Source organism: Heptranchias perlo, unplaced genomic scaffold (genome assembly GCF_035084215.1).
Source record: "Heptranchias perlo isolate sHepPer1 unplaced genomic scaffold, sHepPer1.hap1 HAP1_SCAFFOLD_198, whole genome shotgun sequence".
NCBI lineage: Eukaryota > Metazoa > Chordata > Chondrichthyes > Hexanchiformes > Hexanchidae > Heptranchias > Heptranchias perlo.
Genome location: NW_027139214.1, coordinates 496,997 through 641,175, shown reverse-complemented (window position 1 = coordinate 641,175; position 144,179 = coordinate 496,997). Strand labels below are relative to the sequence as shown.

The window sequence follows — 144,179 nt, the reverse complement described above, 5'->3', positions numbered from 1 at the left end:
GGAATGGGGGGGGGGACAGAGTCCGTGTGGGAATGGGGGGGGACAGAGTCCGTGTGGGAATGGGGGGGGGGACAGAGTCCGTGTGGGAATGGGGGGGGACAGAGTCCGTGTGGGAATGGGGGGGGGGGACAGAGTCCGTGTGGGAATGGGGGGGGGGGGCAGAGTCCGTGTGGGAATGGGGGGGGGGGACAGAGTCCGTGTGGGAATGGGGGGGGGGACAGATTCCGTGTGGGAATGGGGGGGGGGGGACAGAGTCCGTGTGGGAATGGGGGGGGACAGAGTCCGTGTGGGAATGGGGGGGGGGGGGACAGAGTCCGTGTGGGAATGGGGGGGGGACAGAGTCCGTGTGGGAATGTGGGGGGGGACAGAGTCCGTGTGGGAATGGGGGGGGGACAGACTCCGTGTGGGAATGGGGGGTGGGGACAGAGTTCGTGTGGGAATGGGGGGGGACAGAGTCCGTGTGGGAATGGGGGGGGGGGGGACAGAGTCCGTGTGGGAATGGGGGGGGGACAGAGTCCGTGTGGGAATGGGGGGGGACAGAGTCCGTGTGGGAATGGGGGGGGGGACAGAGTCCGTGTGGGAATGGGGGGGGGACAGAGTCCGTGTGGGAATGGGGGGGGACAGAGTCCGTGTGGGAATGGGGGGGGGACAGAGTCCGTGTGGGAATGGGGGGGGGGACAGAGTCCGTGTGGGAATGGGGGGGGGACAGAGTCCGTGTGGGAATGGGGGGGGACAGAGTCCGTGTGGGAATGGGGGGGGGGGACAGAGTCCGTGTGGGAATAGGGGGGGGGGACAGAGTCCGTGTGGGAATGGGGGGGGGACAGAGTCCGTGTGGGAATGGGGGGGGGGACAGAGTCCGTGTGGGAATGGGGGGGGGACAGAGTCCGTGTGGGAATGGGGGGGGGACAGAGTCCGTGTGGGAATGGGGGGGGGGGGATAGAGTCCGTGTGGGAATGGGGGGGGGGGGGGACAGAGTCCGTGTGGGGGGGGGGACAGAGTCCGTGTGGGGGGGGGACAGAGTCCGTGTGGGAATGGGGGGGGGACAGAGTCCGTGTGGGAATGGGGGGGGACAGAGTCCGTGTGGGAATGGGGGGGGGGGACAGAGTCTGTGTGGGAATGGGGGGGGGGGACAGAGTCCGTGTGGGAATGGGGGGGGGACAGAGTCCGTGTGGGAATGGGGGGGGGGGACAGAGTCCGTGTGGGAATGGGGGGGGGGGGGACAGAGTCCGTGTGGGAATGGGGGGGGGGGAGACAGAGTCCGTGTGGGAATGGGGGGGGGGAGACAGAGTCCGTGTGGGAATGGGGGGGGGGGACAGAGTCCGTGTGGGAATGGGGGGGGGACAGAGTCCGTGTGGGAATGGGGGGGGGGGGACAGAGTCCGTGTGGGAATGGGGGGGGGGGAAAGAGTCTGTGTGGGAATGGGGGGGGGGACAGAGACCGTGTGGGAATGGGGGGGGGGAAAGAGTCCGTGTGGGAATGGGGGGGGACAGAGTCCGTGTGGGAATGGGGGGGGACAGAGTCCGTGTGGGAATGCGGGGGGACAGAGTCCATGTGGGAATGGGGGGGGGGAACAGAGTCCGTGTGGGAATGGGGGGGGGGGACAGAGTCCGTATGGGAATGGGAGGGGGACAGAGTCCGTGTGGGAATGGGGGGGGGACAGAGTCCGTGTGGGAATGGGGGGGGACAGGGTCCGTGTGGGAATGGGGGGGGGACAGAGTCCGTGTGGGAATGGGGGGGGGGGGGGGACAGAGTCCGTGTGGGAATGGGGGGGGGGGGACAGAGTCCGTGTGGGAATGGGGGGGGGGGGACAGAGTCCGTGTGGGAATGGGGGGGGGGGGACAGAGTCCGTGTGGGAATGGGGGGGGGGACAGAGTCCGTGTGGGAATGGGGGGGGGACAGAGTCCGTGTGGGAATGGGGGGGGGACAGAGTCCGTGTGGGAATGGGGGGGGGGGACAGAGGCCGTGTGGGAATGGGGGGGGGACAGAGTCCGTGTGGGAATGGGGGGGGGACAGAGTCCGTGTGGGAATGGGGGGGGACAGAGTCCGTGTGGGAATGGGGGGGGGACAGAGTCCGTGTGGGAATGGGGGGGGGGACAGAGTCCGTGTGGGAATGGGGGGGGACAGAGTCCGTGTGGGAATGGGGGGGACAGAGTCCGTGTGGGAATGGGGGGGGACAGAGTCCGTGTGGGAATGGGGGGGGGGACAGAGTCCGTGTGGGAATGGTGGGGGGGGGAACAGAGTCCGTGTGGGAATGGGGGGGGGGGACAGAGTCCGTGTGGGAATGGGGGGGGGGGGACAGAGTCCGTGTGGGAATGGGGGGGGGACAGAGTCCGTGGGGGCCTGAGCTCGGGGTGAAATGTGAGCCTGGGATTTCAGAAGACATTCGACAAGGTTCCACATGAGAGACTGTTCACAAACATGGAACTGGAGGCAACCTCTTGACATGGGAGGGAATTGGTTCGGAGGCCGGAGACAGAGGGCGCTATTCATCCAAGATGGCGTCATGGATGCGCACGCACGTTTCCTGCGTGACGTGCGCCAGACGCCATCTTGTATCGGTGTTTGCGCAGGCGCAGATAACGAACGCTGGAATCATGTAAAGTGGGGAGAAAATGGCTTCAATCAGTGTGAAACACTGATTTAAAGTGATGGACACCATTTTGGGACCTAACGCTGAACTCAACGCACAGTCTTAACCCCGACCATCTGAACGTGTCTTCGGTGCCTGGAGGACCCCCCACCACCGCTATTTAAAGGGACCATGCAGGATTTACAGGTTAGTGGCTGGATTATTGCCTCTGGCTGCTGAGACATTTGTAACTGTTTTTGGAGGTCTCCCAGACTTCAATACTCGGACGCGGGGACATAGCCTAACATTTAGAGCCATGACGTGCAGGAGTGAAGTTAGGAAATGCTTCTACACGCAAAGGGTGGGAGATGTTTGGAACACTCTTCTGCAGACAGCAGTTGATGCTCGCTCAATTGTGAATGTTAAATCTGAGATTGATCGATTTCTGTGAACCAAGGGTATTAAGGGATATGGGGCTAAGACGGGTATATGGAGTTAGGTCACAGGTCCACCATGATCTCATTGAATGGTGGAACAGGCTCGAGGGGCTAAATGCCACGGCCACTTGCTGCCTCTTGTTCTGCGCCACCTTCTCCTGCAAGGAAGCGGGACGTGAGTCTGGGTGATGTGCCTGTCATGGTTGAATAGCTGCCAGTGTGTGTGGCCTGTGAGTTGTGGGTGGGCGGCTTGAAACAGTGGTAATGTGTAAGGGTGAGAGGAAGCATCTGATTGGAAGAGTTGAGTATTGATGGGAAGAGTTTATTGGTGTGTGGGTGATGGGGGTGTCGTGTGTGGTGCAGTTGGTCGGAGACACCACTTGACAGTTGACCTCACTCACCTTGACCACTCATGTCAAAGCATTGAACTTCTTCCTGCACTGCATCCATGTTCATGATGCTGTGCGTCTGGCATTGACTTCGTCCCCCGCTGCCTCCCACTGCCTTTTGAGTATATGTCTGGAGGGCCTCTTGCCCCCCCGCGGTTATCGCATGTCCCTCCTTCTGTCCACCTCTTGCACCCAAGGTCTCTGGCGCATCAGCAGAGAACCTTGGTGCACGCACTCTCGCAGGCCTGGTACCAACTCAGATCAGCAGATTGGACGATGTGCAATTTAGTAGTGCACAACCTTTATTCAATGTTTTAACATAACTCATCAGTGTGTAAACATAAGGATGGGATCTGCATCTGTGTTTTATGTGTGCGATGTCTGGTCTCCGTTCAGACTCCGTGCAGACAGTAGACTGTTATTTTCAGCAAATAACAGGTACCAGCTACCTTTAAGAGATTTCAAAGAACATCCTCCCTTTAAGAGATTGAGCACCCTCTGGTGGTGGAAAGTGCGAATTGCATTGATTCCACCCACAAGGCCTGGAATGAACGCTGATTGCAGGAGAGTCCTTGGGTGGGCTGAAACTTGTGTCCTGCACAGGGGTCATTGGGCTCGGGGTAACAGCACATCACACGACCTACGCCCAAAAACGGCCCCGATCCAATTTTTCTCCCCTCATGATTTTGAAAACCTCTATTAAATCTGCACTTAACTTTCTCTACTCTGAGGAGAACCATCCTAGTTCTCCAGTCTCTGCACGTAACTTCCTCAGTACTGCCCCTCCGACAGTGCAGCACTCCCTCAGTATTGCCCCTCCGACAGTGCAGCACTCCCTCAGTACTGCCCCTCCGACAGTGCAGCACTCCCTCAGTCCTGACCCTCCGACAGTGCAGCACTCCCTCAGTACTGCCCCTCCGACAGTGCAGTGCTCCCTCAGTCCTGACCCTCCGACAGTGCAGCACTCCCTCAGTCCTGACCCTCCGACAGTGCAGTGCTCCCTCAGTACTGACCCTCCGACAGTGCAGCACTCCCTCAGTACTGACCCTCCGATACTGCAGCGCTCCCTCAGTACTGACCCTCTGACAGTGCAGCGCTCCCTCAGTACTGACCCTCCGACAGTGCAGCACTCCCTCAGTACTGACCCTCCGATACTGCAGCGCTCCCTCAGTACTGACCCTCCGACAGTGCAGCGCTCCCTCAGAGCTGACCCTCCGACAGTGCAGCACTCCCTCAGTACTGACCCTCCGACAGTGCAGCACTCCCTCAGTACTGACCCTCCGACAGTGCAGCACTCCCTCAGTGCTGACCCTCCGATACTGCGGCACTCCCTCAGTACTGACCCTCCGACAGTGCGGCACTCCCTCAGTACTGACCCTCCGACAGTGCAGCACTCCCTCACTACTGCACTGTGTGTGTCGGCCTGGATTATGAGCTCATTGACGTCAATGCAGAGTCACCGATTCCATCCCTCTCCCTGACCACTGTCTGAGGCTGAACCAGATCGTTCGCAATCCTGGAGTTCTATTTGACCCTGTGATGATCTTCTGACACCATATTCACTCCATCACCAAGACCACCTACTTCCACCTCTGTAACATCGCCCGTCTCCACCCCTGCTTCAGCTCATCTGCTGCTGAAACCCTCATCCATGCATTTGTTACCTCCAGACTTGACTATTCCAATGCTCTCCTGGCCGGCCTCCCATTTCCACCCTCCATAAACTTCAGCTCCTCCAAAACTCTGCTGCCCGTATCCGAACTCGCACCAAGTTCTGTTCACCCATCACCCCTGCACTCACTGACCGACATTGGCTCCCAGACAAGCAACACCTGAAATTTAAAATTCTCATCCTTGTGTTCAAATCCCTCCCTGGCCTCGCCCCTGCCTATCTCTGTAACCTCCTCCAGCCCGACAACCCTCCGAGATCTCTGCACTCCTCCAATTCTGGCCTCTTGCCCATCCCCGATTTTAATCGCTCCACCATTGGCGGCCGTGCCTTCAGCTGCCTGGGCCCGAAGCTCTGGAATTCCCTCCCTAAACCTCTCCCCCTCTCCCCTTCTCTCTCCTCCTTTAAGACCCTCCTTAAAACCCACCTCTTTGACCAAGCTTTTGATCACCTGTCCTAATATCTCCTTATGTGACTCCGTGTCAATTTCTTTTTGATAATCGCTCCTGTGAATCTCCTTGGTCGTTTTACGATGTTAACGGTGTGATATAAATGGAGGATGTTGTTTTTGGACTGCGGTGAGTTATTGCAGGAGGCCATTCTGATCGATTTACGGGCACATCACATCTTTACTGTATCTGTGTTGTTACCAGGGCAATCGTCCAGATTGAGATAAGGCAATAAACAGCACGATAAGATATTTATTCCTCTGGCCCCAGACATCACAACACTTCAATATTAAATTAAATGACCAGATTTCTGTAGCCGGCTGCTCTCTGTGTCGGTCGAGGGCATCAGATCGTAACAGATAAACTGTTGTAATGGAGAGAACGGCTTTAGTGAAGTGTGATTGAAGGTTTCCCCATCTCTGTAACCCCCTCCAGCCCCACACCCCTCCCTATCTCTGTAACCCCCTCCAGCCCCACACCCCTCCCTATCTCTGTAACCTCCTCCAGCCCCACACCCCTCCCAATCTCTGTAACCCCCTCCAGCCCTACACCCCTCCCAATCTCTGTAACCCCCTCCCCCCCCCCCACCAGAGGAAATAGTTTCTCTCTATCCATCCTATCAAATCCTTTTATCATTTTAAACGCCTTGATTAGATCACCCCTCAATCTTTTAAACTCGAGGGAATACAAGCCTGGTTTATGGAACCTGTCCTCATAATTTAACCCTTTCAGCCCCAATATCGTTCTGGTGAATCTGCGCTGCACCCCCTCCAGGGCCAATATATCCTTCCTGAGGTGCGGTGCCCAGAACTGAACCCAGTCTCCAGATGTGGTCTGACCAGAGCTCTGTACAGCTGGAACATCACTTCCTCCCCTTTGTATTCCAGCCCCCGAGATAAAGGCCAACATTCCAAGATTTGCTGGTAAATTACTACATGGAATAATAACTCTCTAACTAACAGCACTGTGGGAGAACCGTCATCACACGGACTGCAGTGGTTCAAGAAGAAGGCCCATCGCCACCTTCTCAAGGGGCAACTAGGGATGGGCAATAAATGCCGGCCTTGCCAGCGACACTGGGAAATTCCCCGATCTCTACTTCCCGATTCACCTCCCACTTCTCTTGTCCCCTTTATTTACTCCCGGTTAATATCCGGCACTTTGGGCCTAAGCCTTGGTTTCTCGATAATATAAAATATAATAAAATAGTAAATAATGAGCCCAGTGCCCCTGAGAAAGGAGTGACTCCGACACTGGGTCCATCCTGTTCCAGGAAAACAGAAGCTGGGGGTTTTCTATCTGATTCCTGCAGCAATAATCTCGCACCATCTCCTCCTGACCTCCCCGTGACCTCGACATTATTGAGAATAATGTTGTGAAGTGAATGGAAATAAAAATGGGGAGAGACGTAAAACAGGCCATCGATTCACTCTCCCCCGTTTTACACTCTCACCAGAGTCACAATCTACCCCAAACACACTCACACAGAGAGAGACACAGACACTCAGACAGATACAGACACACGCACAGACACACAGAGAGACAGACACAGAGATACAGACACAGACACACAGACACAGACACACAGACACAGACACACACTCACATAGACACAGACACAGACATTCGCAGAGACAATAAACTATCAGAGAAACAGGCTTACTATTTAATGAATGAAGATGATTGGCTCGATCTCTGAATCCTTCTGTAAACTTCGAAGCAGCTCATGAATCCCAGGAAATATTCCTGAGGATCAGGAGTGGGCTCCAGAAAGTCCACATCAGGCAGGAGTGATTCTGCTTCCAATATCCTCTTTAAACAAGTTTCCTTCTGCGATGTGCTGATTTAAATGTCACTCGGATCAAGTCTCTTTGTGTCAATATTACGGCTGGTTTGATTTTGCTGATGTTGGGTTGTGGTGAGTTTGAGATGTCCCTGGGTAAAGATCGCCCCCTTTAGATGTTCCCCTGTCCCTCAGCTGGTCCGAAAGCCCCAATAATACAGGAAGATAATCGGGAAACACAGAGGGAGCAGGAAATGGGGAATGTTTCTATTCTGTGTCGTGGTTTTCACCGAATCATCAAATCATCAAATCATCAAATCACCGAATCATCAAATCACCGAATCACCGAATCATCAAATCACCGAATCATCGAATCATCAAATCACCGAATCATCAAATCACCGAATCATCAAATCACCGAATCATCAAATCACCGAATCATCGAATCATCCAATCATCAAATCACCGAATCATCAAATCATCGAGGGTAATTTTAACCCCAAAGAGCGGGTGAGTTGGGGGTTTGTGGGAGGTTAAAATTACAGCTTTTTGAAGCTCGGCCACAACCCGGCTCCAACCCGCCCACTTCCGGGTTTAACCCCGGGGCGTTTGGACGCGGCTCAGCCCAATCCCGGAAGTCCCGCCCCCACTTAATGCCGGCGGGCGGATTGTTAAAGGGGCAATTTACCTCATTGAGATAGTTGAGGTCATTAATTTTTTGTTGATTCTCAGTCTGAAATGAATTGAAGCCTCACCTGCAGGGGTTTCCCGGGGCTTCTGAATCTCGTCAGGTGAGAGGAGGTGAGAATGGCCGATCCATGAGGTGAGTGAGGGCCTTTATTGCACTGCTGGTGGGCCCAGAGGAGGAGGACTGTTCCCTCCAGGCCCAACAAGCTCACCTACTGCGATCGGACCCCCCTGAAGGTTAACCATATCCCCAACAGGGGAGCCCCGCCCACCGCTGCGATCCTCTCCAAGGACCCCCCCCCGCCCCGACAATGATCTCTCCCTCCTCTCCGATTCCCGGCTCCTTTCCCTCCCAATTGAGGAACCGATCGGCTCATGTTTTGGGCGAAGATTCTTCGTTAAAACTCTGCTCATATGCTGCGGAACGGGCCGTCGAATCACCAGGCCCGATTTTAACCCATTCTCCCCCAGCGGGAACCGGGTGTAGAATCACCAGGCCCGATTTTAACCCATTCTCCCCCAGCGGGAACCGGGTGTAGAATCACCAGGCCCGATTTTAACCCATTCTCCCCCAGCGGGAACCGGGTGGAGAATCACCAGGCCCGATTTTAACCCATTCTCCCCCAGCGGGAACCGGGTGTAGAATCACCAGGCCCGATTTTAACCCATTCTCCCCCAGCGGGAACCGGGTGTAGAATCACCAGGCCCGATTTTAACCCATTCTCCCCCAGCGGGAACTGTCCTAATATCTCCTTATGTGACTCCGTGGCAATTTCTTTTTGATAATCACTCCTGTGAATCTCCTTGGTCGTTTTACGATGTTAACGGTGTGATATAAATGGAGGATGTTGTTTTTGGACTGTGGTGAGTTATTGCAGGAGGGCATTAATGTTCATCCTGTTCTGATCGATTTACGGGCACATCACATCTTTACTGTATCTGTGTTGTTACCAGGGCAATCGTCCAGATTGAGATAAAGCAATAAACAGCACGATAAGATATTTATTCCTCTGGCCCCAGACATCACAACACTTCAATATTGAATTAAATTACCAGATTTCTGTAGCCGGCTGCTCTCTGTGTCGGTCGAGGGCATCAGATCGTAACAGATAAACTGTTGTAATGGAGAGAACGGCTTTAGTGAAGTGTGATTGAAGGTTTCCCCATCTCTGTAACCCCCTCCAGCCCGACACCCCTCCCCATCTCTATAACCCCCTCCAGCCCGACACCCCTCCCCATCTCTGTAACACCCTCCAGCCCTACACCCCTCCACCCCTCCCTATCTCTGTAACCCCCTCCAGCCCAACACCCCTCCCTATCTCTGTAACCCCCTCCAGCCCAACACCCCTCCCTATCTCTGTAACCCCCTCCCCCCCTACACCCCTCCCCATCTCTGTAACCCCCTCCCCCCCTACACCCCTCCCTATCTCTGTAACCCCCTCCAGCCCAACACCCCTGCCCATCTCTGTAACCCCCTCCAGCCCTACACCCCTCCCTATCTCTGTAACCCCCTCCAGCTCGACACCCCTCCCGATCTCTGTAACCCCCTCCAGCCCCACACCCCTCCCCATCTCTGTAACCCCCTCCAGCCCTACACCCCTCCCTATCTCTGTAACCTCCTCCAGCCCTACACCCCTCCCTATCTCTGTAACCCCCTCCCTATCTCTGTAAACCCCTGCAGATCTCTGTAACCCCCTCCAGATCTCTGTAACCCCCTCCAGCCCTACACCCCTCCCTATCTCTGTAACCCCCTCCAGCCCTACACCCCTCCCCGTCTCTGTAACCCCCTCCAGCCTTACACCCCTCCCCGTCTCTGTAATCCCCTCCAGCCCTACACCCCTCCCTATCTCTGTAACCCCCTCCAGCCCTACACCCCTCCCTATCTCTGTAACCCCCTCCAGCTCGACACCCCTCCCTATCTCTGTAACCCCCTCCAGCCCTACACCCCTCCCTATCTCTGTCACCCCCTCCAGCCCTACACCCCTCCCTATCTCTGTAACCTTCTCCAGCCCTACACCCCTCCCCATCTCTGTAACTTCCTCCAGTGCTACACCCCTCCCCATCTCTGTAACCCCCTCCAGATCTCTGTAACCCCCTCCAGATCTCTGTAACCCCCTCCAGCCCTACACCCCTCCCTATCTCTGTAACCCCCTCCAGCCCTACACCCCTCCCCATCTCTGTAACTTCCTCCAGTGCTACACCCCTCCCTCTCTCTGTAACCCCCTCCAGCCCTACACCCCTCCCCATCTCTGTAACCCCCACCAGCCCGACACACCTCCCCATCTCTGTAACTTCCTCCAGTGCTACACCCCTCCCTCTCTCTGTAACCCCCTCCAGCCCTACACCCCTCCCCATCTCTGTAACCCCCTCCAGCACTACACCCCTCCCTCTCTCTGTAACCCCCTCCAGCCCTACACCCCTCCCTATCTCTGTAACCCCCACCAGCCCGACACACCTCCCCATCTCTGTAACTTCCTCCAGTCCTACTTTCCTCCCTCTCTCTGTAATCCCCTCCAGCCCAACACCCCTCCCCGTCTCTGTAACCCCCTCCAGCCCTACACCCCTCCGTCTCTCTGTAACCCCCTCCAGCCCTACACCCCTCTCTATCTCTGTAACCCCCTCCAGTCCTACACCCCTCCCTCTCTCTGCCACCTCCTCCAGTCCTACACCCCTCTGAGATCTCTGCGCTCCTCCAATTCTGGCCTCTTGTGCATCCCCAGTTTTCATCACCCCACCATTGGCGGCCGTGCCTTCAGCTGCCTGGGCCCTAAGCTCCGGAAATCCCTCCCTGAACCTTTCTGCCTCTCCACCTCTCTCTCCTCCCTTAAGATGCTTCTTAAAAACCACCTCTTTGTCCAAGCTTTTGGTCACCTGTCCTAATGTCTCCTTCTTTGTTTCGATGTCAAATGTTTTGTCTGATTTACACTCCTGTGAATTTCCTTGGGACGTTTTACTCCGTTAAAGGCGCTATATAAATGCAGTTTGTTGTGTGTGGAATTACAGGGCCCAGCATGAATCCTGAGATCCCTGGGCCCTACATTGTCCCCTCAGTGTGTTGTATCTCTACACGGCCCGAGCTGGGACTGTTTCCTTGTTCTGGGGGCTCTGTCCCGCAGGGCTATAAACGGCAGAGTAACTGAGAGGGACGGAGTGATCGCAGCGGGGGAAGGGACTTCTCAATCACACAACACAGGGGAATGACCTTCCTTTTAACACCGTCAGACCTCTTTAAAATGGACCCGTGCTGGAGGGAGTCTCAGGGAATTGGTCTGATTCTTCCTTTAAGTGGAAGGAGTTTTAATTTGTGTCACTGGTTGACTTGATGCAGGACTGGAATGAGCTGCCTGGATATTCACAGAGTGAGCAACGTTATATTGGGAACTCGCTGGGCAAGGCAGCGATTGGAGCAATAACTCTGTGTTGTGGGACATTCAGATCATTATCAGCTGTGAATAGAAGAGTGAGGAGCCCCCGAGGGAGGGTAAAACCTGCCCCCAGGAGAGTGGGACCATCAATCGGGGGCTGTGTGTAATTCAGGGCACTGGCTCGGTCTCACTTTCTAATCTCACTCACAGGGAAACACCTGGGTTTCCTCCGTCCTCTGATTAATGCTTTGGGCCTGAGACACTCTCCTGTTTATTGGACTATCGATATCAGTAGAATTGTGTTTGCCTTTTAATGAGGGTCTAATCTCGCTGCTCCCTCTTGGTTCCAGAAAGTCCTCTGCGTGTTGGGAGCGATGCGATTCCTCCCTCTTCTGCTCCAAACAGGAGAGAAATAACAATCCCATTAAACGCTGATATTCCCATCTCTCAGGGACAGAAACACCGGCAGAGATGTCGGTCCCGATGGGCTCAGTTTCTGCTCCAGGTTCTGTTCCGTTTGTCAGTCGGCGAGAACTCGTTCACCAACAGTGAGCCGCTTGATATCAATCAGCGCGTCTGATTGACCGGTTATTGGTCCCAATTGTGTCATTAGTATCCCGGCCGGCCCTGGGTTTAATCACATTGATTGATCACCAGAAATATCAGGCAGAAGGAGAGTGCCAGAAGGAGGCAGTAATAAGGGGTTAAATGTGTGTGGTGTTTCCTGTTGTCTCAGATGTTCCTGTTCACACACTGAGCTGTGTTTGAGGATCTGAGATATCAGCGGGGGTTGCACTAAATCCGATGGTTTGTGGGACCCGGGTTCACACAATTAGAAATTAATTACTCCGATCAACAGATCGCAATTAGACAAATGTGGCCGAGAGACAGAACTGAGCATCAAAGGGAGAGAGTGGAGCCCACGGATTATGGGATGTCCGGGAGTTCAGGTTTTAATTCGCTGCCAGAGGGAGAAATCTTTTTGAATGAACAAACTTACAGAAAATGTGAGCATGTTCCCTGTTGTTGAGTTTAACCAGAAACTTTAAACAGATTATTGAGGGTCAGCGGGGCCCAGATTAAAACAATCTCAGAATATTTAAATGTCTCAGAGCTGTGATATTTCAGCTGGTGAACACGGGACGGTTTAATTTAGAATCGTAGAATCATAGAAGTTACAACATGGAAACAGGCCCTTCGGCCCAACATGTCCATGTCGCCCAGTTTATACCACTACGCTAGTCCCAATTGCCTGCTCTTGGCCCATATCCCTCCATACCCATCTTACCCATGTAACTGTCCAAATGCTTTTTAAAAGACAAAATTGTACCTGCCTCTACTACTGCCTCTGGCAGCTCGTTCCAGACACTCACCACCCTTAAATGGAAGGACGGAGACAACGGGAGCAACAGATCGGTTCGTGGCCAGAAACGGGAGGGAACGGATTTATCGCCCGATCTCTCTGCAGCCGGATCCACACAGCTGCTGCTCTGGGCGTTAGTTCCACTGCAGCAACTGGCCCAGGATCCTTCACCAGGACCCCCAAACCCCCGCCCCCCTTCAACAGGACCCCCCAAACCCGCTCCCCCCTTCACCAGGACCCCCCAAACCCCCTCCCCCTTCACCAGGACCCCCCAAACCCGCTCCCCCTTCACCAGGACTTCCCAAACCCCCCAAACCCGCTCCCCCTTCACCAGGACCTCCCAAACCCGCTCCCCCTTCACCAGGACCTCCCAAACCCGCTCCCCCTCCTCAAACACCCCCCCCAAACCCGCTCCCCCACCCCCTTCACCAGGACCTCCCAAACCCCCCAACACCCCCTTTCACCAGGACCCCCCAAACCCGCTCCCCTTCACCAGGACCTCCCAAACCCGCTCCCCTTCACCAGGACCCCCCAAACCCGCTCCCCCTTCAACAGCACCTCCCAAACCCACGACCTCTACCACCTAGAAGGACAAGGGCAGCAGGCGCATGGGAACAACATCACCTGCACGTTCCCCTCCAAGTCACACACCATCCCGACTTGGAAATATATCGCCGTTCCTTCATTGTCGCTGGGTCAAAATCCTGGAACTCCCTTCCTCACAGCACTGTGGGAGAACCGTCACCACACGGACTGCAGCGGTTCAAGAAGGCGGCTCACCACCACCTTCTCAAGGGCAATTAGGGATGGGCAATAAATGCCGGCCTCGCCAGCGACGCCCACATCCCATGAATGAATAAAAAAAAAAAAACAGGACCTCCAAAATCCGCTTCCCCTCTTCACCAGGACCGCCCAAACCCGCTCCCCCTTCAACAGGAACTCCCAAACCCGCTCCCCCACCTTAAACACCCCCTCCCTCCCCCACCTTAAACACCCCCTCCCACAACCCACCTCAAACACCCCCACCCTCCCCCCCACCTTAAACACCCCCTCCCTCCCCCACCTTAAACACCCCCTCCCACCACCCACCTCAAACACCCCCACCCTCCCCCCCACCTTAAACATCCCCTCCCTTCCCCCCCCCCCCACCTAAAACCCCCCTCCCCCAACTTAAACACCACCTCCACCAGCTCCAAGAACAAGGGCAGCAGGTGCTTGGGAACACCGTCACCTCCAAGTTCCCCTCTGACTCACACACCATCGCGACTTGGGCATAAAGCGGCCATGCCCTTAGTATTGACCCTCCAACAGTGTGGTGCTCCCTCCATACTGATCTTCCGACAGTGCGGCGCTCCCTCAGTACTGACCCTCCGACAGTGCAGCACTCCCTCAGTACTGACCCTCCGACAGTGCAGCACTCCCTCAGTACTGACCCTCCGACAGTGTGGCGCTCCCTCAGTACTGACCCTCCGACAGTGCGGCGCTCCCTCAGTACTGACCCTCCGACAGTGCGGCGCTCCCTCAGTACTGACCCTCCGACAGTGCAGCACTCCCTCACTACTGACCCTCCGACAGTGCAGCACTCCCTCACTACTGCCCCTCCGACAGTGCGGCGCTCCCTCAGTACTGACCCTCCGACAGTGCAGCACTCCCTCACTACTGACCCTCCGACAGTGCAGCACTCCCTCAGTACTGACCCTCCGACAGTGCAGCACTCTCTCACTACTGACCCTCCGACAGTGCAGCACTCCCTCAGTACTGACCCTCCGACAGTGCAGCACTCTCTCAGTACTGACCCTCCGACAGTGCAGCACTCCCTCAGTACTGACCCTCCGACAGTGCAGCACTCCCTCACTACTGACCCTCCGACAGTGCAGCACTCCCTCAGTACTGACCCTCCGACAGTGCAGCACTCTCTCAGTACTGACCCTCCGACAGTGCAGCACTCTCTCAGTACTGACCCTCCGACAGTGCAGCACTCCCTCAGTACTGACCCTCCGACAGTGCAGCACTCCCTCACTACTGACCCTCTGACAGTGCAGCACTCCCTCAGTACTGACCCTCCGACAGTGCAGCACTCCCTCAGTACTGACCCTCCGACAGTGCAGCACTCCCTCAGTACTGCTCTGGGAGTGTCAGCCTAGATTGTGAGTTCAAGTCTCTGGAGTTGGACTTGAACCCACAACCTTCTGACTCAGAGATGAGAGTGCTGCCCACTGAGCAACACTGACGCTAAGCTGTTGGTATAAATTGTTTGTTCCCTGATCCGCCCTCCAGGGTGATGGATCTGGAGATGTGTGCAGCGCTCGCTGATTGACAGCTGTCCTGATCTTAACTTGATGTTCTCAGTCTGCATAGACCCACAGCAGCATTTCAATCTCAACTTCAGACACTTCTCACACATAGTTTCCGCTCAATGTCGTCTGTCCCAAGAGCATTTTGAAGAAGATTAAACGGTTAGTGATGTGCTGGGGTTTTAATGACTCGAGTCGGGTCTGGCTCACTTCATCTAACAGCTCCTAATGCACAAAAAGAAACCGTCTCCAAGACAAACAGCAGTGAGTCTGCAGATATTTCACACTACAGACTGTCACACTATAAATTGTCACGCCGCAGACTGTCACAACAGAGACTGTCACGCCGCACAGACTGTCACGCCGCACAGACTGTCACGCCGCACAGACTGTCACGCCGCACAGACTGTCACGCCGCACAGACTGTCACAACAGAGACTGTCACACTGCACAGACTGTCACGCCGCACACTGTCACACTACAGACTGCCACACGACATTAAGTAAGTGGTAACAGGGCACTTAGAAAATCATAATATGATTATGCAGAGTCAAAATGGTTTTCTGAAAAGGAAATCATGTTTGACAAATGTATTTGAGTTTTTTGAGGATGTAACTAGCAGGGTAGATAAAGGGGAACCAATGAATGTAGTATATTTGGATTTTCAAAAGGCTTTCGATAAGGTGCCACATAAAAGGTTGTTACACATGATAAGGGCTCATGGAGTTAGGGGTAACGTATTAGCACGGTGAGAGGATTGGTTAACGGACAGAAAACAGAGAGTAGGGATAAACGGGTCATTCTCAGGTTGGCAGGCTGTAACTAGTGGGGTGCCGCAAGGATCAGTGCTTGGGCCACAGCTATTTACAATCTATATCAATGACTTAGATGAAGGGACCGAGTGTAATGTATCCAAGTTTGCTGATGATACAAAGCTAGGTGGGAAAGTAAGCTGTGAGGAGGACACAAAGATTCTGCAAATAGACAGGTTAAGTGAGTGGGCAAGAAGGTGGCAGATGGAGTATAATGTGGGGAAATGTGAGGTTATTCACTTAGGTGCAAAGAATAGAAAAACAGAATATTTTTTAAATGGTGAGAAACTATTAAATGTTGGTGTTCAGAGAGACTTGGGTGTCTTCATACAAGAAACACAAAAAGTTAACATCCACGTACAGCAAGCAATTAGGAAAGCAAATGGCATGTTGGCCTTTATTGCAAGGGGGTTGGAGTACAAGAGTAAGGAAGTCTTATTACAATTATACAAGGCTTTGGTGAGACCTCACCTGGAGTACTGCGTACAGTTTTGGTCTCTTTATCTAAGGAAGGATATACTTGCCTTGGAGGCGGTGCAATGAAGGTTCACTAGATTGATTCCTGGGATGAGAGGATTGTCCTATGAAGAGAGGTTGAGTAGAATGGGCCTATTCTCTCTGGAGTTTAGAAGAATGAGAGATGATCTCATTGAAATATATAAGATTATGAGGGGGCTTGTCAGGGTAGATGCTGAGAGATTGTTTCCCCTGGCTGGAGAGTCTAGAACGAGGGAGCATAGTCTCAGGATAAGGGGTCGGCCATTTAAGATTGAGATGAGGAGGAATTTCTTCAAACAGAGGGTTGTGAATCTTTGGAATTCTCTACCCCAGAGGGCTGTGGATGCTGAGTCATTGAACATATTCAAGGATGAGATGGATAGATTTTTGGACTCTCGGGGAATCAAGGGATATGGGGATCGGGCGGGAAAGTGGAGTTGAGGTCGAAGATCAGCCTTGATCTGATTGAATGGTGGAGCAGGCTCGAGGGGCTGTCTGGCCCACTCCTGCTCCTATTTCTTATGTCCTTATGTTCTTACAGACTGTCATACTACAGTCCTTCACACTACAGAGATCACAGTACAAACATCACCCTACAGACTGTCACAGTGCAGACTGTTAAAGGACAGACTGTCACACCATATACCGTTGCATTATAGACTGTCACATTACAGACTGTCACATTACAGACTGTCACACTGCACATTGTGAAACTATAGATTGTCACACTACAGACTGTCACCCTACAGACAAACAGCAGTGAGTCTGCAGATATTTCCCTTTATGGTCTTTAGGATCATGGGGCAAAATTCAGTGGAATACAATTAAACTTTAACGTCACATCGGATTCCGTTCCCATCTTTGTTCTCGGTGTCCTCTCCCTGTCTGTCCCCACGCCCTCCCCTGAACTCTCCCACCCCTCTGTCCAGACTCGGCTGTAATCACCTCCCCTCCCCCTGAACCCCTCCCCTTCTTTCCAGACTCCACTGTAATCCCCACCCCCTCCCCTGAACTCTCCCACCCCCTCTGTCCAGACTCGGCTCTAATCATCTCCCCTCCCACTGAACCGCTCCCCCTGAACCCCTCACCCTCTGTCCAGCCTCGCCTGTAATCCCCTCCCTCTGAACCCCTCCCCTGAACCCCTCCCCCTGAATCCCTCCCCGCTGTGTCTACATTTGACTGTAATCGTTTTTTCATTTTCTAAATAAAATAATCTGTGTATTTTATAATAATCCACAGATACATTGGGAGAGAGAATTGAGGCAAACTTCCATCTTCTTACAAACACAAATAATCTCATCGAAACGTTTGCTCCATTATTGACCCTTATTATCCTGGACCAGCCTTGTCCTGTATTATATTAATATTGGGGGTGAGATTGGGGTTGGGGTTACTGCCCCTTATTATCCTGGACCAGCCTTGTCCTGTATTATATTAATATTGGGGGTGAGATTGGGGTTGGGGTCATTGCCCCTTATTATCCTGGACCAGCCTTGTCCTGTATTATATTAATATTGGGGGTGAGATTGGGGTTGGGGTTACTGCCCCTTATTATCCTGGACCAGCCTTGTCCTGTATTATATTAATATTGGGGGTGAGATTGGGATTGGGGTTATTGCCCCTTATTATCCTGGACCAGCCTTGTCCTGTATTATTACTTTACTCGCAGTGACCCTGGATACTGAACCCACGATTAGAATCTGATTTCTTTCCACATTTAACGAGAGGTGGAATCCTGAACTCTGCTCCCTGCAGTTCCACAAATCAATGTGGCCATTTTCCAATGACGGGGAGATTGGTCGGAAGGAGTTCCCGAGCTGTAAAACCCAAGGAGTAAAGTGAGAAAGTGTGGGAGCCGCTTTGATCTGAGGTTTCTATCGGGGAAAGGGGGCTGGTTTGGAATGCTGGAGCTCTCTGATCTCAGGCCCATCATTAGATTAGTGAGGGGGAGAAATCTTTCATTCAAAAATACCAGGAGAAATTAAACAGAAAACACATTCCGGCCTCTGAGACCAAACAGGGGACAGAAGGAGCAAAGATTGGGGCCATCGAGACACAACTTATTACTGAGATTTAATATTTGGGGAAAGAGGATCAGGTTTTTATAATCCTGTGATATCGGAAAGGATTAGATATCGGAGGGGGGATTAGATCAGTAATTTTGATAAGGAATAAAATTAATTGTGAAGAAGTGATGGATATTTATTGGGGGTGAAGAGGATTTAATTATTTTTCGAGGATTAATTTTCTGGGCCTATGTCCCTTGTGTTGATGATCCACAGACAGTTTTAGATATCGTTTCCTGCCCAGCTCATTGCCCTTTTACACTGCAGTTATGCTGTGATGCTGATTAAATTTACCTTCTGTCGATGTAATGTAAAACTAGTGTGATTCTAATATTACAATCGAGCTGTACGATGTCTTTAACAGACAGGGGACGTTTGGAAACAATCTTTCACAGAATTTTCCCATAACATTCAGTGATTTTAAATCCAATCTTCTGATGTCATGAAGAAATATCAGATGAGAGATTAATATTTTGGAAAGCTTGTTTCTAAACATTGCCCGAGGATTAAACATATATCTGTGTAAAAGGGAAGGGCTTTTGATCGAGGTAACCTTGCCTCTTCACAAAGTGGAGTCAGTGCTGATTGTAAATCTTCCAAAACTCTCCTCTGATTTTGTGCTCAAGTCTCTGGAGTGGGACTTGAACCCATGACCTTCTGACCCAGAGGTGAGAGAACAACCCACTGAACCACACTGACACCTCAGGGGATTTCCCCTCTGAATTGTCCTCTAATGTTGAGTGTGAATCTGTCACTGGCCATTCTCAGAGGGGTCAGGACCTTCACTGGTCAAAGGTTTCCCGTCCTCTTCTCTGAGCCTCTGACAGCGAGACTCCAGGATAAAAAGGTACTTTGTCTCTCAGGCCCCAAGTCCTGGGTTCATCGAATCATAGAGTGGGTCCAGGACTGGTGTGTGTAGTCTGAGCTCCCTCTTCATTAAACCTCCCCCAGTGTGTCCCCGGGGACAGAGATACTGAATCATAGAGCGGGTCCAGGACTGGTGTGTGTAGTCTGAGCTCCCCCTTCATTAAACCTCCCCCAGTGTGTCCCCGGGGACAGAGATACTGAATCATAGAGCGGGTCCAGGACTGGTGTGTGTAGTCTGAGCTCCCTCTTCATTAAACCTCCCCCAGTGTGTCCCCGGGGACAGAGATACTGAATCGTAGAGCGGGTCCAGGACTGGTGTGTGTAGTCTGAGCTCCCTCTTCATTAAACCTCCCCCAGTGTGTCCCCGGGGACAGAGATACTGAATCATAGAGTGGGTCCAGGACTGGTGTGTGTAGTCTGAGCTCCCTCTTCATTAAACCTCCCCCAGTGTGTCCCCGGGGACAGAGATACTGAATCATAGAGTGGGTCCAGGACTGGGGCTGAGGACACAGAGTGAGGGACCCAGGACCCTGGCCTTTTATAACACTCGACATGGAACGATATAATGGCTGAATTTAAAGTAAGGAGATGGTCCACATTCGATACAAACAGTTCCCAAAGCTGGGCTGTGTCTCCCGAGAGTGACTGTGAGATTCCCACTCATCATCTCCTCGATTAAAAGGCACATTGTTTTCATTAAATGGATAGTTTCTAGAAAATGGATTTTGATCCTCGAGGGATTCCTGGATTTTAATTTGTTTTTGTCACTTGCTGGAGATCGATAGAACAGGGAGTGACCCTGTTAGTGTCGGGGAGGGCAGATTCTGGTCTGACAGTGTGAGTGTGAACAGGGAGTGACCCTGTTAGTGTCGGGGAGGGCAGATTCTGGTCTGACAGTGTGAGTGTGAACAGGGAGTGACCCTGTTAGTGTCGGGGAGGGCAGATTCTGGTCTGACAGTGTGAGTGTGAACAGGGAGTGACCCTGTTAGTGTCGGGGAGGGCAGATTCTGGTCTGACAGTGTGAGTGTGAACAGGGAGTGACCCTGTTAGTGTCGGGGAGGGCAGATTCTGGTCTGACAGTGTGAGTGTGAACAGGGAGTGACCCTGTTAGTGTCGGGGAGGGCAGATTCTGGTCTGACAGTGTCAGTGAGAACAGGGAGTGACCCTGTTAGTGTCGGGGAGAGCAGATTCTGGTCTGACAGTGTGAGTGTGAACAGGGAGTGACCCTGTTAGTGTCGGGGAGGGCAGATTCTGGTCTGACAGTGTCAGTGTGAACAGGGAGTGACCCTGTTAGTGTCGGGGAGGGCAGATTCTGGTCTGACAGTGTCAGTGTGAACAGGGAGTGACCCTGTTAGTGTCGGGGAGGGCAGATTCTGGTCTGACAGTGTGAGTGTGAACAGGGAGTGACCCTGTTAGTGTCGGGGAGGGCAGATTCTGGTGACAGTGTGAGTGTGAACAGGAACACCAGGAATAACTATTCTGAAATACACTTTCCTCATTGCTGCAACCTTTGAATCCGATCGTTACAGAAACCATTCTCCCCTCGACACACCAACCTCCCGACAGTTACTGTAATTCCTGGCCCAGAATTAGTGTCAATTCATTAATAAAGAATATTCGAGCTGGGTTTGTTACATTACAGTTATTGGATTAAAAGAAGCGTCTGTTTATTCACAAACTCATCGCCTCCCCTCATTTCTCACTGATTGCTCCATTTTATTTGGAGCTGATTGATGTCAATAATAAAACCAATCAGGGAATGAGCTTGTGGTGAGAGGGTGAATCTCATCAGTTGTACTTTGAAGACCAGGAGATAAGAACATAAGAAATAGGAGCAGGAGTAGGCCATTCGGCCCCTCGAGCCTGCCCCGCCATTCAATCAGATCATGGCTGATCTTCCACCTCAACTCCACTTTCCCACCCAATCCCCATATCTCTTGATTTCCCTAGAGTCCAAATATCCATTGATCTCAGCCTTGAATATACTCAATGACTCAGCATCCACAGCCCTCTGGGGTAGAGAATTCCAAAGGTTCACAACCCTCTGAGTGAAGAAATTCCTTCTCATCTCAGTCTTCAATGGTGGACCCCTTTATCCTGAGACTATGGCCTCCAGTTCTGGACTCTCCAGTCAGGGGAAACAGCCTCTGAGCATCTACCCTGTCAAGCCCCCTCAGAATCTTATATGTTTCAATGAGATCACCTCTCGTTCTCCGAAACCCAGAGAGTTTAGGCCCATTCTGCCCAATGGTGACAATTAGTGAAGTGGAGGCTGAGAACACAGTGGTCTCAATGGACTGGTTTCTGAATGATGCTCAATAACAAGCTCAGTCTCCAATCAATGAATCCCCACTTCAAACCAACAAAGAGAGAAAAGAAACACTTTGGGACGTCCTGAGGTTGTGAAAAGAGCAATAAAAATGCAAGTTGTTCCTTTGTTGAAAGGGATGTCCTTGTTTGAGTCGAAGGCCCTTCCCCTGTCCCTGTCCCCTGATGTTCCAGCAGCTGTGACAGAGGTCTGGGAGTGAGTTACATGCCCACCCTCCCATCCAGTGAATGGTGGGCAGTGAGAGGGAGTGAAAGGGAAGATGAAATGGTTGTAACAATGAAGGAGGAAGAAGGGAGAAGTTTACAAATAAACATCGACAATGATAAACAGGTGACTGGAAACTTAACAAACAGAAACACAAATACTTTCCCACAGACCCTCCCTGACCCATGGGCTCAGGGATAAGATTTATATTTTAACTGACTGCAGTCAGAATAAAGAAATTGTAAACAATTTTACAACACCAAGTTATAGTCCAACGATTTTATTTTTAATCCCACAAGCTTTCAGGGGCTTTCCCCTTCCTCAGGCGGTGTGGAAAACCGCCTGAGGAAGGGGAAAGCCCCCGAAAGCTTGTGGGATTAAAAATAAAATCGTTGGACTATAACTTGGTGTTGTTGAATTGTTTACAATTGTTAACCCCAGTCCATCACCGGCATCTCCACATCAAGAATAAAGAAACACATCTTTGAATTATTGATCTTTACGACCTATTTATTTCAATATGATTTAACCCTCACTGGACATCTTGTCACCAGAGGCAGTAAATATTTCACTTGTGATGTCTGTTGATGTGATTGTTTGCGCACAGCAAGATCCCACAATAGCAATGAGATAATGACCAGAAAATCTGTTTCGTGATGTTGGTTGTGGGATAAATATTGGCCAGGACACTGGGGAGAACTCTCCTGCTTATCTTTGAATAGTTCACATCCACCTGAGAGGGCAGACAGGGCTTCAGTTTAATATCTCATCCTAAAGGCAGCACCTCCAACAGTGCAGCACTCCCTCAGTACTGACCGTGCAGCACTCCCTCAGTACTGACCCCCCAACAGTGCAGCGCTCACTCAGTACTGACCCTCCGACAGTGCAGCACTCCCTCAGTACTGACCCTCCGACAGTGCAGCGCTCCCTCAGTGCTGACCCTCCGACAGTGCAGCGCTCCCTCAGTGCTGACCCTCCGAAAGTGCAGCGCTCCCTCAGTACTGACCCTCCGACAGTGCAGCGCTCCCTCAGTACTGACCCTCCGACAGTGCAGCGCTCCCTCAGTACTGACCCTCCGACAGTGCAGCGCTCCCTCAGTACTGACCCTCTGACAGTGCTGCACTCCCTCAGTACTGACCCTCTGACAGTGCTGCACTCCCTCAGTACTGACCCTCCGACAGTGCAGCCCTCCCTCAGTACTGACCCTCCGACAGTGCAGCGCTCCCTCAGTGCTGACCCTCCGACAGTGCAGCGCTCCCTCAGTGCTGACCCTCCGAAAGTGCAGCGCTCCCTCAGTACTGACCCTCCGACAGTGCAGCGCTCCCTCAGTACTGACCCTCCGACAGTGCAGCGCTCCCTCAGTACTGACCCTCCGACAGTGCAGCGCTCCCTCAGTACTGACCCTCTGACAGTGCTGCACTCCCTCAGTACTGACCCTCTGACAGTGCTGCACTCCCTCAGTACTGACCCTCCGACAGTGCAGCCCTCCCTCAGTACTGACCCTCCGACAGTGCAGCGCTCCCTCAGTGCTGACCCTCCGACAGTGCAGCGCTCCCTCAGTGCTGACCCTCCGAAAGTGCAGCGCTCCCTCAGTACTGACCCTCCGACAGTGCAGCGCTCCCTCAGTACTGACCCTCCGACAGTGCAGCGCTCCCTCAGTACTGACCCTCCGACAGTGCAGCGCTCCCTCAGTACTGACCCTCTGACAGTGCTGCACTCCCTCAGTACTGACCCTCTGACAGTGCTGCACTCCCTCAGTACTGACCCTCCGACAGTGCAGCGCTCCCTCAGTACTGACCCTCCGACAGTGCTGCACTCCCTCAGTACTGCACTGGGAGTGTCAGCCTGGATTTTATGCTCAAGTCTCTGGAGTGGGACTTGAACCCATGACCTTCTGACTCAGGGGCGAGAGAGCCACCCACTGAGCCACGATTGACTCCTGAATTCTCGAACTGTTGGAAATCGCACCGAGTGAGATCTCCAATTGTGAAATGATGAGTGAGGAAAGGCCAGAGAGACAGGTGGGAGATTTCAAATCTGATCATGAAATGAGTGGAGACACTGAAACACTGGGGGCAGTTCCACAACTCGGCACCATTGATGTGAGAGATTGATCCTGAGATGGATTCCCATTCCCTCCGTGCCCAGGGCTGAGATGTGATCACATCACTCCGCACCTTCCCATTGATTTCTCCGGCCTGATTTGATATTCCGACTCTGCCATTCGGTGAATCCATTTCCCATTTCGTGCAGTGACATCCTGGCAAAACAACACAAACCTCCGTCCTTTCCACAGCTTTTAGTTTTATCATCTTTCCTTTTAAAGTTACGCTGAATTTTTCGGGTTTTTTTTGCACAAAAGTGCAGATTGTTCACAATCGGCCGAGAAAATTCTCTCTTTTTTGCAGGTTTTTCCCTCATTTCATGAAACTCCTGAGTTTAATCTGATGATTCAGTCTGTAACTCAACGCTGGTTAATTCTGTCACCACTTCCATCAGAATTCCCCAAGGGATTTGCCCCAAACACAAAGTGGAGGAGGAGGAGGGGACAGAACGAGTGTGATACAGAATGAGTGTGACACAGGAGTGTGAGATCGAGTAACTGCACATTTACTCCCCGATGTCGGGATCTCTCGGGGAGACTCTCTGATCCGGGAGATTCCCTTTAGGGAGCGACGCTCACTGGGAAACGGATCCCAGGATGTCACAGGGGCTTTTTGATCCCAGAATCACCCCTGGTCCTGACCAAGGGACGTGTAAAATTACTGAACATACAACGGCCGCCGGTCAATAAACTCCCGCAGCCCCTCAGAGTGAAGAGAAAGAAATCAAACCCGAGAATACTGGAAACACTCAGCAGGTCAGGCAGCGTCTGTGGGGAGAGAAACAGATTGTTCTGATGAAAGGTCATCGACCTGAAACATTCACTCTGTTTCTCTCCCCACAGATGCTGCCTGACCTGCTGAGTGTTTCCAGCATTCTCGGGTTTGAGTTCTGATTTGCAGCGTCCGCAGTATTTTGCTTTAGTTTGAGTGAAGAGAAGGGTGGTGTCATCTTTTCCCTGATTGGAGATCTGTCCCCAGTGAGCTGCCATTTAAGGAGAAAGTGCTCGGTGAGTGAAATGACAGGAAGATATTGCCAACGGGCTCTGACCTCAGTGATAGGGAAAGGCTTCAGTTTGAAATATGAAAAGCTCACTTCACGAGAGGCCTTTAAACCAGTGAATGGAGATCGAGCTTTGAGTCCAAGTCGTCAACATCGAAACTGTTAAAGATCAACGGAGAAAGTTGGTGTTTGATGTCATGACGAGGGATTAATACCAAAAACAAGCTCTTAATTCTGTAGTTAATCTCCGTAATATTCACTCCATCCTTCCCTTGTACAAAGGGTCCAGGTTATGAATTGTTATTGGCCCTAATATCACCGCCATCAATCAGCTGGGGTCAAAGTGTAAAGTTGTGTGAAGTGTTTCTGAATAATGTGAGCTGTGATGGGGAGATGGATTCCTCTCACATTCAGCACCAACACAATAATCACACCAAGTAACTCGCCAAGGCTTCTTCAACAACACCTCCCAAACCCACCACCTCCACCACCGAGAAGGACAAGGGCAGCAGGTGCATGGGAACACCGTCACCTCCAAGTTCCCCTCCGAGTCACACACCATCCCGACTTGGACATATATCGGCCGTTCCTTCATCGTCACTGGGTCCAAATCCTGGAACTCCCGACCGAACAGCACTGTGGGAGAACCTTCACCACACGGACTGCAGCGGTTCAAGAAGAAGGCCCATCACCACCTTCTCAAGGGGCAACTGGGGATGGGCAATGATTGCCGGCCTTGCCAACGACACCCACATCCCAAAGAATTGATGATAAAAATATTTTGTCAGAGTTTCCCCCGGTCACAGGAGAAACGAGCGATGGGTTTCGAGTGGGAGTGAGATTCCTCTGTGTGTTGTAGGATCCTGAAGCAATGTCCAGATTCCAATGGGCCCCAGGGTTACTGGACGGAGAGAGGCTGAACCCTGATCCTCAGAGGGAGCAGTGGGGGGAGACCCCAAACCTCCAATGGACGACCAGTCCCACTCCTCTCTGTGGGGCCCACAGAAACCTCCCCCCTCCCCCGCTCACTCAGTGCCTTAAATATTCAACCAGCCCCAGTTCAGGCAAAGGACATCACAAAACCTGCAGGGTCACCCTGGGGTCAGACTGTAACTCATCCCAGCTTTTATTAATATCACGTGTCAGAGGAATCCAATAATACAGAAATCATAAGAGAAACTTTACTCTTTGAATCACTTCCCAGCTGAAATATAATGTGCAGTAAAAATATATTCTGAGAGTGAAGGAAAGGCAACTCCCAGTGTAAGGCCTGTGATTCTCTCCCCGTATTACACACCTTGTAACCCTGTCTGCAGATCGAGCACTTTCCCAGTAACAGGACTCACAGTTCAATGGCTCCATTAACCAGGGAAGGTTCCACATCCAGAAACAATCAGTAGAGTTCAGGTACCCGATGATATGAAGCTTATAGAGCAGAGTGGGAGAGAAGGGAGACAGCAGACACACTGTCCACCTCAGCCCCTTCACATCAACTCATTCCCACAGGTTCCTCACTCAGGCCCAGAGCTCAGCTCCATCCGAGGGGACAGAAATATTCAGAGTTACAAAACTTTCACCCAAACCGTGTCTGACTGACAGTTTCTGTCCCTGAGGGAGGAAACATTCCTCGGCCCACAGAACCTAACAGACAGTTGATCTTCACATGGCCTCGCCCCTCCCTATCTCTGTAATCTCCTAAATGTCTCTCAGACGCCCTGACTGACTGTTCAGGGAGCTGGTGAGAAGGTCCTTGTGAGGGTTTGATGGAAACACAAAGTGCTGTGAAAGAGTTGGACTGGAAATGACATTTCGACACTTCCTCACTCACAGCCAGAGCCTTGTTTACAAACTGCACTCGATGTCACATCAGTTCAGGCAAATCAGCTCCCCGCAGACTCCCATTCTGGTTTAACACACAAGGTACAGAGATTACCTGCCCAGGGTCTGAGGCTAAACACCATCTCCAAAGGTCACCCATTCTCTGACCTTCCGAAGGACACTCTCTGGGACTTATCTCTAATGTTCCTGAGCTCACTCTCACAGCCGAGCTCTGACTCCCCCTTTGTGAATTCCATCAGCCCATTGAGAGAAACATTGATTCCCAAACTCGTCTGTGACCATCTTTGAGCCGCAGAGATTACAGGAAGAAACCTTTGATCTTCCCGGGAACGCTGGAGAATGGTGGAGAGGTTTGGGCCCTTCGTGTGATATGGAGTGTCGGCCTGGATTATGGGCTCGAGTCTCTGGAGTGGGACTTGAACCCACGACCTTCTGACTCCGAGGCGAGTCACGATTCTGGCCGTGACAGAGCACTGACCTGAGGTTTGGAAATGTCTGTATGGGGAGTTTTCTGACTGTTCTCCATCAATCACTGGTCCAGGGACCCTTTACAATTCGACCAATCCCCAGCAGGACTCGGTGAATGTGATGGAGTTTGTTGCAGGTGCCAACCATGACAAGCCTCTCATCTCCATTCAGATAAAGCCCAACAGGAGATTATTTGTACAGCATGATTCGGTTGAATTACAATGAAATCGAAGATGGAATTAAATCAGCCCTCGTCAGTTCCCCAGAGCTCAGGGGACGGGCTGTTGAATCTGTCTCAGGGAGAATTTGTGCTGGGAAATCCTGATTTAACTTTCAATCACTAGTGGACCTCCTGTGAGGGGTTTAATGGTCAGTTGGTTGAACCTTGGCTTTATAAACAGAGGCAGAGAGTACAAGAGCAAGGAAGTTATGCTAAACCTTTATAAATCACTGGTTAGGCCTCAGCTGGAGGATTGTGTCCAATTCTGGGCACCGCACTTTAGGAATGATCTCAAGGCCTTGGAGAGGGTGCAGAGGAGATTTACTAGAATAGGACCAGGGATGAGGGACTTCAGTTATGGGGAGAGACTGGAGAAGCTGGGATTGTTCTCCTCAGAGCAGAGAAGGTTAAGGGGAGATTTAACAGAGGTGTTCAAATCATGAAGTGTTTTGATAGAGTAAATAAGGAGAAACTGTTTCCGTTTTGATAGAGTAAATAAGGAGAAACTGTTTCCAGTGGCAGGAGGGTCGATAACCAGAGGACACAGATTTAAGGTAATTGGCAAAAGAACCAGAGGGGAGATGAGGAGAATGTTTTTACGCAGCGAGTTGTTCTGATCTGGAATGTGCTGCCTGAAAGGGCGGGGGAAGCAGATTCAATAGAAAATCTCAAAAGGGAATTGAATAAATACTTGAAGGGGAAAAATTTACAGAGTTATGGGAAAGAGCAGGGGAGTGGGACTAATTGGATAGCTCTTTCAAAGAGCCGGCACAGGCACGATGGACCGAATGGCCTCTGAATCAGAAGGTCGTGGGATCAATCTCCACTCGAGAGACGTGAGCTCATAATCCAGACTGAAACTTCAATGCAGTACTGAGGGAGCGCGGCACTGTCGGAGGGGCAGTACTGAGGGAGTGCTGTACTGTCGGAGGGGCAGTACTGAGGGAGCGCGGCACTGTCGGAGGGGCAGTACTGAGGGAGCGCTGCACTGTCGGAGGGTCAGTACTGAGGGAGTGCTGCACTGTCGGAGGGTCAGTACTGAGGGAGTGCTGCACTGTCGGAGGGTCAGTACTGAGGGAGTGCTGCACTGTCGGAGGGGCAGTACTGAGGGAGCGCTGCACTGTCGGAGGGTCAGTACTGAGGGAGCGCGGCACTGTCGGAGGGTCAGTACTGAGGGAGCGCTGCACTGTCGGAGGGTCAGTACTGAGGGAGCGCTGCACTGTCGGAGGGTCAGTACTGAGGGAGCGCCGCACTGTCGGAGGGTCAGTACTGAGGGAGCGCCGCACTGTCGGAGGGGCAGTACTGAGGGAGCGCCGCACTGTCGGAGGGGCAGTACTGAGGGAGTGTGGCACTGTTGGAGGGTCAGTGCTGAGGGAGTGCGGCACTGTCGGTGGGACAGTGCTGAGGGAGTGTTGCACTCTTGGAGGGGCAGTACTGAGGGAGTGCTGCACTATCGGAGGGGCAGTACTGAGGGAGTGCTGCACTATCGGAGGGGCAGTACTGAGGGAGTGCTGCACTATCGGAGGGGCAGTACTGAGGGAGTGCTGCACTATCGGAGGGGCAGTACTGAGGGAGTGCTGCACTATCGGAGGGGCAGTACTGAGGAAGTGTCGTTTTTCGAATGAGACTTGCCACTTATCAGCACAAGCCTGGATGTTGTCCAGGTCTTGCTGCATGCGGGCACAGACTGCTTCATTATCTGAGGGGTTGCAAATGGAACTGAGCACTGTGCAGTCATCAGCGAACATCCCCATTTCTGACCTTATGGAGGGAAGGTCATTGATGAAGCAGCTGAAGATGGTTGGGCCTAGGACACTGCCCTGAGGAACTCATGCAGCAATGCCCTGGGGCTGAGATGATTGGCCTCCAACAACCACGACCATCTTCCTTTGTGCTCGGTATGACTCCAGCCACTGGAGAGTTTTCCCCCTGATTCCCATTGACTTCAATTTTACTCGGGCTCCTTGATGCCACACTCGGTCAAATGCTGCCTTGATGTCAAGGGCAGTCACTCTCAACCTCACCTCTGGAATTCAGCTCTTTTATCCATGTTTGGACCAAGGCTGTAATGAGGTCTGGAGCCGAGTGGTCCTGGCGGAACCCAAACTGAGCATCGGTGAGCAGGTTATTGGTGAGTAAGTGCCGCTTGATAGCACTGTCGATGATACCTTCCATCACTTTACTGATGATTGAGAGTAGACTGATGGGGCGGTAATTGGCCGGATTGGATTTGTCCTGCTTTTTGTGGACAGGACATACCTGGGCAATTTTCCACATTGTCGGGTAGATGCCAGTGTTGTAGCTGTACTGGAACAGCTTGGCTCGAGGCGCAGCTAGTTCTGGAGCACAAGCCTTCAGCACTACAGCTGGGATGTTGTCGGGGCCCATCGCCTTTGCTGTATCCAGTGCACTCAGCTGTTTCTTGATATCACGTGGAGTGAATCGAATTGGCTGAAGACTAGATTCTGTGATGGTGGGGATATCGGGAGGAGGCGGAGATGAATCATCCACTCGGCACTTCTGGCTGAAGATGGTTGCAAATGCTTCAGCCTGACTCATCAAACACTCCCAGGGCAGGTACAGCACGGGTTAGATACAGAGTAAATCTCCCGTACCGTTAACTCTGGAGTTCCCCATGGATCTGTGCTTGGTCTCCTCCTATTTCTCATTTACATGCTACCTCTCGGTGACATCATCCGAAAACACAGTGTCGGGTTCCACATGTACACTGACGACACCCAGCTCGACCTCACCCCCACCTCTCTCGACCCCTCCACTCTCTCTGATTTGTCACGCTGCTTGTCCGACATCCAGTACTGGAGGAGCAGAAATTTCCTCCAACTAAATATTGGGAAGACCGAAGCCATTGTCTTCAGTCCCCGCCACAAACTCCGTTCCCGAGCCACCGACTCCATCCCTCTCCCTGACCACTGTCTGATGCTGACTGTTTGCAACCTTAGCGTCCTATTGGACCCTGAGCTGAGCTTCCGAACCCATATTCTCAACATCACCAAGACCGCCTACTTCCACCTCAACATTACCCGTCTCCACCCCTGCCTCAGCTCATCTGCTGCTGAAACCCTCATCCATGCATTTGTGACCTCCAGACTTGACTATTCCAATGCTCTCCTGGCCGGCCTCCCATTTCCACCCTCCTTAAACTTCAGCCCATCCAAGACTCTGCTGCCCGTATCCTAACTTGCACCAAGTCCCATTCACCCATCACCCCTGTGCTCACTGACCTACATTGGTTCCCGGTCCAGCAACACCTTAAATTCAAAATTCTCATCGTTGTATTCAAATCCCTCCCTGGCCTCGCCCCTCCCTATCTCTGTAACCTCTTCCAGCCCTACAATCCTCCGGGATCTCTGCGCTCCTTCAATTCTGGCCTGTTGTGCATCCCCGATTTTCATCGCTCCACCATTGGCGGCCGTGCCTTCAGCTGCCTCGGCCCTAAGCTCTGGAATTCCCTCCCTGAACCTCTCCCCCTCTCTCTCCTCCTTTAAGACTCTCCTTAAAACCGACCTCTTTGACCAAGCTTTTGGTCACCTGACCTAATGTCTTTTTCTTTGCCTTGGTGTCAGTTTTGGTTTGATTGCTCCTGTGAAGCACATTGTGATGTTTTACTACGTTAAAGGTGCTTTATAAATACAAGTTTCTGTTGTTCTTGTAACACTGCAGCTAATGGGACAAGGCCCATCTCACGGGAATCTCATTGCAGCTGAAATTTCCTCCTCTGATTTATGTGTCAGTGACAAAGAATGAAAATATATTAAAACAACTCGTAAAAGGTGGAGGGAAGCAGGGCATTTATTGAGAGATGTATTGTGGTGAATTCTTTGATGAATCTTTGCTCACTTGGAATGTTTTCGATCGGTTAATTTGAACTTCACAATCTTCTCTTTTCAATTTGGACCTGGGTGTCGAGGGCACAATTTCAAAATTTGCAGATGATACAAAACTTGGCCGACGAGGAGTGTGGGAACCAGGCCTCACGTCCCCCTCCCCGCATCCCCCCCCTCCCCACTCCCCCTCTCTTCCTCCCTCCCCGACCCCCAATCTCCTCCCCTTCTTCCCTCTTCTCCCCCACTCCCTCCTCACTTCTCCCCACTCTTGCTGGCAAAACTCACTGTTGTTACTTTTCCCTCTCTCTCTTTCCCATGGTTTGAACAAGTTGATATGACAGCATCTGATGTTTACAACAGCTTCTCACAGACTTTCAAGGCCTTGCATCTGTCTTACCTTTAACCTTCGAGACAATCTGCTGAATGAAACTTTTCCAATTTGGCCAACCTTCCCAGCATGCTGCCTTGAACAGTCAGTTTAACCGTTCCTTTGTTGAAATAATATTTTTAACCAAACTCAGCTCCTTTAGCAGGTAATTAATAACTGGTGTTGAAAGTCCAAAATCCTTCAGTCGCCCCTCAATTGAGTGTGAGATCGAACAACTCACTTTAACCCATTCATTGAATCTGAATTGCACTCACCACAGATAAGTTTAAACATTGTTACAAGAAGTTTAATCAGCGTCACATTTACAAAAAAGTTCTTTCAAATACGACAAATGAGAAAGAAAAGTGTTACAATCATAACAAGTTGTATAATAACAAAAAGCAGAGACATGATTTTCACCCAAGGATGCTGTCCCACATTATAGACGACCTCCCTCCATTCATGATCCCCAGGGGTAGAGGTCCCCTTTTCAATTTCAGCATTACGTTGTTTCGAATGCACTGTCAGTCTATCAATATTAGGGGTTTTAAACTACAGAAGTAATCTAAGAAAGTGGTTTCCCTCATTACTTCTCAGTCTTAATCTTCTACAATCTCCCCCCACCCTCCTTTGTGTGATCCTGGGGCCTTATCTAAGGTCCTCATCCTGTGAGCATCACAGACCGATCTCCAGCCATTTGCTCTTCTAATCTAAGTTTCATTTGGTTATTATCACACATCATGATACAGACAAAGAAAATCATAATACATTGTACAGAAAACTACAGAAACTAGGCTCCCCCCAAATACTACCATATCATCAAGAAATCTTGGACTTCAAAGATCCTCCAGCTCTCCTTTTTACCATTATCCATCTTGTGGATAATTCTGGCTCAGTATTATTTCTCCCCGGCCCTCAGTTGTCCCAATTTCATCGTTAACTCGAAGGAACCCAACCCTGAATTTTGGAAATCCAAATTCTATGTCCGTCTTTACTTTAATTTCAATCCCTCTGATCGGGACCAGTGTGTTTAACACTATCCTGATTGTTTCATTAACTGGTCGGTTTCTCTATGGAGCATGTGTCAGTGCCTTGATTACCAAGTGTAAATCAGTAGTGATCCAGTATCTGTCCTCACTCTCCTGAGCACATTAACCATTTCATGTCGTGGTGTTGTCAACATGACTGAGCATGTCTGAGACCCGTCCTTCAGGGCATCTCCATCATGCATTCCACAGACTGGTTGCCTCACGTGCAAAATATCACATTTACACACACAGCTGTTTCCCAAAATCACACCGAACGTGACATCAAATACAAGCCATTCCTGTGCTTTCAGGCTATCTGATCAACAGACCGGGGGGTGTCTGGAGGTCTTTGCTTATCTCCCCCTGCGTGGTCCCGATCTCTCGGGTAGAGCCCAGGTTATAAAATATTCTTCTCACTGTTCAGTATAAGCAAGGACACAACCGTCTCCAAGAGAAAGCTATCAATTAACGATTGTTAACTCCCCTTTCCTGACTTTCACTGGATTGTGTATTGATTCCTGATTGATGCCCTTTGGGGGTTGTTCCCAGGTGATCTTTGTTTCTCACCGGTCACTCACACATCGTTTTCCTGACCCTTTGGTTTTTGGTTATCACAAAATGTCCCATTATCACCCATGACCACCTGGGACGCTGATTGTAGACTCCAATTGGTGGGGCAATTTTCCTGTTTGTGTCTCACACACTCAGTCACCTCAGTAACATCCCATAATATTCCCATTTCATGTTGGTTGTGAGCCCTGGAGGAACCTTACTGTCCAATAAACTAAAAATCACCACCCCATAAAACACAGATTAAAAGTTCCCAGTCTGGTCCAATGAATCAATACATTTGCTTAGTTTCGGACAGATGTGTTACCCCCCCTGGGCAGTCCCAGAAGCTCTCAGCGATGCCCAGGAGACCCCGGGGGTGAAATTGGTCTCTGGTGTTAGTGCAACACGGGCGATAGTGAATGGACAGCCCATTTTACACCCGCACCATTTTCTTTCCCACTGAAGTCAGTGTAACTCGGGCTGTCGATTCACCATCACTGTTTGGAGCGACCGTCAAAGAACAATTTCAAACCCCAGACTCAGATTTTCACAGCAGCACTTTAAAGGGACCATGCCCTGTCACTACCATTCACTACTGAGATTAATACAGTCGTGCCCTGTCACTACCATTCACTACTGAGATTCATACGATCGTGCCCTGTCACTACCATTCACAACTGTGATTCATACAGTCGTGCCCTGTCACTACCATTCACTACTGTGATTAATACAGTCGTGCCCTGTCACTACCATTCACTACTGTGATTAATACAGTCGTGCCCTGTCACTACCATTCACTACTGAGATTAATACAGTCATGCCCTGTCACTACCATTCACTCCTGAGATTAATACAGTCATGCCCTGTCACTACCATTCACTACTGAGATTAATACAGTCGTGCCTGCCACTATTCTGATTCACTCCTGTGATTAATACCACGACAATTCTGCAACTAAAGTGGTAAAATTCTACAACTGAAGGAGACAATTAATTGGAACGCTACGAATTACAAGGAAACTCACCAAAAGCAGCTATTTTTAGCTTTAGGGACCGACCCTCACAAAGAAGGGCAGTGCTGGAAGTGACATAATTAGAGGGGGTGGAGCCAGGAGTGACATCATCAGAGGGGCAGATGGGGAGTGACATCATCAGAGGGGGACTCCTGGAAGTGACATCATCAGAGGGGCAGACCTGGAAGTGACATCATCAGAAGAGCAGTCCTGGAAGTGACATCATCAGAAGGGCAGACCTGGAAGTGACATCAGTCCCGAACAGGAAGTGATGTCACCGAGTCTCCACAATCAGGATTAATTTAACAGTTTTAGGGATGTTTTTTTCCAACAATAAAATGCCGGAAACACGGGTTCAGTGAATGTGGTTTGAAATGTGTGTAAATGTGTCAGTGAGTCAGTGACCCGGTGAAATGACACAGTCCCGGCCTCGTAATCCAACTGAACTCGGATCCGGCTGTTAGACGGGATCAGTGGGAGGCGAGTGAAGTGGGAATTGTGACCGGTTCTGAGAGAAACACCAAACAAAACAGAATAACGTAAACACCAGGATTTATTGCTATTCCCGAGACCAGACTCTCTCCCCTCTCTCTCTGCGCTCCCACACACAATCCCTATTCTCCACTCTTTCCCATCAGTCTCCACATCCCAGGAATGGGATCCTGAGGAGAAACTCTGGGAGCAGAGGACTTGGGGATCGTCTTTAAACCTCTCTGGGTGAGGTGGGTAGGGCTGATCCTGTCCAGTCCGTGTTACTGATCTCAGATCATTGGACAGAACCAAGTTCCAGTTTGCTGTCTTTGGATCCAGGCTCATCGCTGACCTTTGCCCTAGAGAGGAGAGAAGAGATTGGTCAGACAGGGTTATTCCACTCCCATCAATGATTGACAGCTGCAGGGTGGGAGTGTCAGTATTTCCCAGACACTGTCAGCCCCATATTACCTCTTAGACTGTGTTCATCCCCTGTTAAATAAATGGCCTTTGATCAGAATCCCTGTTAAATAGCAGTGTGTGGGTCCCAGTGCTGTACACTCAGTGCAAACACGGCAGTGGAGACACACAGTAGCAGTCAGTTTAATCACACAAGCCCCTGGCACTGTGCACACGTTCTCCCAGACACAATGCAGGGGATTCACCGGCACACAACACATCCCACAGATTCACAGTAACAGCCCCACAATCTCAGCACTGGCTGCACTGGGAACACACAGCTCACAGGAGTGTGTCCTGGGCTCTCTCCCTCCTGTTACTGTCCCATCCTGAATACAGGAGTGTGCCCTGGGCTCTCTCCCTCCTGTTACTGTTCCATCCTGAATACAGGAGTGTGCCCTGGGCTCTCTCCCTCCTATTACTGTTCCATCCTGAATACAGGAGTGTGCCCTGGGCTCTCTCCCTCCTGTTGCTGTCCCATCGTGAATACAGGAGTGTGTCCTGGGCTCTCTCCCTCCTGTTACTGTTCCATCCTGAATACAGGAGTGTGCCCTGGGCTCTCTCCCTCCTGTTGCTGTCCCATCGTGAATACAGGAGTGTGTCCTGGGCTCTCTCCCTCCTGTTACTGTTCCATCCTGAATACAGGAGTGTGCCCTGGGCCCTCTCCCTCCTGTTACTGTTCCATCCTGAATACAGGAGTGTGCCCTGGGCCTCTCCCTCCTGTTACTGTCCCATCCTGAATGCAGGAGTGTGCCCTGGACTCTCTCCCTCCTGTGACTGTCCCATCCTGAATACAGGAGTGTGCCCTGGGCCCTCTCCCTCCTGTTACTGTTCCATCCTGAATACAGGAGTGTGCCCTGGGCTCTCTCCCTCCTGTTACTGTCCCATCCTGAATACAGGAGTGTGCCCTGGGCTCTCTCCCTCCTGTTACTGTTCCATCCTGAATACAGGAGTGTGCCCTGGGCTCTCTCCCTCCTGTTACTGTCCCATCCTGAATACAGGAGTGTGTCCTGGGCCCTCTCCCTCCTGTTACTGTTCCATCCTGAATACAGGAGTGTGCCCTGGGCTCTCTCCCTCCTGTTACTGTTCCATCCTGAATACAGGAGTGCGCCCTGAGCTCTCTCCCTCCTGTTACTGTCCCATCCTGAATACAGGAGTGTGCCCTGGGCTCTCTCCCTCCTGTTACTGTCCCATCCTGAATACAGTAGTGAGCCCTGGGCTCTCTCCCTCCTGTTACTGTCCCATCCTGAATACAGGAGTGTGCCCTGGACTCTCTCCCTCCTGTTACTGTCCCATCCTGAATACAGGAGTGTGCCCTGGGCTCTCTCCCTCCTGTTACTGTTCCATCCTGAATACAGGAGTGTGCCCTGGGCTCTCTCCCTCCTGTTACTGTTCCATCCTGAATACAGGAGTGTGCCCTGAGCTCTCTCCCTCCTGTTACTGTCCCATCCTGAATACAGGAGTGTGCCCTGGGCTCTCTCCCTCCTGTTACTGTTCCATCCTGAATACAGGAGTGTGCCCTGAGCTCTCTCCCTCCTGTTACTGTCCCATCCTGAATACAGGAGTGTGCCCTGGGCTCTCTCCCTCCTGTTACTGTTCCATCCTGAATACAGTAGTGAGCCCTGGGCTCTCTCCCTCCTGTTACTGTCCCATCCTGAATACAGGAGTGTGCCCTGGACTCTCTCCCTCCTGTTACTGTCCCATCCTGAATACAGGAGTGTGCCCTGGGCTCTCTCCCTCCTGTTACTGTCCCATCCTGAATACAGGAGTGTGCCCTGGGCTCTCTCCCTCCTGTTACTGTCCCATCCTGAATACAGGAGTGTGCCCTGGGCTCTCCCCCTCCTGTTACTGTTCCATCCTGCTCACAGCTCTGATTAAAGTCTCCATTAATTTCCACACAGTAGTGAGGATTCTGTTGTCAATTGAGATGAATCTGATGTCCCTTCTGTACATTAAACTGTTGCTCCCTGTTCACTCTGAATTCACCAACACTCCCTCTCCCCCTGGGTCTGAGACTTGGACCAATTCCGAGCTGCGAGGAGGGAACAGGTGCAGGAACTCGACCCTCGAATCCCTCGCACTGAACCCTGACTGAAGAAACGTCACCGAGAAAGAAAGGGTTAACAAGGAACAGAAAGGGTTAAATAGAAACATAAAGGGTTAAATAGAAATTATGAACATTGTGATCCCCTGTGATATAAACACACCTTGGAATATTCCCGCTCTCCCCCCGATCCCTGTCGACTGCTCGATGACAATCCCTGGGACTGGGGCTACCCCTGTTGAGCTGATTCTGCCCCCTCCCCGGAGCACAGATACTGACAGCCCTGTGAGGGACAGTGTCCCTTTAAGAGACACTCTGATTGACAGTGTGTAACCCCGCCCCTACCTGACCCATGGCGGGTGAAGCTTTGGCCCATTGCAGTGAGGAATGTTTAAAGCAGGTGTCACTGGCGACTGAGGATTAATCTCAGGCTCCTGATCCACACACACAGGGACCTGAGATTAAAGTTCGGGGATATTCCCAGCTGTCTGAACACAACTAACCCGACCTGCTAACTGGCCATAACTAAGGTATATGGAGACCGGAACTGTACACAGTGCTCCAAGTGTGGTCTAACCAAGGTATATGGAGACCAGAACTGTGCACAGTGCTCCAAGTGTGGTCTAACCAAGGTTTGATACAAGTTTAACATAACTTCCCCACTTCTCCATTCAGATGTCCTCAGTACACACCGCCTTCCTCCTCTTTCAGTCCAATCAGTATATTGATCGTAATCGCCTTGGAAATCTTATTTTAATGATTCAATAACAGTTTCTTCATGTCTCAGACAAGCCCAGCCAACGGCAATCATCTCTAACCTGAGGGCTTTAATCTAAGTGCCTCCTCACCTCTTGAAATTCTTAACCTTGACATCTCTCCTAAAGTGTGGTGCCCAGAATTGGAGAAAAGCTGCACGTTTTTCCTTATCATTCCCAATATGTCTGAGTGGTACTTTTCCGATCCATTCAGCCTCTTCTGGATAAGTTGAGATATTTTGGACAGGTTCAGGGTGAGCGCTGGAACATCTGGGTCTGTGACTCTCTGAGTCTCAGTCACTCTGTAATGAAAGAGGAGAGAATGTTTTTATCAGTGGGGACATTTCAGATCAGAAACCCAAAGGGGAACGAGTGATCAGTGCAACAACCTGCACCCCTTCTAATGCTCGTACTGACACCCCGCAGCAACCCATCCTGAGAATGGCAGAATCCCGGGATTTGCAGTCTCCCTGCATTCACACTGATCTCCACACGAGCAGTGGGATCCTGGTTTGCTGTCACTTCAGCTCAGTTTGTGATTTTCAAAGCCGTCTGTGTTCAGTCCAGTTTCTCTGCACTGGAGCCCTTATCTTTCCATTATTAATAATTATTATTATCCCGAGGGTCTCCAGTCTGTGCTTCCCCCTCTCTGCAGGAACACACTCACTACGATCATGTGAAGTGAGGAGAGGAGAAGGAACAGCCTCCCAGGGACCTGGGATCGGTGGGATTCCCTCACAGAGTGTCCAGTCACACTGACATTACTGGGACATTTCAGCACACACTCATTTCTCTGTTAGTGGATAGAATGAGCCAATCACAAGACATTTTACTGTCACTCTGACACTGGGACCTGCCCCTCTCCTCATTTCTCCATGGGCTGGTTGATAGAACAAGCCAATCACACAGCACTTACTGACCCAATGGAATAAAGCTGTCACTGACACACATGGAGCCTTCAGGAAGCCTCGGTTCGATACAGGTCACTGCAGGTTTCTCTCACTCTCAATTCCTGTCTAACAGGTTCCTGAGAAGCTCGACACACCGATGGAACAGCCCATCTCACTCCCATTTCCCACAGGCTGCCTGAGCCAAGAACCCCTCAAACCATAGTTAAACATCACTCAATATTCGCCCCATTTGAAAGCCCCTGATCTGGGGAGGTTTCCAAGCGGTGATTCTACTTTCACTCTTCTCCCAGATACAGGTGAAGGTTCCCTATCAGCAGCAGGTACTGTATGACTGAGAGGAACTTACCTGGAAAGGAGCTGCTTCGAGTTCTGTGAATAAAAAGAGGAGATCAAATCAGTCAATAGAATCATAGAATCTTACAGCACAGGAGGAGGCCATTCGGCCCATTGTGCCTGTGCCGGCTCTTTGAAAGAGCTGTCCAATTAGTCCCACTCCCCCTGCTCTTTCCACATAGGCCTGCAAATTTTTCCCCTTCAAGTATTTATCCAATTCCCTTTTGAAAGTTATTATTGAATCTGCTTCCACCGCCCTTTCAGGCAGCGCATTCCAGATCATAACAACTCATTCTGTAAAAACAATTCTCCTCATGCTGCCTCTGGTGCTTCTACCAATTACCTTAAATCTGTGTCCTCTGGTTACCGACCCTCCTGCCAGTGGTAACAGTTTCTCCTTATTTACTGTATCGAAACCCTTCATGATTTGAACATCTCCATTAAATCTCCCCTTAACCTTCTCTGCTCTAAGGAGAACAATCCCAGTTTCTCCAGTCTCTCCACATAACTGAAGTCCCTCATCCCTGGTCCCATTCTGGTAAATCTCCTCTGCATCCTCTCTAAGGCCTTCACATCCTTTCTAAAGTGTGGTGCCCAGAATTCGACACAATACTCCAGCTGGGACCTAACCATGTGATTTATAAAGGTTTAGAATAACTTCCTTGCTTTTGTACTCCAAGCCTGTTTATAAAGCCCAGGATCCCGTATTCTTTTTTAACAGCTTGATCAAATTGTCCTGATCACCTTCAAAGATTTCTGTAGATGATCCCCCAGATCTCTCTGTTCCTGCACCCCCTTTAAAATTGGACCATTTAGTTTATATTGCCTCTCCTCATTTTTCCTTCCAAAATGCATCACTTCACACTTCTCTGTGTTAAATTGCATCTGCCATGTGTCCGCCCATTTCACCAGTCTGTCCATGTCCTCCTGAAGTCTGTTACTATCCTCCTCACTGTTTACTACATTTCCAAGCTTTGTGTCAGCCACAAACATTGAAATTATGTTCCATATACCCAAGTCCAGGTCATTAATATATATCAAAAAGAGCAGTGGTCCTAATACTGACCCCTGGGGGACACCACTGTAAACTTCCTTCCAATCTGAAAAACAACCGTTCACCACTACTCTCTGCTTTCTGTCCCTGAGCCAATTTTGTATCCACGCTGCCACTGTCCCTTTAATCCCATGGGCATTAATTTTGCTAATAAGTCTTTTATGTGGGCTGCAGAAAAATGCAAAGTGATGCATTTTGGTAGGAAGAACGAGGAGAGGCAATATAAACTGGAGGGCACAACTCTAAAGGGTTACAGGAAGAGAGATCTGGGGGTTTATGTGCACAAATCATTGAAGGTGGCAGGGCAGGTTGAGAAAGTGGTTTGAAAAAAGCATACGGGATCCTGGGCTTTACAAATAGAGGCACAGAGCACAAAAGTATGGAAGTCATGATGACCCTTTATGAAACACTGGTTCGACCACAACTGGAGTATTGTGTCCAGTTCTGGGCACCACACTTTAGGAAAGATGTGAAGGCCTTAGAGAGGGTGCAGAAGAGATTTACTAGAATGATTCCAGGGATGAGGGGCTTTAGTTACGTGGATAGACTGGAGAAGCTGGGGTTGTTCCCCTTGGAACAGAGATGGTTGCGAGGGGATTTGATAGAGGTATTCAAAATCATAAAGGGTCTAGACAGAGTAAATAGAGAGAAACTGTTCCCATTGGCGGAAGGGTCAAGAACCAGAGGACATAGATTTAAGGTGATTGGCAAAAGAACCAAAGGTGACATGAGGAAAAACCTTTTTACGCAGCAAGTGGTTAGGATCTGGAATGCACTGCCCGAGGGGATGGTGGAGGCAGATTCAATCATGGCCTTCAAAAGGGAACTGGATAAGTACTTGAAAGGAAAAAATTTGCAGGGCTACAGGGAAAGGGTGGGGGAGTGGGACGAGCTGGATTGCTCTTGCATCGAGCTGGCACGGACTCGATGGGCTGAATGGCCTCCTTCCGTGCTGAAACCTTTCTACGAATCGATGATTCTATGATTTATCATATGTCTTCTGAAAGTCCATATACACAACATCAACTGCACAACCCTCATCAGATCTCTCATTATTTTTAAATCATAGAATCATAGTATGATACAGGACAGAAGGAGGCCATTCAGCCCGTCATGTCAGTGCCGGCTCTTTGGTAGAGCTATCAAATTAGCCTGACTCCCCCGCTCTTTCCCCATAGCCCTGTAAATTTTACCCCTCCAAGTATTTATCCAATTCCCTTTTGAAAGTTATTATTGAATCTGCTTCCACCGCCCTTTCAGGCAGCACATTCCAGATCATAACAACTCGCTGTGTAAAAAGAATTCTCCTCTTCTCACCTGATTCTTTTCCGATCATCTTAAATACAGAACTTTATAAGACCATAAGAGATAGGAGCAGGAGTCGGCCATTCGGCCCCTTGAACCTGCTCCGCCATTTAATGAGATCATGGCTGATCTGATTTTTACCTCAACTCCACTTTCCCGCCCTTTCCCCATATCCTTTGACTCCCTTGCTGATCAAAATTTGTCCAACTCAGCCTTGAATGTATTCAATGACTCAGCCTCCACAGCTTTTTGGGGTAAAGAATTCCAAAGATTCACGACCCTCTGGGAGAAGAAATTCCTCCTCATTTCCGTCTTAAACGGGCGACCCCTTATTCTGAGACCAAGCCCCCTAGTTTTAGATTCCCCCATGAGGGGTAACATCCTCTCAGCATCTACCCTATCGAGTCCCCTCAGAATCTTGTATGTTTCAATAAGATCTCCTCTCATTCTTCTAAACTCCAATGAGTATAAACCCAACCTGATCAATCTTTCCTCATAAGACAAACCTTCCATACCTGGAATCAAACTAGTGAACCTTCTCTGAACTGCCTCCAATGCAAATATGTCTTTCCTTAAATAAGGGCACCAGAACTGTACGCAGTACTCCAGGTGTGGTCTCACCAGCACCCTGTACAGTTGTAGCATGACTCCCCTGCTTTGATATTCCATCCCCCGAGAAATAAAGGCCAACCTTCTGCCACTGGAAACAGTTTCTCCTCATTTACTCTGTCAAAACCCTTCATGATTTTGAACACCTCTATTAAATCTCCTGTTAACCTTCTCTGCTCGAAGGAGAACAATCTCAGCTTCTCCAATCTCTCCACATAACTGAAGTCCCTCATCCCTGGAACCATTCTAGTAAATCTCCTCTGCACCCTCTCAAAGGCCTGGACATCCTTCCTAAAGTGCGGTGCCCAGAATTGGACACAATACTCCAGCTGGGGCCTAACCGGTGATTTATAAAGGTTTAGAATAACTTCTTTGCTTTTGTAATCTATGCCTCTGTTTATAAAGCCAAGGATCCTGGGTACTTTTTTAACAGCCTCCTCACCTTGTCCTGCCACCTTCAAAGATTTGTGTACGTACACCCCCAGGTCTCTCTGTTCCTGCACCCTCTTTAAAATTGTACCATTTAGTTTATTTTGCCTCTCCTCATTCTTCCCACCAAAATACATCACTTCACACTTCTTTGCATTAAATTGCATCTGCCATGTTTCTGCCCATTTCACCAGTCTGTCTCTGTCCTCCTGAAGTCTGTTACTATCCTTCACATCGTTTACTACATTTCCGAGTTTTGTGCCATCTGCAAACTTTGAAATTATACCCTCTGCACCCAAGTCCAGGTCATTAATATATATCAAAAAGAGCAATGGTCCTAATACTGAGCCCTGGGGAACACCACTGTAAACTTCCCTCCAGTCTGAAAAACAACCGTTCACCACTACTCTCTGCTTTCTGTCTCTGAGCATATTTCGTGTCCATGCTGCCACTGTCCCTTTAATCCCATGGGCTTCAATTTTGCTGACAAGTTTTCATCGAAGAATTCAATCAAGTTATTCAGACACGATTTGCCTTTAATAAATCTGTGTTGTCTGTTGTTTATTATCCCATTTTCTTCCAAGTGACAATTAATTTTGTCTCGGATTATTGTCTCTTGAAATTTCCCCACCATCGACGTTAGGCTGATTGGCCTGTAGTTGCCGGGTTTATCCCTCTCCCCTTTTTTGAACAGAGGTGTAACATTTGCAATCCTCCAGTCCTCTGGCAACATTCCCATATCCAAGGAGGATTGGAATATTGTGGCCAGAGCCTCCACTATTTCCACCCTTACTTCCCTCAGCAAACTAGGATGCATCCCACCCGGACCGGGTGACTTTTCCACTTTGAGCGCTGCCAACCCTTTTAGTACTTCCTCTTTATCTATTTTAATCCTCTCCAGTTTCTCTACCCCTCCTCCTTTACTGGAAGATTGGCAGCATCCTCTTCTTTACTGAAGACCGATGCAAAGTATTCATTTCGTACCTCAGTCATTCCCTCTGCCTCCACAAGAAGATTTCCTTTTTAAGAACATAAGAAGTAGGAACAGGAGTCGGCCAGTCGGCCATTCGGCCCCTCGAACCTGCTCCGCCATTCAATCAGATCATGGCTGATCTTCGACCTCAACTCCACTTTCCCGCCCGATCCCCATATCCCTTGATTCCCCAAGAGTCCAAAAATCTATCCATCTCATCCTTGAATATGTTCAACGACTGAGCATCCACAGCCCTCAGGGGTAGAGAATTCCAAAGATTCACAACACTCTAAGTGAAGAAATTTTACCTCATCTTGGTCCTAAATGGGCTAATTTCTCCTTATCTTGAGACTATGCCCTCCAGTTCTAGACTCTCAGCATCTACCCTGTCGAGCCTCTCAGAATCTTATATGTTTGAATGAGATCATCTCTCATTCTTCTAAAATCCACTGACTATAAACTCATTCTACTCAATCGCTCCTCATAAGACAACCCTCTGACCCCAGGAATCAATCTGGTGAACCTTTGTTGAACAACTGTAACCTTCCTTTGGTACGGAGACCAAAACTGTACATAATTAGTCTCTCACCTTTTAAAAAATATTCTGCTTTCCTATTCTTCCTGCCAAAGTGGATAATTTCACATTTCCCCACATTATACTCCACCTGCCACCGTCTCGCCCATTCACTTAACCTGTCTATATCCATTTGCAGCCTCTTTGCATCCTCCTCACAGCTTACTTTCCCACCGATCTTTGTATTGTCAGCAAACTTGGATACATTACACTCGGTCCACTAATCTAATCATTGATATAGACTGTAAACAGCTGAGGCCCAAGCACTGATCCTCGCGGCACCCCACTAGTTATAACCTGTCAGCCCGAAAATGACCTGTTTATTCCTACTCTCTGTTTTCTGTCCGTCAAGCAATCCTCAATCCATGCTAATATATTACCCCCAATCACATGAGCCCTAATCTTCTGTGGCACCTTATCAAATGCCTTTTGAAAATCCCAATATACTACATCTACCAGTTCCCCCATATCTACCCTGCTAGTTACACCCATTAAAAGCTCTAATAGATTTGTCAAACACAAGTTCCCTTTCAAAAACCGTGCTGACTCTGCCTAATCATATTACGATTTTCTAAGTGCCCTGTTACTACGTCCTTAATAATAGATTCTAGGATTTTCTCTCCCACTGATGTCAGGCTAACTGGCCTATAGGTCCCTGTTTTCTCTCTCTTCTATCTTGAATACGGGGTTACATTTGCTACCTTCCAATCAACAGGTACCATTCTAGAATCTAGGGAATTCTGGAAGATCAAAACCAATGCATCCACTACCTCAGCAGTCACCTCTTTCAAAACCCTACGATGAGGGGGTGACTAGGCGTGTGGATGAGGGTAACGCAGTGGATGTGGTATACATGGATTTCAGTAAGGCCTTCGATAAAGTCCCGCACAGGAGACTGGTCAAGAAGGTACGAGCCCATGGAGTCCAGGGTGCCTTGGCACTTTGGATACAAAACTGGCTTAGTGGCAGAAGGCAGAGGGTGATGGTCGAAGGTTGTTTTTGTGACTGGAAGCCTGTGGCCAGTGGGGTACCACAGGGATCTGTGCTGGGGCCCTTGCTGTTTGTGGTCTACATTAACGACTTGGATATGAATGTAAAAGGTATGATCAGTAAGTTCGCTGATGATACAAAAATTGGTAGGGTGGTAAATAGCGAGGAGGATAGCCTCAGTCTGCAGGACGATATAGATGGGTTGGTCAGATGGGCGGAACAGTGGCAAATGGAATTTAACCCGGAAAAGTGCGAGGTGATGCACTTTGGAGGGACTAACAAGGCAAGGGAATACACAATGAATGGGAGGACCCTAGGCAAGACAGAGGGTCAGAGGGATCTTGGTGTGCAAGTTCACAAATCCCTGAAGGCAGCGGAACAGGTAGATAAGGTGGTAAAGAAGGCATATGGGATACTTGCCTTTATTAGCCGAGGCATAGAATATAAGAGCAAGGAGGTTATGATGGAGCTGTATAAAACACTGGTTAGGCCACAGCTGGAGCACTGTGTGCAGTTCTGGTCGCCGCACTACAGGAAGGATGTGATCGCTTTGGAGAGGGTGCAGAGGAGATTCACCAGGATGTTACCAGGGCTGGAGCGCTTCAGCTATGAAGAGAGACTGGGAAGATTGGGTTTGTTTTCCTTGGAGCAGAGGAGGCTGAGGGGGGACATGATTGAGGTGTACAAAATTATGAGGGGCATAGAAAGGATGGATACTAAGGAGCTTTTTCCCTTCGTTGAGGGTATTATAACAAGGGGGCATAGATTCAAGGTAAAAGGCGGGAGGTTTAGAGGGGATTTGAGAAAGAACTTTTTCACCCAGAGGGTGGTTGGAGTCTGGAACTCACTGTCTGAAAGGGTTGTGGAGGCAGGAACCCTCACAACATTCAAGAAGCATTTGGATGAGCACTTGAAATGCCATAGCATACAAGGCTATGGACCAAATGCTGGGATATGGGATTAGATTAGACTGGGCTTGATGGCCGGCGCGGACACGATGGGCCGAGGGGCCTCTATCCGTGCTGTATAACTCTATGACTCTAACTCTATGACTCTATGATGTAGGCCATCAGGTCCAGGGGATTCGTCAGCTTTTAGTCCCATTAATTTCTCCAGTGCTTTTTCTTTACCAATCATAATTACTTTAAGTTCCTCACTCTCATTAGACCCTTGGTTCCCCACTATTTCTGGTATGTTTTTGTCTCTTCAACCGTGAGGACAGATACAAAATATTAGTTTAACGTCTCTGCCATTTCCTTAATCCCCATTATAATTTCTCCTGTCTCTGCCTCGAAGTGACCTATGTTTACTTTAACTAATCTCTTCCTTGTTACACACCTGTAGAAGCTCTTACAATCTGTTTTTATATTTCTTGCTAGTTTACTCTCATATTCAATTTTCTCCCTCTGCATCAATTTCTTGGTCATCCCTTGTTGATTTCTAAAACCCTCCAAATCCTCAGGCTTACTGCTCTTTTTGGTAACATTGTAAGTCTCTTCTAATCTAATACCATCCTTAACTTCTCCAGATAGCCACGGTTGGATCACTTTTCCTGTGGAGTTTTATGGTCCTTCATCGGCCCCACCTTTCCTTTAACCACCCTTTTACACTTTGTAAGTCTCTAAAAGACTTTATGTTACCCGCTAATCTTTTCTCATACATTATCTTTGCCCCTTTCATTTCCTTTTTCAGTTCTCCTCTGCACTCTCTGTATTCTGTTTGATTCTCTACTGTGATTACTGTCTATTATGAACCTGACATTTATCATAAGCCTCCTTTTTATGTTTCATTTTAATCTCTATTTCTTCAATCATCCAGGGAGCTCTAGCTCTGGATGCCCTTCCTTTCCCCCTCACAGGAATGTCTCTAGTCTGTAGCCGAACTATCTCCTCTTTGAAGGCCTCCCATTGCTCATTTACTGCTTTACCTGCCAACCTTTGTTTCCAACCCACCTGGGCCAGATCCCTTTTCAACTCACAGAAATTAGCCCTCCTCCAGTTGTGTATTTTTACATTTGATTGTTTCTTGTCCTTCTCCATTACTTTTCTAAACCGAATGATATTGTGATCACTGTTTCCCAAATGCTCCCCCACTGAAACATGCTCCACTTGCCCCACTTCATTCCCCAGAACTAGATCCAGCACTGCTTCCTTCCTCGTTGGGCTGGAAACATATTGAAGAAAGTTCTCCTGAACACATTTGGGGAATTCCTCCCCCTCTTTGCCCTTTACTCTGTTTTTTCCCAGTCTATATTCGGATAATTGAACTGCCCCATTATCACTATTCGATTGTTTATGCAACAAACAAATCAAAACCCAATGAAACCAAACCGTGAATTTGGGATTGAGAGTAAAGAGTTCAGTGTAAAACAGTAGGTGGGGCCAGTCACAGGAATGGGGACTAATCCAACATTTCACTGCACTCCATCCTGGGGCAGCACCAACACTCCTGGGGCAGGGCTGAGGGGGCAGCACCAACACTCCTGGGGCAGGGCTGAGGGGGCAGCACCAACACTCCCGGGGCAGGGCTGAGGGGGCAGCACCATTGCTGGGCCCCACCAACAATCTTCAAACAATTCAGTCCTCTCACCAGCCTCACAGAAACGCCCCATTCCCCAGACATGACCCTGTTTATATTGAAGATGTACCTGAATAAAGGAGAGAGGGTCCCTCTGTTCCAGACTCTGGTATTCTCCATCTATTAATGTCATCTGTTCCATCCTCTTGTTTAATGCTTCAGAACAGCTTCTAATCTGTGAGAGAGCTCGGAGCCCCTCCTCATCGATCAGTTTCAGTGCGTATTCTTCATCTTCTTCCAGCTGTCTCCTCCAGTCAGAGTAGCTCTTCGATTGCTTTCCTTTCAGCTCATTGATTCGTGTCTGAAAGCCAAACCAACTCTCATTACAAACGGCCCTTCCACACAGCTCTTACCCTGAGCACACGGCACTTTCCAGGGACGGGACAGTTTGTTTCGATCACTACTCGATCACCCGTTAAAGATAGACAAGCAGTGGGGGGTGTCTACTGGGAGAGAAAACAGAGTTTAACGAGTGTTGCCTTGAGCCTTGAGTTTAAAAGAAAGAGCACTGTATTTGGACTGTGTATGGCACTGCCACCTGGTCCATCCACACCTGGAGTGATGGGTCCAGTTTTGGTGCCCACACCTGGTGAAGGAGATCAAGACTCTGGAGAGGACGGTGGCCAGAATGACACGTAGTCTGATGGATTTAATTCTGAGAATCGTCTCCAAGAGGGAGGGTCATTTAGAGAAAGGCCGAGTGGGACATGATTGAGGTTTTCAAAATGATCGAGGGATTATTGACTCACTGGTTGGGTGAGGTATTGAGATGGATCGGGATGGTAGGACCAGAGGGTCTGTGTATAAAATCCATAGGCACAGAGTTAGGTTAGACACCAGAGTCCTCGATCTCTGGAACAGACTCCATGAACATGTGGGGGGTTTGGAGTCACTCCCACCCTTTAAAAGGGAGCTGGGGAGGAATTTCCCAGAGTTTGTCCTGAATTGGCTGCAGATTCCAGAGTAAATCCAGTCCCATTTTTCCCTACCTTTATTTCAGCTTCTGATCTCTCCAAGTCTCGCTGTTTGCTGGAACAATTCTGCTGGATTCCCCGAAGCCTCTCGATTTCTCTCTCCAATTCTTCCTGTAAAGGCAATTGGAAAGTTTTCAAAAGGGATTCAAACTGGGATTTAAAGGGGAAATGATTCCGTTCCAGGAGTGACCCCACTGGGTGTGGATAGAAAGTGGTTTGGGGGATTCTCAGTGTCTGGGCCCTGAGCAGAAATATTCCCTTCTGTGGCTCTCAGTAAAGAGGCGCTCCCTGCCCTGTATAAACTGAGTGACCACACACACCGGCTTTTTTTCACACTGACACACCGTGTGCTGCATTTTCACACGGACTCAGCTCCTCCATTTCCAGGAATCAGCCGAGGGGAAAGAGAGACAGACTCAGTCACACCAGCATTTCTCAAACACCAATTCCCTCTTGTTTTGAGAAACAGTTTCTCCCCCCAGCCCCTGAGTCACCCCCCGTGGGTGTCCCTCACTCCCCCCACCGGTGATGGTCCTCTCCCTGATGGTCAGATGGCAGAATACCCCAGCGTTACACAGGGCTCCAACATGCTCTGCTCTACAGCCCTATGTCATGGAGTGCCAGTTCTCACAGGTGCCCACACTGTGAATTACTGAGCTCCACAATGTCCTCACCAGGAGGGGCTGAGTGTGGGTGAGGGGCAGTCACCCTGGGTCACTCTCACACCCCTCCCAGTGCCCACCCTGTTCTCTCAGACAGACCAAGAGAAGGGGGAGGGAGCAAATCTGACTGATATGAAACAAATAGCCGTAAACCCAGGGCAGCAAGAAAACACTGGGCTAAATCAGCACTGTCTGTAATCAGTTCGAATTAATGTTCGTTATTAACAGGAAAACCCTCCATCACTGTATTTAATATCAGGAATTGTGTCACTCACCTTAATTGCAGCTCGTGCCTGATCGAGGCTCAGCAGTGTGTGGGATTTATGTTTCCCTATTATTATACAGGAAACACACACACACTCTGCATCATCTTTACAGTAGTATTCAAAGACCTTCTTATGGTCAAGGCACTGTCTCTCTGTAAGATCAGCCGTAGGCTCGATGAGGGTGTGATCTTTGTAGGCCTCTTTCCGTAAATGTGGTTTTAAATGACGGGAGCAAAAGGAAGCTTCACATTTCAGACACGTCTTCACAGCTGGGGTTGGAGTCTCATCACAGTACTCACACATGACACGGCCTGAATCAGCAGGAGGCTGTGAGCGATTGTATTTCTCCACGATATTACACAGCGTGAAGTTTCTCTCCAGACTGGGCCTGGGGTTGAATTTCCGGCGACACTGAGGGCACTCAAACCCTTCTGGGCCTGCTGTCTGGGCCCAAACTCCCTCAATACATTTCAAACAGAAACTGTGCACACAGGGTAATATCACCGGGTCCTGGTACACCTGGAGACACACAGCACAGGTTAATTCATCCTCGAAAGCTCCGGGCTCCATTCCTGCAGCACCTGAAAGAGTTTTCACACAACACAGAGAGAGAGAGAGAGAGAGAGGAACCAGAGCAGGAAGTGAAATTCTCATAAACACTCGGTGCAAGGAGTGACAAAGTTAGTTTCAGTTTCGTGACTCACTTTGGTTGAAGATTAACCCTTTCAGGCCTGCAGTAGCAGCTCAGAAAAACAAGATTGCAATTTTACAATCTGGAGTCAGAATACAGCAAGCTGGACTCAGTAAACACAAACCGAAAACTAATCAGCTCAGACCAGACCCTAAACGGTTTAACAAATGATTTAAAACTGATATAAAGAGGAACAATAACCTTCACAAATCCCCCAGAGAGGAAAGGGAAGGAGCTCTCTGGGAGGAATAGAAAAATATAAAGAAAAAGTTAAAATGTTCATCGGTGGGAAAGTGAGCTGTGAGGAGGACACAGAAAATCTGCAAAGGGATATAGACAGGTTAAGTGAGTGGGCGAGAAGGTGGCAGATGGAATATAATGTGGGGAAATGTGAGGTTATTCACTTTTGTCGGAAGAATAGAAAAACAGAACATTGCTTAAATGGTGAGAAACTATTAAATGTTGGGGTTCTATTTTAGCACCCGCCAGCGGGGGGGCCCCGAAAATCTGGAAATCCGGTAGCGGGACCGGAGCCCGCCGCGAATCCGCACACTTCCGGGATCCCCACTGACGCGCTGGCGTGCGCACGCAGCCCCCGCTGGTGGGAATCCCGCAGGCAATTAAAGCCAGCGGGATGCCACTTGAACCTATTTATTCTGCTCGTTCAGGTCGTTTACAGACCTGATTGAGCTGTTTTATAAGGAGGCGTGGGATTTTACGGTGAACAGAGACTGTTTCCCACACTGGGGGAAACACTCCCAGTCCAAACGGAGGTGTTGCAGCCAGCAGCCTGTGGCAGCTGCAAAGGTGCATTCGACAGGTGGGGGAGACCCCTCACCACCGCAGGAGGCCACTCCGTCACATTGGACAGAGGTTGGCCCCCACCACCCTCCCCCTAACAAGAAAACTCACCGACCTGGAACCGCAACCCCGGTGTGGGGACACATCTACCTACCTTGCGGGCCCCCTCAGACCTACGCCTCCCAGATGGGGGCCGCCGTAGTCGCAGTCATGACTTCTTCGGAGGACGAACAGCATCACCAGCCTCGCTGGCCACGCCGCCCGCCCCTGCCACGTGGAGCTCCACAACACGGTGCTGTGGCACACCCACCTGCTCAGCAGGAGGGAGGGCAACCGCAGAGAGAGATGCGTCGCAGGAGGCACTACCCTCGCCACAGGGTCTACAGACCGAGGCTCAGCTTCCTGGACCTCTCTGAGGAGCAGTGCATACGGAGGCTCAGAGTCAGTCGCCAGGTAGTCGCCGACATCTGCAGCCTCCTTAATGACGAGCTGCTCCCGGATGGACCAAGCAGCATCTTCTTACCTGTCGCCGTCAAAGTCACCACCGCCCTCAACTTCTTCGCCTCCGGATCCTTCCAGGGTGCCACGGGGGACATCACCGGGGTCTGTCAGTCGTCTGCACACAAGTGCATAAGGCAGGTTACCGACGGCTTGTTTCACAGGGCCTCGCACTACATCAACTTCGCCATGGATGACCGCAGCCAGATGGAGAGGGCGGTTGGATTCCATGCTGTGACTGTCTTCCCACGGGTGCAGGGTGTAATCGACTGCACCCGCATAGCAATACGGACACCTGCACACGAGCCAGGACTGTTCATCAACCGCAAGGGGTATCACTCCATGAACGCCCAGCTCATGTGTGACCACCGCCAGAGATTCCTACACGTGTGCGTCAGATACCCTGGCAGCTGCCACGATTCCTTCATCCTCAGGGAGTCCACCGCCCGCCCCTCTTCCACGCTCCCAACACCGGCAACGGCTGGCTCCTCGGTGACAAGGGATATCCCCTGCACACGTGGTTTATGACACCTCTGAGGAGCCCCACCACCGAGCCACAGCGTCGATATACTGACAGCCACATTGCTACCAGGTCTACAATTGAGCAGGCTATAGGGCTGCTCAAGATGCGCTTCAGGTGCCTTGATCGTTCTGGGGGAGCGCTCCAATATGCGCCACGCAGAGTGGGACGCATTGTAGTTGTCTGTTGTGCCCTGCACAACATGGCGCAACAGAGGGGGGTGCCGCTGGAAGAGGCCCTGCCCACATCCACCACCCATATTGACGACGATGAGGATGAGGAGGAGGAGGAGGAGGAACGACCCATGGGGCGAACACCAGCTCACCTGGCTGCTCGTCAGGCCAGGGAGGCACTGATATGTCAACGGTTCTCCTGATAGCAGACTGCCCGAAGCGTCCAGACCTCCCCACGTGGACAGAGGGGCGGCCATACCAGCCCCCTCCCCTGCCCCCTGCACGGAACAGTGGTGCAATTACTCCTGCACCCACCGTAGTGTGACCCAATGGGCGGGACCAGGCGTTCGTCTGCATACTGAGCCCCACGAAAGGGACCTATTGCACAGGCCGGTCAAGAATGGACAAGACGTGGCAGTAGTGGTGAGAACTATGGGGTTTATTGGGTATGTGCACTAAACAATTATAAATTAAAACGTCACAGATAGTCATTCACCCTCGTGCATTCCCTTTGTGCTCACAACACCTTCGCCTTACGCTTCCGGGAACCCCTACATGATGCTACCCCTGTGGCTCCAGCAGAGATAGTGGCAGGTTGCTCCTGTTGATGCCCTGACCGGGTAGATGCTTTGGGCCAACGCCCTCTGGGTTTCGGTGCCTGTGAGGGCCCCTCCAAAGACTGCTCCTCCTGCACCTGTGCAGGGGCAGACTCGGCCACCAGGAGAGGGGGCAGCATTGCGGGTACTGGTTGAGAGGGGGCAACGGGTGAGACGTGGGAGTGCTTTGAGTGGCGTCCCCACTTCCATGTCCCCGTTCACCATCATCCCTCTCATAGCCCAGGCCCACATCACTCCTTCCACCATGCTGGACGGCAGTTTGGATGACGTGTGTAAGGCTTTGGAAGGCCACCTGTAGTGTATCTGTCAGCCTGTCTAAGGCGGCAGAATGTTGCTCACCTTGAATCCGAACGGCCGTTGTCAGGGCCTGGACGGGCTCAATGTTGAGCTGTGCGGAACGCTCGAGGGAGGCCAGCCTTTCCTCCATCGCAGACATTCCCGCACCTACCCATGACACTATCTCGCGGATACCCTCCTGTACTTGTGCCGCCATTCCCCTCATGCAGGAGTTGGACTCCTCCATCACCTGCGCGATTGTGGAGAGTGCGCGTGGCACCTGCTCCAGCACCTCAGCAATGTGCTCGTGCCCCTTAACGACTCTCCTTTTCACGGCTGGCCCCCAGGGTTCAGCATCTGGGTCCGGCTGAGCAGAGCCTGGAGAAGAGTGCTCCCACCGACGCGAACTCTCCACGGCTGCTCCTGCCACTAGGGTCTGCTCGTGCTCACATGTGCGTGGTGACTCACCATGTGCAAGCCCAACTAAGGGGGGACGGGGACCCACCGAGGTGTGTGTATCTGCGCTGGTGGATGCATGGCTCAGATGTGACGATGGACCCTCAGAGGCCGGCGGGTCCTCTGTGGAATCGCCCTCCAAGGTCACGGCGCTCGCAGACGGCCCTGCAAGAGAACAGAAGGCAATATTAGGCATCTGGACAGATGTTGCGGTGTGGCAGATGCCAAGTGATGCGAAGATCATTCGCTATCATGAGTGCTGAGTGTCAGCTTTCTGTCACCGGCCGTTTCTGCAACCCCAGCCTCGCCATCCGCCACGGACAGGCACTCCAGCGTGTGGCTGATCTCTAAAGCCTCCTGCTCCGCGTCCATGAGCAGCACCTTGTGTGGCGGGCCCCCTCTGGTCCGGGCCCTCTCCCGGGCGTTCTTGCATCTCTTCTCCTGTCAAGGCAAAACGCAGAGGCGTGATTGAGTACTGCTTGCATGGTGCGACACTGCAAGCATTGGTGTGGGTGGGTTGAGCGTGGGGAGATAGATGGGAGGGTGCATGTGCCACATGGCCATGCCATTGTATGGGGATTGGGGTGTGTGGTAGTGTTCGAATGGGGACAGGGGCGGTGGGTACGTGCCAGCACGGTGAGGGGGATAGCTGAGTGGATGTGAGGGGTGATGCGAGAGCGTTGTGGTGGCAGTGCAGAAGGGGTTGTGTGGTGGTGGAGGACGGAGTGTGGGAGAATGCGTAAGTGTACTCACTTTGCCGGACCTAGTCAGGTCATTAAACCTCTTGCGGCACTGGATCCAGGTCCTGGTGATGTTCCCCCTGCTGCTCACCTCTGCTGCCACCTCCATCCATGCCTTCCTGGTGGTAGAGGGAGGGCACTTCCTGCCATCCAACGTCTCCCTCCTCCTCCTCACCCCATCCAGCAGCAGCTGGAGTGAGGAGTCTGAAAACCTTGGGGCGGCCTTCCCCCTGGGGTGCTCCATGTTGTCCACGTCGTTGGTTGCAGCAGGAGGAGCAGTGGTGGAGTCTCCCTTTAAATAGAGCCCCACCAGCGCTCAGACGTCACTGCGCATGCGCAGTCCACCGGCACGCAGCTGAGCAGCGGCAAACCCAGAGCCGGAGGGAAGTGGCTCCAATTAGGCCACAATTGTACGCGAATCACACTGATTTCACCGGGCGCGTTCCCCACGCGCCCGATAGCCCTCCCCCCCGTGCCGAGAACCCGCAGCCCTGCTAACATCGGGCCCTTGGTGTTCAGAGCGATCTGGGTGTCCTCGTACAAGAAACACACAAGTTAGCACACAGGAACAGCAGGCAATTAGGAAGGCAAATGGAATGTTGGCCTTTATTGCAAGAGGTTGGAGTACAAGAGTAAGGAAGTCTTACTGCAATTGGACAGGGATTTAGTGAGACTTCACCTGGAATACTGTGTTCAGTTTTGGTCTCCTTATCTACGGAAGGATATACTTGCCTTTGAGGTTCACTAGATTCATTCCTGGAATGAGAGGGTTGTACTCTGAGGAGAGATTGAGTAGAATGGGCCGATACACTCTGGAGTTTAGAAGAGAGGTGATCTCATTGAAATATATAAGATTCTGAGGGGGCTTGTCAGGGTACATGCTGAGAGGCTGTTTCCCCTGGCTGGAGAGTCGAGAACTAGGGGGCATAGTCTCAGGATAAGGGGTCGGCCATTTAAGACTGAGATGAGGACGAATTTCTTCACTCAGAGGGTTGTGAATCTTTGGAATTCCCTACCCCAGAGGGCTGTGGATGTTGAGTCGTTGAGTATATTCAAGGCTGAGATAGACAGATTTTTGGGTTCGAGGGGAATCAACGGCTCTGGGGATCGGGCAGGAAAGTGGAGTTGAGGTTGAAGATTTGCCGTGATTTTATTGAATTGCGGAGCAGGCTCGAGGGGCCCTGTGGCCTACTCCTGCTCCTATTTCTTATGTTCTTATCAGTGGGGCAAAGACCGATGAAGAAAAGCAAAGCAGCAGAGGCTACAAGTCTTCATAAACTCGACACGAAACATGTTCGACCATCACAGAGCTGCAAACCAACAAAGACAAAAGAATGTTGGACAACAAATCCAAAACAGAAGAATACAGTCAGAGGAAGTCATGGTCAAACTGTACAGGGCTCTGGTCAGACCCACCCCGAGTACTGTGTCCAGTTCTGGTCAGACCCACCCCGAGCACTGTGTCCAGTTCTGGTCAGACCCATTCCAGTACTGTGTCCAGTTCTGGTCAGACCCACCCCGAGCACTGTGTCCAGTTCTGGTCAGACCCACCCCGAGCACTGTGTCCAGTTCTGGTCAGACCCACCCCGAGCACTGTGTCCAGTTCTGGTCAGACCCACCCCGAGCACTGTGTCCAGTTCTGGTCAGACCCACTCCAGTACTGTGTCCAGTTCTGGTCAGACCCACCTCAAGTACCCTGTCCAATTCTGATCAGACTGCACCTCGAGTTCCATGTCCAATTCTAGTAATGGGAACATAGGAGCAGGAGGAGGCCATTCAGCCCCTCCAGCCTGTTCTACCATTCAATTAGATCATGGCTGATCTGTATCTTAACTCCACCTAACCCTTAATACCCTTACCTAACAAAAATCTATCAATCTCAATTTTCAAATTTTCAATTGACCCCCAGCCTCAACAGCTTTCTGGGGGAGAGAGTTCCAGATTTCCACTCCCCTTTGTGTGAAGAAATGCTTCCTGACATCACCCCTGAACGGCCGAGCTCTAATTTTAAGATTATTCCCCCTTGTTCTGGATTCTCCCACCAGATGAAATAGTTTCTTTGTATCTATCCTATCAAATCCTTTAATCATTTTAAATACTTCAATTAGATCACCCCTCAATTTTCGAGACTCAGGGAATATGAGCCTAGTGTGTGCAGCCTGGCCTCATAATTTAACCTTTCCAGCCCCGATATAAGAACATAAGAACTAGGAGCTGGAGTAGGCCATACGGCCCCTCGAGCCTGCTCCGCCATTCAATCAGATCATGGCTGATCTTTTACCTCAACTCCACTTTCCCGCCCTAATAAGAACATTCTGGTGAATCTGTGCTGCACCCCCTCCAGGGCCAATATATCCTTCCTGAGGTGCGGTGCCCAGAACTGAACCCAGTCTCCAGATGTGGTCTGACCAGAGCTCTGTACAGCTGGAACATCACTTCCTCCCCTTTGTATTCCAGCCCCCGAGTTAAAGGCCAACATTCCATTTGTCTTTTTAATTATTTTTTGAACCTGTCCACTGGCGTTTAGTGATTTCTGTACTTGGGCCCCTAAATCTCTCGGCTCCTCCACAGTTCCCGGCTTCTCACCATTTAGAAAATACTCTGATCGATCTTTCTTCGGTCCAAAGTGAATGACCTCACACTTCCCCACATTGAACTCCATCTGCCCCAGTTTTGCCCACTCACTGAATCGACCAATGTCCTTTGCAACTTTCTGCTCCCATCTACACTATTTACTGTGTCACCTAACTTAGTGTCGTCAGCAAACTGAGATACACGGCTCTCTATTCCTTCATCCAAGTCACTGATAAATATAAATTTAACCCTGACTGATTCTTTGTCCTGCCCCAGTTTAATGAGACCGAGACCATGAGGAGCCCACGGTCAACACATCAGACCAGTTACACTTTACCCACTAAACCATGGGCAGGGGGGCTTCAATAACTGATTGCTCGGTCTCTGAAAGGAACCAGGAATGCTCACTAATATTTCACCTTCAATTCCTTTAGTGTGAGTGTGTGTACACTGTTTCTCCGTTTTTAGATTAAAGACATTTCGACAAAATGGCATCTGTACTTTGAATAAAACAAATTGCTGGCAATAAACAGCAGAACTGACTCAGGATCCCACCCAAAACGTTGCCCCTCAGATGCTGCCTGACCGGTGCAGAGCTCAGTTGGTAACATGTTCTATTCTGGGACTAGAGAGTTGTGCGACTTGCTGGGGCTCGGGAGTTTGAGCTCATGATCCAAGCTGCCACTCCAGGGCAGTGCGGAGGGAGTGCTGCTTTGTCTGGATTCCCGGGCCTTCTCCTTCACACCTCGTGAGAGGAGGTGAGAAGGCCCCAAACAGCAGGTGAGTGCCTTTATCGCAGGGCTTGTGGGCCCGGAGGAGCAGGAGTGCTTCCCCCAGGCCCAACAAGCTTCCCTGGGGCAACCCCTCCGCCCCATGATCTCTGACCCCCCGACACACAATCTCCAACCTGCCCCTACAATCTCAGACCCCCCCCCCACGATCTCCGACCCCACCACGATCTCCGACCCCCCCCTCGCCACGGTCGCCGATCCCCCCACAACAATCTCCGACCCCATCACCATCTGTGACCCCACCCACGATTTCCAACCCTACCACGATCTCTGACCCCTCACGATCTCTGACCCCCCCACGACCTGCGACCCCCCACAACCTGCGACCCCCACATGATCTGGGACCCCACCACGATCTCCGACCTCACCACGATCTCCGACATCCCCCACAATCTCTGACACCTCCCATGATGACCCCTGTACCCTGCGATTACTCCTGCCCGCTGGTGCCAACCCCCGATGACCCCTGATGACTATCGACCCTTCACCCCCGGTGAATTCCAGCTCCAATACCTCCCTCCCGCCCTCCGTCTAACACTTACCCCTCACATCATCTTCCTTGCTCTTCTCCCGTCCGACTGAGACCAGCCTGTCAATCCAGACGAACTTTTGGGCGCAAAAAAACCTAAAAGACGTCCTGACGTCAAAATCCTAAGGACGTCCGGGAAACCCGGACTCAAGGAATTCGCCCCCCGCCGACTTCGCAGCTTGGAGTTAAAATTTCAGCCGGTGTCTTCGATCCCCGCCACAAACTCCGTTCCCATGCTGCTGATTCCACCCCCTCCCCTCCTCCCTGGCCACTGTCCCCCTCCCCCTCCGCCGCCTGTCTGGGGTCACGGGGTCAGGTCACTCAATCTCCCAGAGTGCAATACGGCCCAATCTGTCGATGGCTCCCGTTCAACAGGCTCCTGGAATCAGGGAACCCAGGACTGGAACCGACCCGGGACACTCCCCCCCGAACCCCCTTCCTAACCCCCTTAACCCCTTCCCCTTCCCCTCAACTCACTCCCCTGCCCCTCAACCCCTTCCCCCTCCCCCCTCCCCCTCCCCCTCCCCACAGACACACAGTCAGGACCCAGATCAGGAGACCAGGACACTTTCTGCAGCAGCTTTTATTGTTGTCCAGAGTAAAGCATCAAATCCTTTCCTGGATCTTATGACACTTTCCAGAGCTGTAAACTCAGATTCTTTGATGTCAGCACGTTGCAGTTACAGAGAAATCTGCACAGGAAAATCATACAAATAAAATAAAACCGTCTCATTCCCCCCGTCGCTGGGAATTACACAGTGAGAGATATATTCATCAACACAAACCGCGATTCATACAAAAACTACATGGAACATTGTGGGATTGCAAGAAAATAACTTCATCTTAATACAAAAGAATTGATAAACGCACGAACACTCTCCACTCACTGCTCAGGATTATTCCCCCATCGCTCTGATGCGCTCCAGGATTACACACAACGGTCACTAAAGCCCAGGTTCTAGGCCGCTCGAAGCCGGCCCACAGATTTCCTCAGGTCACGATGTACCGTCAGCAATCCCTCGCAGTGAGTGAGGGAGTGAGTGAGTGAGGAATGAGTGAGTGACTGAGTGAGTGAGGGAGGGAGTGAGGGAGGGAAGGAGTGAGGGAAAGAGTGAGGGAAAGAGTGAGGGAGGGAGTGAAGGAGTGAGTGTGGAGAGTGAGGAGTGAGTGAATGAGTGAGGAGTGAGAGGGATGGAGGGAGTGAGTGAGTGAGGGGCAAGCAATTGATGAGTGAGTGGAGTGACTGAGGGAGTGAATGAATGAAGTGAGGGAGGGAGGGAGTGTGGATTGAGTGAGTGGAGGGACAGAGTGAGTGAGGAGTGAATGAGGGTGTGAGGGAGAGTGAGGAAGGGAGGGAGTGAGGGAGAGGGAGGGAGTGAGTGAGGGGCGAGCGAGCGAGGGCTGCACCAGAGCGGGGAACGGCCTCCTCTGAGCTCCACAAATTTTCTGCCGTGTTTCCTACATTCCAACAGTGACGACACTTCAAAAGTACTTCATTGGCTGTAAAGCTCTTTGGGACGTCCTGAGGTGGTGAAAGGCGCTATATAAATGCAAGTCTTTCTTTCTTTCTTCTTTCCCAAAGCTGGCCATCCGAGGCCAGGCTGGCGATTGGAGAATGAATATTAGCAGCTGCCTCCCTCCCTCCCTCCCTCCGGCGGGGGGTCTGAAAGTACAGTCCCCACTGACTGCCCATTCCTTCAGGGCTCGGAGATACAGTCGGGCTCGGTGGGTGGGTGGGTGGGCTCAGGCCTGGGTTACAGTTTGCCTTTCCCGGGCCGGAGGGCGGGGACCGTGTTTAACGGGGACGTAGTAAACGCTGGATTCTCCTCCGCTCTTTGCACCTTCCCGTGAGCGTCCGTGGCGCTGGAAGCGGGTCAGAGCGCCGGGCGTCCGTTAGCGGTGGTTAGCAGCGCAGTCAGTGACAGCAGCACCCGGTGTAAGGTGGGGTCCCGGGGGGATTGGGAGACACACCCTCCTGCTTCCTTCCCACACTGGCCTTTCTCACACAGGAGCCCGGTGTAGGGAGCGGGACAGCGACACCTCCCATTGTCCTCGCACACTCCTCCGTTCTGACACCGCGTCAGCAAGTTATCGCACACGCCGGCTGCAAGAGGTCAGAGAAAAGAAACGTCAGGTCACTGAAAATCTCCTGACCTCAGAGATTGTTTGAACTGTCACCGCTCCCAGTGTTTCACTTTTACACCAACATCTACTTGCATTTATATAGCGCCTTTAACGTAGTAAAACGGCCCAAGGTGCTTCACAGGAGCGTAAATCAGACCAAAATTAACACTGAACCACATAAGGAGACGACATTAGGACAGGTGACCAAAAGCTTGGTCAAGGAGGTGGATTTTAAGGAGCGTCTTAAAGGAGGAGAGAGAAGGGGAGAGGCGGAGAGGTTTAGGGAGGGAATTCCAGAGTTTGGGGTCCAGACAGCTGAAGGCACGGCCGCCAATGGTGGGGCGAAGGAAATGGGGGAAGTGCAAGAGGCCAGAATTGGGGGAGCACAGAGATCTCGGAGGGGTGTAGGGCTGAAGGAGGTTACAGAGATAGGGAGGGGCGAGGCAACGGAGGGATTTGAATGTGAGGATGTGAATCTTAAAATCGAGGCATTGCTGGACCGGGAGCCAATGTCGGTCAGTGAGCACAGGGCTGATGGGTGAATGGGACGAAATCGATGGTTAAATACTGAAGGAGAGATTGAGGGTTAAATTCTGTGCCCAATTATTGTGTCCAATTCTGGGCACCACACTTTAGGAAGGATGTCAAGGCCTTGGAGAGGGTGCAGAGGAGATTTACCCGAATGATACCAGGGATGAGGGACTTCAGTTATGTGGAGAGACTGGAGAAGCTGGGATTGTTCTCCTCAGAACAGAGAAGGTTAAGGGGAGATTTAATAGAGGTGTTCAAAATTATGAAGGGTTTTGATCGAGTAAATAAGGAGAAACTGTTTCCACTGGCAGGAGGGTCGGTAACCAGAGGACACAGATTTAAGGTAATTGGCAAAAGAACCAGAGGGGAGATGAGGAGAATTTTTTTTTACACAGCGAGTTGTTCTGATCTGGAAGCAGATTCAATAATAACTTTCAAAAGGGAACTGGATAAATACTTGAAAAGGAAAAATTTGCAGGGCTATGGGGAAAGAGCAGGGGAGTGAGACTAATTGGATCGCTCTTTCAAAGAGCCAGCACTGACTGGATGGGCTGAATGGCCTCCTTGTGTGCTGTCTGATTCTATGAAATGCTCCTCACTGAACTCCAGTCCCTCCCTTTGCGAGGAGCTGTGCCACTAATTGTTTCTCAGGGTGATGGGGGAACCCAGGAGGGTTCCTTGTCTAAAAGCCTTTGTGTTTCCCCCCCTGGTATCTCTGCTATCGGATCCACTGCTGACCCTGACACACAGGAGCCGGGCGGAGTGAGGGAGGGTCTGGTGCTGGAACGGTTACTTACCTCGGCAGCCCCTGTGCCAGTAATATCCGGGCAGGCACTTGTCACACTTGGGCCCTGCTGTCCCCTCCTTACAGTCACAATATCCCGTCTCATTACAGCGATCATGGAGTGAGCCATAGGGGTGACACTGACAGTCTGCAGAAACAAGACAACACACACACTGCACATGGCTGTTCCCAATAAAACCCATCGACACAACCTCAGGGACACAAATGACTCGGGCCCAGGACAGGGGACGAGCCGACTCTGGGGGGAAACAAGTCTCCAACAGTTTACAAATAGCGTCAATCGTCCACACACTGATTGGACACGGCCCGTGTTCCACTCCTTGGGGCGACTGCACACAATTAACGCAGGTTAACAAGACCATAAAAAGCAAACCAAGCTCCGGGGTTCATTATTAGAGGGAGAGAATTCACAATCAGAGAGGTTATGTTAAACTTGTACAGAACCTTGGTTAGACCACACTTGGAGAACTGTGCACAGTTCTGGTCTCCATATTATAAAAAGGATAGAGAGACACTGGAGAGGGTGCAAAAAATCATCAGGGTGATACCAGAACTGAGAGGTTATAAATATCAGGAAAGATTGAACAGGCTGGGGCTCTTTTCTCAAGAAAAGAGAAGACTGAGGGGTGACCTGATAGAGGTCTTCAAAATTATGACAGGGTTTGATAAGATAGACGGAGAGAAGATGTTTCCACTTGTGGGGGAGACCGAAACTAGGGGCCATAAATATAAGATAGTCATTAATAAATCCAATAGGGAATTCAGGAGAAACTTCTTGACCCAGAGAGTGGTGAGAATGTGGAACTCGCTCCCACATGGAGTAGTTGAGGCGAATAGCATCAAGGGGAAGCAAGATAAACACATGAGGGAGAAAGGAATAGAAGGATATGCTGATAGGATGAGATGAAGTAGGGAGGGAGGAGGCTCATGTGGAGCATAAATACCGACATAGACCAGTTGGGCCGAATGGCCTGTTTCTGTGCTGTACATTCTCTGTAATTCTATGTGTGGAGAATGGGAAGGAGATGAGGAAATGGAGAGAGAACATTGATGTTGGACAATGGGGGGAGGGTAACATTGAGCAGAGGCGAGTGATGCTGCTACGATGAAGGATGTTCGTTTGCCGAGAGTACAAACAACATACAAATTCCAGAAAAACAATGGAGACAGGGAAGCAATGATTATATCGTCACAACACAGGGCTTTCAATTTACCTCAGGGCCAGGCCTCATCGCGAGGGAAAGGTCGGACCGGGTCTGATCTCCGGGGAAAGGTCGGACCGGGTCTGATCTCCGGGGAAAGGTCGGACCGGGTCTGATCTCCGGGGAAAGGTCGGACCGGGTCTGATCTCCGGGGAAAGGTCGGACCGGGTCTGATCTCCGGGGAAAGGTCGGACCGGGTCTGATCTCCGGGGAAAGGTCGGACCGGGTCTGATCTCTGGGGAAAGGTCGGACCGGGTCTGATCTCCGGGGAAAGGTCGGACCGGGTCTGATCTCTGGGGAAAGGTCGGACCGGGTCTGATCTCCGGGGAAAGGTCGGACCGGGTCTGATCTCTGGGGAAAGGTCGGACCGGGTCTGATCTCTGGGGAAAGGTCGGACCGGGTCTGATCTCCGGGGAAAGGTCGGACCGGGTCTGATCTCTGGGGAAAGGTCGGACCGGGTCTGATCCCCGGGGAAAGGTCGGACCGGGTCTGATCTCAGGGGAAAGGTCGGACCGGGTCTGATCCCCGGGGAAAGGTCGGACCGGGTCTGATCTCCGGGGAAAGGTCGGACCGGGTCTGATCCCCGGGGAAAGGTCGGACCGGGTCTGATCTCTGGGGAAAGGTCGGACCGGGTCTGATCTCTGGGGAAAGGTCGGACCGGGTCTGATCTCCGGGGAAAGGTCGGACCGGGTCTGATCTCCGGGGAAAGGTCGGACCGGGTCTGATCTCCGGGGAAAGGTCGGACCGGGTCTGATCTCCGGGGAAAGGTCGGACCGGGTCTGATCTCCGGGGAAAGGTCGGACCGGGTCTGATCTCCGGGGAAAGGTCGGACCGGGTCTGATCTCCGGGGAAAGGTCGGACCGGGTCTGATCTCCGGGGAAAGGTCGGACCGGGTCTGATCTCCGGGGAAAGGTCGGACCGGGTCTGATCTCCGGGGAAAGGTCGGACCGGGTCTGATCTCTGGGGAAAGGTCGGACTGGGTCTGATCTCTGGGGAAAGGTCGGACCGGGTCTGATCTCTGGGGAAAGGTCGGACCGGGTCTGATCTCTGGGGAAAGGTCGGACCGGGTCTGATCTCTGGGGAAAGGTCGGACCGGGTCTGATCTCTGGGGAAAGGGGAGCTGATTCCTTTTGCTCAGCCCTATCGCAGGTTCCTTTTTGTTTCTTTATCTTGTTTTGGGCTGAAATCTGAAGGGTGAAGGAAGGAGGCGAGAGCGGAGATTGTAACAGGTACTGACCGAGGCAAACGTTGTGATGGTCCAGCTCTGCTGACGGGTTTCGGTGATAGCCCAGTCGGCACAACTGGCAGTGTCGGCCTCTCGTGTTGTGCTTACAGCTCACGCAAATGGTGGTGGTGAGCAGCTCGATGTAACTGCACCGGTTCGAGTGGCCGAAACATTCACAGTCTTGCAAGGAAAAGACAGAAAGTGTAGACGGGACGTAGACAGGACGGAGACGGGTCGCAAACTGCGAGCGGGTCACATGCTGCAGGAATGAGAGGCGGAGAGGAAATGTCTGGAACGGGAGGGAGGGGAGACACTGAGACTTTTAGCAGTGAGGGGAGAACATCAGACTCCTGGCTCGATACGGTCACATTGAATCAGGCAGATGGCGATGGATGGGAACGTTCCAGGGTTTATAGAGTCCGGTGGTGTGGCTCAGTGGGCAGCACTCTCACCGCGGGGTCAGAAGGTCATTGGTTCAAGCCCCACTCCAGAGACTTGAGCCCAAAATCCAGGCCAACACTCGGAGTGCTGTACTGTCGGAGGGTCAGTAATGAGGGAGTGCCGTACTGTCGGAGGGGCAGTAATGAGGGAGTGCTGTACTGTCGGAGGGTCAGTAATGAGGGAGTGCCGTACTGTCGGAGGGGCAGTAATGAGGGAGTGCTGTACTGTCGGAGGGGCAGTAATGAGGGAGTGCTGCACTGTCGGAGGGGCAGTAATGAGGGAGTGCTGTACTGTCGGAGGGGCAGTAATGAGGGAGTGCTGCACTGTCGGAGGGTCAGTAATGAGGGAGTGCTGTACTGTCGGAGGGGCAGTAATGAGGGAGTGCTGTACTGTCAGAGGGTCAGTACTGAGGGAGTGCTGCACTGTCAGAGGGTCAGTAATGAGGTAGTACTGTCGGAGGGTCAGTAATGAGGGAGTGCTGCACTGTCGGAGGGGCAATAATGAAGGAGTGCTGTACTGTCGGAGGGTCAGTAATGAGGGAGTGCTGTACTGTCGGAGGGGCAGCAATGAGGGAGTGCTGTACTGTCGGAGGGGCAGTAATGAGGGAGTGCTGCACTGTCGGAGGGTCAGTAATGAGGGAGTGCTGCACTGTCGGAGGGGCAGTAATGAGGGAGTGCTGTACTGTCAGAGGGTCAGTACTGAGGGAGTGCTGCACTGTCAGAGGGTCAGTAATGAGGTAGTACTGTCGGAGGGTCAGTAATGAGGGAGTGCTGCACTGTCGGAGGGGCAATAATGAAGGAGTGCTGTACTGTCGGAGGGTCAGTAATGAGGGAGTGCTGTACTGTCGGAGGGGCAGCAATGAGGGAGTGCTGTACTGTCGGAGGGGCAGTAATGAGGGAGTGCTGTACTGTCGGAGGGGCAGCAATGAGGGAGTGCTGTACTGTCGGAGGGTCAGTAATGAGGGAGTGCTGTACTGTCGGAGGGTCAGTAATGAAGGAGTGCTGTACTGTCGGAGGGTCAGTAATGAGGGAGTGCTGTACTGTCGAAGGGTCAGTCATGAGGGAGTGCTGTACTGTGGGAGGGGCAGTAATGAGGGAGTGCTGCACTATCGGAGGGTCAGTAATGAGAGGGGGCAGTAATGAAGGCAGTGCTGTATTGTCGGAGGGGCAGTAATGAAGGAGTGTTGTACTGTCGGAGGGGCAGTCATGAGGGAGTGCTGCATTGTCGGAAGTCCTGTCTTTCGGATGAAACATTAAACCGAGGCCCCATCCACCCTCTCAGGTGGACGTAAAAGATCTCATGGCAGTATTTCGAAGAGCAAGGTAGTTCTCACCGTTGTCCTGGCCAATATTTACCCCTCAATTCAACGTCACTAAAAAGAAATTATCTGCTCTTTATTTATTGCTGTTTGTGGGATCTTGCTGTGCGCAAATTGGCTGCCGCGTTTCCTACATTACAACAGTGACCACACTTCAAAAGTACTTCTTTGGTTGTAAAGCACATTGGCATGTCTTGAGATTGTGAAAGGCGCGATATAAATGCAAGTCTTTCTTCATCTTTCTGCTGTAAGCCAGTCGCATTGTTTGAGAGCTCCTCCTTTGCTTTGTGTTAGTGACCTCCAGTGATGAGATACTTGGCCGTGTCTGACCTTGCTTTGTGTTAGTGACCTCCAGTGATGAGATACTTGGCCGTGTCTGACCTTGCTTTGTGTTCGTGACCTCCAGTGATGAGATACTTGGCCGTGTCTGACCTTGCTTTGTGTTACTGACCTCTAGTGATGAGATACTTGGCTGTGTCTGACCTTGCTTTGTGTTAGTGACCCCTAGTGATGAGATACTTGGCCGTGTCTGACCTTGCTTTGTGTTACTGACCTCCAGTGATGAGATACTTGGCCGTGTCTGACCTTGCTTTGTGTTAGTGACCCCTAGTGATGAGATACTTGGCCGTGTCTGACCTTGCTTTGGATGAGCTGCGTCAGCAATTATTACTCCCAGATGGAGAACAACGCGTGGTCTGAACAGAACATCTGTACTGTGCGCACAAACACATCGACTCGAGACTGCACGGGACAGCAAGTGGGTCCGAGAGACAAGCAACCAGACACTTCCATCAAAACCCAACAAATATTTCTGAAAATTGTCACAGATTTCAATCTGCTGCTTTCAGACAGATGTTTGTAATGATTTCAATCTGCTGGGGTGAGACAGATGTTTGTAATGATTTCAATCTGCTGGGTTCAACAGATGTTTGTAATGATTTCAATCTGCTGGGGTCAGACAGATGGTTGGAATGATTTCAATCTGCTGGGGTCAGACAGATGTTTGTAATGATTTCAATCTGCTGGGTTCAACAGATGTTTGTAATGATTTCAATCTGCTGGGGTCAGACAGATGGTTGTAATGATTTCAATCTGCTGGGGTCAGACAGATGTTTGTAATGATTTCAATCTGCTGGGGTCAGACAGATGTTTGTAATGATTTCAATCTGCTGGGGTCAGACAGATGTTTGTAATGATTTCAATCTGCTGGGGTCAGACAGATGTTTGTAATGATTTCAATCTGCTGGGGTCAGACAGATGTTTGTAATGATTTCAATCTGCTGGGGTCAGACAGATGTTTGTAATGATTTCCTGCCAGAAGTAACTTTTCAGCTGATAGATTTTTTTAAAGATGATGTCAGCAGTGAAACCTCACTATCCACAGGATATTGGAACAGGAGGAGGCCATTCAGCCCCTCGAGCCTGTTACACAGGAACAGGAGGAGGCCATTCAGCCCCTCGAGCCTGTTACACAGGAACAGGAGGAGGCCATTCAGCCCTTCGAGCCTGTTACACAGGAACAGTAGGAGGCCATTCAGCCCCTTGAGCCTGTTCTGCTGTTCATATAAGGTCATGGCTGATCTGTACCTCAACTCCATTTACCCGCCTTTGCTCCGTATCCCTCGATACCCTCACCTAACAAAAATCTATCGATCTCAGTCTTGAAAGCTCCAATTGACCCCCAGCATCCACAGCCTTTTGGGGGAGAGAGTTCCAGATTTCCACTCCCCTTTGTGTGAAGAAATGCTTCCTGACATCACCCCTGAACGGCCGAGCTCTAATTTTAAGATTATTCCCCCTTGTTCTGGACTCTCCCACCAGAGGAAATAGTTTCTCTCTATCGACCCGAGCACATCGTTGAATCATTTCAAACACCTTGATCAGATCAACCCTCAATCTTCTAAACTCAGGGAATACAAGCCTGGTTTATGTAACCTGTCCTCTTAATTTAACCCTTTTCGCCCTGGTATCATTCTGGTGAATCTGCGCTGAACCCCCTCCAGGGCCAATATATCTTGTCCACGTTGAACTCCATCTGCCTCAGTTTTGCCCACTCACTCAGTCTGTCCATGTCCCTTTGTAACTTCCTGCTCCCATCCCCACGACTGACTGTGTCTCCGAACTGAGTCTCACAAACTTCAATAAAAATAAACTCCTTCTTGCAGGGGTCAAGTTGCTCAGTTGAAAATATATTTTTTGCTGATGATTTTATTCAATCTGAACAAACGGTCACAGTTTCTGACCCTCGCCCACAGATAATAACAACAACCTGCATTTATATAGCGCCTTTAACATAGTAAAACGTCCCAAGGCCCTTCACAGGAGCGATTATCAAACAGAATTTAACACCAAGCCACATAAGGAGATATTAGGACAGGTCACCAAAAGTTTCATCAAAGAAGTGGGTTTTAAGGGACATTATAAAGGAGGAAAGAGAGGTGGAGAGGCGGAGAGATTTAGGGAGGGAATTCCAGAGCTTAGGGCCTCGGCAGCTGAAGGCACGGACGCCAATGGTGGAGCGAAGGAAATCGGGGATGGACAAGAGGCCAGAATTGGAGGAGCGCAGAGATCTCAGAGGGTTGTAGAGCTGGAGGAGGTGACAGAGATCGGGAGGGGTGTAGTGGTTGGAGCTCGAAGCCGAGCGAACGCTAATTAGCTGGAATCTGGTCTGTGGAGCCGATGATTTAATGGGGGGAGGCCGGTGACAGGCTGTTATTATGGGATTTCAGTAATTCGAGTAGGTTGAGTGTTTGAAAGACAAACTGTGTAATCCAGTATCTGACTGAGTCTCCCTGTTATTATTCAGCGAGACTGAATCCAGTAACAACCACTTTCAGTCATCAAGGACAAAATAGATAATCATTGAAGACATTAGAACGAGTTTATCGTTAGTTAAGTTTGTGCCAGTGATGAAGGTTTTGATGGTCTGTTTTTTCATGTCGGTTCTGGCTGTACCTGGGCAGGAAAGGGGCAGGTTTGGGTCCAAAGTGTAACGTTTCATAGAAACCCAGGGTGTCCCAGTCCCAGTCCCAGTCCCAGCATCGCACATGTTCCTGTCCAGTATCGGACTGTGATACGGACACTCTGTCCCGGTCAGTACGGGGAGTTATGGACACTCTGTCCCGGTCAGTACGGGGAGTTATGGACACTCTCTCCCGGTCAGTACGGGGAGTTATGGACACTCTGCTCCCGGTCAGTACGGGGAGTTATGGACACTCTGCTCCCGGTCAGTACGGGGAGTTATGGACACTCTGTCCCGGTCAGTACGGGGAGTTATGGACACTCTGTCCCGGTCAGTACGGGGAGTTATGGACACTCTGTCCCGGTCAGTACGGGGAGTTATGGATACTCTGTCCCGGTCAGTACGGGGAGTTATGGACACTCTGTCCCGGTCAGTACGGGGAGTTATGGACACTCTGTCCCGGTCAGTACGGGGAGTTATGGACACTCTGCTCCCGGTCAGTACGGGGAGTTATGGACACTCTGCTCCCGGTCAGTACGGGGAGTTATGGACACTCTGCTCCCCGTCAGTATGGGGAGTTATGGACACTCTGTCCCGGTCAGTACGGGGAGTTATGGACACTCTGCTCCCGGTCAGTACGGGGAGTTATGGACACTCTGTCCCGGTCAGTACGGGGAGTTATGGACACTCTGTCCCGGTCAGTACGGGGAGTTATGGACACTCTGCTCCCGGTCAGTACGGGGAGTTATGGACACTCTGTCCCGGTCAGTACGGGGAGTTATGGACACTCTGTCCCGGTCAGTACGGGGAGTTATGGACACTCTGTCCCGGTCAGTACGGGGAGTTATGGACACTCTCTCCCGGTCAGTACGGGGAGTTATGGACACTCTGCTCCCGGTCAGTACGGGGAGTTATGGACACTCTGCTCCCGGTCAGTACGGGGAGTTATGGACACTCTGTCCCGGTCAGTACGGGGAGTTATGGACACTCTGTCCCGGTCAGTACGGGGAGTTATGGACACTCTGTCCCGGTCAGTACGGGGAGTTATGGACACTCTGTCCCGGTCAGTACGGGGAGTTATGGATACTCTGTCCCCGGTCAGTACGGGGAGTTATGGACACTCTGTCCCGGTCAGTACGGGGAGTTATGGACACTCTGTCCCGGTCAGTACGGGGAGTTATGGACACTCTGCTCCCGGTCAGTACGGGGAGTTATGGACACTCTGCTCCCGGTCAGTACGGGGAGTTATGGACACTCTGCTCCCCGTCAGTATGGGGAGTTATGGACACTCTGTCCCGGTCAGTACGGGGAGTTATGGACACTCTGCTCCCGGTCAGTACGGGGAGTTATGGACACTCTGTCCCGGTCAGTACGGGGAGTTATGGACACTCTGTCCCGGTCAGTACGGGGAGTTATGGACACTCTGCTCCCGGTCAGTACGGGGAGTTATGGACACTCTGTCCCGGTCAGTACGGGGGAGTTATGGACACTCTGTCCCGGTCAGTACGGGGAGTTATGGACACTCTGTCCCGGTCAGTACGGGGAGTTATGGACACTCTCTCCCGGTCAGTACGGGGAGTTCTGGACACTCTGTCCCGGTCAGTACGGGGAGTTATGGACACTCTGTCCCGGTCAGTACGGGGAGTTATGGACACTCTGTCCCGGTCAGTACGGGGAGTTATGGACACTCTGTCCCGGTCAGTACGGGGAGTTATGGACACTCTGTCCCGGTCAGTACGGGGAGTTATGGACAGTCTGTCCCGGTCAGTACGGGGAGTTATGGACACTCTGTCCCCGGTCAGTACGGGGAGTTATGGACACTCTGTCCCGGTCAGTACGGGGAGTTATGGACACTCTGTCCCCGGTCAGTACGGGGAGTTATGGACACTCTGTCCCGGTCAGTACGGGGTGTTATGGACACTCTGTCCCGGTCAGTACGGGGTGTTATGGACACTCTGCTCCCGGTCAGTACGGGGAGTTATGGACACTCTGCTCCCGGTCAGTACGGGGAGTTATGGACTCTCTGCTCCCGGTCAGTACGGGGAGTTATGGACACTCTGTCCCGGTCAGCACAGAGAGTTATGGACACTCTGTCCCGGTCAGTACGGGGAGTTATGGACACTCTGTCCCGGTCAGTACGGGGAGTTATGGACACTCTCTCCCGGTCAGTACGGGGAGTTATGGACACTCTGTCCCGGTCAGTACGGGGAGTTATGGACACTCTGTCCCGGTCAGTACGGGGAGTTATGGACACTCTGCTCCCGGTCAGTACGGGGAGTTATGGACACTCTGTCCCGGTCAGTACGGGGAGTTATGGACACTCTGTCCCCGGTCAGTACGGGGAGTTATGGACACTCTGTCCCGGTCAGTACGGGGAGTTATGGACACTCTGCTCCCGGTCAGTACGGGAGTTATGGACACTCTGTCCCGGTCAGTACGGGGAGTTATGGACACTCTGCTCCCGGTCAGTACGGGGAGTTATGGACACTCTCTCCCGGTCAGTACGGGGAGTTATGGACACTCTGCTCCCGGTCAGTACGGGGAGTTATGGACACTCTGTCCCGGTCAGTACGGGGAGTGATGGACTCTCTGCTCCCGGTCAGTACGGGGAGTTATGGACACTCTGCTCCCGGTCAGTACGGGGAGTTATGGACACTCTGCTCCCGGTCAGTACGGGGAGTTATGGACACTCTGCTCCCGGTCAGTACGGGGAGTTATGGACACTCTGCTCCCGGTCAGTACGGGGAGTTATGGACACTCTGCTCCCGGTCAGTACGGGGAGTTATGGACACTCTGCTCCCGGTCAGTACGGGGAGTTATGGACACTCTGCTCCCGGTCTGTACGGGGAGTTATGGACACTCTGCTCCCGGTCAGTACGGGGAGTTATGGACACTCTGTCCCGGTCAGTACGGGGAGTTATGGACACTCTGTCCCGGTCAGTACGGGGAGTTATGGACACTCTGTCCCGGTCAGTACGGGGAGTTATGGACACTCTGCTCCCGGTCAGTACGGGGAGTTATGGACACTCTGTCCCGGTCAGTACGGGGAGTTATGGACACTCTGTCCCGGTCAGTACGGGGAGTTATGGCCACTCTGCTCCCGGTCAGTACGGGGAGTTATGGACACTCTGCTCCCGGTCAGTACGGGGAGTTATGGACACTCCCTCCCGGTCAGTACGGGGAGTTATGGACACTCTCTCCCGGTCAGTACGGGGAGTTATGGACACTCTGTCCCGGTCAGTATGGGTGTTGGTTTGGGTGCTCAATGCAGCCGATGGTTTGGAATGACACGGACAGCATGCGAAGGGTTAAATAAACGGGAACGAGTTCATGCAAAATACGGGAAACGAAGGTGAAGAGATTGAGGCCGAGAGACACTCGTCCAGTTCCCATTTCTGTATCTGGGAGAACGGGATTACAACAGGTCCCGATTGATCTCGGTATCAGGAACCAGACAGCTTTCCACAAACACACTCAGTCCCTGTTCACACCTACACCTGTTCCACACTCAGTCCCTGTTCACACCTACACCTGTTCCACACTCAGTCCCTGTTCACACCTACACCTGTTCCACACTCAGTCCCTGTTCACACCTACACCTGTTCCACACTCAGTCACTGTTCACACCCACACCTGTTCCACACTTAGTCCCTGTTCACACCGACACCTGGTCCACACTCAGTCCCTGTTCACCTACACCTGTTCCACACTCAGTCGCTGTTCACACCTACACCTGTTTCACACTCACTCCCTGTTCACACCTACACCTGTTCCACACTCAGTCCCTGTTCACACCTACACCTGTTCCACACTCAGTCCCTGTTCCCACCTACACCTGTTCCACACTCAGTCCCTGTTCACACCTACACCTGTTCCACACTCAGTCCCTGTTCCCACCTACACCTGTTCCACACTTAGTCCCTGTTCACACCTACACCTGTTCCACACTCACTCCCTGTTCACACCTACACCTGTTCCACACTTCATCCCTGTTCACACCTACACCTGCTCCACACTTCGTCCCTGTTCACACCTACACCTGTTCCACACTTTGTCCCTGTTCACACCTACACCTGTTCCACACTTAGTCCCTGTTCACACCGACACCTGTTCCACACTCACTCCCTGTTCACACCTACACCTGTTCCACACTCAGTCCCTGTTCACACCTACACCTGTTCCACACTCAGTCCCTGTTCACACCTACACCTGTTCCACGGTCAGTGAGACACGAGGCGGGGGTCGAGGGGAAGGTTCGCTCCAGATACAGAAATGGGCTCTGGGTCAGCAGGTCGCAGGTCAGAGAGCGTAGGTCCTACTTACGGTCACTGGTGACGGTGTTCGGGAGGCCTGGAGAGGGAAACGGAAACAAAAATCAGGGCCTGAGTTCAGGTGTTTGTGTCGAACACGGATTATAAAGTATTTTAGTGGAACAATGTGTCAGAACACAACGTAAACACATTACAGTGAAAGGAGACTTCTTCGGAGTGAAGGGAGGGGGAGGGGAGAGGAGGGGGAGGGGAGAGGAGGAGGAGTTGGGTGGGAGTGGAGGGGGAGGGGTATTGGAGGTGGAGTAGAGATTGGAGAGGGAGGGGAAAGGAGAGGGGAATGCAAAGGAGAGAGGGGGAGGAGGGGAGACGGGGAGGAGGTGGGGTGAAGAGGGAGGGGGGAATGGAGGTGGATTGGAGATTGGAAGAGGAGGGGAGGGGAGAGGAGAGAAATGGGAGGGGGATTGGATGGGTTGGGGGAGGAAGAAGGGTGGGTTGGGGGAGGGGTTGTCGGTTGGGGAGATGGTTTGAGGGGTTGGGATTGTCGGTTGGGGAGGGGGTTTGGGGGGAGGGGTTGTCGGTTGGGGAAGGGGTTTGGGGGGGGAGGGGTTGTCAGCTGGGGAGGGGGTTTGGGGGGAGGGGTTGTCGGTTGGGGAGGGGGTTTGGGGGGGACGGATTGTCGGTTTGGGAGGGGGTTTGAGGGGAGGGGTTGTAGGTTGGGGAGGGGGGTTTGGGGGGAGGGGTTGTAGGTTGGGGAGGGGGTTGTCGGTTGGGGAGGGGGTTTGGGGGGAGGGGTTGTCGGTTGGGGAGGGGGTTTGGGGGGGAGGGGTTGTCGGTTAAGGAGGGGGTTTGGGGGGAGGGGTTGTCAGTTGGGGAGGGGGCTTGGGGGAGTGGTTGTCGGTTGGGGAGGGGGTTTGCGGGGGAGGGGTTGTCGGTTGGGGAGGGGGTTTGGGGGGGAGGGATTGTCGGTTGGGGAGGGGGTTTGGGGGGGAGGGGTTGTCGGTTGGGGAGGGGGTTTGGGGGGGAGGGGTTGTCAGTTGGGGAGGGGGTTTGGGGGGGAGGGGTTGTCGGTTGGGGAGGGGGTTTGGGGGGGAGGGGTTGTCGGTTGGGGAGGGGGTTTGGGGGGGAGGGGTTGTCGGTTGGGGAGGGGGTTTGGGGGGGAGGGGTTGTCGGTTGGGGAGGGGGTTTGGGGGGAGGGGTTGTCGGTTGGGGAGGGGGTTTGGGGGGAGGGGTTGTCAGTTGGGGAGGGGGTTTGGGGATAATCCAGGAGTCGCAATCACAGACTGAGCCCCACCTTGAGGAATTGATGCTCCGCCCCTCCCCCTCCGGATACTGAGAATCAGCGGCCAACACACGGCCCCTGGGGTCACGGGGTCACATGGCCCCCGGGGTCACCGGGTCACACGGCCCCCGGGGTCACGGGGTCACACGGCCCACGGGGTCACACGGCCCCCGGGGTCACACGGCCCCCGGGGTCACACGGCCCCCGGGGTCACACGGCCCCCGGGGTCACGGGTTCACACGGCCCCCGGGGTCACAGGATCATGGGACTCAATCTCCCAGAGTGCAGTGCGGCCTGGGCTCTCGATGGGGCCGCCATCGCCGCCTCCGTTCAACTGGCTCCTGGAATCGGGGATCGACAGAGAAAGGGGCCGCGGGGGAAATTCACACCCTCGGGGATCGACAGTGAAACGGGCCGCGGGGGAAATTCACACCCTCGGGGATCGACAGTGAAAGGGGCCGCGGGGGAAATTCACACCCTCGGGGATCGACAGTGAAAGGGGCCGCGGGGGAAATTCACACCTCGGGGATCGACAGAGAAAGGGGCCGGGGGGGAAATTCACACCCTGGGGATCGACAGAGAAAGGGGCCGCGGGGGAAATTCACACCCTGGAATTCGACAGAGAAAGGGGCCGGGGGGGAAATTCACACCTCGGGGATCGACAGAGAAAGGGGCCGCGGGGGAAATTCACACCCTGGAATTCGACAGAGAAAGGGGCCGGGGGGGAAATTCACACCTCGGGGATCGACAGAGAAAGGGGCCGCGGGGGAAATTCACACCCCGGGGATCGACTGAGAAAGGGGCCGGGGGGGAAATTCACACCCCGGGGATCGACAGTGAAAGGGGCCGCGGGGGAAATTCACACCTCGGGGATCGACAGAGAAAGGGGCCGCGGGGGAAATTCACACCCCGGGGATCGACTGAGAAAGGGGCCGGGGGGGAAATTCACACCCCGGGGATCGACAGTGAAAGGGGCCGCGGGGGAAATTCACACCTCGGGGATCGACAGAGAAAAGGGCCGCGGGGGAAATTCACACCCTGGGGATCGACAGAGAAAGGGGCCGCGGGGGAAATTCACACCCTGGGGATCGACAGAGAAAGGGGTCGCGGGGGAAATTCACACCCTGGGGATCGACAGAGAAAGGGGCCCGGGGGGAAATTCACACCCTGGGGATCGACAGAGAGAGGGGCCAGGGGGGAAATTCACACCCTGGGGATCGACAGAGAGAGGGGCCGCGGGGGAAATTCACACCATGGGGATCGACTGAGAAAGGGGCCGGGGGGGGAAATTCACACCCTGGGGATCGACAGTGAAAGGGGCTGGGGGGGAAATTCACACCCTGGGGATCGACAGAGAAAGGGGCCAGGGGGGAAATTCACACCCTGGGGATCGACAGAGAAAGGGGCCGCGGGGGAAATTCACACCCTCGGGGATCGACAGAGAAAGGGGCTGGGGGGGAAATTCACACTCTCGGGGATCGACAGAGAAAGGGGCCGGGGGGGGGAAATTCACACCCTCGGGGATCGACAGAGAAAGGGGCCGCGGGGGAAATTCACACCCCGGGGATCGACAGAGAAAGGGGCCGCGGGGGGAAATTCACACCCTGGGGATCGACAGAGAAAGGGGCCGGGGGGGAAATTCACACCCCGGGGATCGACAGAGAAAGGGGCCGGGGGGGAAATTCACACCCCGGGGATCGACAGAGAAAGGGGCCGGGGGGGAAATTCACACCCCGGGGATCGACAGTGAAAGGGGCCGGGGGGGAAATTCACACCCTGGGGATCGACAGTGAAAGGGGCCGGGGGGGAAATTCACACCCCGGGGATCGACAGTGAAAGGGGCCGGGGGGGAAATTCACACCCTGGGGATCGACAGTGAAAGGGGCCGGGGGGGAAATTCACACCCCGGGGATCGACAGTGAAAGGGGCCGGGGGGGAAATTCACACCCTGGGGATCGACAGTGAAAGGGGCCGGGGGGGAAATTCACACCCTGGGGATCGACAGTGAAAGGAGCCGGGGGGGAAATTCACACCCTGGGGATCGACAGAGAAAGGGGCCGCGGGGGAAATTCACACCCTGGGGATCGACAGTGAAAGGGGCCGGGGGGGGAAATTCACACCCTGGGGATCGACAGTGAAAGGGGCCGGGGGGGAAATTCACACCCTGGGGATCGACAGAGAAAGGGGCTGGGGGGGAAATTCACACCCTGGGGATCGACAGAGAAAGGGGCCGGGGGGGAAATTCACACTCTCGGGGATCGACAGAGAAAGGGGCCGCGGGGGAAATTCACACTCTCGGGGATCGACAGAGAAAGGGGCCGCGGGGGAAATTCACACCCTCGGGGATCGACAGAGAAAGGGGCCGGGGGGGAAATTCACACCCTGGGGATCGACAGTGAAAGGGGCCGCGGGGGAAATTCACACCCTCGGGGATCGACAGTGAAAGGGGCCGGGGGGGAAATTCACACCCTCGGGGATCGACAGAGAAAGGGGCCGGGGGGGAAATTCACACCCTGGGGATCGACAGAGAAAGGGGCCGGGGGGGAAATTCACACCCTCGGGGATCGACAGAGAAAGGGGCCAGGGGGGAAATTCACACCCTGGGGATCGACAGAGAAAGGGGCCGGGGGGGAAATTCACACCCTGGGGATCGACAGAGAAAGGGGCCAGGGGGGAAATTCACACCCTGGGGATCGACAGTGAAAGGGGCCGCGGGGGAAATTCACACCCTCGGGGATCGACAGAGAAAGGGGCCGCGGGGGAAATTCACACCCCGGGGATCGACAGAGAAAGGGGCCGCGGGGGAAATTCACACCCTGGCGATCGACAGAGAAAGGGGCCGCGGGGGAAATTCACACACTGGGGATCGACAGAGAAAGGGGCCGCGGGGGAAATTCACACCCTGGGGATCGACAGAGAAAGGGGCCAGGGGGGAAATTCACACCATGGGGATCGACAGAGAAAGGGGCCAGGGGGGAAATTCACACCCTCGGGGATCGACAGAGAAAGGGGCCAGGGGGGAAATTCACACCCTGGGGATCGACAGAGAAAGGGGCCAGGGGGGAAATTCACACCCTGGGGATCGACAGAGAAAGGGGCCAGGGGGGAAATTCACACCATGGGGATCGACAGAGAAAGGGGCCAGGGGGGAAATTCACACCCTCGGGGATCGACAGAGAAAGGGGCCAGGGGGGAAATTCACACCCTGGGGATCGACAGAGAAAGGGGCCGCGGGGGAAATTCACACCCTGGGGATCGACAGAGAAAGGGGCCAGGGGGGAAATTCACACCCTGGGGATCGACAGAGAAAGGGGCCAGGGGGGAAATTCACACCCTGGGGATCGACAGAGAAAGGGGCCGCGGGGGAAATTCACACCCTCGGGGATCGACAGAGAAAGGGGCCGCGGGGGAAATTCACACCATGGGGATCGACTGAGAGAGGGGCCGCGGGGGAAATTCACACCCCGTGGATCGACAGTGAAAGGGGCCGGGGGGGAAATTCACACCCCGGGGATCGACAGTGAAAGGGGCCGCGGGGGAAATTCACACCCCGGGGATCGACAGAGAAAGGGGCCGCGGGGGAAATTCACACCATGGGGATCGACTGAGAAAGGGGCCAGGGGGGAAATTCACACCCCGGGGATCGACAGAGAAAGGGGCCGCGGGGGAAATTCACACCCCGGGGATCGACAGTGAAAGGGGCCGCGGGGGAAATTCACACCCCGGGGATCGACAGTGAAAGGGGCCGGGGGGGAAATTCACACCCTGGGGATCGACAGAGAAAGGGGCCGCGGGGGAAATTCACACCCTGGGGATCAACAGAGAAAGGGGCCGCGGGGGAAATTCACACCCTGGGGATCGACAGAGAAAGGGGCCGCGGGGGAAATTCACACCCTGGGGATCGACAGAGAAAGGGGCCGCGGGGGAAATTCACACCCTGGGGATCGACAGAGAAAGGGGCCGCGGGGGAAATTCACACCCCGGGGATCGACAGTGAAAGGGGCCGCGGGGGAAATTCACACCCCGGGGATTGACAGTGAAAGGGGCCGGGGGGGAAATTCACACCCCGGGGATCGACAGTGAAAGGGGCCGGGGGGGAAATTCACACCCCGGGGATCGACAGAGAAAGGGGCTGGGGGGGAAATTCACACCCTGGGGACTGACTATCGCCCCCTCCTGAACCCCTTCTCCCCCCTCCTGACCCCCTTCTCCCCCCTCCTGACCCCCTTCCCCTCCCCCTCGTGGTCCCCTCCCCCTGGAGTCAGTCCTTATTCCTGTTCTCTGTCTCTGTCCAATCTCCCGCTCTGAGTCTCTGTTTACACATTAATTCATTCACAAACATCCATTTGCTTCTATTTTGGAATCGGTGCATTGCCGGGAGTTGGAATTAGAATGAAATCTGAACCGAAACCCAAGGTGCCGCCGGTATCAGGCGGGGCCAGAGAAGCCCTCGTTACTCACAGATATTGGCCGTCCCTTTGGGGATCGGGAGGTACGAGCCGGCTCTCCACGGCCGGCCTTGAAAGCCTTTCTTGCATCTCCCGCAGTCCGGCCCCGTCGTGTTGTGCTCACACTCGCAACTCAGCTTCCCCTTCTCCAGGACACAGTTGTTGGCGTGAAGATTGCACTTACACCTGGCAAAAAAACAAGGGGACAAGCTGGTTTAAAATGACCCCGAGCAGCTCCGTTACACACCGGACTCTCTGCTCCGGGGCTCAGCTCTCCCTTTACCAGCTTAGGTTCCTGGTGTCTCCATCACAGGAAGGTCCTGGATCCCAGTTAAAGGTCATTGCACAATTTTAAACTGATGCAAACCCCTTCCTGCAGAACATGGGCAGCCTGTGATCCCCTCACACAGTCTTCCCTTTCCCCAAACTGGACCCAGTGACAAGATCTCAGGCCCGAACTGCACAGGACGACAAACCCAGTACAGAGTGATTCCCAGCACGGGGCAGTTCCCAGCACGGGGCAGTTCCCAGCACAGGACTATTTCCAGCACAGGACTATTTCCAGCACAGGACTATTTCCAGCACAGGGCAGTTCCCAGCACAGGGCAGTTCCCAGCACAGGGCAGTTCCCAGCACAGGACAATTCCCAGCACAGGGCAATTCCCAGCACAGGGCAATTCCCAGCACAGAGCAATTCCCAGCACAGGGCAATTCCCAGCACAGGGCAATTCCCAGCACAGGGCAATTCCCAGCACAGGGCAATTCCCACTGACTGGAGCAGCAGAGACCAGGAACATGGGTCAACCCTAAAAAGAGAAAGAACTCCCATTTCTACAGAGCCTTTCGCCACCTCAGGACGTCCCAAAGTGCTTTACAGCCAATTAAGTAAATTTGAAGTGTAGTCACTGTTGTAATGTAGGAAACACAGCAGCCAATTTACGCACAGCAAGATCCCACAAACAGCAATGTGATATTGAGATCTCGCCTCTGAGTCAGAAGGTCATAAGTTCAAGCCCCGCTCCAGAGACTTGAGCAAATAATCCAGGCCGGCACTCCCCGGTGTCAGTATTATGGGAATGCTGCACTGTCAGAGGGTCAGTACTGAGGGAGCGCTGCACTGTCAGAGGGTCAGTACTGAGGGAGCGCTGCACTGTCGGAGGGTCAGTACTGAGGGAGCGCTGCACTGTCGGAGGGTCAGTACTGAGGGAGCGCTGCACTGTCGGAGGGTCAGTACTGAGGGAGCGCTGCACTGTCGGAGGGTCAGTACTGAGGGAGCGCTGCACTGTCGGAGGGTCAGTACTGATGGAGCGCTGCACTGTCGGAGGGTCAGTACTGAGGGAGTGCTGCACTGTCGGAGGGTCAGTACTGAGGGAGTGCTGCACTGTCGGAGGGTCAGTACTGAGGGAGCGCTGCACTGTCGGAGGGTCACTACTGAGGGAGTGCTGCACTGTTGGGAGGGTCAGTACTGAGGGAGTGCTGCACTGTCGGAGGGTCAGTACTGAGGGAGTGCTGCACTGTCGGAGGGTCAGTACTGAGGGAGTGCTGCACTGTCGGATGGTCATTACTGAGGGAGTGCTGCACTGTCGGAGGGTCAGTCCTGAGGGAGCGCTGCACTGTCGGAGGGTCAGTCCTGAGGGAGCGCTGCACTGTCGGAGGGTCAGTCCTGAGGGAGCGCTGCACTGTCGGAGGGTCAGTACTGAGGGAGCGCTGCACTGTCGGAGGGTCAGTACTGAGGGAGTGCTGCACTGTCGGAGGGTCAGTACTGAGGGAGCGCTGCACTGTCGGAGGGTCAGTACTGAGGGAGTGCTGCACTGTCGGAGGGTCAGTACTGAGGGAGTGCTGCACTGTCGGAGGGTCAGTACTGAGGGAGTGCTGCACTGTCGGATGGTCATTACTGAGGGAGCGCTGCACTGTCGGAGATGCTGTCTTTTGGAAGATATGTTAAACCGAGGTGGGGGTAAAAGATCCGAGGGTCTTGAGGGAAGTGGCAGTGGGGATTGTGGATGCTTTGGTAATAATTTTCCAAAATTCTCTGGACTCGGCAATGGTCCCGGCAGATTGGAAAACTGAAAATGTAACACCCTTATTTAAAAAGGTAGTAGACAGAAGGCTGGAAATTATAGACCAGTTAGCCTAACATCTGTGGTGGGTAAAATTTTGGAGTCAATTATTAAGGAGACAGTAGCAGAACATTTGGACAAACATAATTTAATAGGACAAAGTCAGCATGGCTTTACGAAGGGGAAGTCATGTCTGACAAATCTGCTTGAGTTCTTTGAGGACATAATGTACAGGGTGGATAAAGGGGAACCAGTGGACGTAGTGTATTTAGACTTCCAGAAGGCATTCGACAAGGTGCCACATAAAAGATTATTGCTCAAGATAAAGAATCACTGGATTGGGGGTAATATTCTGGCATGGGTGGAGGATTGGTTATCTGACAGGAAGCAGAGAGTTGGGATAAATGGTTCATTCTCGGACTGGCAACCAGTAGCCAGTGGTGTTCCGCAGGGGTCGGTGCTGGGTCCCCAACTCTTTACAATCTATATTAACGATTTGGAGGAGGGGACCGAGTGCAACATATCGAAGTTTGCAGATGATACAAAGATGGGAGGGAAAGTAGAGAGTGAGGAGGACATAAAAAACCTGCAGGGGGTTATAGACAGGCTGGGTGAGTGGGCGGAGATTTGGCAGATGCAATACAATATTGGAAAATGTGAGGTTATGCACTTTGGCAGGAAAAACCAGAGAGCAAGTTATTTTCTTGATGGCAAGAGACTGGAAAGTACTGCAGTACAAAGGGATCTGGGGGTCCTTGTGCAAGAAAATCAAAAAGTTAGTATGCAGGTGCAGCAGGTGATCAAGAAGGCCAACGGAATGTTGGCGTTTATCGCTAGGGGGATAGAATATAAAAACAGGGAGGTATTGCTGCAGTTATATAAGGTATTGGTGAGACCGCACCTGGAATACTGCATACAGTTTTGGTGTCCATACTTAAGAAAATACATACTTGCTCTCGAGGCAGTACAAAGAAGGTTCACTCGGTTAATCCCGGGGATGAGGAGAGGTTGAGTCGATTGGGACTCTACTCATTGGAGTTCAGAAGAATGAGAGGCGATCTTATTGAAACATATAAGATTGTGAAGGGGCTTGATCGGGTGGATGCGGTAAGGATGTTCCCAAGGATGGGTGAAACTAGAACTAGGGGGCATAATCTTAGAATAAGGGGCTGCTCTTTCAAAACTGAGATGAGGAGAAACTTCTTCACTCAGAGGGTGGTGGGTCTGTGGAATTTGCTGCCCCAGGAAGCTGTGGAAGCTACATCATTGAACAAATTCAAAGCAGAAATAGACAGTTTCCAAGAAGTGAAGGGAATTAGGGGTTACGGGGAGCGGGCAGGAAATTGGACATGAATTTAGATTTGAGGTTAGGATCAGATCAGCCATGATCTTATTAAATGGCGGAGCAGGCTCGAGGGGCCGATTGGCCTACTCCTGCTCCTATTTCTTATGTTATGTTCTTATGTTCTTATCCCACAGCCATTATTTCAAAGAAGAGCGGGGGAGTTCTCCCCGGTGTCCTGACCAATGTTTATCCACCAACCAACATCATAAAACAGATTCTTTGGTCATTATCACATTGAAGAGGGTTTAGTCGCTGTGATGGGAGTTTACAGTTTCTGGGGAAGGTCGGTCTGGGATCACCTCCTTGTGAAATATATTTTTTAATGTTCTAAAGGACACAATCGCATCGCTGACATTAACAGTGACTGTGATGAAGATTTCCCTTTAGTAAATACGATGTGGAAAGGCCCAGTGTGTTGTGAGGGTTTCTGTGTTGTAAAGTGTGAGATCGCTGGTCTCGGGGATTCTGTGCTAACAGCATCGGGCCGCTGTTTAACTCACTGGGAAGGTGAAGCTTCAAAATCTGCAGATTGGTCCTCACACATTCAGCACATTTGCTGTTCTCGGCACTTTTTGCTGAACTAAGCAGAAACCCAGACAGTTCCTTGGAGGCAAATTAACCTCAGCGTAAACATTTTCCTGTTCTGTTCTCGAATTAATGTCTGAAGATTCTCCTGGACTAAAAGCTCGAGTGAGTCTCCCAGATGCTGAGTGTAGAATTTCTCATCTACAGGCTGCCCCCCGGTGACATCATCTGAAAACACAACGTCAGGTTCCACATGTACACTGACGACACCCAGCTCCACCTCACCCCCACCTCTCTCGACCCCTCCACTCTCTCTGATTTGTCACGCTGCTTTTCCAACAGCCAGTACTGGAGGAGCAGAAATTTCCTCCAAATAAATATTGGGAAGACCGAAGCCATTGTCTTCAGTCCCCGCCTCAAACTCCGTTCCCCAGACACCGACTCCATCCCTCTCCCCGGCCACAGTCTGAGGCTAACTCTGCTGCCCGTATCCTAACTCTCACCAAGTCCCGTTCTCCCATCACCCCTGCGCTCACTGACCGACATTGGCAACGCCTCGATTTTAAAATTCTCATCCTTGTTTTCAAATCCCTCCATGGCCTCGCCCCTCCCTATCTCTGTAACCTCCTCCAGCCCTACAACCCTCCGAGATCTCTTCAATTCTGGCCTCTTGCGCTTCCCCAATTTTAATCACTCCACCATTGGCAGCCGTGCCTTCAGCTGCCTGGGAGCTAAGCTCTGGAATTCCCTCCCTAAACCTCTCCCCCTCTCCACCTCTCTCTCCTCCTTTGAGACGCTCCTTAAAACCTACCTCTTCGAACAAGCTTTTAGTCTCCTGTCCGAATATCTCATGTGGCTCGGTATCAAATTTTTGTTTGATAGTCGCTCCTGTGAAGCACCTTGGGACGTTTTACTCTGTTAAAGGGGCTATATAATTGCAAGTTGTTGTTGTTGATAGAGTTCCCTCCAGATGTTGGCCCAGACAGACCGTCCCCCAGATGTTTGCCCTGGGAGATTATCCCCCAGATGTTTGCCCTGGTAGACCTTTCCCCCAGATGTTTGCCCTGGTAGACCGTTCCCCCAGATGTTTGCCCTGATAGACAGTCCCCCAGATGTTTGCCCTGATAGACCATCCCCCAGATGTTTGCCCTGATACAGCGCCCCCTGGATGTGAAGTGTGGGATCAGTGACCCTGAGCAGAGGTGACGAGGAGCTCTCACCGTCCGTGAATCTCCACGTTGGAGATGGCGTAGAAGTATTTGGAGAGGTTGAGCTGGTCGACGCTGGTGGCCCCGGTGGCCGGCCGGAGCAGCCTGACCCGCAGGTCGGTCAGGGTGAAGAAGTCCCTCAGGTCCTTGGTGGTGTCCAGCTGGCCGTAGAGCGAGGCCATGTTGCGGAGAAGGGGCCCCCCGAACAGGGCGAACCGCTCCCTGATCTCAAAGCGGACCGTCTTGTCCACCTTCCACACGTAGCCCCTGGAGTCCTCCTCCGTGCAGATGATGTCCAGCACCGAGGCTGGGCTCAGATCCCGGACCGTTCTCCGCTCCATCCCGAAGGAGTTGAGGCAGTCGGCAGCGTAGAACTGGTAGGGCTGCCACGTCCGGCCGTGGTCCAGAGATTTCTCCAGGACCATCTGCTCCGGCCGGCCCGACTCGAAGGTGATGACGATATCCTCGGTCAGCTCGATGGTCTTGCCCCAGGACAGGGTGATATTGACCAGGAGGGGCTCGGGGAAACTCCTCCAGGAGACGCTTTGCCAAAAGGTGTTTGGGATCCGGCCCTCGTGATCCAGCATCAGCTCGGGGGGGTGTGCGAGCTCGGGCGTGCGAGCATCACACTCGTTGTTGCACATGTAGGGGTTCTCCTGGAAATGGGCACAGAGCAACACAGGTTAGATACAGAGATAGGCCCCATCTACACTGTCCCATCAAACACTCCCAGGGCAGGTACAGCATGGGTTAGATACAGAGTAAAGCTCCCTCTACACTGTCCCATCAAACACTCCCAGGGCAGGTACAGCACGGGTTAGATACAGAGTAAAGCTCCCTCTACACTGTCCCATCAAACACTCCCAGGGCAGGTACAGCACGGGTTAGATACAGAGTAAAGCTCCCTCGACACTGTCTTGGAATCCAGGAATATCCATCCACTCTGATTTTCTCAGGGATAAGTTTTGATTAAACTGTACGCGCTCCATCTCACTGCACTCTGTGCTGGACAGTTAGACAGCTGGTTAATTATATCGCTGTAGTGTCGAGGAATGATTCTCGCTCTGTCTAACTAAAAATAGCTTCACACCACTAAAATATTTAGAGACCTGAATTGTAAAACTGCACAGGAATTGGAAACACAACTATAAGATCCCACCTTATCCTCACTGGGGGTGATTCCCCGTCACTGGGGGTGATTCCCCGTCACTGGGGGTGATTCCCCGTCACTGGGGGTGATTCCCCGTCACTGGGGGTGATTCCCCGTCACTGGGGGTGATGCCCCGTCACTGGGGGTGATGCCCCGTCACTGGGGGTGATTCCCTGTCACCGGGGGTGATTCCCCGTCAATGGGATTGATTCCCCATCACCGGGAGTGATTCCCCATCTCTGGGGGTGATTCCCTGTCACGGGGAGTGATTCCCTGTCACCGGGGGAGATTCCCCGTCACCGGGAGTGATTCCCCGTCACCGGGAGTGATCCCCGTCACCGGGAGTGATTCCCTGTCACTGGGGGTGATTCCCCGTCACCGGGAGTGATCCCCGTCACTGGGAGTGATTCCCCATCACCGGGAGTGATTCCCCGTCACTGTGCAGTTTGTTGTATCAGAATTAGGAATATCTGGATCACAGAATTTATCATCGGCCAATTTCTCAGGAATGTTGTTCTGAAAGAATCATTTGTGTTTATTAATTCTCGGGATGTGGGCGTCGCTGGCGAGGCCGGTATTTATTGCCCAAAAGGAGAGAGAGAGAAAGGAGGAGAGTTTTCCGGGCGGAATGATTGAGGGGCAGTTGTCTTTTTACAGTCCGTTGTTAAAACAATCCCTTATTTCCGATCAGGCCATAATCCTGGGCTCTGGGTCTCAGACCACAGCCCAGCCTGTGGTCCTAATGATGCTTTATCTGCGGCTGGTTTGCGAGGAAGCAGTCGGAGATGGCAGGGCTCCCTCGGGCTCACTTCAGGTCAGGGTCCTTCCGCAGTGAAGCAGCGACAGAGACAGCGGCAGCTCCACATATTTCACACAAGGTGCGTTTCGGGAATGAGTCGACGGCCCGCAGACAGTCAGAGGTCACACATCAGCTTTTATGTGGGTCGTATTCTCCCATCACAATGTTCCCAGATTCTCTGATGATTCCGACAGTCGGGTGAAGGACAGACGAGGCCTTGGAGAGGGTGCAGAGGAGATTTACCAGAATGTGACCAGGGATGAGGGACTTCAGTTATGTGGAGAGACTGGAGAAGCTGGGGTTGTTCTCCTCAGAGTAGAGAAGGTTGAGGGGAGATTTAATAGAGGTGTTCAAAATCATGAAGGGTTTTGATGGAGTAAATAAGGAGAAACTGTTTCCAGTGGCAGGAGGGTCGGTAACCAGAGGACACAGATTTAAGGTAATTGGCCAAAAAACCAGAGGGGAGATGTGGAGAATTTTTTTACGCAGCGAGTTGTTCTGATCTGGAATGTGCTGCCTGAAAGGGCGGTGGAAGCAGATTCAATAATAACTTTCAAAAGGGAATTGGATAAATACTTGAAAAAGAAAAATTGGCAGGACTATGGGGAAAGAACGGGGGAGTGGGATTAATTGGATAGCTCTTTCAAAGAGCTGGCACAGGCATGATGGGCCGAATGGCCTCCTTCTGTGCTGTAAGATTCTACGATTCTCTGATTGTGAGTCGGGATGGTGTATGACTCGGAGGGGAACTTGGAGGTGACGGTGTTCCCATGCACCTGCTGCCCTTGTCCTTCTCGGTGGTGGAGGTGGTGGGTTTGGGAGGTGCTGTCGAAGAAGCCTTGGCGAGTTGCTGCAGTGCATCCTGTGGATGGGACACACTGATACTCTCCCCAACATCGGCAACACAGAATCAGACCAACATCCTTTTCCAAATGATCACACAGCTCGCCTGTTAGACCGCAATCTTCAGAAAGTGGCTGTTGCAGCAATCAATAAAACTAATGTGTGAGAAAGATGGAGAGGGGGCCGTATACAGAGAGAATCGAGATTAATGAATCTACAATTCTCACAGCATCTTTCTGAAGGCACTGACTAAAGCTGGATAATAGAGATTAACAAGAGAAATTAAAGATAGTATTGAATCAAAGGAAGAGGCAGAGAAAGACACCAGAAAAAGCAGTAAGCCTGAGGATTGGGAGCATTTTAGAATTCAGCAAAGGAGGACCAAGAAATTGATAAAGAGGGAAAATAGAATATGAGAGTAAACTAGCGAGAAACATACAAACGGACTGTAAAAGCTTCTATAGGTATGTGGAAAGGAAAAGACTGGTGAAGGCAAATGTGGGTCCCCTACACACAGAGAGGGGAGAATTTATAACGGGGAAAAAGGAAATGGCAGAGAAATTAAACAAATACTTTGTGTCTCTTCATGGAAGAAGAAACAAAAAACCTCCCAGAAATACGAGAGATCCAAGGGTCTGGTGAGAATGAGGAACTGAAAGAAATTAGTATTAGTAAAAAAATAGTATTAGAGAAATTAATGGGACTGAAAGTCAATAAATCCCAAGGACCTGATGATCTGCATCCCAGGGTTTTGAAAGAGGTGGCGACAGAGATAGTGGATGCATTGGTTGTCATCTTCCAAAATTCGATAGATTCTGGAATGGTTCCTGCAGATTGGAGGGTGGCAAATGTAACCCCACTATTTAAGAAAGGAGGGAGAGAGAAAACAGGTAACTACAGACCGGTTAGCCTGACAACAGTAGTAGGGAAAATGCTAGAATCTATTATAAAGGATGTGATAACAGGACACTGAGAAAATAATAATAGGATTTGGCAGAGTCAACATGGATTTATGAAAGGCCGAAAGGGAAATCATGTTTGACAAACCTATTGGAGTTCTTTGAGGATGTAACTAGTAGAATAGATAAGGGGGAACCAGTGGATGTGGTGTATTTGGATTTTCAGAAGGCTTTCGATAAGGTCCCACACCGGAGGTTGGTGAACAAAGTTAGAGCACATGGAATTGGGGGTAATATACTGGCATTGATTGAGAATTGGTTAACAGACAGAAAACAGAGAGTAGGAATAAACGGGTCTTTTTCAGGTTGGCAGACTGTGACTAGTGGGGTACCACAGGGATCAGTGCTTGGGCCCCAGCTATTCACAATCTATATCAATGATTCGGACGCAGGGACCAAATGCAACATTTCCAAGTTTGCTGATGACACAAAACTAGGTGGGAATGTGAGTTGTGAGGAGGATGCAAAGAGGCTTCAATCATTGAGTACATTCAAAACAGAGATCGATAGATTTCTAGATATTAAAGGCATCAAGGGATATGGGGATGGTGCAGGAAAATGGCATTGAGGTAGAAGATCAGCCATGATCTTGTTGAATGGCGGAGCAGGCTCGAGGGGCCGAATGGCCTACTCCTGCTCCTATTTCTTATGTTCTTATGTTCCTATTAATGAATCTACAATTCTCACAGCATCTTTCGAAAGGCACTGACTAAAGCTGGATATTGGAATCGATTATTTTAATGTCTCTATTTAGAATGAAACGAGTGTCCATTAGTAACAGAATCCTAAAGCTGTCAAAAGTATGCATGAATAATCACACTGTCCAGATGTTAAGTGCTCCTGAATTGCCGTGTCCTCGGTACATAATTAACAGCCCCTTGTCCCAGTGCTACAACTCACCATTCTATGGAATGACAGTGTGTAAACGGTGAGGAAACTCGAGGGGCAATCAGTGGTGGGAGTTCAGTGTGAAACCACAGCGGGAGTGAAGAGAGAGACTGAGCGACTGTCTCTCTCCACCACTCGCTCGAGCTCTCTCTGATTCTCACATTTCTGGACCAGGTTTCTTGTTTCCTGTTCCACTGCACCATCCATGCCTTTCTCACCTCCAGGCTCGACTATTCCAATACTCTCCTGCCCGGCCTCCCACCGTCCACCCTCCGTAAACTTCAGCTCATCCAAAACTCTGCCTCCCGTATCCTAACTCGCCCGTTCACCCATCACCCCTGTGCTCACTGACCCACATTGGCTCCCAGTCCAGCAATGCCTCGATTTTAAAATTCTTATCCTCGTGTTCAAATCCCTCCATGACCTCGCCCCCTCCCTATCTCTGTAACCTCCTCCAGCCCGAAAACCCTCTGAGATCTCTGCACTCCTCCAATCCTGGCCTCTTGTGCATCCCCGATTTTCATCACCCCACCATTGCCTGCCGTGCCTTCAGCTGCCTGGGCCCTCAGCTCTGGAATTCCCTCCCTAAACCTCTCCACCTCCCGACCTCTCTCTCCTCCTTTAAGACGCTCCTTAAAACCTGCCTCTTTGACCAAGCTTTTGATCACCCGTCCTAATATCTCCTTGTGTGACTCGGTGTTAAGTTTTGTCCAATTACGCTCCTGTGAAGCACCTTGGGTCGTTTTACTACATTAAAGGCGCTATATAAATGCAAGTTGTTGTTGTTGAAACAGTAATTAAAGATCACCACACAGCCCAGGGAGGGAGAGAAACAACAGGCTCCTGCTCTGTGCAGCTGCATCAACGCGGGAAGGGAAGATATTTCAATACACGGATCATATATTCCAGGAACTGTTCCTGCCACACTGGAGTGTAAACGGAGCATCTTATGAATCATTGTTACTTCTCCAAATCCACTCACCACTTGACATTTATTTCAGGGCTTTAAGTGTTTCTATCTTGGATTTACAATGTGTTGTGTGAGTAACAGCCTGTCATTATCACTAACTAAACCTCTCGCTATTTGCACGGTTCAGTCCCCTGGTTAATTATGTTAATTAGGGTATTATTAAGTACAGGAGTTAGTGGCTCCATAAAGTACAATCCCACAGATTGCGGTCACTCCCCATCGCCAAGTAATCAGCTCCTTTGTTACAGTTAATTTTAGAGCAGAGTTGCTCAGTTTGGAGGTTAATGATTGGACAGAGAATAAAATGAGCAGCGTTTAGTGTCCCAGAGAGGAGCTGAAATATTCTCCAGTAATCTCGACAGGACAGAGGCAGCGAGAGGATAAAACGGGTCAGAAATTCACCCCCATCCTTTTATACTGTCTGAGGGTTAAAGAGACAATAAATCAGACTCCAAACCTGGAGACTTTTACACCGACTCATTTACAAAACCCCCAACAGCAAATGGAAATCCTGCTATTAATTATGGGGATGTCTCACTTTTTCATAAATTTGACTATTTTAGGGGATCGATTGTTTCTGATAAATACAGTTCAGAAAGTGAATAAAAGGATCATTTAGAGGGTTTTTTATCTTCTTTGCCTGATCTCAATCTCATGCTTCTGTCAAACTATCAGCGATTAATCGTTCCTTCAGATCCCAATATCAGGAATACTCTCTGTCCCCTCCCCCTCAATGGGTACCCTCCCTCTCTCCCCTCCTCCAATGGGTACCCTCCCTCTCTCCCCCTCATCCAATGGGTACCCTCCCTCTCTCCCCCTCATCCAATGGGTACCCTCCCTCTCTCCCCCTCATCCAATGGGTACCCTCTCTCTCTCTCCCCTCCTCCAATGGGTACCCTCTCTCTCCCCTCCTCCAATGGGTACCCTCCCTCTCTCTCCCCTCCTCCAATGGGTACCCTCCCTCTCTCCCCTCCTCCAATGGGTACCCTCCCTCTCTCCCCTCCTCCAATGGGTACCCTCCCTCTCTCCCCTCCTCCAATGGGTACCCTCCCTCTCTCCCCTCCTCCAATGGGTACCCTCCCTCTCTCCCCTCCTCCAATGGGTACCCTCTCTCTCTCTCTCCCCTCCTCCAGTGACCCTCGGGATCACCGGTCCAGGCCTCGGGATCACCGGTCCAGGCCTCGGGATCACCGGTCCAGGCCTCGGGATCACCGGTCCAGGCCTCGGGACCACCGGTCCAGGCCTCGGGATCACTGGTCCACCACATTCCTCCAATTCTGGCCTCTTATTCATCCCCGATTTTCATCACCCCACCATTGGCGGCCGTGCCTTCAGATGCCGAGGCCCTAAACTCTGCAATTCCCTCCCTAAACCTCTCCGTCTCTCTCTCCTCCTTTAAGATGCTCCTTAAAACCTACCTCTTTACCTGTCTTAATATCTCCTTGTGTGGCTCGATGCATATGTACTCGACAGGAAGTGGATGTGAAGCTGCAACAATCAAGAACCTGAACACCATCCAGGATAAAGCAGTCCGTTCGATCGGCAGCCTCTCCCTCACCTTAAACACCCACTCCCACCCCCGCCTTAAACACCCACTCCCTCCCCCGCCTTAAACACCCACTCCCTCCCCCGCCTTAAACACCCACTCCCTCCCCCACCTTGAACACCCACTCCCTCCCCCACCTTAAACACCCACTCCCTCCCCCACCTTAAACACCCACTCCCTCCCCCACCTTGAACACCCACTCCCTCCCCCACCTTAAACACCCATTCCCTCCCCCACCTTGAACACCCACTCCCTCCCCCACCTTAAACACCCACTCCCTCCCCCACCTTGAACACCCACTCCCTCCCCCACCTTAAACACCCATTCCCTCCCCCACCTTGAACACCCACTCCCTCCCCCACCTTAAACACCCACTCCCTCCCCCACCTTAAACACCCGCTCCCTCCCCCGCCTTAAACACCCACTCCCTCCCCCACCTTGAACACCCACTCCCTCCCCCACCTTAAACACCCACTCCCTCCCCCACCTTAAACACCCACTCCCTCCCCCACCTTGAACACCCACTCCCTCCCCCACCTTAAACACCCATTCCCTCCCCCACCTTGAACACCCACTCCCTCCCCCACCTTAAACACCCACTCCCTCCCCCAACTTAAACACCCACTCCCTCCCCCACCTTGAACACCCACTCCCTCCCCCACCTTAAACATCCACTCCCTCCCCCACTGGCGCACCGTGTCTGCAGTGTGTACCATCCACTTGATGCACTGCAGTAACTCGCCAAGGCTTCTTCGACAGCACCTCCCAAACCCACCACCCCCACCACCCAGAAGGACGAGGGCAGCAGGTGCATGGGAACACCGTCACCTCCAAGTTCCCCTCCGAGTCACACACCATCCCGACTTGGAAATATATTGGTCGGAGGTGCCGTCCTTCAGATGAGACATTAAACCGAGGCCCCGTCTGCCCTCTCAATTGGGCGTAAAAGATCCCACGGCCACTATTTGAAGTAGAGCAGGGGAGTTCACCCCGGTGTTGTGGTGAATATTAATCCCTCAACCAACATCACTGAAACAGATTATCTGCTCATTATCACATTGCTGTTAATGATACCGGGGCTTAAAGGGTTAAATTATGAGGATAGGTTGGAAAACTTGTTTTGTTTCCCTCGAGTCCAGAAGGTTGAGGGATGATCTAATCGAGGTGTTTAAAATGATAAAAGGATTTGATAGGTTCGATCGAGAGAAACTATTTCCTCTGGTGGGAGAGTCCAGAACAAGGGGGAATAATCTTCAAATTCGAGCTCGGCCGTTCAGGGGTGAAATCAGGAAGCATTTCTTCACACAAAGGGGAGTGGAAATCTGGAACTCTCTCCCCCAGAAGGCTGTGGATGCTGGGGGTCAATTGGAGCTTTCAAGACTGAATCGATAGATTTTTGTTGGGTGAGGGTATCGAGGGATACAGAGCAAAGGAGGGTAAATGGAGTTGAGGTACAGATCAGCCATGATCTAATTGAATGGTGGAACAGGCTCGAGGGACTGAATGGCCTCCTCCTGTTCCTATGTAACAGGCTCGAGGGGCTGAATGGCCTCCTCCTGTTCCTATGTAACAGGCTCGAGGGACTGAATGGCCTCCTCCTGTTCCTGTGTAACAGGCTCGAGGGGCTGAATGGCCTCCTCCTGTTCCTATGTAACAGGTTCGAGGGGCTGAATGGCCTCCTGCTAGTTTAATATTTGCTGGAGATTCTCATTCTTTCTCCAGTCAGGTTTCCGTTCTCTTGAAACCTCCCTGTGCTCGGCTCATTACTGAAATGTTTAAACAAAAACACCAGGTGCAGAGTTCTGGGTTTTATTAACTTGAACAAACATTCATTTCCACCGGCTCAGATTCTCTGTAATTACATTTCGACGCTTAGAATCCCATCGAGCTCCCTGGGAAGATGTGGACTTAAAACACCATTCGTTTATTAAATTGATTCTGGGGATGTGGGCGTCGCTGGCAAGGCCGGCATTTATTGCCCATCCCTAGTTGCCCTGAGAAGGTGGTGCTGGGCCTTCTTCTTGAACCGCTGGGAGCGGGTTTGATACAAACTGAGTGTCTCGCTCGGCCACTTCAGAGAGAGGTGAAGGGTCAACCACGTCGGTGTGGGACTGGAGTCACATATAGGCCCAGACCGGGTAAGGACGGCAGGTTTCCTTCCCTAAAGGACATTAGTGAACCAGTTGGGTTTTTACGACAATCTGACAGTTTCATGGTCACTTTTACTGAGACCAGATTTTTATTTCCAGATTTATTTAAACTGATTCTGGGCTTTATAAACAGAGGCATAGAAGACAAAAGCAAGGAAGTTATGCTAAACCTTTATAAATCACTGGTCAGGCCTCAGCTGGAGTATTGTGTCCAATTCTGGGCACCGCACTTTAGGAAGGATGTCAAGGCCTTGGAGAGGGTGCAGAGGAGATTTACTGGAATGGGACCAGGGATGAGGGACTTCAGTTATGTGGAGAGACTGGAGAAACTGGGATTGTTCTCCTCAGAGCAGAGAAGGTTAAGGGGAGATTTAACAGAGGTGTTCAAAATCATGAAGGCTTTTGATGAAGTAAATAAGGAGAAACTGTTTCCATTGACAGGAGGGTCGGTAACCAGAGGACACAGATTTAAGGTAATTGGTGAAAGAACCAGAGGGGAGATGTGGAGAAATTTTTTAACGCAGCGAATTGTTCTGATCTGGAATGCGCTGCCTGAAAGGGCGGAGGAAGCAGATTCAATAATAACTTTCAAAAGGGAATTGGATAAATACTTGAAATGGAAAAATTTACAGGACTATGGGGAAAGAGCAGGAGGAGTGGGACTAATTGGAAAACTCTTTCAAAGAGCCGGCACAGGCACGATGGGCCGAATGGCCTCCTTCTGTGCTGTAAGATTCTACGATTCTATGAATTGAAATTCTCAAACTGCCCATGGTGGGATTTGAACTCACGATCTCTGGATTATTCGGCCAATAACAGGCTTGATGGACCAGCTGGTCCTTTCCTGCCCGTCATTTCCATGTTTGTAACAAAATGACCACATCACCGGACCCCTTTTCTGGGAGAAATTTCTGGAGAACACGGAACCGAATCACTTGACTCGGCTCAAAGAAGAGAAGCCGACACTTCCCGTTAACATTCTCCAGCTGTCGAGACTCGCTGGGATTTTCATAATTGGTGCTCGGATTTAGAAATAATTGGCTGTCAGACTTTTAGCCGAGTGAGTCACACAGACTGTGTTTCTCCAGAAGTAGTGATGTTCCTCCCTTTAAGTCGACAGTTCGAGCAAACCTCACAACACAGGTAGAGAATTCGCTGAGACAAGGATTCCTGGTTAATCACATCCTCCTTCAAACTCATGGACAGTGAGTGAATTTAAAGGGAGCAAAATAATGAGATAATCTCGTCACTTTATAAATCATTGGTGCGACCGCACGGAGAATAAAGTGTACAGTTCATAGAATACAGTGTACAGATGTTAGAATACTGTGTGCAGATGTTAGAATACAGTGTACAGATGTTACAATACTGTGTGCAGATTTTAGAATATCATGTACAGATGTTGAAATGCCATGTACAGATGTTAGAAAACCGTGTACATGTGCTGGAATAGTGTACAGTTCTTAGAATACCGTGTACAGTTGTTGGAATACCGTGTACAGATGTTAAAATACCACGTACAGATGTTAGAATACCATGTACAGTTCTGGTCGTCACAGTATAAAAGGATGTTGCAGCAACTGAACGAATACAGAAGAGAACAATCAGCATGATTGAGGGGATGGAGAGATTGGATTATGAGGAGCTATTACGGAAATTGGGAAAGTTCTCACTGGGAAAGAGAAGGTTGAGAGGTGATCTGATTGCTGTGTTTCGGATTCTAAAGGGACTGGATAATGTCGACCATGACCAGCTGTTTCACCTTGTCCAGAACAGGAGAACCCGAGGACATGGCCTGCGCTCGAAGGGGGTCAATTCAAAACTCATCTGTGGGAACAATATTTCAGTGAGCGAGTGGTCAATCTATGGAACAGGTTCCCCAGGGAGACGGTGGGAACAGTTAGTATTGATCCACTCAAATACAAATTACATCGATTTCATTCAGAAATAATATTTTGTGATCCAGTATCTGAGTAATTTGAGACATGACGTGTGGTGAGTGTAACAGGCTCGGGAGGAACAGGGGACTTTGGACCTATGGTTCCCAAAGCTCTCCCCCACTGGGGGTTTTCCTCACCTCATGTCTGGGTCTGTTGGAGACTCATTGACAGAGATTAATTGCTGTGATTGGTCAATAACTCCATTCCCATTGGATCATGTGATTACCAGGATGGTAGAAGGTGAACGAGATCGACCTCGGGCTTTTCCCCTCCAGTAATTCCTATGGACGGCCATCAAACCAATCCCAGACAAACAGAAATACCACATTCTTCTCCCATCTGGCGTGACTCCGTCACACAGCAGACTCCGCACGGTTACAGACACAAAACAATCCAATCATAATAAAGTCAGTCATTGACCGGGAGCCTGAAATTTACACACAGTCACAAACTGTGACGATGGGGAGGTCACGTCCGGAAATAGAGAAATTGCTGAAGCTTCGAACCGTTCGTTTTTTAACAATGTTTACAAAAGAAATGGGGGGAGAAAGGTCAGAATTGGGGTCCAGTTTAAAGGTGAATGTAGATGGGGAAATGTGGAGAGGACATGTTGGGGAGGTTGTTGAAGCTCAAGGTAGATGAGGTTCCAGGATCTGATACGTTTCATCCCAGGGGTGCTGCACTGTCAGAGGTGCCGACTTTTGGATGAGACATTAAACCGAGGCCCTGTCTGCCCTCTCAGGTGGACATAAATGATCCCATGGCACTATTCGAAGACAAGCAGAGGCGTTCTCCCTGGTCAATATTTATCCTTCAACCAACACCTAAAACAGATTATCTGGTCATTTATCTCATTGCTGTTTGTGGGATCTTGCTGTGCGCAAATTGGCTGCCGCTTTTCCGACATTACAATAGTGACTACACTTCAAAAAATTACTTAATTGGCTGTGAAGCTTTGGGACATCCTGAGGTCCTGAAAGGTGTGATAGAAACACAAGTCTCTCTGTCTTCCTTTCTTTCACAGCCCTGCAAATTTTTCCTTTTCAAGTATTTATCCAATTCCCCTTCGAAAGTTATTATTGAATCTGCTTCCACCGCCCTTTCAGGCAGCGCATTCCAGATCAGAACAACTTGCTGCGTAAAAAATTCTCATCTCCCTCCTGGCTTTTTTGCCAATTCCCTTAAATCTGTGTCCTCTGGTTACCGACCCTCCCACCACTGGAAACAGTTTCTCCCTCTCTACTCTGTGAAAATCCCTCATTATATTGAACATTTCTATTAAATCTCCCCTTAACCTTCTCTGCTCTAAGGAGAACAATCCCAGCTTCTCCAGTCTCTCCACACCTGAATTCCCTCATCCCCAGTCCCATTCTATTAGAGATGGGGATTTTAACTCAGGAGGCGAGTGTTTGGCCCGTTTTGCCGGGGCTGAATTTCGGCCCCAATTGGGGCTGGTTTTCGATGGTCCTGTTTTCCTGCTCTCGGACACTTTTTAATTCCTCTCTCAGTATTTACTCAGTGACCTTTTCAACCCTATAAATGATTCAGTATCGATCAGCACTTGTGGCAAAGCTTCCCACATTCAGATTTCAATCATCAGTGATTTTAATTCTGATTTTAAAATTCTCTTCCTCTTGTTCAAATCCCCCCCATGGCCTCTTCCCTCCCTATCTCTGTAACTCCCTCCAGCCCTACACCCCCCCATCTCTGTAACCTCCTCCAGCCCTACACCCCTCCCTATCTCTGTAACCCCCTCCAGCCCTACACCCCTCCCTATCTCTGTAACCCCCTCCAGCCCTACACCCCCCCATCTCTGTAACCCCCTCCAGCCCTACACCCCCCCATCTCTGTAACCCCCTCCAGCCCTACACCCCTCCCTATCTCTGTAACCTCCTCCAGCCCTACACCCCTCCCTATCTCTGTAACCCCCTCCAGCCCTACACCCCTCCCTATCTCTGTAACCTCCTCCAGCCCTACACCCCTCCCCATCTCTGTAACCCCCTCCAGCCCTACACCCCTCCCTATCTCTGTAACCTCCTCCAGCCCTACACCCCTCCCCATCTCTGTAACCCCCTCCAGCCCTACACCCCCCCATCTCTGTAACCCCCTCCAGCCCTACACCCCCCCATCTCTGTAACCTCCTCCAGCCCTACACCCCTCCCTATCTCTGTAACCCCCTCCAGCCCTACACCCCTCCCTATCTCTGTAACCTCCTCCAGCCCTACACCCCTCCCCATCTCTGTAACCCCATCCAGCCCTACAACCCTCCGAGATCTCTGCACTCCTCCAATTCTGGCCTCTTGTCCATTCTCCATTTCCTTCACCCCACCATTGGCGGCCGTGCCTTCAGCTGTCTGGACCCCAAGCTCTGGAATTTCCTCCCTAAACCTCTCCCCCTCTCTCTCCTCCTTTAAGATGCTCCTTTAAACCTATCTCTTTGACCAAGCTTTTGGTCTCCTGTCCTAATATCTCCTTCTTTGGCTCGGTGTCAATTTTTGTCTGATTTATGCTCCTGTGAAGCACCTTGGGACGTTTTACTACGTTAAAGGCGCTATATAAATGCAGGTTGTTGTTGTTGTCAGTGGAAAGAAACCCTGAAAATGCAGGAGGGAAAGGGTGAGCCCAGATATTATCCCGTCTCCTTTTCACACACGTTTATCGACCCGCGAACCAAATCGAACTGAAGGTGGACTCTGGGCACGAGGTCAGCGGGAGGTCGAAGGGTGAACGGGCAGAGAACGGGCCGTGTATTAACAAGCAAACGGCAGGCAGTCCTGCTTCTGTCCACAGCCCCACTCCTCAATGCTGACCCACAGGGGAATAAACCCAGCAACAAAGGATCATCACTCCTTTAAAGTGGAAACCTGGCCCAGTTTAAAGAGGAAGCTCATCTCATTTACATTTTAAACACAATCCACTGAAATGGAAAGTGGATTTAATTCATCCCATTTCATTTTGACTCAAACATTGAGTTTGTGAATTAATGGGATTGAGTTTCTGCTTTTTGTTGGGAAGTGTTGTGAGATTGAATCAGTCCCTCCTCCGATCTCCCATCTCCTTTGTTAAACAGTGTTCGTGACCGACTGCTTCTCATCTCCTCTGGACCACCCTCTCGGGTCTGGGAGGTGGTCCAGAGTTGGGGGTCTGGGGGGTGGATGGGATCTGGTGAGGGGGTTGGTCCAGGGTTGGGGGTCTTGCGGGGGGGGGGGGAGGGGGGGGTGGGTGGGGCCCTGGGGGTGGGTGGTCCAGGATTAGGGAATGGGGTCTGGGGGAGGGGGGGTCTGGGGGAGTGGGGTCCGGGGGAGTGGGGTCCGGGGGAGTGGGGTCCGGGGGAGTGGGGTCCGGGGGAGTGGGGTCCGGGGGAGTGGGGTCCAGGCGCGGGGTGCTCTACAGCATTGATTGTTGGGGCCTGTTTATGGAAGGTGACCCTTCTCTGTCTCTCAGTCCAATTAACGCCTTCGTCCCACTTCATTAACAATGGATTAAAATAAAAACACACCTTGTAAATTTCTTCTGTTAAACTCGGTTGAGGATTGAATAAAAAGAGATGAATTTATTTTGATTAAACCAGCTTTATTAAAGGGCTCAGCCTGTGTGTCCAAACTCCCTCTGTCAGACCTGTGGGTTGTGTAGTCGGCTGTCACTCGATACCTCATCGATGGTTTGTCGGATATCGATGGTTCAGGGAAGGTCTCCAAATTATACACTCAGACTGATCTGAAACACGGGCACACTGAGAGGGCACTCTCGGGGCTTAAAGGGTTAAATTATGAGGACAGGTTGTATGGATTAGGCTTGTATTCCCCGGAATATAAAGATTAAGGAGAGATCGAATCGAGGTGTTTAAAATGATAAAGGGAATCGATAGGGTCGATAGAGAGAAACTATTTCCTCTGGTGGGAGAGTCCAGAACAAGGGGGAATAATCTTAAAATTAGAGCTCGGCCGTTCAGGGGTGATGTCAGGAAGCATTTCTTCACACAAAGGGGAGTGGAAATCTGGAACTCTCTCCCCCAAAAGGCTGTGGATGCTGGGGGTCAATTGGAGCTTTCAAGACTGAGATCGATGGATTTTTGTTGGGTGAGGGTATCGAGGGACACGGAGCAAAGGAGGGTAAATGGGGTTAAGGTACAGATCAGCCATGATCTAATTGAATGGCGGAACAGGCTCGAGGGGCTGAATGGCCTCCTGCTGTTCCGATGTTCCCGACAGTGTTTGCTTCACTCACCAATGCTCCCCTCCCCTCTCCTCACACTGTCCCCTCAGTATTTCAATCAAACCTCAACCATGTTTTGTTCTCTGGAGAAGCAACTTTACATCAATTATGAACAGACTTTCCGGGGAGAGAATGCGAGCGATATAATCAGTAACAAGGCCATGGATTCAGTTGGTCAGCTGACATTGAACATCATGTCCTGGAGATGCTGAAATATTGATCGTAACCCCTTCATTCTGCTGTCGAGAGACTTTGGTAAAATTAGTGATATTGCGGGAAGTGGAGCCCAGAATGTGAGTCAGACTGGGTGAAACCGCGGCCTTTTATATAAATATAGCCCATTATCTGAACTCGAACCTGAGCTCCGACACTCCAGAGAAACACATCCATCAGCTCACAGGAAAAGATTTTAAAGCAATGCAGAGATTTCAAATCCTGGAACCCGTATTAAAGGGGCTTTCGGCCCTCACGGAGTTTTAACCTCAGCTCAGTGTCTACAACAGGATCACTGGAATCTCTGCTTCACAGGAGACAATCTGCACTGGGCCTCAACTTAGCCCCCAGACCTCACCCTGCACTCCCCCATGACCTTCTGACTCCAAGGTGAAAGTTCACCACTGAGCCAAGGCTGACAGGTGAAACACGGTTAGTCTGATGGAGCTAAACGCAGCAGCCATTTTGTGCACAGCAAGATCCAACAGACAGCGTTGTGATGAGCTGTTTGTGTTGACGTTGGATGGGAGGAGAGTTGGCCGGGACACCGGGAGGTCTCACTGATCGTCCAATAATAAATGTTTCCTCATGCTGTGCGGAGCTGGGTTCGAAGGTCGATTGCACAGGTCCCTCTCGGGTCACGACTCTCAGGCCTCGGGCCTTCACAAGTCAGGACACCAGGGCCTGGCAGGCAGTCCCCACTCCCAACAACAAACAGAACGTCAGTGTAAACAGGGTTAGGGTCAGACGGCCGATAAAGGTACAGAGCAGCAGAACCAACAACAGCAACAACAACAACCTGCATTTATATAGCGCCTTTAATGTAGGAAAACGTCCCAAGGCCCTTCACAGGAGCGATTATCAGACACAAACTGACACCGAGTCACAGAAGGAGATATTAGGACAGGAGACCAAAAGCTTGGTCAAAGAGGTAAGTTTTAAGGAGCATCTTCGAGGAGGAGAGAGAGGTGGAGAGGTGGAGGGAGGGAATTCCAGAGCTCAGGGCCCAGGCAGCTGAAGGCACGGCCGCCAATGGTGGAGCAATTAAAATCGGGGATGGACAAGAGGCCAGAATTGGAGGAGGTTACAGAGATCTCGGAGGGTTGTAGGGTTGGGGGAGGTTACAGAGATCTCGGAGGGCTGTCGGGTTGGGGGAGGTTACAGAGATCTCGGAGGGTTGTAGGGTTGACGAGGTTACAGAGATCTCGGAGGGTTGTAGGGTTGACGAGGTTACAGAGATCTCGGAGGGTTGTAGGGTTGGGGGAGATTACAGAGATCTCGGAGGGTTGTCGGGTTGGGGGAGGTTACAGAGATCTCGGAGGGTTGTAGGGTTGGGGGAGGTTACAGAGATCTCGGAGGGTTGTAGGGTTGACGAGGTTACAGAGATCTCGGAGGGTTGTCGGGTTGGGGGAGGTTACAGAGATCTCGGAGGGTTCTGGGTTGGGGGAGGTTACAGAGATCTCGGAGGGTTGCAGGGTTGATGAGGTTACAGAGATCTCGGAGGGTTGTAGGGTTGACGAGGTGACAGAGATCTCGGAGGGTTCTGGGTTGGGGGAGGTTACAGAGATCTCGGAGGGTTGTAGGGTTGGGGGAGGTTACAGAGATCTCGGAGGGTTGTAGGGTTGGGGGAGGTTACAGAGATCTCGGAGGGTTGTAGGGTTGACGAGGTTACAGAGATCTCGGAGGGTTGTAGGGTTGACGAGGTTACAGAGATCTCGGAGGGTTCTGGGTTGGGGGAGGTTACAGAGATCTCGGAGGGTTGTAGGGTTGGGGGAGGTTACAGAGATCTCGGAGGGTTGTAGGGTTGGGGGAGGTTACAGAGATCTCGGAGGGTTGTAGGGTTGACGAGGTTACAGAGATCTCGGAGGGTTGTAGGGTTGACGAGGTTACAGAGATCTCGGAGGGTTGTAGGGTTGACGAGGTTACAGAGATCTCGGAGGGTTGTCGGGTTGGGGGAGGTTACAGAGATCTCGGAGGGTTGTAGGGTTGGGGGGGGGGTTACAGAGATCTCGGAGGGTTGTAGGGTTGGGGGAGGTTACAGAGATCTCGGAGGGTTGTAGGGTTGACGAGGTTACAGAGATCTCGGAGGGTTGTAGGGTTGGGGGAGATTACAGAGATCTCGGAGGGTTGTAGGGTTGACGAGGTTACAGAGATCTCGGAGGGTTGTAGGGTTGGGGGAGGTTACAGAGATCTCGGAGGGTTGTAGGGTTGGGGGAGGTTACAGAGATCTCGGAGGGTTGTAGGGTTGGGGGAGGTTACAGAGATCTCGGAGGGTTGTAGGGTTGATGAGGTTACAGAGATCTCGGAGGGTTGTAGGGTTGATGAGGTTACAGAGATCTCGGAGGGTTGTAGGGTTGATGAGGTTACAGAGATCTCGGAGGGTTGTAGGGTTGGGGGAGGTTACAGAGATCTCGGAGGGTTGTAGGGTTGACGAGGTTACAGAGATCTCGGAGGGTTGTAGGGTTGATGAGGTTACAGAGATCTCGGAGGGTTGTAGGGTTGACGAGGTTACAGAGATCTCGGAGGGTTGTAGGTTTGGGGGAGGTTACAGAGATCTCGGAGGGTTGTAGGGTTGATGAGGTTACAGAGATCTCGGAGGGTTGTAGGGTTGGGGGAGGTTACAGAGATCTCGGAGGGTTGTAGGGTTGACGAGGTTACAGAGATCTCGGAGGGTTGTTGGGTTGACGAGGTTACAGAGATCTCGGAGGGTTGTAGGGTTGACGAGGTTACAGAGATCTCGGAGGGTTGTAGGGTTGGGGAGGTTACAGAGATCTCGGAGGGTTGTAGGGTTGGGGGAGGTTACAGAGATCTCGGAGGGTTGTAGGGTTGATGAGGTTACAGAGATCTCGGAGGGTTGTAGGGTTGATGAGGTTACAGAGATCTCGGAGGGTTGTAGGGTTGATGAGGTTACAGAGATCTCGGAGGGTTGTAGGGTTGGGGGAGGTTACAGAGATCTCGGAGGGTTGTAGGGTTGACGAGGTTACAGAGATCTCGGAGGGTTGTAGGGTTGATGAGGTTACAGAGATCTCGGAGGGTTGTAGGGTTGACGAGGTTACAGAGATCTCGGAGGGTTGTAGGGTTGGGGGAGGTTACAGAGATCTCGGAGGGTTGTAGGGTTGATGAGGTTACAGAGATCTCGGAGGGTTGTAGGGTTGGGGGAGGTTACAGAGATCTCGGAGGGTTGTAGGGTTGACGAGGTTACAGAGATCTCGGAGGGTTGTAGGGTTGACGAGGTTACAGAGATCTCGGAGGGTTGTAGGGTTGACGAGGTTACAGAGATCTCGGAGGGTTGTAGGGTTGACGAGGTTACAGAGATCTCGGAGGGTTGTAGGGTTGACGAGGTTACAGAGATCTCGGAGGGTTGTAGGGTTGACGAGGTTACAGAGATCTCGGAGGGTTGTAGGGTTGACGAGGTTACAGAGATCTCGGAGGGTTGTCGGGTTGACGAGGTTACAGAGATAGGGAGGGGAGAGGCCATGGAGGGATTTGAACACGAGGATGAGAATTTTAAAATCTGCAGCATCTGTGCAGGAATTGCTGTCTTTGCACCAACACTACAGCCAGAGTCTGAATCCATTCTCACCCTGCAGTCTTTCCGTCTCACTCACCCACTCACATTGAATACTGAATCAGAGAACAGAATCAGAGAACAGAAGTTCAGGAGAGGGAACAGATTGGGAGAGAAGGAGCGAGGACATGAGTAAAAAACACAGTTACAGAATAAAAAATATACAAACTACGAGATACCGGCCGAACAACAAGGCTCCGTTTCTCAGGCGTAAACCGGCCAACTAAGGTCCCAATATGGCGGCAGGAAGTTAATATTTATCCTCAACCAACATCAACAGAGTGCAGAAAAGATTTACTGGGATGCTACCGGGACTTGATGGTTTGACTTACAGGGAGAGGTTGGATAGACTGAGACTTTTTCCCTGGAGAGTCGGAGGTTTAGGGGTGATCTTATAGAAGTCTATAAAATAATGAGGGGCATAGATAAGGTCGATAGTCAAAATCTTTCCCCAAAGGTCGGGGAGTCTATAACGAGGGGGCATAGATTTAAGGTGAGAGGGGAGAGATACAAAAGGGTCCAGAGGCGCAATTTTTTCACTCAAAGGGTGGTGAGTGTCTGGAACGAGCTGCCAGAGGCAGTAGTAGAGGCGGGTACAATTTTGTCTTTAGAAAGCATTTGGACAGTTACATGGGTAAGATGGGTATAGAGGGATATGGGCCAAGTGCAGGCAATTGGGACAAGCTTAGTGGTATAAACTGGGCGACATGGACATGTTGGGCCGAAGGGCCTGTTTCCATGTTGTAAACTTCTATGATCATTAAAACAGATTATCGGGTCATTTATCACATTGCTGTTTGTGGAATCTTGCTGTGCGCAAATTGGCTGCAACGTTTCCTACATTACAACAGTGACTACACTTCAAAAAGTACCTCATTGGCTGTGAAGCGATTTGGGACGTCCTGAGGATGTGAAAGGCGCTATAGAAATGCAAGTTCTTTGTTTCTTTCTTCAAAGCCAATGAAGGACTTTTTTTGAAGTGTAGTCACTGTTGTAATGAGATAAATGACCAGATCATCTATTTTTGGTGATGGTTAAGGGATAAATATTGCCCAGGACACCGGGGAGAACTCCCCGACTCTTCCTTGAAATAGTAACCCTGGGATCATTCACGCCCACCCGAGAGGGCAGATGGGACCTCGGTTTAACATCTCATCCAAAAGACGGCACCTCCGACAGTGCAGCACTCACTCAGTACTGATCATCCGACAGTGCAGCACTCCCTCAGTACTGACCCTCCGACAGTGCAATGCTCTCTCTGTTGTGACCATCCGACAGTGCAGCACTCCTTCAGTACTGACACTCCGACAGCGCACCACTCCCTAAGTACTGACCCTCCGACAGCGCACCACTCCCTCAGTACTGACCCTCCGACAGTGCTGCACTCCCTCAGTACTGACCCTCCGACAGTGCTGCACTCCCTCAATGCAGCACTCCCTCAGTACGACACTGGGAGTGTCAGCCTAGATTATGTGCTTGAGTCTCTGGAGTGGGACGATGAACCCATAACCTTCCAACTCAGAGGTCAGAGTGCTCCCCACTGAGCCACAGCTGACACTTTCAAAGTGCTTTGGGGCATCCTGAGGTGTGTGAATCTCACACAGTGACACCCGGTCCGGTCTCACTGGGTCCGGACAGTGTTTCACACACAGTGACACCCGGTCCGGTCTCACTGGGTCCGGACAGTGTTTCACACACAGTGACACCCGGTCCGGTCTCACTGGGTCCGGACAGTGTTTCACACACAGTGACACCCGGTCCGGTCTCACTGGGCCCGGGCAGTGTTTCACACACAGTGACACCCGGTCCGGTCTCACTGGGCCCGGACAGTGTTTCACACACAGTGACACCCGGTCCGGTCTCACTGGGTCCGGGCAGTGTTTCACACACAGTGACACCCGGTCCGGTCTCACTGGGTCCGGACAGTGTTTCACACACAGTGACACCCGGTCCGGTCTCACTGGGTCCGGGCAGTGTTTCACACACAGTGACACCCGGTCCGGTCTCACTGGGTCCGGACAGTGTTTCACACACAGTGACACCCGGTCCGGTCTCACTGGGTCCGGGCAGTGTTTCACACACAGTGACACCCGGTCCGGTCTCACTGGGTCCGGGCAGTGTTTCACACACAGTGACACCCGGTCCGGTCTCACTGGGTCCGGGCAGTGTTTCACACACAGTGACACCCGGTCCGGTCTCACTGGGTCCGGGCAGTGTTTCACACACAGTGACACCCGGTCCGGTCTCACTGGGTCCGGGCAGTGTTTCACACACAGTGACACCCGGTCCGGTCTCACTGGGCCCGGACAGTGTTTCACACACAGTGACACCCGGTCCGGTCTCACTGGGCCCGGGCAGTGTTTCACACGCAGTGACACCCGGTCCGGTCTCACTGGGTCCGGGCAGTGTTTCACACGCAGTGACACCCGGTCCGGTCTCACTGGGTCCGGGCAGTGTTTCACACGCAGTGACACCCGGTCCGGTCTCACTGGGTCCGGGCAGTGTTTCACACGCAGTGACACCCGGTCCGGTCTCACTGGGCCCGGGCAGTGTTTCACACGCAGTGACACCCGGTCCGGTCTCACTGGGCCCGGGCAGTGTTTCACACGCAGTGACACCCGGTCCGGTCTCACTGGGCCCGGACAGTGTTTCACACGCAGTGACACCCGGTCCGGTCTCACTGGGCCCGGGCAGTGTTTCACACGCAGTGACACCCGGTCCGGTCTCACTGGGCCCGGGCAGTGTTTCACACGCAGTGACACCCGGTCCGGTCTCACTGGGCCCGGGCAGTGTTTCACACGCAGTGACACCCGGTCCGGTCTCACTGGGCCCGGGCAGTGTTTCACACGCAGTGACACCCGGTCCGGTCTCACTGGGCCCGGGCAGTGTTTCACACGCAGTGACACCCGGTCCGGTCTCACTGGGCCCGGGCAGTGTTTCACACGCAGTGACACCCGGTCCGGTCTCACTGGGTCCGGGCAGTGTTTCACACACAGTGACACCCGGTCCGGTCTCACTGGGCCCGGGCAGTGTTTCACACACAGTGACACCCGGTCCGGTCTCACTGGGCCCGGGCAGTGTTTCACACACAGTGACACCCGGTCCGGTCTCACTGGGTCCGGACAGTGTTTCACACACAGTGACACCCGGTCCGGTCTCACTGGGCCCGGGCAGTGTTTCACACACAGTGACACCCGGTCCGGTCTCACTGGGCCCGGGCAGTGTTTCACACACAGTGACACCCGGTCCGGTCCCACTGGGCCCGGGCAGTGTTTCACACACAGTGACACCCGGTCCGGTCTCACTGGGCCCGGGCAGTGTTTCACACACAGTGACACCCGGTCCGGTCTCACTGGGTCCGGACAGTGTTTCACACACAGTGACACCCGGTCCGGTCTCACTGGGCCCGGGCAGTGTTTCACACACAGTGACACCCGGTCCGGTCTCACTGGGCCCGGGCAGTGTTTCACACACAGTGACACCCGGTCCGGTCTCACTGGGCCCGGGCAGTGTTTCACACACAGTGACACCCGGTCCGGTCTCACTGGGTCCGGGCAGTGTTTCACACACAGTGACACCCGGTCCGGTCTCACTGGGCCCGGACAGTGTTTCACACACAGTGACACCCGGTCCGGTCTCACTGGGTCCGGGCAGTGTTTCACACACAGTGACACCCGGTCCGGTCTCACTGGGTCCGGACAGTGTTTCACACACAGTGACACCCGGTCCGGTCTCACTGGGCCCGGGCAGTGTTTCACACACAGTGACACCCGGTCCGGTCTCACTGGGTCCGGGCAGTGTTTCACACACAGTGACACCCGGTCCGGTCTCACTGGGTCCGGGCAGTGTTTCACACACAGTGACACCCGGTCCGGTCTCACTGGGTCCGGACAGTGTTTCACACACAGTGACACCCGGTCCGGTCTCACTGGGTCCGGACAGTGTTTCACACACAGTGACACCCGGTCCGGTCTCACTGGGTCCGGACAGTGTTTCACACACAGTGACACCCGGTCCGGTCTCACTGGGCCCGGACAGTGTTTCACACACAGTGACACCCGGTCCGGTCTCACTGGGCCCGGACAGTGTTTCACACACAGTGACACCCGGTCCGGTCTCACTGGGTCAGGACAGTGTTTCACACACAGTGACACCCGGTCCGGTCTCACTGGGTCCGGACAGTGTTTCACACACAGTGACACCCGGTCCGGTCTCACTGGGTCCGGGCAGTGTTTCACACACAGTGACACCCGGTCCGGTCTCACTGGGCCCGGACAGTGTTTCACACACAGTGACACCCGGTCCGGTCTCACTGGGCCCGGACAGTGTTTCACACACAGTGACACCCGGTCCGGTCTCACTGGGCCCGGACAGTGTTTCACACACAGTGACACCCGGTCCGGTCTCACTGGGCCCGGACAGTGTTTCACACACAGTGACACCCGGTCCGGTCTCACTGGGCCCGGACAGTGTTTCACACACAGTGACACCCGGTCCGGTCTCACTGGGCCCGGGCAGTGTTTCACACACAGTGACACCCGGTCCGGTCTCACTGGGCCCGGGCAGTGTTTCACACACAGTGACACCCGGTCCGGTCTCACTGGGACCGGGCAGTGTTTCACACACAGTGACACCCGGTCCGGTCTCACTGGGTCCGGGCAGTGTTTCACACACAGTGACACCCGGTCCGGTCTCACTGGGCCCGGACAGTGTTTCACACACAGTGACACCCGGTCCGGTCTCACTGGGCCCGGACAGTGTTTCACACACAGTGACACCCGGTCCGGTCTCACTGGGTCCGGACAGTGTTTCACACACAGTGACACCCGGTCCGGTCTCACTGGGTCCGGACAGTGTTTCACACACAGTGACACCCGGTCCGGTCTCACTGGGCCCGGACAGTGTTTCACACACAGTGACACCCGGTCCGGTCTCACTGGGTCCGGGCAGTGTTTCACACACAGTGACACCCGGTCCGGTCTCACTGGGTCCGGGCAGTGTTTCACACACAGTGACACCCGGTCCGGTCTCACTGGGTCCGGGCAGTGTTTCACACACAGTGACACCCGGTCCGGTCTCACTGGGTCCGGTCAGTGTTTCACACACAGTGACACCCGGTCCGGTCTCACTGGGCCCGGACAGTGTTTCACACACAGTGACACCCGGTCCGGTCTCACTGGGTCCGGGCAGTGTTTCACACACAGTGACACCCGGTCCGGTCTCACTGGGTCCGGGCAGTGTTTCACACACAGTGACACCCGGTCCGGTCTCACTGGGTCCGGACAGTGTTTCACACACAGTGACACCCGGTCCGGTCTCACTGGGTCCGGACAGTGTTTCACACACAGTGACACCCGGTCCGGTCTCACTGGGTCCGGACAGTGTTTCACACACAGTGACACCCGGTCCGGTCTCACTGGGTCAGGACAGTGTTTCACACACAGTGACACCCGGTCCGGTCTCACTGGGTCCGGGCAGTGTTTCACACACAGTGACACCCGGTCCGGTCTCACTGGGTCCGGACAGTGTTTCACACACAGTGACACCCGGTCCGGTCTCACTGGGTCCGGACAGTGTTTCACACACAGTGACACCCGGTCCGGTCTCACTGGGCCCGGACAGTGTTTCACACACAGTGACACCCGGTCCGGTCTCACTGGGCCCGGACAGTGTTTCACACACAGTGACACCCGGTCCGGTCTCACTGGGCCCGGACAGTGTTTCACACACAGTGACACCCGGTCCGGTCTCACTGGGTCCGGACAGTGTTTCACACACAGTGACACCCGGTCCGGTCTCACTGGGTCCGGACAGTGTTTCACACACAGTGACACCCGGTCCGGTCTCACTGGGCCCGGGCAGTGTTTCACACACAGTGACACCCGGTCCGGTCTCACTGGGACCGGGCAGTGTTTCACACACAGTGACACCCGGTCCGGTCTCACTGGGTCCGGGCAGTGTTTCACACACAGTGACACCCGGTCCGGTCTCACTGGGCCCGGACAGTGTTTCACACACAGTGACACCCGGTCCGGTCTCACTGGGCCCGGGCAGTGTTTCACACACAGTGACACCCGGTCCGGTCTCACTGGGCCCGGGCAGTGTTTCACACACAGTGACACCCGGTCCGGTCTCACTGGGTCCGGGCAGTGTTTCACACACAGTGACACCCGGTCCGGTCTCACTGGGCCCGGGCAGTGTTTCACACACAGTGACACCCGGTCCGGTCTCACTGGGCCCGGGCAGTGTTTCACACACAGTGACACCCGGTCCGGTCTCACTGGGCCCGGACAGTGTTTCACACACAGTGACACCCGGTCCGGTCTCACTGGGCCCGGGCAGTGTTTCACACACAGTGACACCCGGTCCGGTCTCACTGGGCCCGGGCAGTGTTTCACACACAGTGACACCCGGTCCGGTCTCACTGGGTCCGGACAGTGTTTCACACACAGTGACACCCGGTCCGGTCTCACTGGGTCCGGACAGTGTTTCACACACAGTGACACCCGGTCCGGTCTCACTGGGCCCGGGCAGTGTTTCACACACAGTGACACCCGGTCCGGTCTCACTGGGCCCGGGCAGTGTTTCACACACAGTGACACTCGGTCCGGTCTCACTGGGCCCGGGCAGTGTTTCACACACAGTGACACCCGGTCCGGTCTCACTGGGTCCGGGCAGTGTTTCACACACAGTGACACCCGGTCCGGTCTCACTGGGCCCGGGCAGTGTTTCACACACAGTGACACCCGGTCCGGTCTCACTGGGTCCGGACAGTGTTTCACACACAGTGACACCCGGTCCGGTCTCACTGGGTCCGGACAGTGTTTCACACACAGTGACACCCGGTCCGGTCTCACTGGGTCCGGGCAGTGTTTCACACACAGTGACACCCGGTCCGGTCTCACTGGGTCCGGACAGTGTTTCACACACAGTGACACCCGGTCCGGTCTCACTGGGTCCGGACAGTGTTTCACACACAGTGACACCCGGTCCGGTCTCACTGGGCCCGGACAGTGTTTCACACACAGTGACACCCGGTCCGGTCTCACTGGGCCCGGACAGTGTTTCACACACAGTGACACCCGGTCCGGTCTCACTGGGCCCGGGCAGTGTTTCACACACAGTGACACCCGGTCCGGTCTCACTGGGCCCAGACAGTGTTTCACACACAGTGACACCCGGTCCGGTCTCACTGGGCCCGGGCAGTGTTTCACACACAGTGACACCCGGTCCGGTCTCACTGGGTCCGGGCAGTGTTTCACACACAGTGACACCCGGTCCGGTCTCACTGGGTCCGGACAGTGTTTCACACACAGTGACACCCGGTCCGGTCTCACTAGGCCCGGACAGTGTTTCACACACAGTGACACCCGGTCCGGTCTCACTGGGTCCGGACAGTGTTTCACACACAGTGACACCCGGTCCGGTCTCACTGGGTCCGGGCAGTGTTTCACACACAGTGACACCCGGTCCGGTCTCACTGGGTCCGGACAGTGTTTCACACACAGTGACACCCGGTCCGGTCTCACTGGGTCCGGACAGTGTTTCGCACACAGTGACACTCGGTCCGGTCTCACTGGGCCCGGGCAGTGTTTCGCACACAGTGACACCCGGTCCGGTCTCACTGGGTCCGGGCAGTGTTTCGCACACAGTGACACCCGGTCCGGTCTCACTGGGCCCGGGCAGTGTTTCGCACACAGTGACACCCGGTCCGGTCTCACTGGGCCCGGACAGTGTTTCACACACAGTGACACCCGGTCCGGTCTCACTGGGTCCGGGCATTGTTTCACACACAGTGACACCCGGTCCGGTCTCACTGGGTCCGGACAGTGTTTCACACACAGTGACACCCGGTCCGGTCTCACTGGGCCCGGACAGTGTTTCACACACAGTGACACCCGGTCCGGTCTCACTGGGCCCGGGCAGTGTTTCACACACAGTGACACCCGGTCCGGTCTCACTGGGCCCGGGCAGTGTTTCACACACAGTGACACCCGGTCCGGTCTCACTGGGTCCGGGCAGTGTTTCACACACAGTGACACCCGGTCCGGTCTCACTGGGTCCGGGCAGTGTTTCACACACAGTGACACCCGGTCCGGTCTCACTGGGCCCGGGCAGTGTTTCACACACAGTGACACCCGGTCCGGTCTCACTGGGTCCGGGCAGTGTTTCACACACAGTGACACCCGGTCCGGTCTCACTGGTTCCGGACAGTGTTTCACACACAGTGACACCCGGTCCGGTCTCACTGGGTCCGGGCAGTGTTTCACACACAGTGACACCCGGTCCGGTCTCACTGGGTCCGGACAGTGTTTCACACACAATGACACCCGGTCCGGTCTCACTGGGTCCGGACAGTGTTTCACACACAGTGACACCCGGTCCGGTCTCACTGGGTCCGGGCAGTGATTCACACACAGTGACACCCGGTCCGGTCTCACTGGGTCCGGACAGTGTTTCACACAGTGACACCCGGTCCGGTCTCACTGGGTCCGGACAGTGTTTCACACACAGTGACACCCGGTCCGGTCTCACTGGGTCCGGACAGTGTTTCACACACAGTGACACCCGGTCCGGTCTCACTGGGTCCGGACAGTGTTTCACACACAGTGACACCCGGTCCGGTCTCACTGGGTCCGGACAGTGTTTCACACACAGTGACACCCGGTCCGGTCTCACTGGGCCCGGACAGTGTTTCACACACAGTGACACCCGGTCCGGTCTCACTGGGCCCGGGCAGTGTTTCACACACAGTGACACCCGGTCCGGTCTCACTGGGCCCGGGCAGTGTTTCACACACAGTGACACCCGGTCCGGTCTCACTGGGCCCGGGCAGTGTTTCACACACAGTGACACCCGGTCCGGTCTCACTGGGCCCGGGCAGTGTTTCACACACAGTGACACCCGGTCCGGTCTCACTGGGCCCGGACAGTGTTTCACACACAGTGACACCCGGTCCGGTCTCACTGGGTCCGGACAGTGTTTCACACACAGTGACACCCGGTCCGGTCTCACTAGGCCCGGACAGTGTTTCACACACAGTGACACCCGGTCCGGTCTCACTGGGTCCGGACAGTGTTTCACACACAGTGACACCCGGTCCGGTCTCACTGGGTCCGGGCAGTGTTTCACACACAGTGACACCCGGTCCGGTCTCACTGGGTCCGGACAGTGTTTCGCACACAGTGACACCCGGTCCGGTCTCACTGGGCCCGGGCAGTGTTTCGCACACAGTGACACCCGGTCCGGTCTCACTGGGCCCGGGCAGTGTTTCGCACACAGTGACACCCGGTCCGGTCTCACTGGGCCCGGGCAGTGTTTCGCACACAGTGACACCCGGTCCGGTCTCACTGGGCCCGGACAGTGTTTCACACACAGTGACACCCGGTCCGGTCTCACTGGGTCCGGGCAGTGTTTCACACACAGTGACACCCGGTCCGGTCTCACTGGGTCCGGACAGTGTTTCACACACAGTGACACCCGGTCCGGTCTCACTGGGCCCGGACAGTGTTTCACACACAGTGACACCCGGTCCGGTCTCACTGGGCCCGGGCAGTGTTTCACACACAGTGACACCCGGTCCGGTCTCACTGGGCCCGGGCAGTGTTTCACACACAGTGACACCCGGTCCGGTCTCACTGGGTCCGGGCAGTGTTTCACACACAGTGACACCCGGTCCGGTCTCACTGGGTCCGGGCAGTGTTTCACACACAGTGACACCCGGTCCGGTCTCACTGGGCCCGGGCAGTGTTTCACACACAGTGACACCCGGTCCGGTCTCACTGGGTCCGGGCAGTGTTTCACACACAGTGACACCCGGTCCGGTCTCACTGGGTCCGGACAGTGTTTCACACACAGTGACACCCGGTCCGGTCTCACTGGGTCCGGGCAGTGTTTCACACACAGTGACACCCGGTCCGGTCTCACTGGGTCCGGACAGTGTTTCACACACAATGACACCCGGTCCGGTCTCACTGGGTCCGGACAGTGTTTCACACACAGTGACACCCGGTCCGGTCTCACTGGGTCCGGGCAGTGATTCACACACAGTGACACCCGGTCCGGTCTCACTGGGTCCGGACAGTGTTTCACACAGTGACACCCGGTCCGGTCTCACTGGGTCCGGACAGTGTTTCACACACAGTGACACCCGGTCCGGTCTCACTGGGTCCGGACAGTGTTTCACACACAGTGACACCCGGTCCGGTCTCACTGGGTCCGGACAGTGTTTCACACACAGTGACACCCGGTCCGGTCTCACTGGGCCCGGACAGTGTTTCACACACAGTGACACCCGGTCCGGTCTCACTGGGCCCGGGCAGTGTTTCACACACAGTGACACCCGGTCCGGTCTCACTGGGCCCGGGCAGTGTTTCACACACAGTGACACCCGGTCCGGTCTCACTGGTCCCGGGCAGTGTTTCACACACAGTGACACCCGGTCCGGTCTCACTGGGCCCGGGCAGTGTTTCACACACAGTGACACCCGGTCCGGTCTCACTGGGCCCGGGCAGTGTTTCACACACAGTGACACCCGGTCCGGTCTCACTGGGCCCGGACAGTGTTTCACACAGTGACACCCGGTCCGGTCTCACTGGGTCCGGGCAGTGTTTCACACACAGTGACACCCGGTCCGGTCTCACTGGGCCCGGGCAGTGTTTCACACACAGTGACACCCGGTCCGGTCTCACTGGGTCCGGGCAGTGTTTCACACACAGTGACACCCGGTCCGGTCTCACTGGGTCCGGACAGTGTTTCACACACAGTGACACCCGGTCCGGTCTCACTGGGTCCGGGCAGTGTTTCACACACAGTGACACCCGGTCCGGTCTCACTGGGTCCGGACAGTGTTTCACACACAATGACACCCGGTCCGGTCTCACTGGGTCCGGACAGTGTTTCACACACAGTGACACCCGGTCCGGTCTCACTGGGTCCGGGCAGTGATTCACACACAGTGACACCCGGTCCGGTCTCACTGGGTCCGGACAGTGTTTCACACAGTGACACCCGGTCCGGTCTCACTGGGTCCGGACAGTGTTTCACACACAGTGACACCCGGTCCGGTCTCACTGGGTCCGGACAGTGTTTCACACACAGTGACACCCGGTCCGGTCTCACTGGGTCCGGACAGTGTTTCACACACAGTGACACCCGGTCCGGTCTCACTGGGCCCGGACAGTGTTTCACACACAGTGACACCCGGTCCGGTCTCACTGGGCCCGGGCAGTGTTTCACACACAGTGACACCCGGTCCGGTCTCACTGGGCCCGGGCAGTGTTTCACACACAGTGACACCCGGTCCGGTCTCACTGGTCCCGGGCAGTGTTTCACACACAGTGACACCCGGTCCGGTCTCACTGGGCCCGGGCAGTGTTTCACACACAGTGACACCCGGTCCGGTCTCACTGGGCCCGGGCAGTGTTTCACACACAGTGACACCCGGTCCGGTCTCACTGGGCCCGGACAGTGTTTCACACACAGTGACACCCGGTCCGGTCTCACTGGGCCCGGACAGTGTTTCACACACAGTGACACCCGGTCCGGTCTCACTGGGCCCGGGCAGTGTTTCACACACAGTGACACCCGGTCCGGTCTCACTGGGCCCGGGCAGTGTTTCACACACAGTGACACCCGGTCCGGTCTCACTGGGGCCGGGCAGTGTTTCACACACAGTGACACCCGGTCCGGTCTCACTGGGTCCGGACAGTGTTTCACACACAGTGACACCCGGTCCGGTCTCACTGGGTCCGGACAGTGTTTCACACACAGTGACACCCGGTCCGGTCTCACTGGGCCCGGACAGTGTTTCACACACAGTGACACCCGGTCCGGTCTCACTGGGTCCGGGCAGTGTTTCACACACAGTGACACCCGGTCCGGTCTCACTGGGTCCGGACAGTGTTTCACACACAGTGACACCCGGTCCGGTCTCACTGGGCCCGGACAGTGTTTCACACACAGTGACACCCGGTCCGGTCTCACTGGGTCCGGACAGTGTTTCACACACAGTGACACCCGGTCCGGTCTCACTGGGTCCGGACAGTGTTTCACACACAGTGACACCCGGTCCGGTCTCACTGGGCCCGGACAGTGTTTCACACACAGTGACACCCGGTCCGGTCTCACTGGGTCCGGACAGTGTTTCACACACAGTGACACCCGGTCCGGTCTCACTGGGCCCGGGCAGTGTTTCACACACAGTGACACCCGGTCCGGTCTCACTGGGCCCGGGCAGTGTTTCACACACAGTGACACCCGGTCCGGTCTCACTGGGTCCGGACAGTGTTTCACACACAGTGACACCCGGTCCGGTCTCACTGGGCCCGGACAGTGTTTCACACACAGTGACACCCGGTCCGGTCTCACTGGGTCCGGACAGTGTTTCACACACAGTGACACCCGGTCCGGTCTCACTGGGTCCGGACAGTGTTTCACACACAGTGACACCCGGTCCGGTCTCACTGGGTCCGGGCAGTGTTTCACACACAGTGACACCCGGTCCGGTCTCACTGGGCCCGGACAGTGTTTCACACACAGTGACACCCGGTCCGGTCTCACTGGGCCCGGACAGTGTTTCACACACAGTGACACCCGGTCCGGTCTCACTGGGCCCGGGCAGTGTTTCACACACAGTGACACCCGGTCCGGTCTCACTGGGTCCGGGCAGTGTTTCACACACAGTGACACCCGGTCCGGTCTCACTGGGCCCGGGCAGTGTTTCACACACAGTGACACCCGGTCCGGTCTCACTGGGTCCGGGCAGTGTTTCACACACAGTGACACCCGGTCCGGTCTCACTGGGTCCGGGCAGTGTTTCACACACAGTGACACCCGGTCCGGTCTCACTGGGCCCGGACAGTGTTTCACACACAGTGACACCCGGTCCGGTCTCACTGGGCCCGGGCAGTGTTTCACACACAGTGACACCCGGTCCGGTCTCACTGGGCCCGGGCAGTGTTTCACACACAGTGACACCCGGTCCGGTCTCACTGGGTCCGGGCAGTGTTTCACACACAGTGACACCCGGTCCGGTCTCACTGGGTCCGGGCAGTGTTTCACACACAGTGACACCCGGTCCGGTCTCACTGGGCCCGGGCAGTGTTTCACACACAGTGACACCCGGTCCGGTCTCACTGGGCCCGGACAGTGTTTCACACACAGTGACATTCGGTCCGGTCTCACTGGGCCTGGGCAGTGTTTCACACACAGTGACACCCGGTCCGGTCTCACTGGGCCCGGACAGTGTTTCACACACAGTGACACCCGGTCCGGTCTCACTGGGTCCGGGCAGTGTTTCACACACAGTGACACCCGGTCCGGTCTCACTGGGCCCGGACAGTGTTTCACACACAGTGACACCCGGTCCGGTCTCACTGGGCCCGGACAGTGTTTCACACACAGTGACACCCGGTCCGGTCTCACTGGGCCCGGGCAGTGTTTCACACACAGTGACACCCGGTCCGGTCTCACTGGGCCCGGGCAGTGTTTCACACACAGTGACACCCGGTCCGGTCTCACTGGGCCCGGACAGTGTTTCACACACAGTGACACCCGGTCCGGTCTCACTGGGCCCGGGCAGTGTTTCACACACAGTGACACCCGGTCCGGTCTCACTGGGCTCGGACAGTGTTTCACACACAGTGACACCCGGTCCGGTCTCACTGGGCCCGGGCAGTGTTTCACACACAGTGACACCCGGTCCGGTCTCACTGGGTCCAGACAGTGTTTCACACACAGTGACACCCGGTCCGGTCTCACTGGTTCCGGACAGTGTTTCACACACAGTGACACCCGGTCCGGTCTCACTGGGTCCGGACAGTGTTTCACACACAGTGACACCCGGTCCGGTCTCACTGGGCCCGGACAGTGTTTCACACACAGCTCCGACAGTGGAATATGGGACTGGTGTAAGATTTACCTCAAAGAGTCGTATTATTGTTGTAACAGATTACTAATTGACCTGGAGAATAATTCCCTCTGATAAACGACATGTTCTGCAATAAATTACACAGTTTTAATTATTGGTGAAACTTATGACGGATTATTAATTCAGGAGTTTTCCCTCTAACAATGATGAAGGAACCAGTTGTCCTGAGGAGATGATTAACTCAACGAGAGGATAATTAATATTTAGAAACAGTCCTGAATTTACATCTCAATGACTTCATTACAGGACAGTTTATATCGTACGGAAACCCAATCAGATCAGATTGTCAGACTCGGGGAGATTACAGCAAAGCCAATCGGGATCGAGTCTGTTGCCTTTTGGGTTAAATTGGATCTTCAGAAAATGACAAGTCTCCCAGCAGCCCCAGAGAGACAGAACATTATAATAAATCAGTGGTGTCCAGAAATATAATTGGACATATTCCCCCACTGGAGATATTGGACAGTGTTCAGAGACACAATTGGACATGTTCACCTGCTCGGGGCCATAAATATAAGATCGTCACTAATAAATCCAACAGGGAATTCAGGAGAAACTTCTTCACCCAGAGAGTGGTGAGAATGTGGAACTCACTCCCACAAGGAGAGGTTGAGGTGAATAGTGTAGATGGATTTAAGGGGAAGCTCGATAAACACGAGGGAGAAAGGAATAGAAGGATATGCTGATAGGGTGAGATGAAGTCGGGTGGGAGGAGGCTCGTGTGGAGCATAAACACCAGTATAGACCAGTTGGGCCGAATGGCCTGTTTCTGTGCTGTACATTCAATGTAATTCTATGTAATGACTCACTTTGATAAAGGCCATTCAGTGACCGTCCATTCCCAGCGTGACACACAACAGAGACTGGGTGTGAAAGGCTTCTACTCACCAGCGTGCAGTACATCTCCGGGGTCTCTCCACACGTACTGTTGGGGGGATCCAACCTCACCCTCAGGAACCTGCTGACCAGCTCCGCCTCGGGCTGGCAGGCCATGTAATCCCAACTCCTCCCCTGGTCCCAGTGAATCTGAGTCTTACACAGGTCGTAGTGACCCCAGGACGGGAAGTGCTGTGTGGAGACAGACAGGGCTGTCCAAAGGGCCTGAAGGGGCAACAAACCGGACAGATGCATCGTTCCAACTGGACCCTCGCTCAGAGAGGGGGTGATCTCGGTCTGTCTGGGGGTGATTCAGGGGGGTCTCTGCTCCAACTGGACCCTCGCTCAGAGAGGGGGTGATCTCGGTCCGTCTGGGGGTGATTCAGGGGGGTCTCCACTCTGAGGTCTGGTGTGAACGTTCTGTGACGATCCGACTTTGAATGGACACAGATTCCAGATGTTTTTCCCCAGCGGTGTTTGCAGATATTCCAGATGTTGGGGTTCCAGCTGTTTTGCTCAGCTGTGTTTGCGGATGTGTCAGGTGTTAGGATTCCAGCTGTTTTTCCACAACAGTGTTTGCAGATGTGCAGGTGTTATGGTTCCAGCTGTTTTCCCCGGCTGTGTTTGCAGATGTTCCCGGTGTTTGAATTCAAAGCTGTTTTCCCCCCAGCTATTCTCTGTGTCAGACAGTTGTCCTTATTCACTGATCAGTCAGTACTGGGACCCAATGAGATGACTGTGTCCTGACAAGACTCTCTCTCCCATTGATCATCTCCTCCTTCTGACATCAGCTCCCTGTTGGGAGAGAAATAAAATCAATGGATTTTGGACCAGGTTCTGCTCCTGACCTTCGAGCCCAATCCTCAGACTCACACTGCCCATTAACAGCCAATCCCCGCACTCTGACTAATCCAATCCGAGTGCCTGGATTTGAGACTTTATCTCGATTTCGATGAGATGAAGATTTCAACTCAACTCCCAGGATTCTGATCGAGATAAAAATAAATCTTGTGATGGGATTTTCCCGTTAAATCTCGGCCTCTATTGAAAAGCTCACTGATTAAATAGAACACACTGGAGTTTGAGGGATTAAGGATATTATTCATTATCTGATTATAAACGCACTGATTTACTGCAACATTCAGAAATTACAGACAATCAAAAGATCCTTTCAGACAACACCAGATCTAGACTCTGGATCCCTGATCATCAGGACCACACTGCCCAGAATCAATCATTACCGCCTTTTATTAGTTTTAATATAAACCAATAACTGCAGACACTGAGAACCAGTGAGTGTGACGGAGCCGGGTCACCTATTGGCTGGAGTGAGGATTAAAGTGAAACAGCTTTGTTTAATTTTAAAATGTGAGAGTCACCAGCCCTTCAATTCAATGATAAGGAATCGAGGTTCCCACTCAAACACTTTCTATTGGCTCTCTCTGTGGAGGACTTTGTTTGAGCAGCTTTGGGCCTTTCACATCCTCAGGACGTCCCAAAGCGTTTACAGCCAATGAAATACTTTATTGAAATGTAGTCACTGTTGTAATGCAGGAAACGCGGCAGCAAATTTGCGCAGAGCAAGATCCCACAAACAGCAATGAGATAAATGACCAGATAATCTGTTTTTTCATAATGTTGGTTGAGGGATAAATATTGGCCCCAGGACACCGGGGAGAACTCCCATGCTCTTCTTAAAAATAGTGCCATGGAATCATCGATATCAACCTGAGAGGGCAGACGGGGTCTCGGTTTAACATCTCATCCGAAAAACGGCACCTCCAACAGTGCAGCACTCCCTCAGTGCTGACCCTCCGACAGTGCAGCACTCCCTCAGTACTGACCCTCCGACAGTGCAGCACTCCCTCAGTACTGACCCTCCAACTGTGCAGCACTCCCTCAGTGCTGACCCTCCAACTGTGCAGCACTCCCTCAGTACTGACCCTCCGACAGTGCAGCACTCCCTCAGTGCTGACCCTCCGACAGTGCAGCACTCCCTCAGTGCTGACCCTCCGACAGTGCAGCACTCCCTCAGTACTGACCCTCCGACAGTGCAGCACTCCCTCAGTACTGACCCTCCGACAGTGCAGCACTCCCTCAGTACTGACCCTCCGACAGTGCAGCACTCCCTCAGTACTGACCCTCCGACAGTGCAGCACTCCCTCAGTACTGACCCTCCGACAGTGCAGCACTCCCTCAGTACTGACATTCCGACAGTGCAGCACTCCCTCAGTACTGACCCTCCGACAGTGCAGCACTCCCTCAGTGCTGACCCTCCGACAGTGCAGCACTCCCTCAGTGCTGACCCTCCGACAGTGCAGCACTCCCTCAGGACTGACCCTCCGACAGTGCAGCACTCCCTCAGTACTGCACCGGGAGTGTCGGCCTGGATTAAGTGCTTGAGTCTCTGGAGTGGGACTTGAGTCAGCACCTTCAGGAGAGGTGAGAAGGAGCTGCAAAAGCAAAAATATTCCCCTCCCTCCATCATCTCACCTCAATCTCAGCAGCTCCTCACACGGGAAAAGTGAAATTATTCTCATTCTCTTTTTAAAAGTTGCCCCAATAAAAACTCACAAACTCTGGGTTTGATGTCCCTCCCGTGGACCATTTTACGACACAATGTGTTACTCTGGACTCTGACTGATATACAGACTTGTAACTGGGATATTTATAACCCATTTTCTATAATAAATACTACGGCCTTTTATCAGCTGCTCCACTGTGAGCAGAAATAGTCTCCGAACGTCACCCTTCCTCCCCCGGAATGCTGTTCCCCTTCAGCTCGATCCTCACAATCCACACTCATCTTTTGGCTCCTACGTCACACCACCTGCTCGTAGGGTTTGTGAATCTTTAGAATTCTCTACCCCAGAGGGCTGTGGATGCTCAGTCGTTGAGAATATTCAAGTAAGGAATCTTACAACACCAGGTTATAGTCCAACAAATTTATTTTAAAATCACAAGCTTTCGGAGATTATCTCCTTCGTCAGATGATTGAATGAAAAGGTTCTCAAATCGCATATCTTATACGATGTTGGGACAGCATCACACCAATCAAAAGGTGTCGTTGTTATTCAAACAGGCCAGTCACGGAGAACAGCACGTCCCAGTACACTCGATATACATTGTGTCTATTACACAGGCAGGCAGAAAGAAACTTAAAATGGCAGAGAGAGAGAGAGAGAGAATTTTAAAAAACATATAAATTTTTTCCCCCTTTTTGCTGGTCCGGGAACGCCTCGATTTTAAAATTCTCATCCTTGTGTTCAAATCCCTCCATGGCCTCGCCCCTCCCTATCTCTGTAACCTCCTCCAGCCCTACAACCCTCCGAGATCTCTGCACTCCTCCAATTCTGGCCTCTTGTCCATCCCCGATTTTAATCGCTCCACCATTGGCGGCCGTGCCTTCAGCTGCCGAGGCCCTGAGCTCTGGAATTCCCTCCCTAAACCTCTCCCCCTCTCCCCCTCTCTCTCCTCCTTTAAGACGCTCCTTAAAACCCACCTCTTTGACCAAGCTTTTGGTCTCCTGTCCTAATATCTCCTTATGTGACTCGGTGTAAGTTTTGTCTGATAATCCCCTCCTGTGAAGGGCCTTGGGAGGTTTCCCTACCTTAAAGGCGCTATATAAATGCAGGTAGTTGTTGTTGTTGCTGTGGGCTGTACACTGTCCACACACTGTAATAAATGGATGGTGTTGGGCTGCAATAATCTCGATCCACCTGCCCGGAGCCCCCGATTTCTCTCTCTCTCACTCACCGCCTATTTCTGAAGGTTATTTCCTGCACGGATTATTCCCAGGACTGATTGGACCGACCCAGCTCCACTTTAAAGCTTCCAGTTTTATCCCGGTTGGTTTGTGAGAGTCGTGTGTTCACTGGAGACGGGCGAATGTTCCCCTCTCTCGATAGCTCGACACGTCCAGCCCCCGATCCACGGCAGCATCCGCACTGAATGAACCAAGACGGGAAACTAATCACTCGGCACATTGGGGCCGTCCAGCCCTTTAATTCAGTGTTAATGCTGGTCTGTGAAAGCTTTGCACACACTGCCTGTGGGCTGATGGCTGGGATACAGACAGCGATCGAAAACTGGAGCCTGGAATAAATGAGCAGCCTCCCCCTCACCGCGGCCAGTCTCACTCTCCCTGTAAATCCCCTTCCTCAGGCTGGGTCCCCTCAGTGTTCCAGGGGAATGAGTGAGGGGCAGAGTCCTGTGTGTGGGACAAGGGCGGGGGCAATGGGTTTATATCAATATACACGTGTGTGTGTTTGTGTACAGAAGGACATGCAGGTATATGTAAGTGTACACACTTATTTATATATTTAAATACATTAACCCCATATATACACATATTTATATCTATATGAATGTGTATATATTATATATAATATTGGACTTTCAAAACACAGAATAGACTTGTCAGCAAATGTGAAGCCCATGAGATTAAAGGGACAGTGGGAGTGTGGGGATGAAATTGTCTGAGGGACAGAAAGCAGAGAGTAGTGGTGAGCGGTTGTTTTTCAGACTGGAGGGAAGTTTACAGTGGTGTCCCCCAGGGCTCGGTGTTGGGACCACTGCTCTTTTTGATTTATATTAAGAGAAGTGTGAAGAGATTCACTTTGGTCAGAAGAATGAAAACTAAATGGTACAATTTTAAAGGGGGTGCAGGAACAGAGAGACCTGGGGGTGGATGCACACAAATCATTGAAGGTGACAGGACAAGTTAATAAGGCTGTTAAAATAGTGTACAGGATTCTGGGCTTTATAAATAGAGGCATAGAGTACAAAAGCAAGGAAGTTATGCTAAACCTTTATAAAACACCGGTCAGGACCCAGCTGGAGAATTGTGTCCAATTCTGGGCACCGCACTTTAGGAAGGATGTGAAGGCCTTGGAGAGGGTGCAGAGGAGATTTACCAGAATGGGACCAGGGATGAGGGACTTCAGTTATGTGGAGAGACTGGAGAAGCTGGGATTGTTCTCCTCAGAGCAGAGAAGGTTAAGGGGAGATTTAATAGAGGTGTTCAAAATCATGAAGGGTTTTGATAGAGTAAATAAGGAGAAACTGTTTCCACTGGCAGGAGGGTCGGTGACCAGAGGACACAGATTTAAGGTAATCAGCAAAAGAATATAGAACCATGGAACCATAGAAAAGATACAGCACAGAAAGAGGCCATTCAGCCCATCGTGTCCGCACCGGCTCGAAGAACAACCAGGTGCCCATTCTAATCCCACCTTCCAGCACCCGGTCCGTAGCCCTGCAGCTTACAGCACTTTAGGTGCAGGTCCAGGTACTTTTTAAAAGAGTTGAGGGTCCCTGCCTCTACCACCAATTCGGGCAGTGAATTCCATACACCCACCACCCTCTGGGTAAAAATGTTTTTCCTCATGTCCCCTCTAATCCTTCCACCAATCAGCTTAAATCTATGTCCTCTAGTTCTTGAACTCTCCGCTAGGGGAAACAGGTACTTCCTGTCTACTCTCTCTGGGCCCTTCATAATTTTGTACACCTCAATCAATTCTCCCCTCAGCCTCCTCTGCTCCAAGGAAAACAACCTCAGCCTATCCGATCTCTCCTCGTAGCTGCAATTTTCAAGCCCTGGCAACATCCTTGTAAATCTTCTCTGCACTCTTTCCAGAGCAATTACATCCTTCCTGTAATGTGGTGACCAGAACTGCGCACAATACTCCAGCTGTGGCCTTACCAGCGTTTTATACAGTTCCATCATTACATCCCTGCTTTTGTATTCTATACCTTGGCTAATAACGGAGAGCATTCCGTATGCCTTCTTTACAACCTTATCTACCTGTACTGCCACCTTCAGGGACCTGTGCACATGCACTCCAAGGTCTCTCACTTCCTCTACCCCTCTCAATATATTCCCGTTTACTGCATATTCCCTTTTACTGTTTGCCCTCCCTAAGTGCATTACCTCACACTTCTCCGGGTTGAACTCCATTTGCCATTTTTCTGCCCACTCCACCAACCCATTGATATCTTCTTGGAGTCTACAGCTATCCTCTTCACTATCAACTACACGGACAATTTTTGTGTCGTCTGCAAGTTTGCCAATCAAGTCCAAATCATTAATATAAACCACAAACAGCAAGGGCCCCAACACTGAGCCCTGTGGCACACCACTGGAAACGGATTTCCATTCACTAAGACATCCATCGACTTTTACCCTTTGTTTCCTGTTACTGAGCCAATTTTGGATCCAATTTGTCACATTTCCCTGTTTCCCATGGGCTTTTACCTTTCTGACCAGTCTGCCATGTGGGACCTTGTCAAATGCCTTACTAAAATCCATGTAGACAACATCCACTGCACTACCCTCATCAATCCTCCTTGTCACTTCCTCAAAGAATTCAATCAGATTTGTAAGGCATGACTTTCCCTGAACAAATCCATGCTGACTATCCCTGATTAAACCATCGCTTTCCAAAGGTCAGCCATGATTTGATTGAATGGCGGAGCAGACTCGAGGGGCCGAATGGCCTACTCCTGCTCCTATTTCTTATATTATGTTCTTAACCAACATCATAAAACAGATTATCCGGTCATTATCACATCACTGTTTATGGAACATCTTCAACCAATGGTTGGAGACAGGATCAGTTTTGTCTGTGATTCCCCCCAAGGTCAAATATCCAGCTGACATTCACCATCACATGAACAATGGCCCCTTGGGGGTGAGGTACTGGGGGGGTGAGGGGGTGACCAGAGCTGTGAACCCTCAGACCAACAAGGAGCAGCTGGGAGGGAGAGGGAAGGGGATTAAAACAAATAGAAACAGCAAAAAGAAAATGTTTTAATGCAGAGTGAATGATGATAACTGGAGTGAGATTAATCCCCGGGATATCGAAGGACTGGGGCTGGAATCACACCGTCTGAATTCATCCCAATCCCGCAACTCCCAGCTCTGCTAATTTAACAGGATTTACAGCGTTAAAATCTGTAAACAGGGTGAGAATAAATGAGCAGAGCTCGAGGTAATTAGATCCTGGACGGCCCGATCTATCAAAATAAAAACTGGGAGAATTGAGAAACGCAGCAGGAAACATGAGCTGAGGCCGAGACTCGGGGGCAGAGCGGAATCTGAAATCTGACGGCATTTTTTCAGGGAAATAATCATTTAACTCTGAGCGAGAATCAGATCTGAAACCCCCCCAGCTCTGGGCCCCAGTCATTAAAGAAAGAAAGAACTTGCATTTATATAGCGCCTTTCACAACCTCAGGACGTCCCAAAGTGCTTCACAGCCAATGAAGTACTGTTGAATTTTGCCGACTGTTCTAATGAAGGGCCCTCCGTCCAGGGCCCCGAACACTCCTTCCAGGTGAAACAGGGATTTACTGGCACTTCTTTCAGTTTACTGGACTGTATCCGCTGCTCACGATACGGTCTCCTCTACATCGGGGAGACCAAACACAGACTGGGTGATCACTTTACTCAACACCTCCACTCAGTCCGCAGGAGTGACCCTGACCTGCCGGTCACTCACCATTTTAATTCCCCGTCCCACTCCCACTCTGACCTCTCTGTCCTCGGCCTCTTACACTGTTCCAATGAAGCTCAATGGAAGCTCGAGGAGCAGCTCCTCATCTTTCGATGAGGCACTTTACAACCTTCCGGACTCAACACTGATTTCAATAACTTCAGATCAGAACCTCTGCTCCCATTTTTTCGGACACCAGGTTCTGGTAATGGTCCTGATGCTGCCATTTACAGCTCCTCTGGACCGATCTTTTGTTTCTTCCCCTGTCCCATTCCCACCCTCCGTGCCTCGCACCATCATCCCTTTTATCATTTAATCACTCCCTCCCTCCCCCCTATCACAGACCTTCCCTTTTGTTCTTTCCCCCTCCCCCCCTTTCCCTGCCTCTGTATTTGCTCAAAAACTTTAACCCTTTACCATCTCCCAGTTCTGATGAAAGGCCTTTGACCTGAAACATTAACTCTGTTTCTCTCTCTCCACAGACGCTGCCTCACTCGCTGAGTGTTTCCAGCATTTTCTGGTTTTATTTCAGATTTCCAGCATCCGCAGTATTTTCCTTCTGGCTGTTTAATGGATTGAATTCGAACAGAGTTGCTCTCCAGCTGCCTTTAACATCACATTCAACAGTTATTCGAGTGAGAATTTAACCCTTTAACCCCATTGGTTGATGCTCAAATCCTGCCCTCAGTTATTTGACAGGTTCCAGTTCAGTGCTCCTGATTGGCTGATCTTTACCGTTCGGTCTGTCTCTGATCCGATTCCCCACGGTCTCATTTTACTCAAACCTTTTTGTGGTGAATTTATACCTCACGGAATTATCCAGTCGACTGAACTTATCTTAAACGTGATCCTCTAACCTTTAACTAATTGCTCAGTGAGGATTCCAAGGGACCCGCTCTCACTGGATTGGTTGAGGAATATTTAATTAACTCTTTGAAGATTTTCTGACTGATAATGAGCAGATAATCTGTTTCTTTGTGATGTTGATCGAGGAATAAATATCGGACAGGACACCGGGGAGAACTCCCCTGCTCTTCTTCAAATAGTCATAAGAACATAAGAAATAGGAGCAGGAGTAGGCCAATCGGCCCCTCGAGCCTGCTCCGCCAATCAATAAGATCATGGCTGATCTGATCCTAACCTCAAATCTAAATTCATGTCCAATTTCTTGCCCGCTCCCCGTAACCGGTACGGGATCTTTTACATCCACCTGAGAGTGCAGACGGGGCCTCGGATTAACGTCTCATCCGACAGAATGCACCTCCGAGAATGCAGCACTCCCTCAGAACTGCCCCTCCGACAGTGCAGCACTCCCTCAGAACTGACCCTCCGACAGTGCAGCTCTCCCTCAATACTGACCCTCCGACAGTGCAGCACTCCCTCAGTACTGACCCTCCAACAGTGCAGCTCTCCCTCAGTACTGACCCTCCGACAGTGCAGCACTCCCTCAGAACTGACCCTCCGACAGTGCAGCACTCCCTCAGTACTGACCCTCCAACAGTGCAGCTCTCCCTCAGTACTGACCCTCCGACAGTGCAGCACTCCCTCAGAACTGACCCTCCGACAGTGCAGCACTCCCTCAGAACTGACCCTCCGACAGTGCAGCACTCCCTCAGTACTGACCCTCCAACAGTGCAGCTCTCCCTCAGTACTGACCCTCCGACAGTGCAGCACTCCCTCAGTACTGACCCTCCGACAGTGTAGCACTCCCTCAGTACTGACCCTCCGACAGTGCAGCACTCCCTCAGTACTGACCCTCCGACAGTGCGGCGCTCCCTCAGTACTGCCCCTCCGACAGTGCGGCGCTCCCTCAGTACTGACCCTCCGATGGTGCAGCACTCCCTCAGTACTGACCCTCCGACAGTGCAGCACTCCCTCAGTACTGACCCTCCGACAGTGCAGCGCTCCCTCAGTACTGACCCTCCGACAGTGCGGCGCTCCCTCAGTACTGCCCCTCCGACAGTGCGGCGCTCCCTCAGTACTGACCCTCCGACGGTGCAGCACTCCCTCAGTACTGACCCTCCGACAGTGCAGCAGTCCCTCAGTACTGACCCTCCGACAGTGCAGCGCTCCCTCAGTACTGACCATCCGACAGTGTGGCGCTCCCTCAGTACTGCCCCTCCGACAGTGCGGCGCTCCCTCAGTACTGCCCCTCCGACAGTGCGGCGCTCCCTCAGTACTGACCCTCCGACAGTGCGGCGCTCCCTCAGAACTGACCCTCCGACAGTGCAGCACTCCCTCAGTACTGCCCCTCCGACAGTGCAACACTCCCTCAGTACTGCACTGGAAGTGTCTGCCTGGATTTTGTGTTCAAGTCTCTGGAGTGGGACTTGAACCCATGACCCTCTGACTCAGAGGTGAGAGTGCGACCCACTGAGCCACTGACATTGGACCTCACTCTGTAGCTCAGTATCATATCTGGAATTTCCTGAACTCTTCCCAGCTGAAATCTGAGGATTGTAATTGGATTTTCCGCCCACAGGTTTGCTCGAGTGAGATTGTGGACCATTGTCTGGTGTTACTAAGGGGAGGGGGATTGTAGTTTTCCATCGATCTATGATCCAGGTGGACTGAACGATCCCCCCCATCTGTCCCGATCTTTGTCGCCTTTCATTATTTCACCATCTCTCAGTAAATATCCAAACGAGCCCATCCCTCTTGTTCCTCGACAGCACCTCCCAAACCCACCACCTCCACCACCTGGAAGGACATCAGAACATAAGAAATAGGAGCAGGAGTGGGCCATTCGGCCCCTCAAGCCTGCTCCGCCATTCAACAAGATCATGGCTGATCTTCGATCTCAATGCCATTTTCCTGCACCATCCCCATATCCCTTGATGCCTTTAATATCGAGAAATCTATCGATCTCTGTTTTGAATGTAGTCAATGACTGAGCCTCCACAGCCCTCTGGGGTAGAGAATTCCACAGGTTCACCACCCTCTGAGTGAACAAATTTCACCTCATCTCAGTCCTAAATGGCCTTCCCCTTATTCTGACACTGTGACCCCTGGTTCTAGACTCTCCAACCAGGGGAAACATCCTCCCTGCATCTACCCTCTCGAGCACTGTAAGAATTTTGTATGTTTCAATGAGATTACCTCTCATTCTTCTAAACTCTACAGAATACAGGCCCAGTCTACTCAATCTCTCCTCACACGACACTCTCACCATCCCAGAAATCAGTCTGGTGAACCTTCGTTGCACTCCCTCTAAAGAAAGGATATACTTGCCTAGGTAAGGAGACCAAAATTGTACACAATACTCCAGGTGTGGTCTCACCAAGGCCCTGTCTCACTGCAGTAAGACATCTTTACTCCTATACTCAAATCCTCTTGTAATAAAGGCCAGGACACAGCGATGCTGCATTAACACAGACAGGACACAGCGATGCTGCATTAACACGGACAGGACACAGTGATGCTGCATTAACACGGACAGGACACAGCGATGCTGCATTAACACAGACAGGACACAGCGATGCTGCATTAACACGGACAGGACACAGCGATGCTGCATTAACACAGACAGGACACAGCGATGCTGCATTAACACGGACAGGACACAGCGATGCTGCATTAACACAGACAGGACACAGCGATGCTGCATTAACACGGACAGGACACAGCGATGCTGCATTAACACAGACAGGACACAGCGATGCTGCATTAACACGGACAGGACACAGCGATGCTGCATTAACACAGACAGGACACAGCGATGCTGCATTAACACGGACAGGACACAGCGATGCTGCATTAACACAGACAGGACACAGCGATGCTGCATTAACACGGACAGGACACAGCGATGCTGCATTAACACGGACAGGACACAGCGATGCTGCATTAACACAGACAGGACACAGTGATGCTGCATTAACACAGACAGGACACAGCGATGCTGCATTAACACAGACAGGACACAGTGATGCTGCATTAACACAGACAGGACACAGCGATGCTGCATTAACACAGACAGGACACAGCGATGCTGCATTAACACAGACAGGACACAGTGATGCTGCATTAACACAGACAGGACACAGCGATGCTGCATTAACACGGACAGGACACAGGGATGCTGCATTAACACAGACAGGACACAGCGATGCTGCATTAACACAGACAGGACACAGCGATGCTGCATTAACACAGACAGGACACAGCGATGCTGCATTAACACAGACAGGACACAGTGATGCTGCATTAACACAGACAGGACACAGCGATGCTGCATTAACACGGACAGGACACAGCGATGCTGCATTAACACGGACAGGACACAGCGATGCTGCATTAACACGAACAGGACACAGCGATGCTGCATTAACATGGACAGGACACAGCGATGCTGCATTAACAGGGACAGGACACAGTGATGCTGCATTAACACAGACAGGACACAGCGATGCTGCATTAACAGGGACAGGACACAGCGATGCTGCATTAACAGGGACAGGACACAGCGATGCTGCATTAACACGGACAGGACACAGCGATGCTGCATTAACAGGGACAGGACACAGCGATGCTGCATTAACACGGACAGGACACAGCGATGCTGCATTAACAGGGACAGGACACAGCGATGCTGCATTAACACGGACAGGACACAGCGAGGCTGGGTTTGGGTTTAATTTCATGATGAGACCGTTCCCAAGAGTCTGTTTGCTGACAGCAGCTCGCTGGTGAAAGATGTGAGTGTCCAATCCTGTAAATGACGGGGTGTTTTGGCTGAATGCTAAACATGGGCAATGTATCAGAGTGCTCAGTGTGACACAGACCTCACTCTCAGAGGCTCGAAGTAACGGCTGGAGTCCCATTTCTAGAACTCCCTTTCCCGTCTCTCAAATATCCCGAATCTCTCAACGTTCAATGAATGACTTTTACACATCGAGACATCAAAAGAGGAATGAAAAGGATCATCGCTCTCACTGCTCAACCCCTGACCCTCAGACAGGACAGTCTGGTGTGTCCCAGGACCATCGCTCCCACTGAACGACCCCTGACCCTCAGACAAGACAGTCTGGTGTGTCCCAGGACCATCACTCCCACTAAATGACCCCTGACCCCCAGACAGGACAGTCTGGTGTGTCCCAGGACCATCACTCCCACTAAACGACCCCTGACCCTCAGACAGGACAGTCTGGTGTGTCTCAGGACCATCGCTCCCACTGAACGACCCCTGACCCTCAGACAGGACAGTCTGGTGTGTCCCAGGACCATCACTCCCACTAAATGACCCCTGACCCCCAGACAGGACATTCTGGTGTGTCTCAGGACCATCACTCCCACTAAATGACCCCTGACCCCCAGACAGGACAGTCTGGTGTGTCCCAGGACCATCACTCCCACTAAATGACCCCTGACCCCCAGACAGGACAGTCTGGTGTGTCTCAGGACCATCACTCCCACTGAACGACCCCTGACCCTCAGACAGGACAGTCTGGTGTGTCCCAGGACCATCACTCCCACTAAATGACCCCTGACCCCCAGACAGGACAGTCTGGTGTGTCCCAGGACCATCACTCCCACTAAATGACCCCTGACTCCCAGACAGGACAGTCTGGTGTGTCCCAGGACCAATATCTCCCACTGCTCGACCCCTAACCCTCAGACAGGACAGTCTGGTGTGTCACAGGACCATCGCTCCCACTGAACGACCCCTGACCCTCAGACAGGACAGTCTGGTGTGTCCCAGGACCATCACTCCCATTAAATGACCCCTGACCCTCAGACAGGACAGTCTGGTGTGTCCCAGGATCATCACTCCCACTGCTCGACCCCTGACCCTCAGACAGGACAGTCTGGTGTGTCTCAGGACCATCACTCCCACTAAATGACCCCTGACCCCCAGACAGGACAGTCTGGTGTGTCCCAGGACCATCACTCCCACTAAATGACCCCTGACCCCCAGACAGGACAGTCTGGTGTGTCTCAGGACCATCACTCCCACTGAACAACCCCTGACTCTCAGACAGGACAGTCTGGTGTGTCCCAGGACCATCACTCCCACTAAATGACCCCTGACCCCCAGACAGGACAGTCTGGTGTGTCCCAGGACCATCACTCCCACTAAATGACCCCTGACCCCCAGACAGGACAGTCTGGTGTGTCCCAGGACCAATATCTCCCACTGCTCGACCCCGAACCCTCAGACAGGACAGTCTGGTGTGTCACAGGACCATCGCTCCCACTGAACGACCCCTGACCCTCAGACAGGACAGTCTGGTGTGTCCCAGGACCATCACTCCCATTAAATGACCCCTGACCCTCAGACAGGACAGTCTGGTGTGTCCCAGGACCATCGCTCCCACTGCTCAACCCCTGACCCCCAGACAGGACAGTCTGGTGTGTCCCAGGACCATCACTCCCACTAAATGACCCCTGACCCCCAGACAGGACAGTCTGGTGTGTCTCAGGACCATCACTCCCACTGAACGACCCCTGACCCTCAGACAGGACAGTCTGGTGTGTCCCAGGACCATCACTCCCACTAAATGACCCCTGACCCCCAGACAGGACAGTCTGGTGTGTCCCAGGACCATCACTCCCACTAAATGACCCCTGACCCCCAGACAGGACAGTCTGGTGTGTCCCAGGACCAATATCTCCCACTGCTTGACCCCTAACCCTCAGACAGGACAGTCTGGTGTGTCCCAGGACCATCGCTCCCACTGAACGACCCCTGACCCTCAGACAGGACAGTCTGGTGTGTCCCAGGACCATCACTCCCATTAAATGACCCCTGACCCTCAGACAGGACAGTCTGGTGTGTCCCAGGACCATCACTCCCATTAAATGACCCCTGACCCTCAGACAGGACAGTCCAGTGTGTCCCAGGACCATCGCTCCCACTGCTCGACCCCTGACCCTCAGACAGGACAGTCTGGTGTGTCCCAGGACCATCACTCCCATTAAATGACACCTGACCCTCAGACAGGACAGTCTGGTGTGTCTCCTTCCCCACCAGAGTAACGCTCCCCCGCTACAGAGGGACCTCTGTCCTAAGGATGAGACGTTAAATCGAGGCCCAGGCTGCCTGTTCAGGAGACGGTGAAAGATCCCGTCCAGTTATTTGGAGAAGAGCCGGGAGTTTTCCCGACCCCCTGGGTCCAATATTCCTCCTTTATTACAAGTGAAACGGTGACTGCAGGACCAGGAGCCCCAGGGACAGACTGGGAAAAGGCAGGTTCAGGACTGATGTCAGGAGACTCTTCACACCGAGAGTGATTAATACCCGGAATGGGCTGTGGGCCAGGGACTGGGAGAGGAAACGATTTTCCAGGGAGGGTTCGATGCAGCAATCCCAGGTTTCTAAGGAAGGGCGAGCTGGACAACTCCCTCATCTTTACTGATTCACTGATCATAGAAATGTGACTGGAAAGTCCTTCCATCGCTGGCTCGTTGCCTGGACGACCACATTGTCCCTAAAGCCCCCCCTGCAGCCCCCCTCCCGCACTGGGTCCAGGCCGAGATACTGCAACAGCTCAATTCATTCTTACAACCTGCACAAAATCATTCCTTCTCCACCCTCGATTAAAGTCAACATTGAGGTTTGGGTGTTAAATATTTATCACTTGCTGAACTATTGAAGTTTCTCACAAAGCGCATTAATTCTGAGAACAGTGGAATGAAGAGACAGTTTATACGGTGACATTAGCACCAGGTTTATATATTCTCCATCCATTGGGAATCAGAATGAATTATTTACCATCAGCATTCGGGATGTGATTATTTTCACATAGTTTAAGGTGCTGGTGTGTTATTTTTTATTCATTCTGGGGATGTGGGCGTCGCTGGCAAGGCCGGCATTTATTGCCCATCCCGAGTTGCCCTGAGAAGGTGGTGCTGGGCCTTCTTCTTGAACCACTGGGAGCGGGTTTGATACAAACTGAGTGTCTTGCTCGACCACTTCAGAGGGAGGTTAAGGGTCAACCACGTTGGTGTGGGACTGGAGTCACATATAGGCCCAGACCGGGTAAGGACGGCAGGTTTCCTTCCCTAAAGGACATTAATGAACCAGTTGGGTTTTTACGACAATCCGACAGTTTCATGGTCACTTTTACTGAGACCAGATTTTTATCTCCCGTTTTTTTTTAAACTGAATTTGAATTTTCAAACTGCCCACAGTTAGATCTGAACTCATGATCTCTGGATTACTGGTCCAGTAACAGAACCATTGCACCACTGTACCCACATCTGTGCCCACATCTGTACCCACGTGAAGAGAAGGAAATTAACTGTGGGGATCAGTATGGACCAGGAAGAGGGAGTGGGCCAAGAGCTGAGTGGTTTAAATAACGGGAGTGATGTCGAGGAAGTGATGGGAGTGTTCTGGGTGGTTTCGGTTCACTGGGTGCATGTTGGAGAATCTAAAAAGGAGGCAACAGGGGAGAATTGGTCAATGACCCAACTCTGCGTTCCTCCAACTTTGGCCTCCAGTCCCTCCCACCCCCTTCGCCCCACCTCAGCTCTGGAATTCCCTCCCTAAACCTCTCCCCCTCTCCACCTCTCTCTCCTTTAAGACGCTCCTTAAAACCTACCTCTTCGAACAAGCTTTTGGTCACCTGTCCTAATGTCTCCTTCTTGAGCTCAATGTTAATTTTTGTCTGATAAACTCTCCTGTGAAGCGCCTTGGGCCATGTTACGATGTTAAAGGCGCTAAATGAATGCAAGTTGTTGTTGATTTGTTGCAAGCAGGAACTGGAGCTGATATCAAGTAACAACCAGGAGATGGGAGATGAGGTCGGAGTCGGAGTCGGAGACTCCTCGGGATCAGGGAGCACAAGATGGTGGAGTTCAAGGTTCGGTTTATGACGGGAAAGAGGACGGGTCAGAAAGTTCTGTTCCTGCATCTGGGCCAATTGGATCACCACGGAGCAGAGATTAGAGGGGGATCGGGGGGGGGTGGTAACTGGGGGTAACAGAGCCCAGAGATTAGAGGGTGATCGGGGGGGGGGGGTCACTGGGGGTAACAGAGCCCAGAGATTAGAGGGAGATCGGGGGGGGGGGGTCACTGTGGGTAACAGAGCCCAGAGATTAGAGGGAGATCGGGGGGGGGGGGGTCACTGTGGGTAACAGAGCCCAGAGATTAGAGGGAGATCCGGGGGGGGGGGGTAACTGGGGGTAACAGAGCCCAGAGATTAGAGGGAGATCGGGGGGGGGGTCACTGGGGGTAACAGAGCCCAGAGATTAGAGGGAGATCGGGGGGGGGGGGGGTCACTGGGGGTAACAGAGCCCAGAGATTAGAGGGGGATCGGGGGGGGGGGTCACTGTGGGTAACAGAGCCCAGAGATTAGAGGGAGATCGGGGGTGGGGGGGTCACTGGGGGTAACAGAGCCCAGAGATTAGAGGGAGATCGGGGGGGGGGGGTCACTGGGGGTAACAGAGCCCAGAGATTAGAGGGAGATCGGGGGGGGGTCACTGGGGGTAACAGAGCCCAGAGATTAGAGGGAGATCGGGGGGGGGGGTCACTGTGGGTAACAGAGCCCAGAGATTAGAGGGAGATCGGGGGGGGGGTCACTGTGGGTAACAGAGCCCAGAGATTAGAGGGAGATCGGGGTGGGGTCACTGGGGGTAACAGAGCCCAGAGATTAGAGGGGGATCGGGGGGAGGGGGTCACTGTGGGTAACAGAGCCCAGAGATTAGAGGGAGATCGGGGTGGGGTCACTGGGGGTAACAGAGCCCAGAGATTAGAGGGAGATCGGGGGGAGGGGGTCACTGTGGGTAACAGAGCCCAGAGATTAGAGGGAGATCGGGGTGGGGGGGGTCACTGGGGGTAACAGAGCCCAGAGATTAGAGGGAGATCGGGGTGGGGGGTCACTGGGGGTAACAGAGCCCAGAGATTAGAGGGAGATCGGGGGGGGGGGGGTCACTGGGGGTAACAGAGCCCAGAGATTAGAGGGAGATCGGGGGGGGGGGGTCACTGGGGGTAACAGAGCCCAGAGATTAGATGGAGATCGGGGGGGGGGGGTCACTGGGGGTAACAGAGCCCAGAGATTAGAGGGAGATCGGGGGGGGGGGGTGAATCGTATCTCAGGTTTTTATTGAAAGCTCCAATCACTGAGCTGGTGATTTGTGTTGTGGTTTTGGGGAATTCTTTTTTTTTTATTCGTTCACGGGATGTGGGCGTCGCTGGCGAGGCCGGCATTTATTGCCCATCCCTAATTGCCCTTGAGAAGGGGGTGGTGAGCCGCCTTCTTGAACCGCTGCAGTCCGTGTGGTGACGGTTCTCCCACAGTGCTGTTAGGAAGGGAGTTCCAGGATTTTGACCCAGCGACGATGAAGGAACGGCGATATATTTCCAAGTCGGGATGGTGTGTGACTTGAAGGGGAACGTGCAGGTGGTGTTGTTCCCATGTGCCTGCTGCTCTTGTCCTTCAGGTCGCGGGTTTGGGAGGTGCTGTCGAAGAAGCCTTGGCGAGTTGCTGCAGTGCATCCTGTGGATGGTGCATACTGCAGCCACAGTGCGCCGGTGGTGGAGGGAGTGAATGTTTAGGGTGGTGGATGGGGTGCCAATCAAGTGGGCTGCTTTATCTTGGATGGTGTCGAGCTTCTTGAGTGTTGTTGGAGCTGCACTCATCCAGGCAAGTGGAGAGTATTCCATCACACTCCTGACTTGTGCCTTGTAGATGGTGGAAAGGCTTTGGGGAGTCAGGAGGTGAGTCACTCGCCGCAGAATACCCAGCCTCTGACCTGCTCTCGTAGCCACAGTATTTATATGGCTGGTCCAGTTAAGTTTCTGGTCAATGGTGACCCCCAGGATGTTGATGGTGGGAGATTCGGCGATGGTAATGCCGTTGAATGTCAAGGGGAGGTGGTTAGACTCTCTCTTGTTGGAGATGGTCATTGCCTGGCACTTATCTGGCGCGAATGTTACTTGCCACTAATGAGCCCAAGCCTGGATGTTGTCCAGGTCTTGCTGCATGCGGGCTCGGACTGCTTCATTATCTGAGGGGTTGCGAATGGAACTGAACACTGTGCAGTCATCAGCGAACATCCCCATTTCTGACCTTATGATGGAGGGAAGGTCATTGATGAAGCAGCTGAAGATGGTTGGGCCTAGGACACTGCCCTGAGGAACTCCTGCAGCAATGCCCTGGGGCCGAGATGATTGGCCTCCAACAACCACTACCATCTTCCTTTGTGCTGGGTATGACTCCAGCCACTGGAGAGTTTTCCCCCTGATTCCCATTGACTTCAATTTTACTAGGGCTCCTTGGTGCCACACTCGGTCAAATGCTGCCTTGATGTCAAGGGCAGTCACTCTCACCTCACCTCTGGAATTCAGCTCTTTTGTCCATGTTTGGACCAAGGCTGTAATGAGGTCTGGAGCCGAGTGGTCCTGGCGGAACCCAAACTGAGCATCGGTGAGCAGGTTATTGGTGAGTAAGTGCCGCTTGATTGCACTGTCGACGACACCTTCCATCACTTTGCTGATAATTGAGAGTAGACTGATGGGGCGGTAATTGGCCAGATTGGATTTGTCCTGCTTTTTGTGGACAGGACATACCTGGGCAATTTTCCACATTGTCGGGTGGATGCCAGTGTTGTAGCTGTACTGGAACAGCTTGGCTAGAGGCACAGCTAGTTCTGGAGCACTACAGCTGGGATGTTGTCGGGGCCCATAGCCTTTGCTGTATCCAGTGCACTCAGCCGTTTCTTGATATCACGTGGAGTGAATCGAATTGGCCGAAGACTGGCTTCCGTGATGGTGGGGATATCGGGAGGAGGCTGAGATGGATCATCCACTCGGCACTTCTGGCTGAAGATGGTTGCAAACGCTTCAGCCTTGTCTTTTGCACTCACGTGCTGGACTCCGCCATCATTGAGAATGGGGATGTTTGCAGAGCCTCCTCCTCCCGTTAGTTGTTTAATTGTCCACCACCATTCACGACTGGATATGGCAGGACTGCAGAGCTTTGATCTGATCCGTTGGTTGTGGAATCGCTTAGCTCTGTCTATAGCACGTTGCTTCCGCTGTTTAGCATGCATGTAGTCCTGAGTTGTAGCTTCACCAGGTTGGCACCTCATTTTTAGGTACGCCTGGTGCTGCTCCTGGCATGCTCTTCTACACTCCTCATTGAACCAGGGTTGATCCCCTGGCTTGTTGGTAATGGTAGAGTGAGGAATATGCCGGGCCATGAGGTTACAGATTGTGCTGGAATACAATTCTGCTGCTGCTGATGGCCCACAGCGCCTCATGCATGCCCAGTTTTGAGCTGCTCGATCCATCCTGAATCTATCCCATTTAGCACGGTGGTAGTGTATTTAATGAACCCTCAGGACATCGAAGCATCAGTCAGGAAGATCTCCGTTGCCCTGGGCCCTCACTGGGACTTCAGTGATTGTTTTGTGTTGTTGGTTTGCTCAGTAATCCGTGTTTATCGACACATTCTGGCCCAAACGGGTGAGATTGTCTCGGGCTGTGTTCTGAGTGATGGGTGAATTGGGTCTAATGTTTCACAGGGTGTTTATACTGGGGGCACAGACGGCCCAGACTGAGGAGATGGATCTCAGTGAGGACAACACAGGAAACAGACAATTCACTGGAACATTCACCAAACACAACAGACGTGGAGCGGAACTTGTCTCAAAGAGAACTTGATTCGATTCACAGAATCCAATCGTGCTGGAGGAGTGTTTAACAATATAACAACATGTTTTCCTGTATCCATAGCAACAACCGACTGCACACCACCCCCCTAAATCCAATCGCCCGTATCTCACCCACCGCTGGGAGTGGAGACTGTGGCCTCACTCCCGATCCTTTGATCATCAAATCCGAAAAATACTTTCCTCATCTCTCCTGGGTTTTTTTGCCAATTATCTTAAATCTGTGTCCTCTGGTTACCGACCCTCCTGTCATTGGAAATAGTTTCTCCCGATCTACTCTCTCTACATTACAATTATATCCCATTACAATTATATCCCATTACAATTATATCCCATTACTTTTTACCAATTTGCAAATATAACGACCACAAAGGAGATAAAAGTCGATGCTGATCGTACGGAGAATCTTAAATAAAAGTCTCTCCTTTCCTGTGAGTGGGTGAACCGACCATTAGAGGGAATCGGAGATCTTACCAGCCTGTATAAAATGACTGGGGCCGTGTGATTTAATATTCCTCAATATCGTGGCCATATTAGTGAATTAAATATTAGTGGAGCCGCCTTTATCTGTGAGTCTGGTCTCCAGCTCGGACCAACCAGGTTCTATTGAGTGGGAATTGTGTTTTTGCACAGGCCCAAAGCCTGTGATTGAGGCCCATCGATTTAACACAAAGATTCTGTACAGAAAACGGTGCAGGAAATGATGGGCCTCCCCCACCCTTTGGGCCTGGGCTACGGGTGAACTGAGATCAGGGACACGACCCTCCTATTGGCCCAGTCACTGCAGTTCTCAGTCCCCTTACTGAGCGAGTCAGGAGCGCAGGTTAAAATCCTGTTTTGATCCATTAAATGAACCGTGTAATAAAGCAATAAACACTGACAGGATAATATTACATCACTGAGCACTAATTATGGGCTGTTGAGCGTGTCTGGAGTTTGTAATGAACACACTTGGTGCAATCTCTGTTTTCCCAGCTGACGTATTATTCCATATTCCCCTTTGAATAGATTTCCATGTTCAGCCTCTGTTTGTTTGAACTGATCACATTCTCGGAGTCTGATTTGTGAATAAATCCACTTCCAATCCTCACTCCGCAGCTGATCTGAGGCACTTTAGGGAACGAGTCGTGTGTTGGAATCATTCAAATTTAACAAAGGGAACCGATCGGCTCATGTTTTGGGCGAAGATTCTTCGTTAAAACTCTGCTCAGATGCTGTGGAACTGGGTGTAGAATCACCAGGCCCGATTTTAACCCACTCCTCCCCAGCGGGAAATGGGTGTAGAATCACCAGGCCTGATTTTAACCCACTCCTCCCCAGCGGGAACTGGGTGTAGAATCACCAGGCCTGATTTTAACCCACTCCTCCCCAGCGGGAAATGGGTGTAGAATCACCAGGCCCGATTTTAACCCATTCCCCCCTGGTGGGAACCAGGCGGGAGGGCGAGAGGTTAAAATGCCACAGTGACTTACCCCCACCTGAACCCACTGCCTTTTCCATGAGTTGCTGCTTTGAATGAGAGGAGAAGGAAAGATTTGCATTTATATAGCGCCTTTCACAAACTCAGGACATCCCAAAGTGCTTTACAGCAAATGAAGTACTTTTGAAATGTACTCACTGTTGTAATGTAGGAAACACAGCAGACAATTTTCACACATAAACAGTGAAATAAATGACCAGATCATCTATCTGTTCAGGTGTTGTTTGAGGGATAAATATTGCCCAGGACACCGGGGAGAACTCCCCTGCTCTTCTTCGAAATCGTGCCGTGGGATCTTTTACATCCACCTGAGGGGACAGACGGGGCCTCGGTTTAACGTCTCATCCCAAAGACAGACTCACGGGCTCCACATTTACTGAGATGAATGTTGCTCGAGTTCCACATCCCTTTGAGTCTGTAGGTGCCCTGTGTGATTTTATATAATGGTTCTCGGGCTCCCAATGGAGCAGCAAAGGGCAATGTTTGTTCTGACAATGTCTGATCTACGGGCCATTACTGCCCATTTCCCATCCACCTGTGTGTTGTGTGATTGCCCTGCTCTAGTTAGGGTTAATATCCACTGCCTTTCTGTTACACGCCATTAATCACTGGTTAGACCCCAGCTGGAGTATTGTGTCCAATTCTGGGCACCGCACTTTAGGAAGGATGTCAAGGCCTTGGAGAGGGTGCAGAGGAGATTTACTAGAATGGTGCCAGGGATGAGGGACTTCAGTTATGTGGAGAGACTGGAGAAGCTGGGATTGTTCTCCTCAGAGCAGAGAAGGTTAAGATTAAGGGGAGATTTAATGCAGGTATTCAAAATTATGAGGGACTTTGATAGGGTAAATAAGGAGAAACTGTATCCACTGGCAGGAGGGTCGGTAACCAGAGGACACAGATTTAAGGTAATTGGCAAAAGAACCAGAGGGGAGATGAGGAGAATTTTTTTACAGTGAGTTGTTCTGATCTGGAATGCGCTGCCTGAAAGGGCGGTGGAACCAGATTCAATAATAACTTTCAAAAGGGAATTGGAGAAATACTTGAAAAGGAGAAATTTGTAGGACTATGGGGAAAGAGCGGGGGAGTGGGACTAATTGGATAGATCTTTCAAAGAGCTGGCACAGGCACGATGGGCTGAATGTCCTCCTCCTGTGCTCTAAGATTCTAAGATTCTAAGATTCTATGATTTGATGATTTGAAGATTCGGTGATTCAGTGATTCTATGGGCATGATTTTTCCTTGGAGCGGGGAATTCAGCGGGGGGTAGATTTTCCTGTGGGGAACCCGGAAGTGAAGTGAGTGTGTCCGAATCTGACATCGGGACTCAATTGGAGGTCATTATTTTTTCTTCCGTGTTTCCCGCGCGACAGTCGGATTAACAGGAGGGGAAGGAGCCGGGAATCGGAGAGGAGGGAGGGAGGGAGAGATCGTGGGCCGTGGAGGACATGGCGGGGGGGGGGCCCTTGGAGACGGTCGCGGTGGAGGGGGAGGTGATCGGGGGGAGGTCGAACATCGGATGAAGATTTGGAGTGATGAGGGGTCTCGGCAATCGGAGGTGGGGGGTCTCCCATCCGGGGGGTTCTCGGCCAACAGGGGGTCGGACGATCATGGGGGTCCTGTCGGCCAGGTGAGCTTGTTGGGCCTGGATGGAACAGTCCTCCTCCTCTGGGCCCACCAGCAGTGCAATAAAGGCCCTCACTCACCTCATGGATCGGCCATTCTCACCTCCTCTCACCTGACGAGATTCAGAAGCCCCGGGAAACCCCTGCAGGTGAGGCTTCAATTCATTTCAGACTGAGAATCAACAAAAAATTAATGACCTCAACTATCTCAATGAGGTAAATTGCCCCTTTAACAATCCGCCCGCCGGCATTAAGTTGGGGCGGGACTTCCGGGTTTGGGCTGAGCCGCGTCCAAACGCCCCGGGGTTAAACCCGGAAGTGGGCGGGTTGGAGTCGGGTTGTGGCCGAGCTTCAAAATGCTGTAATTTTAACCTCCCACAAACCCCCAACTCACCCGCTCTTTGGGGTTAAAATTCGCCTCAATGATTCGGTGATTTGAAGATTTGGTGATTCGAAGATTCAACAATTCGATGATTCGATGATTTGAAGATTTGATGATTCAAAGATTCAACAATTCGATGATTCGATGATTTGATGATTCGGTGAAAACCACGACACAGAATAGAAACATTCCCCACTTCCTGCTCCCTCTGTGTTTCCCGATTATCTTCCTGTATTTTTGGGGCTTTCGGACCAGCTGAGGGACAGGGGAACATCTAAAGGGGGCGATCTTTACCCAGGGAAATCTCAAACTCACCACAACCCAACATCAGCAAAATCAAACCAGCCGTAATATTGACACAAAGAGACTTGATCCGAGTGACATTTAAATCAGCACATTGCAGAAGGAAACTTGTTTAAAGAGGATATTGGAAGCAGAATCACTCCTGCCTGATGTGGACTTTCTGGAGCCCACTCCTGATCCTCAGGAATATTTCCTGGGATTCATGAGCTGCTTCGAAGTTTACAGAAGGATTCAGAGATCGAGCCAATCATCTTCATTCATTAAATAGTAAGCCTGTTTCTCTGATAGTTTATTGTCTCTGTGAATGTCTGTGTCTGTGTCTATGTGAGTGTGTGTCTGTGTCTGTGTGTCTGTGTCTGTATCTCTGTGTCTGTCTCTGTGTGTCTGTGTGTCTGTCTCTCTGTGTCTCTCTCTGTGTCTCTCTCTGTGTTTGGGGTAGATTGTGACCCTGGTGAGAGTGTAAAACGGGGGAGAGTGAATCGATGGCCTGTTTTACGTCTCTCCCCATTTTTATTTCCATTCACTTCACAACATTATTGTCAATAATGTCGAGGTCACCGGGAGGTCAGGAGGAGATGGTGCGAGATTATTGCTGCAGGAATCAGATAGAAAACCCCCAGCTTCTGTTTTCCTGGAACAGGATGGACCCAGTGTCGGAATCACTCCTTTCTCAGGGGCACTGGGCTCATTATTTACTATTTTATTATATTTTATATTATCGAGAAACCAAGGCTCAGGCCCAAAGTGCCGAATATTAACCGGGAGTAAATAAAGGGGACAAGAGAAGTGGGAGGTGAATCGGGAAGTAGAGATCGGGGAATTTCCCAGTGTCGCTGGAAAGGCCGGCATTTATTGCCCATCCCTAGTTGCCCCTTGAGAAGGTGGTGATGGGCCTTCTTCTTGAACCACTGCAGTCCGTGTGGTGACGGTGCTCCCACAGTGCTGTTAGTGAGAGAGTTATTATTCCATGTAGTAATTTACCAGCAAATCTGGGAATGTTGGCCTTTATCTCGGGGGCTGGAATACAAAGGGGAGGAAGTGATGTTCCAGCTGTACAGAGCTCTGGTCAGACCACATCTGGAGACTGGGTTCAGTTCTGGGCACCGCACCTCAGGAAGGATATATTGGCCCTGGAGAGGGTGCAGCGCAGATTCACCAGAATGATATCGGGGCTGAAAGGGTTAAATTATGAGGACAGGTTCCGTAAAGCAGGCTTGTATTCCCTCGAGTTTAAAAGATTGAGGGGTGATCTAATCGAGGTGTTTAAAATGATAAAGGATTTGATCGAGTAGATAGAGAGAAACTATTTCCTCTGGTGGGAGAGTCCAGAACAAGGGGGAATAATCTTAAAATTAGAGCTCGGCCGTTCAGGGGTGATGTCAGGAAACATTTCTTCACACAAAGGGGAGTGGAAATCTGGAACTCTCTCCCCCAAAAGGCTGTGGATGCTGGAGGTCAATTGGAGCTTTCAAGACTGAGATCGATAGATTTTTGTTGGGTGAGGGTATCGAGGGATACGGAGCAAAGGCGGGTAAATGGGGTTGAGGTACAGATCAGACATGATCTAATTGAATGGGGGAACAGGATCAAGGGGCTGAATGGCCTCCTCCTGTTCCTATGTAACAGGCTCGAGGGGCTGAATGGCCTCCTCCTGTTCCTGTGTAACAGGCTCGAGGGGCTGAATGGCCTCCTCCTGTTCCTATGTAACAGGCTCGAGGGGCTGAATGGCCTCCTCCTGTTCCTACGTAACAGGCTCGAGGGGCTGAATGGCCTCCTCCTGTTCCTGTGTAACAGGCTCGAGGGGCTGAATGGCCTCCTCCTGTTCCTGTGTTCCTATTTCTATGATGATTGTAGATTTAAACATGACCCTGGAATTTTATAGGTTGTTAATCTGACTGTTGTAAACGGGGAGAACAGTTGAAAACCTCCCCTGTCAGGCAGCATTAACCCATCTTGAGCATCTTGTAAAAACCCCGCTGACAGGACATAAAGTTACAGTCTCGACACCCACACATATTCTAATCATTTCTCACATCAGGAGATTAAATTTCCAGCTCCCTGACTTTGTGACTGAGTGTAAATAACATCATCGAGTGACAGAACAGGTCTGATTCAGCTCGTCCCAGACTGGCTTCCAGATATTACAGAGAATTACATCGAATGTACAGCACAGAAACAGGCCATTCGGCCCCACTGGTCTATGCCGGTGTTAATGCTC

At 52.2% G+C, this 144,179-nt stretch overlaps 2 protein-coding genes across 5 annotated transcripts; both read right to left on the bottom strand.

Moving 5' to 3' along the window:
* Positions 1-31,910: 31,910 nt before the first annotated feature.
* LOC137309974 (E3 ubiquitin/ISG15 ligase TRIM25-like) lies at positions 31,911-50,256 on the bottom strand. The gene is made up of 6 exons (XM_067977977.1): positions 49,613-50,256; positions 48,691-48,786; positions 47,772-48,002; positions 39,204-39,226; positions 38,040-38,248; positions 31,911-35,047 (listed from the first exon to the last, which is right to left on the bottom strand). The coding sequence occupies exons 1-6, from the start codon at positions 50,171-50,173 to the stop codon at positions 34,515-34,517; spliced, it is 1,653 nt and encodes a 550-aa protein (XP_067834078.1). The 5' UTR covers positions 50,174-50,256; the 3' UTR covers positions 31,911-34,514.
* An 8,581-nt stretch (positions 50,257-58,837) lies between these two features.
* LOC137309970 (netrin-G1-like) lies at positions 58,838-118,318 on the bottom strand. Of its 4 annotated transcripts, XM_067977971.1 has the most exons (7): positions 118,073-118,315; positions 84,026-84,669; positions 78,889-79,061; positions 73,201-73,227; positions 64,169-64,336; positions 61,722-61,856; positions 60,144-60,373 (listed from the first exon to the last, which is right to left on the bottom strand). In XM_067977971.1, exons 1-7 carry the CDS (start codon positions 118,313-118,315, stop codon positions 60,144-60,146), a joined length of 1,620 nt encoding a protein of 539 aa, XP_067834072.1. The 4 variants fall into 4 exon arrangements, with proteins under 4 accessions (XP_067834070.1, XP_067834072.1, XP_067834071.1 ...); XM_067977969.1 differs by lacking the exons at positions 60,144-60,373; positions 64,169-64,336 and adding an exon at positions 58,838-58,961; XM_067977970.1 differs by lacking the exon at positions 64,169-64,336 and having other exon boundaries at positions 118,073-118,318.
* Between the last annotated feature and the right edge of the window lie 25,861 nt (positions 118,319-144,179).

Coding starts and splice junctions, on each gene's coding strand:
- LOC137309974 (XM_067977977.1), bottom strand. CDS start 50,173: ATGGAGCCCGGAGCTTTCGAGGATGAATTAACCTGTGCTGTGTGTCTC. Junction 48,787..49,612: donor AGGCACGAGCTGCAATTAAG/GTGAGTGACACA, acceptor TTGCCTTTACAG/GAAGAATTGGAGAGAGAAAT. Junction 38,249..39,203: donor TCGAAGCAGCTCCTTTCCAG/GTAAGTTCCTCT, acceptor CTTTCATTACAG/AGTGACTGAGACTCAGAGAG.
- LOC137309970 (XM_067977971.1), bottom strand. CDS start 118,315: ATGCATCTGTCCGGTTTGTTGCCCCTTCAGGCCCTTTGGACAGCCCTG. Junction 84,670..118,072: donor CGGAGATGTACTGCACGCTG/GTGAGTAGAAGC, acceptor GCCCATTTCCAG/GAGAACCCCTACATGTGCAA. Junction 73,228..78,888: donor CAAAGGGACGGCCAATATCT/GTGAGTAACGAG, acceptor TTCCCTCTCCAG/GCCTCCCGAACACCGTCACC.